At 65.4% G+C, this 136,299-nt stretch overlaps 5 protein-coding genes across 7 annotated transcripts in view; 1 reads left to right on the top strand and 4 right to left on the bottom strand.

The window, feature by feature from the left end:
* Positions 1 to 1,827: 1,827 nt before the first annotated feature.
* On the bottom strand, positions 1,828 to 13,517 carry LOC127036815 (dual specificity protein phosphatase 9-like). The gene is made up of 4 exons (XM_050928045.1): positions 13,178 to 13,517; positions 6,164 to 7,056; positions 5,519 to 5,935; positions 1,828 to 4,065 (listed from the first exon to the last, which is right to left on the bottom strand). The coding sequence occupies exons 2-4, from the start codon at positions 6,633 to 6,635 to the stop codon at positions 3,719 to 3,721; spliced, it is 1,236 nt and encodes a 411-aa protein (XP_050784002.1). The 5' UTR covers positions 6,636 to 7,056; positions 13,178 to 13,517; the 3' UTR covers positions 1,828 to 3,718.
* Positions 13,518 to 17,043: 3,526 nt separating this feature from the next.
* Positions 17,044 to 23,160, top strand: LOC127036819 (cyclin-Q-like). 2 transcript variants are annotated; one of them, XM_050928055.1, is made up of 6 exons: positions 17,044 to 17,375; positions 18,009 to 18,117; positions 18,438 to 18,624; positions 18,955 to 19,087; positions 19,295 to 19,522; positions 21,577 to 23,160. In XM_050928055.1, the coding sequence occupies exons 1-6, from the start codon at positions 17,316 to 17,318 to the stop codon at positions 21,664 to 21,666; spliced, it is 807 nt and encodes a 268-aa protein (XP_050784012.1). In that variant the 5' UTR covers positions 17,044 to 17,315; the 3' UTR covers positions 21,667 to 23,160. The 2 variants fall into 2 exon arrangements, with proteins under 2 accessions (XP_050784012.1, XP_050784011.1); XM_050928054.1 differs by having other exon boundaries at positions 17,045 to 17,828; positions 17,891 to 18,117.
* Positions 23,161 to 24,030: 870 nt separating this feature from the next.
* LOC127036812 (plasma membrane calcium-transporting ATPase 3-like) lies at positions 24,031 to 96,838 on the bottom strand. Its single transcript, XM_050928041.1, is given in 24 exon segments — positions 24,031 to 24,786; positions 39,065 to 39,247; positions 40,086 to 40,193; positions 41,627 to 41,838; positions 42,749 to 42,962; positions 44,609 to 44,680; positions 44,682 to 44,720; positions 44,722 to 44,802; positions 45,083 to 45,189; positions 45,413 to 45,500; positions 46,436 to 46,615; positions 47,548 to 47,782; positions 47,902 to 48,143; positions 54,274 to 54,516; positions 55,263 to 55,477; positions 55,737 to 55,901; positions 56,340 to 56,381; positions 63,981 to 64,106; positions 67,999 to 68,124; positions 68,519 to 68,776; positions 73,288 to 73,485; positions 75,292 to 75,542; positions 75,771 to 75,951; positions 96,802 to 96,838. Coding segments are annotated over 22 exon segments (3,621 nt in total). The 5' UTR covers positions 75,497 to 75,542; positions 75,771 to 75,951; positions 96,802 to 96,838; the 3' UTR covers positions 24,031 to 24,504.
* Positions 96,839 to 101,856: 5,018 nt separating this feature from the next.
* LOC127036814 (biglycan-like) lies at positions 101,857 to 120,962 on the bottom strand. The gene is made up of 8 exons (XM_050928044.1): positions 120,823 to 120,962; positions 113,454 to 113,701; positions 112,767 to 112,879; positions 111,480 to 111,693; positions 109,902 to 110,012; positions 106,427 to 106,520; positions 103,484 to 103,622; positions 101,857 to 102,058 (listed from the first exon to the last, which is right to left on the bottom strand). The coding sequence occupies exons 1-8, from the start codon at positions 120,960 to 120,962 to the stop codon at positions 101,861 to 101,863; spliced, it is 1,257 nt and encodes a 418-aa protein (XP_050784001.1). The 3' UTR covers positions 101,857 to 101,860.
* Positions 120,963 to 135,908: 14,946 nt separating this feature from the next.
* LOC127036813 (protein bicaudal D-like) overlaps positions 135,909 to 136,299 on the bottom strand; it is a 9,924-nt gene continuing 9,533 nt past the window's right edge. For both annotated transcript variants that reach the window (XM_050928042.1, XM_050928043.1), the window contains exon 9: positions 135,909 to 136,222. In XM_050928042.1, the coding sequence (XP_050783999.1) occupies positions 136,217 to 136,222 (6 nt within the window). In that variant the 3' untranslated portion in view covers positions 135,909 to 136,216. The remainder of the gene's footprint in view (positions 136,223 to 136,299) is intronic.

Raw genomic sequence — 136,299 nt, 5'->3', positions numbered from 1 at the left:
GGTTATCGGGGCGGGGCCGGGTCAGGGGGCGGGGCCGGGTTAGGGTTACCGGGGCAGAGCCGGGTAAAGGGACACCCCTGGGTTAGGGTTATCGGGGCGGGGCCGGGTCAGGGGGCGGGGCCAGGTTAGGGTTACCGGGGCGGGGCCGGGTCAGGGGGCGGGGCCGGGTTAGGGTTATCGGAGCGGGGCTAGGTAAGGGGGCGGGGCCAGGTTAGGGTTATCAGGGCGGAGCCGGGTAAAGGGACACCCCTGGGTTAGGGTTAGTGGGGCGGAGCCGGGTAAGGGGGTGGGGCCGATCGGGGCGGGGCTGGGTAAGGGTTATCGGGGCGGGGCCAGGTAAGGGTTATTGGGGTGGGGCCGGGTAACGGGGCGAGGCCGGGTTAGGGTTATTGGGGCAGGGCCGGGTAACAGGGCAGGACTGGTTATCAGGGCGGGGCCAAGTAAGGGGGCGGGGCCAGGTTAGGGTTATCAGGGCAGGGCCGGGTAAGGGGGTGAGGCCGGGTTAGGGTTATCCAAGTGGAGCCAGTAAAGGGGCAGGGCTGGGTAAGGGGGCGGGTCTGGTTAATGGGGTGGGGCCGGGTTAGGGTTATCGGGGTGGGGTAAGGGGGCGGGGCCGGGTGAAAGAGTGGGGCCAAGTTAGGGTTATCAGGGCAGGGCCGGGTTAAGGTTATCAGGGCAGGGCAAGGGGGCGGGGGCAGGTGAAGGGGGGGCTGGGTTAGGGTTATCAGGGCGGGGCTGGGTAAGGTGGTAGGGCCGGTTTATGGGGTGGGGTCGGGTTAAGGTTGTCAGGGCGGGGTGAAGGGGCGGGGCCGGGGTAGGGTTAGCAGGGCAGGGCGGGGCCAGGTGAAGGGGCGGGGCCGGATTAAGGTTAGGGGTGGCGTTATTAGCAGGGCGCAGAAGCCGCAGCATGGGGGGGCTGCACCAGGCAGCTCTTGCGGTTAGCCCCTCCCCCCTCTGGCCGGGGGCAGGGGGTCCATGGGCTCAGAGGAAGCAGCGTTTCCTCTGCTCACAAAGGCAGGAAGCCGGAGGCGCTGCAGGAGGGGGGCACTAGGGGGGCCTGTGGCTCTTCCAGGCTGGATGGGAAGTCAGGGGAGATTTGGCCTGGGAAGAGCGCCCCCCACCAAGCCCCCCAGTGCCCAGCCCTGCCCGCCAGGGGAGAGCTCCCCCTGCCCCCCCGTTGAGCCCCCAAACCGGAGCCCCCCAGCACCCTGCCCTGCCCCCCAGGAGAGAGCAGCCCCCACTCCGCCGACGAGCACCCCCTGCCAAATACCTCTCTCCAGCGCCCCTCGCCCGGTGCCCCCCAGCGCCCAGCCCTGACTCCTGGCAAATCTCACAGTTCTGCTCCCCCAGCTCCGGACGCAGCTGGCTGCACAGGGGAAGGGCAGCTGCAGGAGGGATGGGGATGGGGGGCTGCTCAGGGAGGGGGGAAAGGCCTGATACAGGCTCCCGGCCCCCGCGCAGGCTCCAGGGACTGAGCGCAGCCCCCCAGCTTGATCCCCACCGCAGCCAAGGTGCAGCAAGAAACGCCCTGACCTCTGCTAGGGGAAAAGTGAGGTTCTGACCCACCAGCCCCACTCTGCTCCCGGAGCCGGGAGAGAACCCAGGCAGTCCTGGCTCCCAGCCCCCCTGCTGTAACCACCAGCCCCCACTGCCCTCCCAAAGCTGGGGATAGAACCCAGGAGTCCTGTGCTGGGGAGAAGAATCCCCCGCTGGAAAACACTGCAGAAGCAGGGGGTTAAAGTCCAGCTTTATTGTCCCTGCTGGTTCCCAGCCCTGCCCTCCCCCCCTTCACAGTCCCTGAACACCCCAACAACGGCACATCTGCTGCACAAGGTGGGGGGAAGAGTTAGAACAGTGAAAAAACAACACCCCCCCCCCACAGGCCCAAGCATCAGCTAGTGAGGATCAGTGTGACCGTCTGGCACTTGGACACACACACAGGCATGGCACATCCCCTCCAGCAGGGACACGCCAGGGTTCCTCTCCTCCAGCAGCGACACGCACGTGGGGACACCCATGGGACAGCTCCTCCAGCAGGGATGGACAGACGGACACCGTTCTTTCCTGGCTCCCAGGTCTCTGCTGCAAACCCACTGCAACACAATCTGGTTTTCGGCTGGGAACCCTACCGAGAACTAGTTCTAGAGTTGCCAAGTAGCCCCAGTTCCAATCCAGTTGTTCAAAACTCATAAGCACGTGGTTGGATGTGGTCCAGGTCAGCGTTCAGTCTCGGGGTGACATTCCAGCGCAGGCATTGCGGTGAGGTCTGATGGGGAAGTGTCCTGATTCAACTTCTGGAGCTGCAAGTTCTAGACTCCAGTAGCGTAGCCTAACTGGCTCTAGAACCAAAAGATACCAGCAAGGCAGGCGAGTGGGCTCTGGATCGTTGTTCTAGGGCCCCAGGTTCCAGACCTGGCACTGGAGATCACTTGACCCACTTCGAGATCTGCCGGTTCTAGACTCTGGCATGATTATTACTCTCATGATGGCTCTAGAACCAACGGTCCAAACAAGATGGGCATTCTCTATCTTTGTTGTATAGCCAGGTTCCAAATCTGGCCCACATGGCTTTTAAAGGATAATGCTCAAGCAATAAGGTTCTAGATAGAGTGGATCACCAATCCTGGCTACGGGTCCCAGACCTGGCACTGGAGAATCCTGAACGTGCTTCGAGGGCTGCAGGTTGTAGGTTCCACCATAGTAGATTGGTAGCTTTAGAACCAAAAGGTCTCAACAAGGCAGGTAAATGTTGGCTCTGGATCCTGGTTCCAGAACTGCTGTTCCAGACCTGGCACTGGCTAATGGGGATTCCTTCACCCACATCTAGAGCTGCAGGATCTAGATTGTGGAATCGTAGCTCAGTGTCTTATAACTCTCACTGTTGCTTTAGATCAAAAGAAGGCAGTTAATATAAGCCCTCTGTCTTTGTTTTAGAGATGCATATTCCAGACCTGGTTCTGTAGATTCCTTAATCCACTTCTAGAACTGCAGGTTCTAGACTCCACCTTGGTGGTTTCTAACTCTTATTATGGCTCTAGAACTACTGGCTCAAACAAGGCAGACAATTGTTGGTTCCACATCCTGGTTCCAGAGCTTCAGGTTCCAGATCTGGCATATGGTTTTGAAATGGTAGTTCTGGTGCAATCAGATTCTAGGTGCAGCTGATCTCCCCCATTCTAGAGGCCCAGATTTCAGACATGGCATTAGCAGTCAAGATTTCTTAATCTGCCTCTATAGCTGCACGTTCTATGCTCTAGCACAATCGTTTACTGGCTTAATATTCTCCTAATTGAACCTCTAGAACCAAATGTCCAAACAAGATAGTTGATGCAGGTTCCAGGTTCACGTTCTGATGGTTCTACAATGGCTCTGGGGCACAGCTGAATTCTAGAGGTCCAGGTTCCAGACCTGGCATGGCATTCAAGCTCTCATCTGTAGAGCGAAGAGTTCTAGGCTCCAGCATGACCTCACTGGGTTTTATTTTCCTTGTGGTTCCGGAACCAAAAGTGCAAACAAGGAAGTTAATTGTGGCTTCTGGGTTCCTATTCCAGAGCTGCAGGTTCCAGACCTGGCTCCAGAGCACAGATCCCAGAAAAGGCAGGTCTAGATTCATCCCTGCAGGTTCTAGCGTCCTGCCAAGGCCTAGGTTAGCCACACATCCCCTGGTAACCCCGCCGACGCCTAGATTAGCCATGGGGCTCATGGGGGATAACAGGGGCTACGTGGGGTAACGCTGGAAGCTGCCATCCTCTTCCTCACATTCGGAGGGCGGTGGCATGAAGAAGCAGCCTGGGGAGGATGTGGGCGTCTGGCCGTGCCCGTCAGGGGCTCCGGGGGTCGCTGGCGATCCCTTGGCCAGCCCCAGTTCCCTCTCAAAGTCCAGCAGCTGCCCCATGAAGTTGAAGTTGGGCGAGATGTCGGCCTTCTTGCGCTTGACCAGGTCGTAGGCGTCGTTGAGCGACAGGCTGAGGCGCTGCATGAGGTAGGCCACTGTCACCGTCACCGAGCGGCTCACACCCGCCAGGCAGTGAACAAGGATGCCGCAGTTCTGGGACACGGCCTCGTCTGGGGAGGGGGAGAGCCGAGGCAGAGGGGGGTTACGGGGGCGTCGGCATTGTCGGCACCCTCTCTGGGAGGGGGGATGCTAAGGTACGGATGTCGTTAGCAGCCCCTTGAAGTCAGAGAACTGCATAGATTAGCTCCGCGGGGTTCTCCAGTCCCTGCGGGAGGATGAGGGCAAGGGATGGACCACGATCAGTGAGATGGAGAGGGGGCTCATGGGCTGGGCTGGGAACGGAGGAAGGGGGATGGAACGGACCACGGTCACTGATCCATAGGGAGTCGGGGGACTGGAGATGGGAAGGACATACAGGGACAGGGCAGGACCATCCACGGTCAATGAGCCATGGGGGCAGTGGACGGGACGGACCACGGTCTCGGAGGTCTGGGGGCATGGGGAACAAGGAGAGGATGGATGGACCACAGCCAATGCGATGCAGACAGGGCTGATGGGATTGCAAGGAACCAAAGTCAATGAGCTGAGGGGAACATGGTGAAGGGTTGGGAGGGGGCAGAGAGGGTGCACTGGGGGTGGGGGTACAGGAGGGGGCAGTGTGGGGGCTTCGTGGGGCCAGCAGGGCTCCCAGGCACGGGGCGGCAGAGAGGGTGCACTGGGACTGGGGGTACAGGAGGGGGGGCTGTGGGGCGCCATGGGGCTGGCAGTGCTCCCAGGCACGGGGCGGCAGAGAGGGTGCACTGGGACTGGGGGTACAGGAGGGGGGGCTGTGGGGCGCCATGGGGCTGGCAGGGCTCCCAGGCACTGGGTAGCAGGGAGGGTGCACTGGGACTGGGGGTATAGGAGGGGCGCCGTGGGGCGCCGTGGGGCCGGCAGGGCTCCCAGGCACTAGGTAGCAGGGAGGGTACACTGGGACTGGGGGTACAGGAGGGGCGCTGTGGGGTGCCGTGGGGCTGGCAGGGCTCCCAGGCACTGGGTAGCAGAGAGGGTGCACTGGGACTGGGGGTTCAGGAGGGGCGCCGTGGGGCGCTGTGGGGCCAGCAGGGCTCCCAGGCACTGGGTAGTAGGAAGGGTGCACTGGGACTGGGGGTACAGGAGGGGCGCTGTGGGGCGCCATGGGGCCGGCAGGGCTCCCAGGCACTGGGTAGCAGGGAGGGTGCACTGGGACTGGGGGTACAGGAGAGGGCGCCGTGGGACACCGTGGGACCGGCAGGGCTCCCAGGCACGGGGCGGCAGAGAGGGTGCACTGGCGCCGTGGGGCCGGCAGGGCTCCCAGGCACGGGGCGGCAGAGAGGGTGCACTGGCGCCGTGGGGCCGGCAGGGCTCCCAGGCACGGAGCGGCAGAGAGGGTGCACTGGGACTGGGGGTACAGGAGGGGGCGCCGTGGGGCCGGCAGGGCTCCCAGACACTGGGTAGCAGGGAGGGTGCACTGGCGCTGTGGGGCACTGGGTAGCACAGAGGGTTCACTGGCGCTGTGGGGCGCCGTGGGGCGCCGGCACTCACCGATGAAGGCGATGGCCTCCGGGAAGAAGCAGGCCAGGTTCTGGCTCCAGTGGTCCGAGATGGGGATCTGCTTGTAGCGGAAGCCGCCCTGCTCCTCGAAGAGGTTGGGCAGGTTGGGGGTGACGTTCAGGACGTAGCGGATGCCCAGCTGTGCCAGCGTCTCCATGTTGGCCGAGTCGCGGGCGCTGCCCAGGTAGAGGTGAGGCAGGATCTGCACCGGGTAGGACGGGGGGCTGGCTGCCTCCGAGTCCAGGCCCCTGCTGCTCAGGGGTCCCGAGTCCCCGTCTGAGCCCAGGCTCAGCCCCCCCAGCCCCACCACTGGGGTCCCCGCAGGAGCGGGGCAGCTGCTGGCGCTGGGCACCTCCAGGCTGCTCTCGCAGTGATCTGGCCACTCGGACTGGAACTTGGAGAAGCCGCCTGCGGGCGGAGCAGGTGTGTTAGTATTGGTGATATTCTAGCAGGGCCTGGGGCGGGGCCCTCACCCCCCCTCTCCCGACTGGGATCTGGGCCCCATCGCACCGGAGAAACTGAGGCACAGCCAGACCCTCCCCCCAGCCACTCTTGGGGCAGGGGCAGTGCTGGGCCTGTCTCTGTGCTCTGCAGGGCGCGTGGGCGGGGGCAGCAGGGCACGGCCGCGGCACCGACCTTGCAGGTAATACGCCGTGCAGCCTTCCTCCCGCAGCCTGCGCAGCAGCGTGGCCAGCACCGACTCCTCGCCGTCCCGGCCGGGGCACGGCAGCGTGGCCAGCACCGACTCCTCGCCGTCCCGGCCGGGGCGCGGCAGCGTGGCCAGCACTGACTCCTCGCCATCCCGACCGGGGCGCGGCAGCGTGGCCAGCACCGACTCCTCGCCGTCCCATCCGGGGCGCGGCAGCGTGGCGGTGGCCTCGTCGTACAGCAGGACGGCGCCCGGCGCGGGCGGGAGCAGTGCCCGCACCGACATCTTCCCCTTGCGCAGCCGCCGCAGCAGCAGCCCTGGCAGGGCCACGCTCAGCGCCCGGGCCACGTGGCAGGCGTCGTAGCGCTCCCGGCTGCGGCAATCCAGGATGTGCAGCCGGCCAGCCGGGGACGCCAGCTCCCCACAGAGCCACAGGGTGGATTTCCCCAGGGCTTCCATGGGGCTGGGAACGTGGCACAAGCCAATCCTGTCCCGCGGCGCCACGGCTCTGTGTGGACACGGGCTGGCGAGGCGGCCGCCTGGGCCGGGGCCTGAAGGGCACGAGGCACCGCGGACGCCCCCGTCGCTGCCCTCTGTGCGTGTGGGGATGGCCCGGCAGCAAAAGGGGGTGATGCCAGCGCAGATCTCAACCCCCGGAGCGAGGGCAGCGCGGGGTCACGGCTCCAGCCCCTGGCAGCTTCGCGGGGAGGCGTCCCCCGATCCCAGGAGCAGTTTCCTCTCCAGTAGCCACTGCCTGGCTGGGCTGCAGAGCTTGGGATGGGCAGAGAAAGGCCTGAGCCCGGGATAGAGCCGGGGCACAGGGGGCATCTGGGTGGTGAGGGAGACGAGGCCTAGCCGCCACTCGGGGCTCCACGGAGACCTGCCAGGGAGAACGGATGGGAGTCAGCGAGCCGCAGTGGGGGGAGGGAGAGCAGGAGATCCTAGCACCATGCCGGCCCCCTGCATCCTGCCCCAGAGCCGTGACATATCCCCTGGGAGCGCAGGCCGTGGGGCGGGAAGTGTGACTGCTGGCGCCCCTCACTCCCAACCCGCAGCCCCTGCCCGCCCAGCCCTGCCGGTGCCCCTCACTCCCGACCCACAGCCCCTGCCCGCCCAGTCCTGCCGGTGCCCCTCACTCCCGACCCGCAGCCCCTGCCCGCCCAGCCCTGCCGGTGCCCCTCACTCCCGACCTGCAGCCCCTGCCCGCCCAGTCCTGCCGGTGCCCCTCACTCCCGACCCGCAGCCCCTGCCCGCCCAGCCCTGCCGGTGCTCCTCACTCTCGACCCGCAGCCCCTGCCCGCCCAGCCCTGCCGGTGCCCCTCACTCCCGACCCACAGCCCCTGCCCGCCCAGCCCTGCCGGTGCCCCTCACTCCCGACCCGCAGCCCCTGCCCACCCAGCCCTGCCGGTGCTCCTCACTCTCGACCCGCAGCCCCTGCCCGCCCAGCCCTGCCGGTGCCCCTCACTCCCGACCCACAGCCCCTGCCCGCCCAGCCCTGCCGGTGCCCCTCACTCCCGACCCGCAGCCCCTGCCAGCCCAGCCCTGCCGGTGCCCCTCACTCCCGACCTGCAGCCCCTGTCAGCGCCCCTCACTCCCGACCCGCAGCCCTTTGCCCCGGCTCCGGGCTGTAGCTGGCTTGCTGCGCAGAGGATGTGAAGGGCGTGGGGGGAGGGGAGCAGCTCAGCTGGCGTCCATGGGCCCGGCCCGGTGACGGGCCCAGCTGAGGGTCTGGCCGGCTGCCAAGCGCTGATGTCAGCGTTAATTTGGCACCGGTATGAATAATTGATACCAACAGGAACCACAGACGTCCTCTGCCAGAGCATCCCCCTGGGACCCTGCCTGGCTGGGGGTCAGGATGCCAGGGTTCTCACCCAGCTCTGCAAGGGTAGTGGGGCCCGGGGGTTTTGAACGTGGGGGGAGGGCTGGGGATTAGGACACTTGGGTTCTATCCCCAGCTCTGCCCCCATGCTGCTGTACGACCTTGGATAAGTCACTGCCCATCTGTGCCTCAGTTTCCCCTATCACTTTGTCTGTCCATGGCAGGCCATGCACAGATATGAGCAGCCTGCCCTGGTGGGTAGAGTGCGGGACTCAGGACCCCTGGCTTGTATTCCCTGCTTTGCCACTGCCCTCTGGGGTGAACGTGTGCAATTCACATCACCGCTCTGTGCCTCGGTTTCCCCACCAGTGAGGATGATGCCGAGCCCCTTGATACAGTGCTCCAGGAGCGGCTGCTGAAATGCGCTGGACAGGAGCGAGTCACCGTGCGGGGTCCCAGGGCTCAAAGGGGATAGTGCACACAGGCCCAGGAAGAGGGGCTGAGCGGGCAGGATGGTTCTACCTCCGTGCTCTGCCAGCACCTCTGGCCTCAACTGCCCTGGCTTCTGCTCAGCAGCGCCCTGTGAGCTTGGGACAAGCAATGCTCACCGCAGGTGGGGAAACTGAGGCATGGAGCAGGAAAGGGATTTGCTCACCTCTGCTCTGTTCCTGAATCTGTCATCAGGAGTCCTGGTTCCCAGCCCCCCCGCTCTGACCCATCAGCCCCGACTCCCCTCCCCGAGCCCGGGAGAGAACCCAGGAGTCCTGGCTCCCAGCCCCCCCTGCTCTAACCACCAGCCCCCACTCTCCTCCCAGAGCCGGGAGAGAGCCCAGGAGTCCTGGCTCCCAGCCCCCCCTGCTCTAACCACCAGCCCCCACTCCCCCCCCCAGAGCCAGGAGAGAACCCAGGAGTCCTGGGTCCCAGCCCCCCCGCTCTGACCCACCAGCCCCCACTCCCCCCCCCAAGAGCCGGGGAGAGAACTCAGGAGTCCGGGCTCACTCACCAAAACGACCCGAGCACCTCTCCGTCTGGAACCCGCCCACCGCACCGCTCACCCTGCCCGCTGAGCCCCTGGGCCCCCCCGGCTCCCGGCGCTGGGGCTGGGGCTGGGGCTGGGGCGGGCTGTGCGCAGGGCCCGCCCGGCTCCACGTGCGGCCTGTGTACAGCCCGGGGCCACGCCCAGCCCGCCCCGGATTGGTAGGGAAGGAACTGAGTGGGCGGGGCTTGACAAACCGGCTATGGGGGGCCTGGGAGCCAGGACTCCTGGGTTCTCTCCCCGCCTCGGGGAGGGGAGTGGGGGCTGGTGGTTAGAGCAGAGGGGCTGGGAGCCAGGACTCCTGGGTACTCTCCCAGCTCTGGGAGGGGAGTGGGGGCTAGTGGTTAGAGCAGAGGGGCTGGGAGCCAGGACTCCTAGGTTCTCTCCCCGGCTCGGGGAGGGGAGTAGGGGCTGGTGGTTAGAGCAGTGGAGCTGGGAGCCAGGACTCCTGGTTCTCTCCCCGGCTCGGGGAGGGGAGGGGAGTGGGGGCTGGTGGTTAGAGCAGAGGGGCTGGGAGCCAGGACTCCTGGGTTCTCTCCCCGGCTCGGGGAGGGGAGTAGGGGCTGGTGGTGGAGAGGAGGGTGGGGTTCTGCTCCTGCCTGTGGAACAGAGTGTGATTTTGGAAGGGAGGAAGCGGCAGGACTCCTGGGTCTGTTCCCTCTCCGTGCCTTTGGAGGCGGGCCAAATACCATGGCCTCTGTGTGTGACTTAGTTTCCCTGCTGGGTGCTCTGTCAGGCCCAGGCTCGGCGAGTACGCGGGCGCCGGCGCCCTGCAGGCTGTGACTCAGAGCACGGGGTGCGGGGAGACGAGAAGCCTAGAATAGTGGAACAATCTCACCCTCCCACAACACAGCTCCCATCACCTTGGCAACGAGCAGAACTCATAGAGCCGAGTGGGAGGGGGCCAGGAAAAGCCCCGGTGGGGGGAGATCACTTGCTGGGAGGCTGACCCCTCACCGCCAGGTGTTAATTAATCCCAGGCATAGGGCAAGTAACAAATGGGGAAACGGAGTCACAGGCATGCAGCCATGTCTTCCTCCCCCAGGAGAGGTGAGTCAGAGGCAAGGGATGGCCTGATGCTCACTTCCTGTTCTGGCAACCAAATCAGACCCCTCTCTGCAGCTGAGGGGACCCAGGAGTCCTGGCCGCCAGCCCTGCACCCCCTGCTCTGCCCAGGCCCCGGCTCAGTGCTGGTTAGTCACCCGGAGCGGGTGGATGGTGTCATCTGGGCCCATGACGAGTCTCCAGAGACAAGCTGGAACTCAGCGACTCATGGCAAACCCACGCAACCTGCAGCATGCCCCCAGGACACGCGCTCACATCCGCCCCCCAGCACCCTCCCACACAGGGCCCACCTGACCCCACAGCCCTCCTGGAGCTGGGAGAGAACCCAGGAGTCCTGGCTCCCAGCCCCTCCCCCCGCTCTACCCCACCAGACCTCATTCCCCTTCCAGAGCCGGGGAGAGAACCCAGGAGTCCTGGCTCCCAGCCCCCCTGCTCTGACCCACCAGCCCCCACTCCCCTCCTGGAGCTGGGAGAGAACCCAGGAGTCCTGGCTCCCAACCCCCGCTCTACCCAACCAGACCTCACTTCCCTCCCAGAGCCAGGGAAAGAACCCAGGAGTCCTGGCTCCCAGCCGCCCCCCGCTCTCACCCACCAGACGTCACTTCCCTCCCAGAGCCAGGGAAAGAACCCAGGAGTCCTGGCTCCCAGCCCCCCACCCCACCCTATTAAAGCCATAACTTTCTCTCCAGCCCTGCCACCCCCCTCCCAGCTCCAGGCTCGCTGCTGAGATAATCTTCAGGGCTGGAGGAGGGGAGGCACGCCAGCAGTGGGGGTGGGGGGGAAGGATGAACACAGCCCCCTCCCTGCCCACAACATGCTGGCTGGCTGGGAGGGCAACCAGCCCCACAGGGTCCCGCTAGGGAGAGAGCAGGACGAACCCGTTTGGCCCCTGAGCCGCAGACAGACTTCCCACGTCCCGGGGCCATGACTTCCGCAGTGCTGAGGGGGGGGCTGTCCCCTCTGCGGGGTGCCAGCTCCCATCCGGTCTCAGTGTGGCACTGCCCAGGGCAGGGGGGCAGGGAATGGGACACGGGGCCTTTCTCTTCTAGGGGGCCCTGGCTTTGATCTGGCTCCTGGGAGGGACCGGCAGGTAATGGGGCCCGGGGTCTCTCCCCTTGCGCCAGTCCTTAACCACGAGCCTGGGCCAGAGCGGGGCCGGCCCTGGAGACGGGCTCCCGGGCTAGATGGGCCTCGCGCCAGCCTGCCCGTTGCTCCATTCCTGCAGGCACAGCCTGGGGTTCTTCCTGTTTCTCCTGCTGCTCTAAATTTAGAGCGAAAGCAGAGCGGGTCCATGTGCCATCAGCTTCCCACGCAGCCCCGCAGCCGCAGGGCGCGGCAGGAGGAGATGCCTGGGGGCTGAGGCAGCCCCAGAGGCGGGGGCCGTGCAGTGACAGGCCAGAGGGCGCTGGGATGAGAAGCGACACCTCCGCAAGATCAGAGGGGAGGGAAAGGAGGGTCAGTAGGGGCCTGAGAACGATCACATGGGGCCCCGATCTCGGCCAGCGTCTGGGCGGCACTGGGGCCCCTGATCTCGGCCGGGGTCTGGGCGGCACCAGGGGCCCCAATCTCGGCCGGGGTCTGGGCGGCGCTGGCACCAGGCCCCCGATCTCGGCCGGGGTCTGGGCGGCGCTGGCACCGGGGCCCCCGATCTCGGCCGGGGTCTGGGCGGCGCTGGCACCGGGCCCCCGATCTCGGCCGGGGTCTGGGCGGCACTGGGGCCCCTGATCTCGGTCGGGGTCTGGGCGGCGCTGGCACCGGGCCCCCGATCTCAGCCGGGGTGTGGGCGGCACCGGGACCCCCGATCTTGGCTGGGGTCTGGGCGGCGCCGGCACCGGGGCCCCCATCTCGGCCGGGGTCTGGGCGGCGCTGGCACCGGGCCCCTGATCTCGGCCGGGGTCTGGGCGGCACTGGGGCCCCCGATCTCGGCCGGGGTCTGGGCGGCGCTGGCACCCTGCCCCCGATCTCGGCCGGGGTCTGGGTGGCGCTGGCACCGGGGCCCCCAATCTCGGCCGGGGTCTGGGCGGCGCTGGCACCGGGCCCTCGATCTCGGCCGGGGTCTGGGCGGCACTGGGGCCCCCGATCTCGGTCGGGGTCTGGGCGGCGCTGGCACCAGGCCCCTGATCTCAGCTGGGGTGTGGGCGGCACCGGGACCCCGATCTCGGCCGGGGTCTGGGCGGCGCTGGCACTGGGCCCCTGATCTCGGCCGGAGTCTGGGCGGCACTGGGGCCCCCGATCTCGGCCGGGGTCTGGGAGGCGCTGGCACCCCGCCCCCGATCTCGGCCGGGGTCTGGGCGGCGCCAGCACCGGGGCCCCCAATCTCAGCCGGCGTCTGGGCAGCGCCGGCACCGGGGCCCCTGGTCTCGGCCGGGGTCTGGGCGGCGCTGGCACCAGGCCCCTGATCTCGGCCAGGGTCTGGGCGGCGCTGGCACCACGCACACGCCTGCTGTCATAGTGTGCCCTGCTCGGCTGATGGACGCTGGGCCGTAGCGAGCTGGAAATGACGCAGCCCCAAGAGGCCATTATAAATAGACAGCGATCGATACCTCACAGACCAGGCCTCGTGCAGGAGGAACCCGCTCCCATTTTCCTGCAGCCTCTGCCCTCCTCAGAGAGCCCTGCCCAGACGGCCTGAGATCAAGGCCCGACCGAGATCAGGGCCCCGTGGCCCCCCAGGCCCCAACCGAGATCAGGGCCCGTCGCCCCGGGTGCCCCCCAAGCCTTGGCTGAGATCAGGCCCCGTTGCCCCTCAAGCCCTGGCCAAGATCAGGCCCTGTCGCCCCCCAGACCCCGACTGCGATCAGGCCCCATCACCCAGGGCGCCCCCCAGGCCCCAGCCGAGATCAGGGCCCTGTCACCCCCCAGGCCCCGACTGAGATTAACCTGGCTTTTGCTGCCAGCAGCTGAAATGGGGAAACTGAGGCACACTGCTCTGTGGCTGTGGCTAAGCACCCAGCTTAAACTGGGGAGTAGAACTGGGGAAACCGAGGCACAGCTGAGTGCTAGAGGTGACTGTAAGCACCACTTAGCATCTTTCCTGCCTGTAACCCCTCATTTCTCAAAGGAGACCTGTTGCTCTCAGACCTGGGCCTAGGTCCCGTGGTGGATCTGTGATACCGGAGTTCTGGGGCAGCCTCTTGGATCCGGCGGATTCGGGGTCGGTCCCGGTGCAGGAACCCAGCTGAGGGATCCACTTGTTCTCTGTGCAGCTCACCCCCGCCACCCCCCCGGCACCTGTGAATGGAAACCATGGCAACAGCAAGCGGGTGAGGATGAACGGAGTCATTTTCCAGAGCCCAGCCTCGTTCGGGGCTGCGGGACTGTTGATTCGGGGGGGGGGGGGATATTAACACCCCCACCAGTCCTGCCGGTGCCCCTCACTCCTGTCCCTGCCCCTGCCCTCCGAGCCCTTCACTTCTCTCTAGGCCCCAAACCCTCCAACTCCTCCCCCTGATCTCTTCGCCCCGCCCCCAGCCCCTCCAAATCCTCCCCCTCCTCTCTGGACCCCTCCCCCAAACCCTCCAACTCCTCCCCCTGATCTTTGGACCCTCTCCCAAAACTCCTCCCCCTGATCTCTGGGCCCCGCCCCCAGCCCCTCCAACTCCTCCCCCTGCTCTCTGGGCCCCTCCTCCAACACTCTAACTCCTCCCTCTGCTCTCTGGGCTCCTCCCCCAGCCCCTCCAACCCCTCCCCCTGCTCTCTGGACCCCTCCCCCAGCCCCTCCAACCCCTCCCCCTGCTCTCTGGGCTCCTCCCCCACACCCTCCAACTCCTCCCCCTGATCTCTGGACCCCTCCCCCAAACCCTCCAACTCCTCCCCCTGATCTCTTCGCCCCGCCCCCAGCCCCTCCAACTCCTCCTCCTGCTCTCTGGACCCCACCCCCAAACCCTCCAACTCCTCCCCCTGATCTCTGGGCCCCGCCCCCAGCCCCTCCAACTCCTCCCCCTGATCTCTGGGCCCCGCCCCCAGCCCCTCCAACTCCTCCCCCTGCTCTCTGGGCTCCTCTTCCAACCCCTGAAACTCCTCCCCCTGATCTCTTCGCCCCGCCCCCAGCCCCTCCAAATCCTCCCGCTCCTCTCTGGACCCCTCCCCCAACCCCTCCAACTCCTCTCCCTGCTCTCTGGACCCTCCCCCAAACCCTCCAACTCCTCCCCCTGATCTCTGGGCCCCGCCCCCAGCCCCTCCAACTCCTCCCCCTGATCTCTGGGCCCCGCCCCCAGCCCCTCCAACTCCTCCCCCTGCTCTCTGGGCCCCTCCCCCAAACCCTCCAACTCCTCCCCCTGATCTCTTCGCCCCGCCCCCAGCCCCTCCAAATCCTCCCGCTCCTCTCTGGACCCCTCCCCCAACCCCTCCAACTCCTCTCCCTGCTCTCTGGACCCTCCCCCAAACCCTCCAACTCCTCCCCCTGATCTCTGGGCTCCTCTTCCAACCCCTGAAACTCCTCCCCCTGCTCTCTGGGCCCCTCCCCCCTTCCCTCCAACTCCTTCCCCTGCTCTCTGGACCCCTCCCCCAACCCCTCTAACTCCTCCTCCTGGTCTCTGGGCCCCTCCCCCAGCCCCTCCAACCCCTCCCCCTGCTCTCTGGGCTCCTCCCCCAGCCCCTGCAACTCCTCCCCCTGCTGTCTGGGCCCCTCCCCCAGCCCCTCTAACTCCTCCCCTTGCTCTCTGGGCCCCTCCCCCAGCCCCTGCAACTCCTCCCCCTGCTCTCTGGACCCCTCCCCCAGCCCCTCCAACCCCTCCCCCTGCTCTCTGGGCTCCTCCCCCACACCCTCCAACTCCTCCCCCTGATCTCTGGACCCCTCCCCCAAACCCTCCAACTCCTCCCCCTGATCTCTTCGCCCCGCCCCCAAACCCTCCAACTCCTCCCCCTGATCTCTGGACCCCACCCCCAAACCCCTCCCCCTGCTCTCTGGACCCCTCCCCCAAACCCTCCAACCCCTCCCCTTGCTCTCTGGGCTCCTCCCCCAACCCCTCCAACTCCTCCCTCTGCTCTCTTGCCCCCTCCCCCAGCCCCTCCAACCCCTCCCCCTGCTCTCTGGGCTCCTCCCCCAACCCCTCCAACTCCTCCCCCTGCTCTCTTGCCCCCTCCCCCACCCCCTCCAACTCCTCCTCCTGCTCTCTGGGCTCCTTCCCCAACCCCTCCAACTCCTCCCCCTGCTCTCTTGCCCCCTCCCCCAGCCCCTCCAACCCCTCCTCCTGCTCTCTGGGCTCTTCCCCCAAACCCTCCAACTCCTCCCCCTGCTCTCTGGGCTCCTCCCCCAGCCCCTCCAACCCCTCCCCCTGCTCTCTGGGCTCCTCCCCCAACCCCTCCAACTCCTCCCCCTGCTCTCTTGCCCCCTCCCCCAGCCCCTCCAACCCCTCCCCCTGCTCTCTTGCCCCCTCCCCCAGCCCCTCCAACCCCTCCCCCTGCTCTCTGGGCCCTTCCCCCAGCCCCTCCAACCCCTCCCCCTGCTCTCTGGGCCCCTCCCCCAGCCCTTCCAACTCCTCCCCCTGATCTCTGGGCCCCTCCCCCAGCCCCTCTAACTCCTCCCCTTGCTCTCTGGGCCCCTCCCCCAGCCCCTCCAACCCCTCCCCCTGCTCTCTGGGCTCCTCCCCCACACCCTCCAACCCCTCCCCCTGCTCTCTGGGCTCCTCCCCCAAACCCTCCAACTCCTCCCCCTGCTCTCTGGGCCCCTCCCCCAGCCCCTCCAACCCCTCCCCCTGCTCTCTGGGCTCCTCCCCCACACCCTCCAACTCCTCCCCCTGCTCTCTGGGCCCCTCCCCCAGCCCCTCCAACCCCTCCCCCTGCTCTCTGGGCCCCTCCCCCAGCCCCTCCAACCCCTCCCCCTGCTCTCTGGGCCCCTCCCCCAGCCCTTCCAACTCCTCCCCCTGCTCTCTGGGCCCCTCCCCCAGCCCCTCTAACTCCTCCCCTTGCTCTCTGGGCCCCTCCCCCAGCCCCTCCAACCCCTCCCCCTGCTCTCTGGGCTCCTCCCCCACACCCTCCAACCCCTCCCCCTGCTCTCTGGGCTCCTCCCCCAAACCCTCCAACTCCTCCCCCTGCTCTCTGGGCCCCTCCCCCAGCCCCTCCAACCCCTCCCCCTGCACTCTGGGCTCCTCCCCCACACCCTCCAACTCCTCCCCCTGCTCTCTGGGCCCCTCCCCCAGCCCCTCCAACCCCTCCCCTTGCTCTCTGGGCCCCTCCCCCAGCCCCTCCAACCCCTCCCCCTGCTCTCTGGGCTCCTCCCCCACACCCTCCAACCCCTCCCCCTGCTCTCTGGGCTCCTCCCCCACACCCTCCAACTCCTCCCCCTGCTCTCTGGGCCCCTCCCCCAGCCCCTCCAACCCCTCCCCCTGCTCTCTGGGCTCCTCCCCCACACCCTCCAACTCCTCCCCCTGCTCTCTGGGCCCCTCCCCCAGCCCCTCCAACCCCTCCCCCTGCTCTCTGGGCTCCTCCCCCACACCCTCCAACTCCTCCCCCTGCTCTCTGGGCTCCTCCCCCAGCCCCTCCAACCCCTCCCCCTGCTCTCTGGGCTCCTCTGGCTGCTCCTAAGGCGATTGGCCAGTGCCTCCTCGCCTCCAGGTTGGCCAGTTCTCCCTTCCCTCCCAGCGCACGAGGCGGCGTCCTGTGATTGGCGGCCGCTCAGGCCTCAGGGCCAATCAGAGGAAGGCGCGAAACCGCGCGGGGAGCAAGAGAGCCGCCACACTCCGCCTCCTCCAGTTGGCCAGCCTGCCTCTGCCTCTAGCCAATCAGAAGCGAGAAAAGGCTCCGCTCTTACGCAGGACCCCAGGGTGGGCTGACGTTGGCGGGTGCCTGTCCCGAAGTGGGCGCGGACGGAAGGGAGAAGCCCACGGCTCCCCCGTATTATGAAGAGCGGGGAGTCCAGTCACCAGCCCCGCCGAGATCGGGCTGCGCGAGTTATTATCAGGCACTTTGGGTGGACACCTACATCCGGACGGGAAGGACCCCGCAACCCGGAAGTGGGGGCCTCCCTGTCGTGCAGAGCCGGCTACATCCGGGCACCGGCGCCGCGGGGCCTAGCGGTGACTGGGGCCACAGGCTGGTTCATGGGGACGGCTCAAGCCGGCGAGGGCTCCTGATTGAGTGAGGAGCACCGGTCACCTGGCCCCAGGGCGGCGGGAGGAAGTGACGCGGTGGGCACGGATGGGTCAAGGGCCACACGTGAGGTCATCAAAATATGCGGTGACGTCACTGTGTTGTGTCACATGATGCCGTTGTGAGGTGTATGATGTCATCTCACTGCAGAGTGATGTCACAGAAGGGCAGGAGGTCACACCTCATGACTGTTGTCATGGTGACAGTGCACAGCTAGTGATGTCATGGCACTGGGGTGATGATGTCTTGTTGCGTGATGTCATCAAGTGAGGTCACCAACGCACCTGATGTCACACAGGGTCGTGGTAGTGCTGGGTGATGTCATCGAGTGAGGTCACCAGCCCACCCGATGTCACACAGGGTCATGGCAGTGCTGGGTGATGTCATCGAGTGAGGTCACCAGCCCACCCGATGTCACACAGGGTCATGGCAGTGCTGGGTGATGTCATCGAGTGAGGTCACCAGCCCACCCGATGTCACACAGGGTCATGGCAGTGCTGGGTGATGTCATCGAGTGAGGTCACCAGCCCACCCGATGTCACACAGGGTCATGGCAGTGCTGGGTGATGTCATCGAGTGAGGTCACCAGCCCACCCGATGTCACACAGGGTCATGGCAGTGCTGGGTGATGTCATCGAGTGAGGTCACCAATGCACCTGATGTCACACAGGGTCGTGGTAGTGCTGGGTGATGTCATCAAGTGAGGTCACCAGCCCACCCGATGTCACACAGGGTCGCGCAGTGCTGGGTGATGTCATACCAAACGCGGTCATGGCAGCAGGCAGTGGCGCTGGGGGAGTGACTCGCTGGTCTCTCTGCACAGGCAGCGGCTGGCGCCATGGAGCCCAACCGGGCGGCAAGCGACCAGACTGGACGGGGAGCCGCCAAGACCAAGATCCATTTCAAGGTCACCCGGTTCATCATGGAGGCAGGTAAAAGCTTGGGGGCTGCCATGCGGGGGGAGAGAGGAGGGTGGGGCGGTGTGGGATACTGGGGCGACCATGCTACCAGGGGGGCAGTGACTGCTGGGGGATGGGAGGCCCTGCCAAATGGGCAGAATGGGAGGGACAAGGGGCAGCTGACCAGTGTGGGGCATAGACGAGGTGGCCAGTCAATTGGGGGATGCCTAAGGGGAAGCCGACACCATATTCCTGAGGGGGAAGGGGGGCCATGCCAATTGGGGAAGGGGTGGGTGGCATGTCGGTTGGGGCGGCTCTCCCCTCCCTCACAGTGACACCCCCCTCTCACCCAGGGGTGAAGCTGGGCCTGCGATCCATTCCTGTGGCCACGGCCTGCACCATCTACCACAGTTTCTTCACGGCCACAGTGGCCCCGGGGCCCTACGACCCCTACCTGGTGGCCATGGCTGCACTGTACCTGGCCGGGAAGGTGGAGGAGCAGCACCTACGCACCCGGGACATCATTAACGTCAGCCACCGGTAACCCCAGCCTGCCTCCGGCCGGGGGTCTGCACCCCGCGTCCTAGAGGGTAGAGCTGGGAGCCGGGAGCCAGGACTCCTGGGTTCTCTCCCCGGCCCTGGGAGGGGCGGGAGTCTGATGGCTGGGAGCCAGGATTCCTGGGTTCTCTCCTTGGCTCTGGAAGGGGAGCTGGGTCTGGTGGGTTAGAACGAGGGGGCTGGGAGCCAGGACTCCTGGGTTCTCTCCCCGCTCTGGGAGGAGAGTCGCGTCTGCAGGGCTAGAGTAGGAAGGGTGGGGGCCAGAATTCCTGTCTCCCCAGTCCCAGCCCCTGCTAACCTCCCCCTCCCCAGGTACTTACACCCCCAGAGCGACCCCCTGGAACTCGACTCCCATTTCTGGGAGCTGCGGGACAGCATCGTCCAATGCGAGCTGCTCATGCTGCGGGTGCTCGGCTTCCGCGTCTCCTTCCGGCACCCCCACAAGGTGGGTCCTCAGGATGGGCCTGGGGGCGCAGCGGAGGGACACAGGGGATTTGCCCTGAACCTGCCGTTCTGCCCTGCAAGGAAAGGACTGGCAATGGAGGCTAGGATGCCTGGGTTCTATGGGGAAGGGGGGGTCTGGTGGGTTGGAGCTGGGGGCTAGGAGCCAGGACTCCTGGGTCCCCCATCATCCCCCCATCTCTCCCTGCAGTACCTGCTCCATTACCTGCTCTCCCTGAGGCAGTGGATGAACCGGCACAGCTGGGAGCGGACCCCTGTCTCGGCGGCGGCCTGGGCACTGCTCCGGGACAGCTACCACGGCGGGCTGTGCGTGCGCTACCCCCCTCAGCACGTGGCGGTGGCCGTGCTGTACCTCGCCCTGCACTGCTACGGGGTGGAGGTGCCCACCCATGCACAGGCTCAGAGACCCTGGTGGCAGGTAAAAGAGGCAGGGACTTAGCCCACACCTAAGGGTCCTTCTCCTGGGGAAACTGAGGCACAGAGGGGGAAAGTGGCTGGCTCAGGGTAACAGAGAACCAGTGGCGGAGCCTGGGACAGAACCCAGGCGTCCTGCCTCCCAGTCTCCCCTTCTCTGATGCTCTAAAACAGCTTTGCCCCAGCCAGCCAGTCCCCGCCCTGGGGCTGGGTGGGCGCTAGCACCCCCTAGAGGGGACAGGCCCCTGCCCCATTCCCCGTCCCCCTGAGCCAGCCAGTCCCCGCCCTGGGGCTGGGTGGGAGCCAGCACCCCCCAGAGGGAACAGGCCCCTGCCCCATTCCCCATCCCCCTGAGCCAGCCAGTCCCCGCCCTGGGGCTGGGTGGGTGCCAGCACCCCCTAGAGGGGACAGGCCCCTGCCCCATTCCCCACCTCCTGAGCCAGCCAGTCCCGCCCTGGGGCCGGGTGGGAGCCAGCGCCCCCGAGGGGACAGGCCCCAGCCTCATTCCCCACCCCCTGAGCCAGCCAGTCACGCCCTGGGGCCGGGTGGGAGCCAGCACCCCCTAGAGGGGACAGGCCCCAGCCCCATTCCCCGTCCCCCTGAGCCAGCCAGTCCCCACCCTGGGGCTGGCTGGGCGCCAGCACCCCCTAGAGGGGACAGGCCCCTGCCCCATTCCCCGTCCCCCTGAGCCAGCCAGTCCCCGCCCAGGGGCTGGGTGGGAGCCAGAGCCCCCTAGAGGGGACAGGCCCCTGCCCCATTTCCCACCCCCTGAGCCAGCCAGTCCCCACCCTGGGGCTGGGTGGGAGCCAGAGCCCCCTAGAGGGGACAGGCCCCTGCCCCATTTCCCACCCCCTGAGCCAGCCAGTCCCCGCCCTGGGGCTGGGTGGGAGCCAGAGCCCCCGAGAGGGGACAGGCCCCTGCCCCATTTCCCACCCCCTGAGCCAGCCAGTCCCCGCCCGGGGGCTGGGTGGGAGCCAGCACCCCCCAGAGGGGACAGGCCCCTGCCCCATTTCCCGCCCCCCTGAGCCAGCCAGTCCCCGCCCTGGGGCTGGGTGGGAGCCAGCGCCCCCTAGAGGGGACAGGCCTCTGCCCCATTCCCCACCCCCTGAGCCAGCCAGTCCCCGCCCTGTGGCCGGGTGGGAGCCAGCGCCCCCTAGAGGGGGCAGGCCCCTGCCCCATTCCCCGTCCCCCTGAGCCAGCCAGTCCCTGCGCTGGGGCTGGGTCGGAGCCAGCACCCCCTAGAGGGCACAGGCCCCTGCCCCATTCCCCACCCCCTGAGCCAGCCAGTTCCGCCCTGGGGCTGGGTGGGCGCCAGCACCCCCTAGAGGGGACAGGCCCCTGCCCCATTCCCCGTCCCCCTGAGCCAGCCAGTCCCCGCCCTGGGGCTGGGTGGGAGCCAGCACCCCCCAGAGGGGACAGGCCCCTGCCCCATTCCCTGTCCCCCTGAGCCAGCCAGTCCCCGCCCTGGGGCTGGGTGGGAGCCAGCGCCCCCGAGGGGACAGGCCCCTGCCCCATTCCCCAGCCCCCTGAGCCAGCCAGTCCCCGCCCTGGGGCTGGGTGGGAGCCGGCACCCCCCAGAGGGGACAGGCCCCTGCCCCATTCCCCGCCCCTCTGAGCCAGCCAGTCCCTGCCCTGGGGCTGGGTGGGAGCTGGCGCCCCCTAGAGGGGACAGGCCCCTGCCCCACTGCAGAGCTCCCCAGCTTTCATAGGATCTCAGGGTTGGAGGGGACCTCAGGAGGTATCTAGTGCAGTGTCTCTCAGACTTTTCTACTGGTGCCCCTGGTCACACAGCAGCTTCTGAGTGCGACCCCCCACCAATAAATGAAAAACACTTTTAAATATATTTAACATCAGTATAAATTGTGGAGGCAAAGCGGGGTTTGAGGTGGAGGCTGACAGCTCGTGACCCCCCATGTAATAACCTTGCAACCCCCTGACGGGTCCCGACCCCAAGTTTGAGCCCCCCTGAACTAGTCCAATCCCCTGCCCCAAGCAGGCCCAATCCCCAGCTAAATCAGGTCCCTGCGCCGCTGCTCCGCTCTCCTTTCTCCTCTCCAGGTGTTCAGTGAAGATCTCAGCCAGACTCAGATTGACCAGATCGTCTTGGACCTGATCCAGATTTACACCTTGGATGCGGAAATCTCCTAATGGGGTCCAGAGAGCGACCCAGTGCTGGGGAGGGGACAGGCCCCATTCCCACCCCCCCAAGCCAGCCAGTCCCTGTCCTGGGGCGGGATGGGCGCCAGTGCCCCTAGAGGGGAAAGACCCCAGGCCCCATTCCCACCCCCCTAAGCCAGCCAGTCTCCGCCCTGCAGCCAGATCAGAGCTGGCACCCCCTAGAGGGGACAGGCCCCTGCCCCATTCCCCTGTTCCCTTGAGCCAGCCAGTCCCTGCCCTGGGGCCAGATCGGGGCCAGCGCCCCCCAGAGGGGACAGGCCCCAGGCCCCATTCCCCCATCCTCCTGAGCCAGCCAGTCCCCACTCTGGGGCCAGATCGGGGCCGGCGCCCCCCAGAGGGGACAGGCCCCATTCCCCAGCCCCCAAGCCAGACAGTCCTTGCCCTGGGCCAGATGGGAGCTGGGACCCCCTAGAGGGGACAGGCTCCGGGCCCCATTCCACAGCCCCCAGATTGGAGCCGGCGCCCCTAGAGGGGACAGACCCCTGCCCCATTCCCAGCCCCCCGTGAGCCAGCCAGTCCCTGCCCTGGGGCCCGATTGGAGCCAGCGCCCCCAGAGGGTAAAGACCCCAGGCCCCATTCCCTGCCCCTTCCCCAGCTGTGAAAGCAGAGTGCTGGTTGCAGTCTGGGTGTCCTGTCCCACAGCCATTGCCCTTGCTGCCCATGCTCCTCCTGTGGGCCAGCTGCGCCTCGAGAAGGCCATCTGCCCTGAGCACCGTGCCAGCTCAGAGCCGCCAGGCAGGGCGCTACAGCCGCTGGGCCACAAGCTCCAAAGCGCCACATAGCGCGCCGTGGGGCCCGACTGGCCGATTCTGTGTGGACCCAGGGCTTCTCTTTGCCCCTGCTCCGGCGAGTACAGCTGTGCCTGTGAACCAGCTGTGAGCGGGTTGTTCTTTGGGCTTTGCCCCGGGATTGGGCCTGGCACCCATTTCGCTTGCTGATGCCTGGGCCCGTGGAGCGGTGCTGGGTCGCAAAGGGGGCCTCGGTATAATCACCACAGCCATGAGGCTGGGGGGGGGGTCCCCCACATGTGTAGCCGACTCTGCCTGAGTTTGCAGAGAGCCTGCATCACCCTCGTCTTACGGCCCCCCGCTGCAGGAGGAGAAAGGCCTTCGGGAGGGTTATTTCAGTAATTTTTAATAATATGAACAAACTTCATCGAGCCATTCAGTTGGGTTATATGCTTTGATCCGGAAATGGGCATGGTTGGGGGTGGTCACAATTTCAGTCCGAAAGCCACCCCCACACTGGGGAAGGGGGGGGACACCCATAGAAACCTTCAATTGATTTTTGTTCCTTAAAAAAACCAAAACCAGTTTGTGTGTGTCCCCAGCTGGAGGAAGGGAAGAAACCAGACCAGCTCCCCCACGTGGGCGTGGTTAGACCCAGCGAGGTGGCTGAAGAGTGAGCGGGGAGTGGGGGGGGGTTAACGTTTGGTTTGTTTTAAATATAGATCTATATATTCACCCCCCCTCCCCCCATCTATCAATATATCTACAATATTGAATGTGAACAAGCTGGCTGGCCGGCGGTGAGATTTCCTGCATTCGGCCCCCAGGGAGGCGAGGGGCTGGGCTGGGGGGGGTTACCCTTAGCCAGAAGGCATGGCTTTGGAGAGCGCTGGCGCTGGGACGCAGGCTTAGGTGTGGAAACAGGAAAGGGGCCTCACAGGAAATATGGGAGCCCCCACACTCCTGCCTCCCACAGGGGGCTTTTGAGGATTGTGGCAGAAGGGGAAATTGAGGCAGCAGCAGCTACTTGCCCTACCAGAGCCAAGGGTAGAACCCAGGCATCCTGGCTCCCAAGCCTCCCTACTCTAACCACTAGACCCCCTTCCCTCCCAGAGCTAGGGAGAGAACCCAGCAGTCCTGCCTCCCAGAGCGCCCTGCTCCAACCCACCAGCGCCCACTGCCCTCCCAGAGCCAGGGCAAGAACTCAGGAGTCCTGGCCCCCAGCACCCTCCCCCCCACTCCCCTCCCAAAGTGGGGGACAGACCCCAGCAGTCCAGGCTCCCAGCCTCAGGTGGAGCTGAAGGTCTGTAGGTAACACCTGAGGGCCAGCCCTAGCTGGTGTGAATGGGGCAGCTGAGGGGCTGCTCCTCTGCCACCCCATGGGGACTGGGAGGTTCCCCGAAGAGACCAGGGGCACAGAGGGCAGGGTGGGGCCTGGGTGCCGGGCAGTGCTGCTGGAGGGGTGTTGGGAACCAGAGCGGATGCTCCTCCCCTTCTGCAGCACACGGGCCCCCTCCCACGCTGTAGTGTCTCCTCCCCAGCAGTGCTTGGGGGGCAGGGGGGGCTGCCTCACCCTGTATCTGCAGCACCCGGCCTGACGGGCGACGCAGCACACTGGGGGCCCTGCTCGTGGTCGAGGGGCCAGGCAGGGGCCAGTGGGATGGGTGCTGCAGCCCGTCCCCCACCCCCCCGCCATGTTTTCACGTCTAGGCCCTTGTTACACCACGGCTCCAGCGCCCGGCCACTTTCAACCGAAATGCACAGTCCCCCAGCGCTTGGGCGGCCAGTTGCCCTGGGGATGCTGGGTGGGGAGTGGCACGTGGGGCCGGCCTGTAAGACAGTCAGGCAGTCTGGTATATAGACTGAGGCTATAGATCGGGAACTGGCCCTCGCCCCGCCCGGCCGCCCGCAGCGGGTCCTTCCCGGCCGGCGCTGGCCCCCCAAGGAGTCTGCCTGGGCTGGCAGGCCCTGGGGCGCAGGCCTGGGGCGCGCGTGGGGCTAGGGCTCCCCAGAGAAATGGGGGTGGCGCCCGGTCCCAGCTCTGGGCGCAGGCAGGTCCCGCTCCAGCAGCCCCCCGGCGTTAGAGGGAGGTTTCCATGCTGTGCAGCAGGCTGGCGGGGCTGGCGCCGGTAGCAGACTTGCAGCCCTCGGCGATGGCGTTGTTGTTGGTGTTGGGGGCGGGCGGGGGGCGGCGGGCGGCCTCGCTCTCCTCCACGTCGGTGTCGTCGATCAGGGGGATGTTGTGGGTATAGTCGTTCAGCAGGAACTCCGGGGGGGCCATGAAGTTGTGGATCGAGGTCTTGGAGTCCGGCTTCTCCAGGCCCTCGTAGAGCGAGCTACGGAACGCTTTCACCACGCGGATCTGGGGGGCACCGGGGGGCACAAAGGGGGGAAAGAAGGGTGAGTTCTCGGTGCCAATCCAGGCAACACACCCAGGGGCAGCCTGCGGTAACGTGGCTACTGTTGCTCCAGACGAGAACCCAGGAGTCCTGGCTCCCAGCCCCCCGTGCTCTAACCACCAGCCCCTACTCCCACCCCAGAGCCAGGAGAGAACCCAGGAGTCCTGGCTCCCAGCGCCCCCTGCTCTAACCACCAGCCCCTACTCCCACCCCGGAGCCAGGAGAGAACCCAGGAGTCCTGGCTCCCAGCGCCCCCTACTCTAACCACCAGCCCCTACTCTCCTCCCAGAGCCAGGGAAAGAACCCAGGAGTCCTGGCTCCCAGCCCTGGGAATGCACAATTGGCTCCAGCGTGATCTCTCGATCCACCTATTGTTCTGCACCCTCTGTATCTAACCCCAAACGCCCCTGTGCATCCACCCACCCCACAGACGCCCCGTCTGTATCTATCCGACCCCACCCATCCCCTGCTCTGTCCTACCCCACATCCATTCACCCCACAGACACCCCCGTCTGTATCTATCCTACCCCACCCATCCCCTGCTCTGTCCTACCCCACATCCACCCACCCCACAGACGCCACGTCTGTATCTATCCTACCCCACCCATCCCCTGCTCTCTGTGCTACCCCACATCCACCCACCCCACAGACGCCCCCTCTGTATCTATCCTACCCCACCCATCCCCTGCTCTCTGTGCTACCCCACATCCATCCACCCCACAGACGCCCCCTCTGTATCTATCCTACCCCACCCATCCTCTGCTCTGTCCTACCCCACATCCATTCACCCCACAGACGCCCCCTCTGTATCTATCCTACCCCACCCATCCCCTGCTCTCTGTCCTACCCCAAATCCATTCACCCCACAGACGCCCCCTCTGTATCTATCCTACCCCACCCATCCCCTGCTCTGTCCTACCCCACATCCACCCACCCCACAGACACCGCCGTCTGTATCTATCCGACTCCACCCATCCCCTGTTCTCTGTGCTACTCCACATCCACCAACCTCATAGACGCCCCAGTCTGTATCTATCCTACCCCACATCCATTCACCCCACAGACACCCCCGTCTGTATCTATCCTACCCCACCCATCCCCTGCTCTGTCCTACCCCACATCCATTCACCCCACAGACGCCTCCTCTGTATCTATCCTACCCCACCCATCCCCTGCTCTGTCCTACCCCACATCCATTCACCCCACAGACGCCTCCTCTGTATCTATCCTACCCCACCCATCCCCTGCTCTGTCCTACCCCACATCCATTCACCCCACAGACGCCTCCTCTGTATCTATCCTACCCCACCCATCCCCTGCTCTCTGTGCTACCCCACATCCACCCACCCCACAGACGCCTCCTCTGTATCTATCCGACCTCACCCATCCCCTGCTCTGTCCTACCCCACATCCACCCACCCCACAGACACCCCCCTCTGTATCTATCCTACCCCACCCATCCCCTGCTCTGTCCTACCCCACATCCATTCACCCCACAGACGCCTCCTCTGTATCTATCCGACCTCACCCATCCCCTGCTCTGTCCTACCCCACATCCACCCACCCCACAGACACTCCCCTCTGTATCTATCCTACCCCACCCATCCCCTGCTCTGTCCTACCCCACATCCATTCACCCCACAGACGCCCCCTCTGTATCTATCCTACCCCACCCATCCCCTGCTCTGTCCTACCCCACATCCACCCACCCCACAGACGCCTCCTCTGTATCTATCCTACCCAACACATCCCCTGCTCTGTCCTACCCCACATCCACCCACCCCACAGACGCCCCCTCTGTATCTATCCTACCCCACCCATCCCCTGCTCTGTCCTACCCCACATCCACCCACCCCATAGACGCCCCCTCTGTATTTATCCTACCCCACCCATCCCCTGCTCTCTGTCCTACCCCACATCCACCCACCCCACAGATGCCCCCATATGTATCTATCCTACCCCACACATCCCCTGCTCTCTGTGCTACCCCACATCCACCCACCCCACAGACGCCCCCGTCTGTATCTATCCTACCCCACCCATCCCCTGCTCTCTGTCCTACCCCACATCCACCCACCCCATAGACGCCCCCTCTGTATCTATCCTACCCCACACATCCCCTGCTCTGTCCTACCCCACATCCACCCACCCCATAGACGCCCCGTCTGTATCTATCCTACCCCACCCATCCCCTGCTCTGTCCTACCCCACATCCACCCACCCCATAGACGCCCCCTCTGTATCTATCCGACCCCACCCATCCCCTGCTCTCTGTGCTACCCCACATCCATCCACCCCACAGACGCCTCGTCTGTATCTATCCTACCCCACATCCATTCACCCCATAGACGCCCCGTCTGTATCTATCCTATCCCACCCATCCCCTGCTCTGTCCTACCCCACATCCATTCACCCCACAGACGCCCCCTCTGTATCTATCCTACCCCACCCATCACCTGCTCTCTGTGCTACCCCACATCCACCCACCCCACAGACGCCTCGTCTGTATCTATCCTACCCCACCCATCCCCTGCTCTGTCCTACCCCACATCCATTCACCCCACAGACACCCCCTCTGTATCTATCCTACCCCACCCATCCCCTGCTCTGTCCTACCCCACATCCATTCACCCCACAGACGCCCCCTCTGTATCTATCCTACCCCACACATCCCCTGCTCTCTGTGCTACCCCACATCCATTCACCCCACAGACGCCCCCTCTGTATCTAGCCTACCCCACACATCCCCTGCTCTCTGTGCTACCCCACATCCATCCACCCCACAGACGCCCCCTCTGTATCTATCCGACCCCACCCATCCCCTGCTCTGTCCTACCCCACATCCACCCACCCCACAGACGCCTCGTCTGTATCTATCCTACCCCACCCATCCCCTGCTCTCTGTGCTACCCCACATCCACCCACCCCACAGACGCCCCCTCTGTATCTATCCTACCCCACCCATCCCCTGCTCTGTCCTACCCCACATCCATTTACCCCACAGACGCCCCCTCTGTATCTATCCTACCCCACCCATCCCCTGCTCTTTCCTACCCCACATCCATTTACCCCACAGACGCCCCCTCTGTATCTATCCTACCCCACCCATGCCCTGCTCTGTCCTACCCCACATCCACCCACCCCACAGACACCCCGTCTATATCTATCCTACCCCACCCATCCCCTGCTCTGTCCTACCCCACATCCACCCACCCCATAGACGCCCCCGTCTGTATCTATCCGACCTCACCCATCCCCTGCTCTGTCCTACCCCATATCCACCCACCCCACGGACGCCCCGTCTGTATCTATCCTACCCCACCCATCCCCTGCTCTCTGTGCTACCCCACATCCACCCACCCCACAGACGCCCCCTCTGTATCTATCCTACCCAACACATCCCCTGCTATCTGTCCTACCCCACATCCACCCACCCCATAGACGCCCTCTCTGTATCTATCCTACCCCGCCCATCCCCTGCTCTGTCCTACCCCACATCCACCCACCCCATAGACGCCCTCTCTGTATCTATCCTACCCCATCCATCCCCCGCTATCTGTCCTACCCCACATCCACCCACCCCATAGACGCCCTCTCTGTATCTATCCTACCCCGCCCATCCCCTGCTCTGTCCTACCCCACATCCACCCACCCCACAGACGCCTCCTTTGTATCTATCCTACCCCACCCATCCCCTGCTCTGTCCTACCCCACATCCATTCACCCCACAGACGCCTCCTCTGTATCTATCCTACCCCACCCATCCCCTGCTCTGTCCTACCCCACATCCATTCACCCCACAGACGCCTCCTCTGTATCTATCCTACCCAACCCATCCCCTGCTCTCTGTGCTACCCCACATCCATCCACCCCACAGACGCCTCGTCTGTATCTATCTGACCCCACCCATCCCCTGCTCTCTGTGCTACTCCACATCCATCCACCCCACAGACGCCCCAGTCTGTATCTATCTGACCCCATCGATCCCCTGCTCTGTCCTACCCCAAATCCACCCACCCCACAGACGCCCCCTCTGTATCTATCCTACCCCACCCATCCCCTGCTCTGTCCTACCCCACATCCACCCACCCCACAGACGCCCCGTCTGTATCTATCCAACCCCACCCATCCCCTGCTCTGTGCTACCCCACATCCACCCACCGCACAGACGCCCCCCTCTGTATTTATCCTACCCACCCATCCCCTGCTCTGTCCTACCCCACATCCATCCACCCCACAGACGCCCCCTCTGTATCTATCCTACCCCACCCATCCCCTGCTCTGTCCTACCCCACATCCATTCACCCCACAGACGCCCCCTCTGTATCTATCCTACCCCACCCATCCTCTGCTCTGTCCTACCCCACATCCATTCACCCCACAGACGCCCCCTCTGTATCTATCCTACCGTACCCATCCCCTGCTCTCTGTGCTACCCCACATCCACCCACCCCAAAGACGCCCCCATCTGTATCTATCCGACCCCACCCATCCCCTGCTCTCTGTGCTACCTCACATCCACCCACCCCATTGACGCCCCCATCTGTATCTATCCTATCCCAACCATCACCTGCTCTGTCCTACCCCACATCCACCCACCCCACAGACGCCCCCTCTGTATCTATCCTCCCGCACCCATCCCCTGCTCTCTGTGCTACCCCACATCCACCCACCCCCACAGACGCCCCCTCTGTATCTATCCTACCCCACCCATCCCCTGCTCTGTCCTACCCCACATCCACCCACCCCACAGATGCCCCCTCTGTATCTATCCTACCCCACCCATCCCCTGCTCTGTCCTACCCCACATCCACCCACCCCCCAGACGCCCCCTTTGTATCTATCCTACCGTACCCATCCCCTGCTCTCTGTGCTACCCCACATCCACCCACCCCAAAGACGCCCCCATCTGTATCTATCCTACCCCACCCATCCCCTGCTCTGTCCTACCCCACATCCACCCACCCCACAGACGCCCCCTCTGTATCTATCCTACCCCACCCATCCCCTGCTCTGTCCTACCCCACATCCACCCACCCCACAGACGCCCCGTCTGTATCTATCCAACCCCACCCATCCCCTGCTCTGTGCTACCCCACATCCACCCACCGCACAGACGCCCCCTCTGTATTTATCCTACCCCACCCATCCCCTGCTCTGTCCTACCCCACATCCATCCACCCCACAGACGCCCCCTCTGTATCTATCCTACCCCACCCATCCTCTGCTCTGTCCTACCCCACATCCATTCACCCCACAGACGCCCCCTCTGTATCTATCCTACCCCACCCATCCTCTGCTCTGTCCTACCCCACATCCATTCACCCCACAGACGCCCCCTCTGTATCTATCCTACCGTACCCATCCCCTGCTCTCTGTGCTACCCCACATCCACCCACCCCAAAGACGCCCCCATCTGTATCTATCCGACCCCACCCATCCCCTGCTCTCTGTGCTACCTCACATCCACCCACCCCATTGACGCCCCCATCTGTATCTATCCTATCCCAACCATCACCTGCTCTGTCCTACCCCACATCCACCCACCCCACAGACGCCCCCTCTGTATCTATCCTCCCGCACCCATCCCCTGCTCTCTGTGCTACCCCACATCCACCCACCCCACAGACGCCCCCTCTGTATCTATCCTACCCCACCCATCCCCTGCTCTGTCCTACCCCACATCCACCCACCCCACAGATGCCCCCTCTGTATCTATCCTACCCCACCCATCCCCTGCTCTCTCTGCTACCCCACATCCATCCACCCCATAGACGCCCCCATCTGTATCTATCCGACCCCACCCATCCCCTGCTCTGTCCTACCCCACATCCATCCACCCCACAGACGCCCCCGTCTGTATCTATCCTACCCCACCCATCCCCTGCTCTCTGTCCTACCCCACCTCCACCCACCCCATAGACGCCCCCATCTGTATCTATCCTACCCCACCCATCCCCTGCTATCTGTCCTACCCCACATGCATCCACCCACTCGATAGACGCTCCCTCTCTGTATCTATCCTACCCCATCCATCCCCCGCTATCTGTCCTACCCCACATCCACCCACCCCATAGACGCCCTCTCTGTATCTATCCTACCCCGCCCATCCCCTGCTCTGTCCTACCCCACATCCATCCATCCACCCACCCATAGACGCCCCCTGTGCCTGGCAGGCCTGCCTGTGCCCCCCACAAAGAACAGGAGTGAGCCCAGCCTGCGGATAGCGCCCACGGGCTGTACGCTGCAGCAGAGGGGATGTGGGGGGTGGAATGAACATCGATTGAACACAAAGAAAACGCAGCAACAGAAAAGTGGAAGAGCCTGTTTCCTGGGTTCAAGGTCCCTGGCCACCTCACCCTTTGCTGGGCTCTTTCAACAGCCATTAACCCTGCCCCACCCCCGTCCCCGGCAGCCTTCTGAGGACTCCATAAAGGGCCACCCCCCCCCCGGGGTCAATGGGCCGTCGCCCCACGGAGTCAGTGAGGCCAGAGCCCCGGGGGCGGGGTGGTAAAGCACCGTCCTATGGAGAGGCCAGTTACACCTCCCACCTCTCGTGTGGGGCAGGGGTTGCCCCATTTGGGAGCTGTCACACCTAGGGGAGGTGGGGGGGGGCACAGGCTGGGCATTGGGGGGAACCCTGCACTTGTTTGGGGCTGTGCCCAACTCAGCCCTGGGGTGGGTCCCTCTGCCACGGCTGTGCAATGCGTTGTGGGTAGGGCCTGCGCCCAGCCAGGGGACGGGGTGGGCCCCCCCCCCCGGGAGACAGCGCATGCTAGAGTGGGAAGGAAGCCCCCCCTCCATGGCCAGCAGGCGCCAGGCCAAGCTGATCACACTGGAGCAGGGGGGTTTGCAAGCAGAACAGGGCAGGGGGTTACATGTCACTGACCCCCCCCAATAGCCACACTGGGAAGGGGGCTGCACTCACGGGTTGGGAACCAGGGCCCAGAGCTGCAGCTGGGAACTAGGGAATCAGTGTGTGTGTGTCGGGGACTGGGCGGGGGAGTGGGAGCCAGGACTCCTGGGTTCCATCCCCGCCTCTGTCCCATTCTTCACTCTCAACCCCCCTCTGTTGGGAGGTGGGGCTGACCCATCCCCTCTCTGAGCTCTGTGGGGCAGGGGCCCTGAACCCAGTCGGGGTCTGTGCTGTGCCCAGCCCCCTGCCACCCACCTCAATGGGCCGTTTCTTTGGCAGCACTGCCAGCTAGGCAGCGCTGCCCCTCGCCAAGCCGTGCCCAAGGCGAGCTGAACAGGGCGCCCTGGGCAGGCAGAGCAGGAGGCCCCACTCCCGGGCAGCTGTGGGAGGCGCGCGAGAGTGTGGAAAACGTTCGAGGATTCACGCCCATCCTTGCTGGCTCTGAACGGGGAGCAGGGGGCCTCACGCCATCGGCTCCGTGTGCCCATCCATGCCACGCAGCCCACCCCAGGAGGCAGCGAATGAAGAGATGCCGGGGGGGGCAGGGGGCAGGTAAAGAGGCTGGGACAGCAAATAGAGTCCAGTACCCTCCCTCCCGTTCTGGCTGGGGGGGGGTGTCAGGAATACTGTGTGCAGTTCTGGTGTCCCATGTTCAAGGAGGATGAATTCAAACTGGAACAGGTTCAGAGACGGGCTACAAGGATGATCCGAGGAATGGAAAAACTGCCTTATGAAAGGAGACTCAAAGAGCTTGGCTTGTTTAGCCTGGCCAAAAGAAGGCTGAGGGGGGATATGCTTGCTCTATATAAATATATCAAGGGGGTTAACGTTAGGGAGGGAGAGGAATTATTTAAGTTTAGTACTAATGTAGACACGAGGACGAATGGGTATAAACTGGATATTAGGAAGTTTAGACTTGAAATTAAACGAAGGTTTCTGACCATTAGGGGAGTGAAGTTCTGGAACAGCCTTCCGAGGGAAGTAGTGGGGGCAAAAGACTTTCCTGGCTTTAAGACAAAGCTTGATAAGTATATGGAGGGGATGTTATGATAGGATCGCTAATTTGGGCAATTGATCTTGAATTACCACCAGACAGGTCTGCTCAATGGTCTGCGGGGAGATGTTGCATGCGATGGGTACTGAGTTGCTGCGGAGAATTCCTTCTTGGGTGCTGGCTGGTGACTCTTGCCCACATGCTCAGGGTTTAGCTGATCGCCATATTTGGGGTCGGGAAGGAATTTTCCTCCAGGGCGGATTGGCAGAGGCCCTGGAGGTTTTTCGCCTTCCCCTGCAGTGTGGGGCACGGGTCGCTTGCTGGTGGTTTCCCTGCAGCTTGAGGTCTTCAAACCATTTTTGAGGATTTCAATAACTCGGTCCTGGGATAGGGGTTGTTATAAAATTGGATGGGTGGGGTTCTGTGGCCTGCCTTGTGCAGGAGGTCAGACTAGATGATCAGATTGGTCCCTTCTGACCTATGAGTCTATGAGTCTATGATTGGGTCCCTGCAGGAGCAAAGTGGGGGGAAGAGGCAGAGTGGGAGAAAAAGGGGGCAAAGGTGGGGTGGATGTGGGCAATGAGGCAGGACTCTCCACAGCTGTCCCCCCCCCTCCCCACCCGCATGGCTTGGGGCATCGGTGTGACCCCGGCTCACAAAAGCAGCTCAGAGGGACGCTGCTTTGGGAGGTTTGAGGCTCAGGACTCCTAGGTTGGCCTGGCTGCTGGGGCACGTTGCCTCAGTTTCCCTCTTCAACTATTCACCCCGTGAGCTCTTCGTGGCAGGGCCTGTGTGCACCCCGTGTGACAGGGCCCCTGAGCGGGGGCAGGATTGGGGATGTCTCTAGTGGCCAGTGTGACAGAGGCCCCCCATCTCCGGGGGAGGGGTCCTGTGTCGCTCCTGGCACGACAGGGCTCCCCATCTCAGTTAGGGGCTGTGCGGCTGCTAGGGGCCTCCTCCCAGCGCTACGGTGTCAGGTTGGCACTAGCAGCCTGGGGGGTCTCTAACCCCTGGCAGTGAGCAGAAAGCAAAGCCAAGGATGGGATAGGGCGTGGTCAGGGTGGGGGGATGAGAGGTGTGATTGAAAGACAGCCCCCCCGCCCCCAACACTCGAAAAGCACCAGACTCCTGGCGGCCAGACAAGTGGCTCTGTCCCGGCTCCTCGTGGCAGCTGGAAGGGGGGGAAAACGGGGCTGGAGGTGGAAGGATAGTGGGGGGGGGGGAGGGATGGAAGGAGCACTGGGAGTTCATCTCAGGCTGTGGCTGGTGAAGGTTTTGAAAGGGGGGGCGTCCCAGGAGGAAGGGGGGGGCAGGTCGCTGCCAAGCGGGGCCTGGGAATGGGCAAGCACAGGAGTGTGTATTTGGGGGGGGTGGGGTGGGGGGGTTGCACACTGTAAGCTGGCAGCTCCTGCCCCACCAGATATGGTGTCTCCCTGTCTGGGAAGTGCAGTCAATGACCCTGCCCTTGTCTCGAGGGCGGGGGCCGTGCAGCGCCCTGTGCGACATGTGGTCCCGATCTTGGTCAAGGCAGTGGTGCCGCTCCTGGTGTGCCAGGGACCGCATTGTGCTAGGTGCTGCACGTGCGCCTGGGAGAGCTCCCGCTCAGAACCCCACCACCTTGGCCACCCTCAGTCCCCACCCGGCTTGACCCACTGCGTAATTTATGAAGGGCCGGATCTGAATTGACATTACTTTGAGCCTCGCTTGGGACGGGGGAAATTACACCCAATCCCCACCCCCCACTTATATTCTGGAGGGGCTGGGGTGGGCGAAAGGTTCAGAGTCGGTTTCCATGGCTCCTGAAATGACCCTGCCAGGCCGCCCAGCTGCTGATCAGTTCCTAAAAGAAACCCAGCCTTTGTCACGACCCCGCCAGACGCCGTCGGGGGGAGGGGGTCGGTAGGAGGGATGCGCCAGGATGGGACGGGGCGGGGGCGGGGGCAGAGGCGAACGAGACCCAGAGCTGTGTGGAGAGAAAAAGCAGCTAGAGAGAGAGAGAGAGATCAGAAAAAAAGAATCGCCAGCCAAAAGGGGGAGGGGTCCTACGCAAAGGGTTACCCTGCCGGGACCGGGGCACCAGAAGCGATCGGACGACACGAGCCACACGAGAAGAAGGCACCAAAAGTCCGTCCCTACCCAGCCCGAGCAATCCGGAGGGATTTCTGCCACCCAGGACGCCGGGGTTCCGCCCCGGGGGAAGGGAGCGACAGGCCCCACTTACCTCGCCATGCGCTTCTCAGAGGAGGAGAAAGGAAGTTTATTGGGGGAGGGAACACCCCAGATTTTGAGGGAGGCTGGGGGAGAGGGGGGCTTAGCGGCCCATGCAGGCCCATCTAGCCCGGTATCCCGCCTGCCCCCATCTCAGAGGAGAGGAATAGAGACCACCCCCATCTGAGTGCAACCCCAGCTAACCTAGCTCCCCGGGAGACAGAAATTCCTAATCTGGTTTCTCTAACCAACCCACGCCCCAGTAGCCCATTGATAAGCTTGGCTCATGTGAAGTGAGTGACTCCAGATTCACACCAGATCAGAATCCGATTCACGGGTGTGTTCAGCAGTAGAATCTGGCCTGTTTGGGGGTCCCCCAAGGGGCCAGGGCAGCATGGAGGTCTCTGACCTCCCCCCACTCCCAAACGGGCATGCACAGAAACACGGAGAGGAGGACATGGACCCAAACAGTGACTGCGAATGGGGCCAGATCCCCAGTTGGTGTCACCCGCTCCACTTCAGCGGGGGAAGCCACCCCCGAGGGACAGAAGAGGGAGCCAGTAAAGGGGTGTGGGGCAGGGCGGGGGTCTTGAATCAACCGGCTAAAGGCAAAAGAGAGAAAGTGACCATATGGCTTTAGGAAATGGAAATCCGGCTCGCCTGAGGTCGGGCAGAGAGCAGAGAGAGAACTGAAAAAAAGAGAGAGGAGACCAGCAGTGAGCATGGGGGGGCCGGGGCGGGGAGGAGGAGAAGGGACATTAAATCTGTCTGGTTTTGTTGTTCAAAAGCACACAAGCAGTAAGAGCAAAACGGTCACTCACTCCCGATGGTGGCAGAAGTGGGATTGCCAGCGGAGAGAATTACGTGAGTAGGGGTAGAAAGATTGGTTACTTCGTGCAGCTGGCTGAGGACCGAGGAGCGGCGCCGCACGGCCCCCTGAAAGGAGCCGCTTCTCTTGAAGGTGCTAACTACTTCCATCTACGAGAGAGAAAATGAGATATACAGAGACGTCGTCCACGCCTGGCACTGAGCATCGGGGCGGGGGACAGGGGAAGCGGCAGCTGCAGAGATCTGGGGGCGTCGGCGGGAGACGGGGGGCTTTAAAAAAAGCCCACGTTGGCTGCTAGGGTCGGAGGGATCTCGGCTTGGGGTTAAAACAACAAACCCATCTCGAATCAGCTCGTGGCGGTGGAGAAACGCATGGGAACGGGGCGCCCACCGGTGGCTTGGGAAGAAGCGGCCCCGTTTCCAAGCCACGCTTATGATTTGGGGGGGGTTCCCCCTCCCCCAAGCCTATGGCTGGAGCCGAGGAGGCTGAGGAACCGGGGAGGGGGGGCGATGGTGGGGGCCGGGTGGAAATCGGCCTCGCTCCATTGACGGAAGCTGGCTTGTGCGGAGCTTCCTGCTGGCTAAGGGACCGTGGGACCATCTGTCTGACCCAGCCACGGAGCAGGCTCGGCAGAGTAACGTCCCGGCATGCCCCCGAAGGAGAAACCAATTCCCCCTGGTGTTAATCATCAGCCCCTTTGTGCCGGCCCGAAGGAGTCTGGCTCGACTGGCGGCTGCTGGCTCCCGCTCCCCCCAAGCTCAGGGCTGGGCGACTGCCCGTGGTGGGGGGCGCCCTGCGGCTGCCGGCGAGGCTCAGAAAGTGTTGCCAGCTGGCAGGGGAGAGCTGCACAGGGGGGGACCCTGATTTCTGGGAGCCAGGACTCCTGGGTTCTCTCCCGGCTCAGGGAGGGCAGTGGGACCTAGCAGTCAGAGCAGGGGGCTGGGTGGGTGCAGGGATGCACAGATGAGTGTCCCTCTGTCCTAGCACCACAAGCCGGGCTCTGCCCCTCACGTTAAGAAAGGAAGGAAACAGGTTACGAGTCGCCATGTCCCAAGAGATGCCGGCTGCAATCAGAAGGGGTTAGTAACCCAGGTCCTCTGAGGAGAGGCCCCCGTAAGCGGCCTCCTGCCTCGCTGCTTCAGAGCCCCCTCGCCCAGCCCCTGACCCCGGGATTGCCGAGGTCGGGTCACACCCTATACCAGCTGAGCTCGCTCAGCTCTCCAGACCCCCAGAGCTGGGCCCAGAACAGGAGCTGGGGGTTTCCCTCGCCACCGAAAAATTCCATGCAAGTTTCCACCCCGTTTTCCACAACATTTTCCGAGGAAAATTTCAACTTCTCCTATTGTTTTAAAAAAGGGAGACTGGCAGAAAAATAAAAACGTTGAGCCCCTATTTCAAAAAATGGTCAGTTTGGTGACTGAAAATGGGATCATTTTGGCCATAAATGGCCAAAAATGGAGTATTTTGGGGCTGAAACCCCAATATTTTGGTCTGAAAATGACCCCAAACTGTAATTTTTGGCCAAAAACTGTATTTTGGATGGAAAAAAATTATTTTCATCAACCATTTTTGGTTGAAAACTTCTGAAAACGATATTTTTGACCAAAAATGGCCCAAACCAATGTGTGTTTGACCAAAAACTGCATTTTTGGTCTGAAAACCAATTATTGTCATTCCAAAATGTGCCCAAACCAGAATGTGTCTGACCAAACCCACATATTTGTGGCCCCAAAATGGCATAAGCCTGGCTGAAAACTGCCTTGTTTCACTCCAGCACTGAGTATTTTGGGCCCAAAATCGAAACATTTTTCAGGCCAAACCTATTCTTTTCCCCAGCAACCAAACCATTTGAATTTTTCCCACTGAAAACCTTAGGGGTCCGTCTCCAAAACAAAATCCCTGTTTTGTAGGAAACGCTGGAGGAATCGTCTACCATTCGCCGATATTCCTCAGCTTTCTCCGATCACATCCGCTGAACTCCTGCCTGGGAAATTCCTTCCAGCACCCAAACAAGGATGCCCGGGGATGGCCCCAGGGTGAATTGGGCTCTCACCCCCTTAAGAACTGGGACCTTATAACCAGCCACAGTCAGTCTGGCTCCCTCTCCCACGTCCAAAATAACCTTAACTCTGCCCACTCCCCACACCCTGGGGTCAGAGGTGCATGATAGAGTGGAGAGGGCTCAGGAGGGGGCCATGCAGAGAGAAGAGTTAAGGTTTGCGGCAGGGGAAATCACATCTCCCATCTGGGGCTCATTCGGCTACAGGGCCAGGGCTGAAATCCATCCCCCTAAGGCAGGGGTCCCCAATGTGGTGCCCATGGGTGCCATGGCACCCGCCGGGGCATCTAAGTGCGCCTGCGTACTGGCCAGCGGACGAGCATCTGCTGAAATGCCACTGACAAGTTGCGTCATCCACAGGCATCGCTGCCAAAATGCCGCCAATTTTCAGCAGTATTTCGGCAGCGACGCCTCTGGATGACGCAGCTTGTCAGCAGCGACGCCTATTGACGTTTCCACTTGGTGGAATTTCAGCGGATGCTCGTCTGCCGCCACGGTCCTCTGTGGCTCGTCTGGTGCCCACCAGATGAAAAAGGTTTGGGACCACTGCCCTAGGGTATGAGGTCTGTGCAGAGCCCAACTAGGGGGCACTACGGGACTACACATAAATGATGGTTGGAGAAAAACTCTCTGGGCAGAGGGAGGGTCAAATGACAGCAAAAACCCTGGGGTCCTGGCTCCTCACCAGCCATGCCTGAGTTTGCAGAGAGCCTGACCCCATTGCTCTGAGAAGGGGGGAGCTGCCCCATTCACCTCACTAGGGTGCAAACACTGATGCCCAGTGCCCGCAAGCTAGAGGGGGCAGGTTACGAATTGGGCGACAAGAAACACCCCAATCTGGTGTCTGAGATGCCTTCCCACCCACCAATGGCTAATACCACGGGTGCCTGTCTAGCCCGGTTTCCTGCCTGGCGCTTCAGATCAGACTCAGGACATCATATTGGTTTGAGCAGGAATTGAAGGTGGAAACAACAGGGCCATGAGCCAAGTGGCCACTGGATCCCCTGCTCAGGGTTAGGAGATTCCTGGCCATCTCTCCTCCCGTCATCTCTAGGCACAAAAGCAAAAAGAGGAGCAGAGAAGGTGGGAAAGGGAGGGGGGTGAGGTTGTTACACGTTGGTGGGGAAAGTGGGATCCCACATTCCAGGCATAAGCGTGAAGGGGCGTGGAGTGGAGATCAGAAAGGGAGGCGGATTAATGCATTGGTAAGGGCAGTGGGATACCCCGGGCCCTACCTGGGTCTGGATGCGGTTGAGGCCGCGAAACCACAGGATCTGGCCTCGGCGCAGCTCCCGCTCGGCATGGTCTATCTCCTCCTCGTCCTCCGCCATCTCCTCGTCCGTGATCTCGTCCTTGCCGGGACCGTGCCCAGCCTCCTTCAGGCATTTCAGGTGGCTGGTGGGGATGGTGGCGATCACCTGCAGGAGCAGTCAGAGAAGGGGTTAAACCCACTCCTAGGAGCACACAGAACCCTGAACCCCTTCCCCTCCCAATCACCACCCTGGAGCCGGGGAGAGACCCTAGGAGTCCTGGCTGCCAGCCCCCCTCCCCTCCCAGAGCTGGGGAGAGAACCCAGGAGTCCTGGCTCCCAGCCCCCCCTCCCCTCCCAGAGCTGGGAAGAGACTCCAGGATTCCTGGCTCCCAGCCCCCCCTGCTCTAACCACCAGCCCCCCCTCCCCTCCCAGAGCCGGGGAGAGACCCCAGGAGTCCTGGCTCCCAGCCCCCCCTCCTCTCCCAGAGCTGGGAAGAGAACCCAGGAGTCCTGGCTCCCATTCCTCCTCCCGTCCCAGAGCCAGGGAGAGAACCCAGGAGTCCAGGTTCATACGTCACGGCACCCATTGCTCCATTCAGTGACTCCCCAGCAGCGGAGCTGAGACTTTACGTAGGGTTTGGAGTCATAGACCTCAGCCAGAGTTGGACAGAGCAGGGGGGCTGGGAGCCAGGACTCCTGGGTTCTCTCCCGGCTCTGGGAGGGGAGTGGGGGCTTGTGGGTTAGAGCAGGGGGGGCTGGGAGCCAGGACTCCTGGGTTCTCTCCCGGCTCTGGGAGGGGAGGGGAGTGCGGTCTGGTGGCTCAGAGCAGGGGGGCTGGGAGCCAGGACTCCTGGGTTCTCTCCCGGCTCTGGGAGGGGAGTGGGGGCTGGTGGATTAGAGCAGGGGTACTGGGAGCCAGGACACCTGGGTTCGCTGCCCGGCTGTGGGAGGGGAGGGGAGGGGGGAGGGAGCCGGGCGCTAGGCAGGCGGGTCGGGCTGCTCACCTGTCCCCACACGAGCTCGCCGATGCCCACAAAGAGGCACCAGAGCCATTGCTCGGCGTTGAGGGGCGAGCAGCTGAACGGCTTCCCCCCGAACTGCACGATGACGATCTGCAAGGAAAGGAGATGGCGGCTGAGCTGGGGAGCAGCCTGGGACAGCTGGGCCGAGCCTTGGACAGGGCCCGTGCAGTGCCTGGCGCGGCCGCGCTCTGGGTGGGGGGGGGCAGAGACGCGCTCAGGTCGTGGGGAGGGCAGGGTCTGTGCAGCGCCCGGCGCGGCCGCGCTCTGAGGAGGGGGCAGGGACGCACTCGGGTGGGGGGCAGGGTCTGTGCAGTACCAGGCGCAGCTGCACTCTGGCTCCAGCGGGGGGCAGTGTCCGTTCAGCGCCCGGCGCGGCCACGCTCTAGGTCGGGGGGAGGCAGGGCTGTACTATGGCTCGGGGGGGGCAGGGTCTGTGCAGCGGCCGCGCTCTAGGTCGGGGGGGGGGCAGGGATGCACTCAGGTGGAGGGCAGGGTCTGTGCAGCGCCCGGCGCGGCCGCGCTCTAGGTCGGGGGGAGGCAGGGCTGTACTATGGCTTGGGGGGGGCAGGGTCTGTGCAGCGCCGGGCGCAGTTGCGCTCTGGCTCCAGCGGGGGGCAGGGTCTGTGCAGCGCCCGGCGCGGCCGCGCTCTAGGTCGGGGGGGAGGCAGGGCTGTACTATGGCTCGGGGGGGGAGGCAGGGTCTGTGCAGCGCCCGGCGCGGCCGCGCTCTAGGTCGGGGGGAGGCAGGGCTGTACTATGGCTCGGGGGGGGGGCAGGGTCTGTGCAGCGGCCGCGCTCTAGGTCGGGGGGGGGCAGGGATGCACTCAGGTGGAGGGCAGGGTCTGTGCAGCGCCCGGCGCGGCCGCGCTCTAGGTCGGGGGGAGGCAGGGCTGTACTATGGCTTGGGGGGGGCAGGGTCTGTGCAGCGCCGGGCGCAGTCGCGCTCTGGCTCCAGCGGGGGGCAGTGTCCGTTCAGCGCCCGGCGCAGCCGCGCTCTAGGTCAGGGGGGGCAGGGATGCACTCAGGTGGAGGGCAGGGTCTGTGCAGCGCCCGGCGCGGCCGCGCTCTAGGTCGGGGGGAGGCAGGGCTGTACTATGGCTCGGGGGGGGAGGCAGGGTCTGTGCAGCGCCCGGCGCGGCCGCGCTCTAGGTCGGGGGGAGGCAGGGCTGTACTATGGCTCGGGGGGGGGCAGGGTCTGTGCAGCGGCCGCGCTCTAGGTCGGGGGGGGGCAGGGATGCACTCAGGTGGAGGGCAGGGTCTGTGCAGCGCCCGGCGCGGCCGCGCTCTAGGTCGGGGGGAGGCACGGCTGTACTATGGCTTGGGGGGGGGCAGGGTCTGTGCAGCGCCCGGCGCGGCCGCGCTCTGGCTCCAGCGGGGGGCAGGGTCTGTGCAGCGCCCGGCGCAGCCGCGCTTTAGGTCGGGGGGAGGCAGGGCTGTACTATGGCTCGGGGGGGGGGCAGGGTCTGTGCAGCGCCCGGCGCGGCCGCGCCCTGGCCCAGGGGTCTGGCCGGCCCCCCAGGTACCTGGATACCGAAGGTGCCCAGGACGATGGCGCAGAAGATGGGGTTCCCGAAGACGCCCTGGAAGACGTTCCGCTCGCCGTGGATCTTGCGGGCGTTGAGCTCGTTGAAAAGCTGCATGAGGACGAAGGTGTTGAAGATGATGGTGTAATGCTCCGACGGGGGCGCGTGCAGGGGGGCGTTCCGCCCGCTGTCGATGTTGAAGATCATCTCCCCTGCGAGAGGGCAGGACGGGGCGTCAGGGGCAGACCCCGAGATCCCCGCTTCCCCGGCAGCCCAGGGCAGACCCGACCCCAGGGGCCTGTCTGTCCGGCACCCCCCATCCCCTCCCCCATGGGACCCTCCAGCCTGGCACCCCCTCCACGACCCCTCCGGCCCAGCACCCCACCCCCACAGCCCCTCCAGCCTGGCACTGCCCCCCACGGGCCCCTCCAGCCCGGCACCCCCCCCCTCCACGGGCCTGTCTGTCCGGCACCCCCCCACCCCCTCCCCCATGGGCCCCTCCAGCCTGGCACCCCCCCCACGACCCCTCCGGCCCAGCACCCCACCCCCACAGCCCCTCCAGCCTGGCACCGCCCCCCACGGGCCCCTCCAGCCCGGCACCCCCCCCCTCCACGGGCCTGTCTGTCCAGCACCCCCCCACCCCCTCCCCCATGGGCCCCTCCAGCCTGGCACCCCCCCACGACCCCTCCGGCCCAGCACCCCACCCCCACAGCCCCTCCAGCCTGGCACCCCCCCACGGGCCCCTCCAGCCCGGCACCTCACCCCACGACCCCTCCGGCCCGGCACCCCACCCCCACAGCCCCTCCAGCCTGGCACCGCCCCCCACGGGCCCCTCCAGCCCGGCACCCCCCCCCTCCACGGGCCTGTCTGTCCAGCACCCCCCCACCCCCTCCCCCATGGGCCCCTCCAGCCTGGCACCCCCCCCACGACCCCTCCGGCCCGGCACCCCACCCCCACAGCCCCTCCGGCCCGGCACCCCCCCCCACGACCCCTCCGGCCCGGCACCCCACCCCCACAGCGCCTCCAGCCTGGCACCCCCCCCCACGGGCCCCTCCGGCCCGGCACCCCCCCCCCACGACCCCTCCGGCCCGGCCTCCCCCCGCAGCCCGGCCTGGGCGCTACCCGCGAAGAGCAGGGTGAAGATGATGCTCAGCTGGTAGACGCTGTGACCCAGGATGCTCTTCATCATGGTGCGGGAGATGAGCGGCTTGTCGCGCCCGTAGGGCCTGCGCAGCAGCAGCGACTCGGTGGGCGGCTCGGTGGCCAGCGCCAGGGAGGCGAACGTGTCCATGATGAGATTGACCCACAGCATCTGCACCGCCTTGAGCGGGGAGTCCTGGGGGGAGGGGAGGCGGGGGCGGGGTCAGTGCAGGAGGGGCGGGGCCAGAGCCCAGGGGGCGGGGCAGTGCAGGGAGGGGGCAGGGCCAGCGCCCAGGGATGGGGTCAGCTCATGGAGGGGTGGGGTCAGCTCAGGGGGGAAGGGCCAGGGCATGGAGGGGGGGGTCAGCTCGGCGGGGAGGGGCCAGCACACAGGGGGCCCAGCATACAGAGGGGACAGGGCCAGCACACGGAGGGGGGGGCCATCGCCCAGGGATGGGGTCAGCTCGAGGGGGGCGGGGCCAGGGCGTGGAGGGGTGGGGTCAGCTCGGGGTGCAGGGCCAGCACATGGAGGGGGGCCCAGCACATGGAGGGGGGTGGGGCCAGCACCCAGGGATGGGGTCATCACATGGAGGGGTGGGGTCAGCTCGGGGGGCGGGGCCAGGTCATGGAGGGGTGGGGTCAGCTCAGGGGGCGGGGCCAGCACACAGGGGGCCCAGCACATGGAGGGGGCAGGGCCAGCACATGGAGGGGGTGGGGCCATCGCCCAGGGATGGGGTCAGCACATGGAGGGGTGGAGTCAGCTCGGGGGGCAGGGCCAGGGCATGGAGGGGGGGGGTCAGCTCGGGGGGCGGGGCCAGCACACAGGGGGCCCAGCACATGGAGGAGTGGGGGTCAGCTCATGGGGCAGGGCCAGGGTATGGATGGGGGGATCAGCTCGGGGGGCGGGGCCAGCACACGGAGGGGGCGGGGTCAGCACACGGGGGCCCAGCACATGGAGGGGTGGGGTCAGCTCGGGGGGCGGGGCCAGCACACAGGGGGCCCAGCACATGGAGGGGTGGGGGTTAGCTCATGGGGCAGGGCCAGGGCATGGAGGGGGGGTCAGCTCAGGGGGCAGGGCCAGCACACGGAGGGGGCGGGGCCAGCACACGGGGGGCCCAGCACATGGAGGGGTGGGGTCAGCTCGGGGGGCGGAGCCAGCACACAGGGGGCCCAGCACATGGAGGGGTGGGGGTTAGCTCATGGGGCAGGGCCAGGGCATGGATGGGGGATCAGCTCGGGGGGCGGGGCCAGCACACAGAGGGGGCAGGGCCAGCACATGGGGGGCCCAGCACATGGAGGGGTGGGGTCAGCTCGGGGGGCGGGGCCAGCACACAGAGGGCCCAGCATATGGAGGGGTGGGGGTTAGCTCATGGGGCAGGGCCAGGGCATGGAGGGGGGGTCAGCTCAGGGGGCAGGGCCAGCACACGGAGGGGGCGGGGCCAGCACATGGAGGGGTGGGGGGTCAGCTCGGGGGCGGGGCCAGCACACGGAGGGGTGGGGTCAGCTCGGGGGGCAGGGCCAGCGCCCAGGGATGGGGTCAGCTCGGGGGCGGGGCCAGCACACAGGAGGCGGGGCCAGCGCCCAGGGGATGGGGTCAGCTCGGGGGGCGGGGCCAGCACACAGGAGGCGGGGCCAGCGCCCGGGGGATGGGGTCAGCTCGGGGGGCGGGGCCAGCACACAGGGGGCGGGGCCAGCGCCCAGGGGATGGGGTCAGCACACGGGAGGCGGGGCCAGCGCCCGGGGGATGTGGTCAGCTCGGGGGGCGGAGCCAGCACACAGGGGGCGGGGCCAGCGCCTGGGGGATGGGGTCAGCACACGGGGGGCGGCCCCCCCCCGCCCCACCTGGGTGATGCAGGCGCCGGTGAAGGCCACCACCACGGCCACCACGTTGACGGTGAGCTGGAACTGCAGAAAACTTGGAGATGCTGTCGTACACGTTGCGGCCCCACATCACCCGCCTTGACGATGCTGGAGAAGTTGTCGTCGGTCAGGATGATGTCCGAGGCCTCCTTGGCGACGTCGGTGCCCGCGATGCCCTGGGGGGGGCACAGCGGGGTCACGGGGGGGCAGCGGCCCAGGGCCCCCCCGCAGCGAGGGCTGGGCTGGGAGCTCAGCCGCTCACACCCTCCCCGGACGGACAGACGGACGCGGGGTGTTGGGGGGTGGATGGACGGGCACGTGCACCAATGCATTGTGGGAAATCCCCTTTCTGGGGCGAGTGGGGGCAGTTTGGGGGAGGCCCAGCTGCAGCGCTTGGGGCTCCGGACGCTGGAGGGGCCCTGGAGCGTGCGGGGGGGGCGCCCAGGGGCATCTCACCATAGCGAAGCCGACGTCGGCCTTCTTCAGCGCCGGCCCGTCGTTGGTGCCGTCCCCGGTCACGGCCACGACCTGCCGCTGCTCCCCGATGGTGCTGTCGATGATGCCTGCGGGTGTGGGGGGCTCAGCTGGGGGTGGGGGCCCATAGCCTGCCCCAGCTCCCCCGCCAGCTCCCCACACCGCATGGGCCCCCCCGTGACCCCATCTCTGCCCCTCATCCTCACCGTCCCCTCCCCTCAGACCCCCAAAGCCCACTCCTCCCTCTGTGCCATCACCTCACCCCCACCCCCCCACGCCTGCCTGGGGGGCGGAGAGGGGGGCGATCTGTACCTTTCACCAGGGTGTGTTTGTCCGTGGGGGACGATCGGGCCAGGACCCTCAGCTTGGGCCAGATCTTATCCAGTTGCTCCTGCTCGATCTGGGAGGGGAAACAACCGAGACAGCAGCTCATGGAGGGGGACTGTCCCCACAGGGCCACCCCCACAAGTCTGGGGCAACCCCCAACCCCAAGGTATAAACCCTCCCCCACTGGAGCTAGGGCAGCGGCGAGGGCAGGGCCATTCTCCCCCCGCGGGGCCGGGGCTGTTCTCCCCCTGTGGGGCTGGGGCCGGGGCCGGGGCCGTTCTCCCCCCAAGGGGCCAGGGCCGTTCTCCCAGCGCGGGGCCGGGGCCGGGGGCGGTTGTAGGGCCGTTCTCCCCCGTGGGGCCGGGGCCGGGGGCGGTAGTAGGGCCGTTTCCCCCCCGCGGGGCCGGGGGGGTAGTAGGGCCGTTTTCCCCCCGTGGGGCCGGGGCCGGGGGCGGTAGTAGGGCCGTTCTCCCCCCCGCGGGGCTGGGGCCGGGGGAGGTAGTAGGGCCGTTCTCCCCCCGCGGGGCTGGGGGCGGTAGTAGGGCCGTTCTCCCCCCGTGGGGCCGGGGCCGGGGCCGGGGGAGGTAGTAGGGCCGTTCTCCCCCCGCGGGGCCGGGGGAGGTAGTAGGGCCGTTCTCCCCCCGCGGGGCTGGGGGCGGTAGTAGGGCCGTTCTCCCCCCGTGGGGCCGGGGCCGGGGGCGGTAGTAGGGCCGTTCTCCCCCTGTGGGGCCAGGGGCGGTAGTAGGGCTGTTCTACCCCCGCGGGGCTGGGGGCGGGGGCGGTAGTGGGGCCGTTCTCCCCCCGCGGGGCCGGGGCCGGGGGCGGTAGTAGGGCCGTTCTCCCCCTGTGGGGCCAGGGGCGGTAGTAGGGCTGTTCTCCCCCCGCTGGGCTGGGGGCGGGGGCGGTAGTAGGGCCATTCTCCCCCCGTGGGGCCGGGGGCGGAGGCGGTAGTAGGGCCGTTCTCCCCCCGCGGGGTCGGGGGCGGTAGTAGGGCCGTTCTCTCTGTACCTCTCCCTTCTCATTGCGGATGCGCCGGTTGAACTCCTTGCCCTCCAGGCAGAGAACGTCCTCCCCGGGCTGGAGGATCCCGCACTTGGCAGCGATGGCCCGGGCCGTGTTGATGTTGTCGCCTGTCACCATCCGGACGGTGATGCCAGCCTTCTGGCACTTGCGGATGGCCTCAGGGACCTGGGGGGGGGCGAGGACAGCGGGACTGGATGGGACCCAGGAGTCCTGACACCTGTCTACACTGCCTCCCCTCCCAGAGCCGGGAGAGAACCCAGGAGTCCTGTCTCCCAGCCCCCCTGCTCTAACCACCAGCCCCCCCCCTTGTGATGAACTGGGAAGGTTCTTATTGTTTTCTCTGAATACTGTGTTGGTGCCTCAGTGTCCCCATGGCAGTTCTTAAGTATCTGGCAGAGCAAAGGGCCAGTGCCCCTAAATGCCTGACCCTCTGTCTCCTAGCAACTGATGGACTGGGCCCCTCCTCTGCAAAGGTGCCAGCTGAAGGTGTTGGAGACAAAGGGGTCAGGAGACCCCCTAGCCCAGGGAAGGGGCTGAGCAGAGAGGAGGGGCTGGGGGGGGTCAGTCTGGAGCTGGCTGGGGACAAGGAGTGAAGTGCACATGTGGGGGGTCTGGCTCACTGCCCCCCAGAATGGACCCGGCCGAGGGGTCCGGTTCGCTGTACCTACAAGTTGTGTTAGACCCTGTTCCTGTCGTCTAATAAACCTTCTGTGTTACTGGCTGGCTGAGAGTCACGTCTGACTGCAAAGTGGGGGTGCAGGACCCTCTGCCCCCCCCAGGACCCCGCTGGGGGGGGGGCTCGCTGTGCGAAGCGCACGGAGGGGCAGAGAATGCTGAATGCTCCAAGGAGAGACCCAGGAGGTGAAGCCGTGGGAGCTTCTTGCCCTGAACAAGTCTGCTCCAAGGGAGAGGAGGCTCCCAGAGTCCTGCCTGGCTTTGTGGGGAGCAGCTCCAGAGCATCGCCCGGGGACTCCGTGACGCCCCCTGCACCCAAACTCCTTCCCAGAGCCAAGAGAGAACCCAGGCATCCTGGCTCCCAGCTCCCCCCGCTCTACGCACCCGCCCCCCCTCCGGTGCCCCCGCAGAGCCGGCAGTACCTCAGGCCGGACGGGGTCCTCGATGCCCACCACGGCGATGCAGGTGAGCTCCCCCATGATGTCGTTCTCGTTGTCCCAGTCGGGCTCCAGGCCGGCAGCGAAGTCCCGGAAGGCCAAGCAGATGGTGCGCAGCCCGTCGCAGGCCATGGGCTCGATCACCTTCTTCACCATCTCGTCCCGGTCCCGCGGGCGGAAGCTGCACAGCTCCCCGCTGCTGCTCAGGATGCTGGAGCACCTGGAAGGGCAGATGCCTGGCTCAGAGCCGGCCCCTTGGGGCAGGGGGGCTGGGAATACAGCCAGGTGCAGCCACCTCTGGGGCAGGGCGCGGGGGCACTCGCCGCGGCCAGGACTCACTTTCTGAGCAGGATCTCGGAGGCCCCCTTGCTGAAGACGCGGAAACCGCCCTGGGGCAGGCGGGTGACGGTGCTCATGGACTTGCGGACCGAGTTGAAGGTATAAACCTTGTAGAGCTTCTCCTCCGGCAGCTGGTCACGCACGGGCTGGTAGTCGCGGCGCAGGTCCAGCAGGAAGCCCAGCAGGGCGCACTCCGTCTTGTTCCCCACCTGCCGCGGCAGCCCCCCGTCCTTCTCTGGAGGCTGCGGGGCGACGGGCGTCAGGACGGCGGGCTCCCCCCGGCCCTCCAGCTCCGCCCTCCCCGGCCCCCCAGCTCCGCCGCCTCCTCCCCGACACCCCAGCTCCACCGCGTCCCCCCCGTCCTTCTCTGGAGGCTGCGGGGCGACGGGCGTCAGGACGGCGGGCTCCCCCCGGCCCTCCAGCTCCGCCCTCCCCGGCCCCCCAGCTCCGCCGCGTCCCCCGCGACCTCCAGCTCCGCCCTCCCCGGCCCCCGAGCTCCGCCGCGTCCCCCCCGTCCTTCTCTGGAGGCTGCGGGGCGACGGGCGTCAGGACGGCGGGCTCCCCCCGGCCCTCCAGCTCCGCCCTCCCCGGCCCCCCAGCTCCGTCCTCCCTGGCCCCCCGGCTCCGCCGCGTCCGCCCTCACCCCCCAGCTCCGCCCTCCCCGGCCCCCCAGCTCCACCGCGTCCGCCCCGACCCCCAGCTCCGCCCTCCCCGGCCCCCCAGCTCCGCCGCCTCCCCCCCGACACCCCAGCTCCGCCGCGTCCCCCCCATCCTTCTCTGGAGGCTGCGGGGTGACGGGCGTCAGGACGGCGGGCTCCCCCCGGCCCTCCAGCTCCACCCTCCCCGGCCCCCCAGCTCCGCCGCGTCCCCCCCGACCTCCAGCTCCGCCCTCCCCGGCCCCCGAGCTCCGCCGCGTCCCCCCCGTCCTTCTCTGGAGGCTGCGGGGCGACGGGCGTCAGGACGGCGGGCTCCCCCCGGCCCTCCAGCTCCGCCCTCCCCGGCCCCCCAGCTCCGCCGCCTCCCCCCCGACACCCCAGCTCCGCCGCGTCCCCCCCGGCCTTCTCTGGAGGCTGCGGGGCGACGGGCGTCAGGACGGCGGGCTCCCCCCGGCCCTCCAGCTCCGCCCTCCCCGGCCCCCCAGCTCCGCCGCCTCCCCCCCGGCCCCCCAGCTCCGCCGCGTCCCCCCCGGCCTTCTCTGGAGGCTGCGGGGCGACGGGCGTCAGGACGGCGGGCTCCCCCCGGCCCTCCAGCTCCGCCCTCCCTGGCCCCCCAGCTCCGCCGCGTCCGCCCTCACCCCCCCAGCTCCGCCCTCCCCGGCCCCCCCAGCTCCACCGCGTCCGCCCCGACCCCCAGCTCCGCCCTCCCCGGCCCCCCCAGCTCCGCCGCGTCCCCCCCGGCACCCCAGCTCCGCCCACCCCGGCCCCCCAGCTCCGCTGCGTCCCCCCCGTCCTTCTCTGGAGGCTGCGGGGCGACGGGCGTCAGGACGGCGGGCTCCCCCCGGCCCTCCAGCTCCGCCCTCCCCGGCCCCCCAGCTCCGCCGCCTCGCCCCCGACACCCCAGCTCCGCCGCGTCCCCCCCGTCCTTCTCTGGAGGCTGCGGGGCGACGGGCGTCAGGACGGCGGGCTCCCCCCGGCCCTCCAGCTCCGCCCTCCCCAGCCCCCCAGCTCCGCCGCGTCCCCCCCGTCCTTCTCTGGAGGCTGCGGGGCGACGGGCGTCAGGACGGCGGGCTCCCCCCAGCCCTCCAGCTCCACCCTCCCCGGCCCCCCAGCTCCGCCGCGTCCCCCTCGACCTCCAGCTCCGCCCTCCCCGGCCCCCGAGCTCCGCCGCGTCCCCCCCGTCCTTCTCTGGAGGCTGCGGGGCGACGGGCGTCAGGACGGCGGGCTCCCCCCGGCCCTCCAGCTCCGCCCTCCCCGGCCCCCCAGCTCCGCCGCCTCCCCCCCGACACCCCAGCTCCGCCGCGTCCCCCCCGTCCTTCTCTGGAGGCTGCGGGGCGACGGGCGGCAGGACGGCGGGCTCCCCTCGGCCCTCCAGCTCCGCCCTCCCCGGCCACCAGCTCCGCCGCGTCCCCCCCAACCTCCAGCTCCGCCCTCCCCGGCCCCCCAGCTCCGTCCTCCCTGGCCCCCCGGCTCCGCCGCATCCGCCCCGACCCCCCAGCTCCGCTGCGTCCCCCTCGACCCCCCAGCTCCGCCGCGTCCCCCCCGTCCTTCTCTGGAGGCTGCGGGGCGACGGGCGTCAGGACGGCGGGCTCCCCCTGGCCCTCCAGCTCCACCCTCCCCGGCCCCCCAGCTCCGCCGCGTCCCCCCCGAACTCCAGCTCCGCCCTCCCCGGCCCCCGAGCTCCGCCGCGTCCCCCCCGTCCTTCTCTGGAGGCTGCGGGGCGACGGGCGTCAAGACGGCGGGCTCCCCCCGGCCCTCCAGCTCCGCCCTCCCCGGCCCCCCAGCTCCGCCGCGTCCCCCCCGACCTCCAGCTCCGCCCTCCCCGGCCCCCCAGCTCCGCCGCGTCCGCCCCGGACCCCCAGCTCCGCCCTCCCCGGCCCCCCAGCTCCGCCGCATCCGCCCCGAACCCCGAGCTCCGCCCTCTCCGGCCCCCCCAGCTCCGCCGCTTCCGCCCCCGACCCCCCAGCTCCGCCCTCCCCGGCCCCCCAGCTCTGTCCTCCCCGGCCCCCCGGCTCCACCGCGTCCGCCCCAACCCCCCAGCTCCGCCGCGTCCCCCCCCGACCCCCCAGCTCCGCTGCGTCCCCCCCATCCTTCTCTGGAGGCTGCGGGGCGACGGGCGTCAGGACGGCGGGCTCCCCCCGGCCCTCCAGCTCCGCCCTCCCCGGCCCCCCAGCTCCGCCGCGTCCGCCCCGACCCCCCAGCTCCGCCGCGTCCGCCCCAGACCCCCAGCTCCGCCCTCCCCGGCCCCCCAGCTCCGCCGCATCCCCCCCGACCCCCCAGCTCCGCCCTCCCCGACCTCCCAGCTCCGCCGCGTCCCCCCTGACCCCCAGCTCCGCCCTCCCCGGCCCCCCAGCTCCGCCGGGTCCCCCCAGCTGTGCCCTCCCCGGCCCCCCAGCTCCGCCGCGTCCGCCCTCACCCCCCAGCTCCGCCGCGTCCCCTCGACCTCCAGCTCCGCCCTCTCCGGCCCCCCAGCTCCGCCGCGTCCCCCCCGACCCCCAGCTCCGCCCTCTCCGGCCCCCCAGCTCCGCCGCGTCCGCCCTCATCCCCCAGCTCCGCCCTCCCCGGCCCCCCAGCTCCGCCGCGTCCTCCCCGACCCCCCAGTTCCGCCCTCCCCGGCCCCCCAGCTCCGCCGGGTCCCCCCAGCTATGCCCTCCCTGGCCCCCCAGCTCCGCCGCGTCCGCTCTCACCCCCCAGCTCCGCCGCGTCCCCCTCGACCTCCAGCTCCGCCCTCTCCGGCCCCCCAGCTCCGCCGCGTCCCCCCCGACCCCCAGCTCCGCCCTCCCTGGCCCCCCAGCTCCGCCGCGTCCGCCCTCACCCCCCAGCTCCGCCCTCCCCGGCCCCCCAGCTCCGCCGCATCCGCCCTCACCCCCCAGCTCCGCCCTCCCCGGCCCGCCCAGCTCCGCCGCGTCCTCCCCGACCCCCCAGCTCCGCCCTCCCCGGCCCCCCAGCTCCGCCAACGTCCGCCCCGGCCCCCCAGCTCCGCCGCGTCCCCCCCGACCCCCTGCTCCACCCTCCCCGGCCCCCCAGCTCCGCCGCGTCCGCCCTCACCCCCCAGCTCCGCCGCGTCCCCCCCGACCCCCCAGCTCCGCCCTCCCCGGCCCCCTAGCTCCGCCGCGTCCGCCTTCACCCCCCAGCTCCGCCCTCCCTGGCCCCCCAGCTCCGCCCCGTCCGCCCCAAACCTCCAGCTCCGCCGCGTCCCCCCCCGCCCCCCAGCTCCACCCTCCCCGCCCCCCCAGCTCCGCCGCGTCCCCCCCGACCCCCCAGCTCCGCCCTCCCCGGCCCCCCAGCTCCGCCGCGTCCCCCCCGAAACTCCAGCTCCGCCCTCCTCGGCCCCCCAGCTCCGCCGCGTCCACCCTCACCCCGCAGCTCCGCCCTCCCCGGCCCCCCAGCTCCGTCCTCCCTGGCCCCCCAGCTCCGCCGCGTCCCCCCTGACCCCCCAGCTCCGCCGGGTCCCCCCAGCTCCGCCCTCCCCAGCCCCCCAGCTCCGCCGCGTCCGCCCTCACCCCCCAGCTCCGCCGCGTCCCCCTCGACCCCCAGTTCCGCCCTCTCCGGCCCACCAGCTCCGCCGCATCCCCCCCGACCCCCAGCTCCGCCCTCCCCGGCCCCCCCAGCTCCGCCGCGTCCCCCCCGACCCCCAGCTCCGCCCTCCCCGACCCCTCAGCTCCGCCGCGTCCGCCCTCACCCCCCAGCTCCACCCTCCCCGGCCCCCCAGCTCTGCCGCGTCCCCCCCAACCCCGCCTGCTCCACCCTCCCCGGCCTCCCAGCTCCGCCGCATCCGCCCTCACCCCCTAGCTCCGCCCTCCCCGGCCCCCCAACTCCGCCGCGTCCCCCCTGACCCCACAGCTCCGCCCTCCCTGGCCCCCCAGCTCCACCGCGTCCGCCCTCACCCCCCAGCTCCGCCCTCCCCGGCCCCCCAGCTCCGCCGCGTCCCCCCCGACCCCCCAGCTCCGCCCTCCCCGGCCCCCCAGCTCCACCGCATCCGCCCCGACCCCCCAGCTCCGCCCTCCCCGGCCCCCCAGCTCTGTCCTCCCCGGCCCCCCGGCTCCGCCGCGTCCGCCCCAACCCCCCAGCTCCGCCGCGTCCCCCCCGACCCCCCAGCTCCGCTGCGTCCCCCCCATCCTTCTCTGGAGGCTGCGGGGCGACGGGCGTCAGGACGGCGGGCTCCCCCCGGCCCTCCAGCTCCGCCCTCCCCGGCCCCCCAGCTCCGCCGCGTCCGCCCCGACCCCCCAGCTCCGCCGCGTCCGCCCCAGACCCCCAGCTCCGCCCTCCCCGGCCCCCCCAGCTCCGCCGCATCCCCCCCGACCCCCCAGCTCCGCCCTCCCCGACCTCCCAGCTCCGCCGCGTCCCCCCTGACCCCCCAGCTCCGCCCTCCCCGGCCCCCCAGCTCCGCCGGGTCCCCCCAGCTCTGCCCTCCCCGGCCCCCCAGCTCCGCCGCGTCCGCCCTCACCCCCCAGCTCCGCCGCGTCCCCCCCGACCCCCAGCTCCGCCCTCCCCGGCCCCCCAGCTCCGCCGCGTCCGCCCTCATCCCCCAGCTCCGCCCTCCCCGGCCCCCCAGCTCCGCCGCGTCCCCCCTGACCCCCCAGTTCCGCCCTCCCCGGCCCCCCAGCTCCGCCGGGTCCCCCCAGCTATGCCCTCCCCGGCCCCCCAGCTCCGCCGCGTCCGCTCTCACCCCCCAGCTCCGCCGCGTCCCCCTCTACCTCCAGCTCCGCCCTCTCCGGCCCCCCAGCTCCGCCGCGTCCCCCCCGACCCCCAGCTCCGCCCTCCCTGGCCCCCCAGCTCCACCGCGTCCGCCCTCACCCCCCAGCTCCGCCCTCCCCGGCCCCCCAGCTCCGCCGCGTCCCCCCCGGCCCCCCAGCTCCACCGCGTCCGCCCCGACCCCCCAGCTCCGCCCTCCCCGGCCCCCCAGCTCCGCCGCGTCCACCCTCACCCCGCAGCTCCGGCCTCCCCGGCCCCCAGCTCCGTCCTCCCTGGCCCCCCAGCTCCGCCGCGTCCCCCCTGACCCCCCAGCTCCGCCGGGTCCCCCCAGCTCCGCCCTCCCCGGCCCCCCAGCTCCGCCGCGTCCGCCCTCACCCCCCAGCTCCGCCGCGTCCCCCCCGACCCCCAGCTCCGCCCTCCCCGGCCCCCCAGCTCCGCCGCGTCCCCCCCGACCCCCAGCTCCGCCCTCCCCAACCCCCCAGCTCCGCCGCGTCCGCCATCACCCCCCAGCTCCGCCCTCCCCGGCCCCTCAACTCCGCCGCGTCCCCCCTGACCCCACAGCTCCGCCCTCCCCGGCCCCCCAGCTCCGCCGCGTCCCCCCCGACCCTCCAGCTCCGCCCTCCCCGGCCCCCCAGCTCCGCCACGTCCGCCCTCACCCCCCAGCTCCGCCCTCCCCGGCCCCCCAGCTCCGCCGCGTCCCCCCTGACCCCCCAGCTCCGCCGCGTCCCCCCCGGACCCCCAGCTCCGCCGTGTCCTCCCCAACCCCCCAGCTCTGCCCTCCCCAGCCCCCCCATGTTCCCCCTCCAGCCACCCTGAGACACATTCAGCTGGGGTCCCCCCTCCAGCCTCCCAGCTCTGCTGAATCCCCCCTTCAGGGAGGCACTAGGGGGAGGTTCGGAGGGCACCAGGGGACGATGGAGTGGGAGGTTTGGGGTGGGAGGTTCGGGAGCACCCCAGAGAAACGGGGGGCGGTCCGGGGGCTCTGGAGCAGGGCAGGGGGCTCGCAGGGCCCCCCACTCACTAGTATCTTGGTGGTGTAGGCACTATTGATGGCGATGGCGTGCACCAGCAGGTCGAGGATGCGGGGCGGCAGGCTGCCGGGGTCGGGCGTCTGGCGGTAGTGGGTGTCGCCCAGGTAGGCCTGCACGACCGTCATGCGGTTGGTGGTGAGGGTGCCCGTTTTGTCGGAGCAGATGGCCGTGGCGTTGCCCATGGTTTCGCAGGCGTCCAGGTGCCGCACCAGGTTATTGTCCTTCATCATTTTCTGAAGGGCAGAGAGGACACCCCCCACCCCCTGTCAGCCTCAGATCTGACCCTGATGCCGGGAGCCAGACGGAGACACGGGGGGGCTCTCTGGGGTGCCCTGTGTTCTCATTAGGGTGAGGGAGCCGGTTTCAGCTGGGCCCACTAGGGGGCACTCTCCCGGCACAGAGTTCCCGTGTACCACGTTCCCAGTGCCCACGGGGGTGCTCTGAGACAGACCCGGAGTGACCCCCATAGGGGCAAACCTTGGGATCCCTCTCTCCTGGAGCTCTCTGGGCTCCCCTCCCCACGCCCCCTTGTTTCTGTCTGCTCTTGCGCCCCGCCACCCCACACCAGCCCTGCTACATCTGCTGGCTGCATCCTTCGGCACCAAATGGCCCAGCCCACGGATGGACGGGCACAACCCAACAGGGCCGCGCCAGTGCACGGATGGGTATAATCCCAAATGTCGTCCATCAGTGGATGGACGTGAGCCAACGTGCTGCCCAACAATGGATGGATACAAATCAATATGGCGGCGCCAATGACTAAAGCCAAAATGGTGCCCACGGATGGATGAGGTGGACACGCACATGGCGGTGCCCATGGGTCAATGGGCACAAGCCAACATGGCGGCGCCCATCTATGCATGGACCCAAGCAGATGTGGCGGCACCAGTCCATCAGTGGGCACCACCCGAGAGGGCAGCAGTGCCAGGTGCACAGACACAAGCCCACGAGGCCGCTCCCCGCCCCGCCGCCCCCTCACCTTGACGGAGTAGGCCAAGGAGATGGTGACGGCCAAGGGCAGCCCTTCGGGCACGGCCACCACCAGCACGGTGACCCCGATGATGAAGAACTTGACGAAGTACTGGACATAGATGGGGGTGCACTCAGCCAGCCAGACCCGCCCGTCCAGCACAAAGGTCTGGATCACGAAGTACAGCACCAGGATGATCACGGTGATGGCTGACATCACCAGACCTGCCCGGGGCCAGGGGAGCGGGTTAGTGGGGGGGAGGGGAAGAGGGTCTAGCCTCAGATCACAGCTGGCCCCCCCAGAGGGGACAGGCCCCTGCCCCATTCCCCATCCCCTGAGCCAGCCAGTCCCCGCCCTGGGGCCGGGTGGGAGCCGGCACCCCCCCAGAGGGGACAGGCCCCTGCCCCATTCCCCGTCCCCCTGAGCCAGCCAGTCCCCGCCCTGGGCCGGGGGGGCGGTGCCCCAGGACGGAGGGATCAGCACCTGCTTTCCCGATCTGCACAGCCAGCTTGGTGAGCTTTCCTTGCAGCACCGATTTCTCTTTCTTGGGCGCGCTGGTTCTCTTCTTCTCCCGATCCTCCAGCTCGCCGCCCTCAGCGCTCTTCAGCGGCTGCATCTCCATGGCCACCGCGCCGTCCTGCTTCTTGGCTGTATGGACACAGGGAGGGAAGCAGCTCAATGCCCCACCAAAGCGGGAGAGGAGGGAGATTCGCCACACCCACTCCTGGAGCTGGGGAGAGAACCCAGACATCCTGGCTCCCAGCCCCCCCCCCCGCTGTAACCACCAGCCCCCACTCCCCTCTCAGAGCCGGGAGAGAACCCAGGAGTTCTGGCTCCCGGTCCCCCCTGCTCTAATCACCAGCCCCCACTCTCCTCCCAGAGCCGGGAGAGAACCCAGGAGTCCTGGCTCCCAGTCCCCCCTGCTCTAGCCACCAGCCCCCACTCCCCTCCCCAAGCCGGGAGAGAACCCAGGAGTCCTGGCTCCCAGCCCCCTGCTCTGACCACCAGACGGTGAATGTGCAGAGCGCCCCAGTTCAAGTCGTCTCTCCCGCCCCCAGCTGGGCCTGGGTTCCCCTGGCCCGTTACCTTTGTTCTGACTATTCTCCACCGCTCCGTCCGGGGCCTTTCCTACAGCAGAAAAGGGGCGACAGAGACAGGACACTTCAGCCCGGACAGACGGACGGGACAACACAGCTGATGGAGCAACAGACACTGGGGCCTACAGGCTGCCCCATGGGGTGGTGACTCCTCGCTGGGGCTGGGGCAGGCAGCGCTGGAGCTCTGAGTTCGGGGAGACGGTAGGGTCCCCCCAGCGCCGCTTGGAACTGAGGGCTCCCCAGGGAGTACCAGGGGAGGGGGTGTCCCTGCCACCCCTGCTGGAGGGGATGAGCCCTGCTCTGTGTCCCCGTCCATCCGTCTCCACTCTGTGCTGGGGCGGAATCTCAGGCCAGACTCCAGGGAAGTGGAAATCAGAACCCAGCCCTGCCCCCATTGTAAATCAGGAGTGACTCTGGATTGACACCAGGCGACTGAGCTCAGCAGTCAGCCCGGCCCCCATTGCAATCTGGGCTGACTCCGGATTGGCCCCAGGGGAGCTGAGCTCGGAACCTGGCCCTGCCCCCATTGCAATCAGGGGTGACTGGATTGACACCAAGTGACTGAGCTCAGCACCCAGCCTGGCCCCCATTGCAATCAGGGGTGACTCCGGATTGGCCCCGGGGGAGCTGAGCTCAGAACCTGGAACTGGCCCTGCCCCCATTGCAATCAGGGGTGACTCCGGATTGGCCCCAGGGGAGCTGAGCTCGGAACCTGGCCCTGCCCCCATTGCAATGAGGGGTGACTCCGGATTGGCCCCGGGGGAGCTGAGCTCAGAACCTGGCACTGGCCCTGCCCCCACTGCAATCAGGAGTGACTCCGGATTGGCCCCGGGGGAGCTGAGCTCAGAACCTGGCACTGGCCCTGCCCCCATTGCAATCAGGAGTGACTCCGGATTGGCCCCAGGGGAGCTGAGCTCAGAACCTGGCACTGGCCCTGCCCCCATTGCAATCAGGGGTGACTCCGGATTGGCCCCAGGGGAGCTGAGCTCAGAACCTGGCCCTGCCCCGCTGCGCTCGGGGCAGCAGATACTCGTTAAAACGCTGCTCTCTTCCAGCAAAAAGCACCGGAAAGCTGAGTGTGATTCTACCGCACCGGAGCCCCCCGGGGTCAGGGTTTCACACACAAAGGGGTGCCTCTGCTCTCAGCAACTGCGCTTGGGTTTTTCAAAGGCAGAGCCAATGACGGAACCTGCCTGGCTCGGCAGCCCATCTACGGGATTATTTCAGGGTTGCTGCGCCTGGAAGATGCGTCTGCAACTCCTCCAGGCTGGTATTAATCTCAGCAGGGCCCCATCCTTCCAAACGAGGGCACTGGGAGAGTGCCATGTTATATCACTGTAACCCCCAGCCCTCCTCCCCTCCCAGAGCCGAGAGAGAACCGAGGAGTCCTGGCTCCCAGCCCCCACCCCACCCCAACCTTTATACTGCACTGAAGTAAAACACAGAATTCAGAATGTGCCAGATTGCAATGGGAGCAGGGCTGCATTCTGATTTTAGCTCCCCCAGGGTCAATCTGGAGTCACCCCTGATTGCAATGGGGGCATGACCAGATTCCAATCTCAGCTAGTCCAGGGTCAAACTGGAGTCACGCCCTGACTGCCATGGCCTCAGGCTTCCCTTTCCACGTGAACTCTCTTGGCTGGAACCCTGGGGTGACCTCACCGATCTCCAACCAACAGAAGGCAACACGGAGTCCGATGGAGAGGAGGCTTGTTAGATACAACTGCCCTGAGATGATCTAGGAGCACAATGGGTCACTCGAGGAATCTAGTGAGTCTAGGCCGGGCAGACAACGTAGGACGGCGCTCAGCATGGACATGAACTGGAGTCAATGGACACAGTTAGTGACCAGTCAATAGGGAATGGGCATCAGTCACTGGCAAGGCTGAGTTGACTCCCACAAATGCCAAGTCAAGGCAAATTGACAGCAAGTCTCTTAGCAAGGATGCGTGGCCCCTATGGATCAACAAGAAGTCAACCAGAGGCAACATGGAGTAACGAGTTCCTCTGGGGTGGCATCAGATCCATAAAGATAGCTAATGAGTTGGCTAGGGAAGAGGTTAGGTCAAACAGACAGAAAAGGAGTTGATTGGCTATGGGTCATTCTCCAGCCAGGCTGCCCCCATGCTGTGGCTAATTGGCTCAGTACGGAGAAAGAATTAGTCCATTGGTGTTGGGTCAGCATGGATGGCGAGGAAGTCAGTTAGGGATGGGTCAATACAGATGGAGGACGAGTCAATTAGCGATCAGTCAATACAGATGCAGAGAGAGTCCATCCGTGATGATGTTGAGTCAACAGATGAAGAATGACTTGGTTGAGGATGTCATGGGGTCCACACCGATGCAGAATGAGTCAGTTGGGTCCGTAGGGATTGAGCGCAAGCCCATTGGCAAGTGTACGGAGGGGAATGACTTGGATGGTGAAGGTATTGGGTCAGTACGGATGGAGGGTGAATCGGTTCCAAGCGGTGTCAGGTCAGTGAGGACAGAGGATGAGTCCATCAGCAATTGCTGGATGAATACAGATGGAGAATGACTGTGAGGGGTGGCATCAGGTCAGTGCGGTTGGAGAATGAGTTGGCTGGTGATGGTGTTCGGTAAATACACCCGGAAAAAGAGTCCGTTCCAAATGGCATTGGGCCAATATGGATGGAGAATGAGGCGGGTCAGCACAGGCGGAGAACGAACCCATTGGCACTGGGTCAGTACCAATGGAGGACAAACCACTAGTGATGGCACCATGTCAACACAGATGGAGAATGAGTCGGTTAGGGACCATGTGGGGTCAGTGCCCAATGATGTTGCATCCACACAGTTGGGTGCATCACGTCCTCCAGTCAGGACAGAATTCCGGTGTGTGATGAACTAGGAATGTTCTTAATGTTTTCTCTGAATACTGTGTTGGTGCCTCAGTTTCCCCATGGCAGTTCTTAAGTATCTGGCAGAGCAAAGGGCCAGTGCACCTAAATGCCTGGCACTCTGTCTCCTAGCAACTGCTGGCCTGGGCCCCTCCTCTGCAAAGGTGCCAGCTGAAGGTGTTGGAGACAAAGGGATCAGATGACCTCCTTTCCCGGGAAAGGAGCTGAGCAGAGAGGACGGGCTGGGGGGGGGGGGTTGTTAGTCTGGAGCTGGCTGGGGACGAGGAGTGAGGGCAGACGTGGGGGTCTGGCTCACTGCCCCCCAGAATGGACCCGGCCAAAGGGTCCGGTTCGCTGTACCTACAAGCTCTGTGTTAGACCCTGTTCCTGTCATCGAATAAACCTCTGTGTTACTGGCTGGCTGAGAGTCACGTCTGACTGCAAAGTGGGGGTGCAGGACCCTGTGGCCCCCGCAGGACCCCACTGGGGTGGACTCGCTGTGGGAAGCGCACGGAGGGGCAGAGGATGCTGAATGCTCCAAGGAGAGACCCAGGAGGTGAAGACGTGTGAGCTTCTTGCCCTGAACAAGTCTGCTCCAAGGGAGAGGAGGCTCCTAGAGTCCTGCCTGGCTTGGTGGGGAGCAGTTCCAGAGCATCGCCTGGTGACTCCGTGACAACTGGTGGCAGTGGTGGGATGTACTGCACCCCGTGAATGGCGCTGCTTGCAGTAAGTGACTGGGGAGCAGTAAAACAAAGGAGGGATAATGAGGACCAGGCGTGCTGAAGGCTCAGAGAGGGACGGTTTCAGGGGGCAGTTAACCTCTGGGAATGTGTGACCAGCGAGAAGGACTGTTGGAGTAATGGGCTCGCCCTGAGGATTGCAGCGAGCAGTCTCAGGGGCGGAGGAGCTTGCCTTTCGACCCTGGGTGAGAGAAGGATGTTTGCAGTAGCAGGGTTCCCCTGGGGATTGCAGGAGCAGTCCCAGGGGCGGAGGAGTCTGCAGCTCGACCCTGGCAAAGAGGTGGTGATCATGAGAAGGGCTGGCACACCAGGGGTTCTTCCTGGAAACCATGGGGCAGCCAAGAGCACACAGGCCTGTGAGTCCAGAGCCACTTGGGAACGGTGAAGTGATGGCCTATCACCATCCCCTTAAGAAGGACATTGTGATCCTGTGCACACAGAGAGGGTTACGCATGGGGACGTTCACCAAGACACAGTTAATCGTGCAGTTGGAGGAAGAGAACCGCTCTGAGGAGCAGATTCCTGACCCAGACGGGGCTACAAGAGGATCTGGGAGCAGCTGGAGCATCAGCCAGGCATCCCTGAGAGTCTGGTCCCCAACCAGATGCGGGTCTTCACGATCGGGTTCCCCATCAGGGGATTGGAGACGGATGGGATGGGAGCAGAGCCCGAGAGAGCGAGAGGACCATGAGAGAGAGCAAGAGCCCAAGGAAAAGCTGCAGGAGAAGCAGCAGCAGCATGGACTGGTGATGGTGGAGCGGAGAGACATAGGGGGCTGCCCAGGGGTCAGTGGGGAAACACGCCTGCGGGGGCGAGACCCTGGGACAGGGAGAACTGTGATGGTGCAGCCCCAGCAGCTAAGCGGCTGTGGGACCTGGGTGAAGTTCCCTGGGGTGAAGCCCCTCGCCCTGCCTATGGCCCAGATCCCTGTGCAGACCCAGGAGGGGTCGGGCTGGCTGGTGGTTGGGGTTCTCCAGGATATCGGCTGGGAGGCCCTGTTGGGGGTGACTGTCTCCCCATGGGACAGGATCCAGGCCCCACTCCTGTAACGGCCGAGGGTTTGAATTCAAATCCAGGGAACCAATTGGCTAGGATGGAAATGGTCAGTGAAAATGCAAATGACCTGGCTGGCAGTGGGGAGAGGCTGCAGGGCTCAGGATACCTGCCTACCTATAACCAGCCCCCTGGGGCTGAGTGGGAGGGAGAGATGCTCCCTGCCCCCTGCACACCGGAGAGGGGGCTCACGCTGGCTCTGATGCTGTGACCAGAGCAGAGGGCTCGCTGCCTGCCCCCACTGGGACAGCAAGGGCAGCACTGAGCACGGGGGGAGCTGAGACCCCAGCTGAGTGGAGGGACACCCGGGCAGGGCAGGTCGGCTGCCAACCAGGTTTGCCTGGTCCAGACGTGCTGCTGGGAAGTGGTTACACAGCAGGGAGGGAGCTACCAGGGACAGGGCTCAGGGGGGCTGTGACCCCAGGCCCAGCCAGCGAGAGGGAGCAGGTCCCACTCCCTGCCCCAACAGCTGAATCCCAGACTGAGCTGCAGAGGGATCCCTCCTTGGAGAAGCTGAGGGAACTTGCTGGCCACAGCGCTGCAAACCCCCTTGGGGAAGGCTGCAGGGACAGAGTCCTGCGGGAGAAGGGATTCCTGTACTGGGAATGGGCTCCCCAAGGGGAAGTAGAACTGGGGGGATCGGGAGGCAGCTGGTGGTGCCCCAGGAATCCACAAGGCTCTTCCCATTCGACCCGCTGTATGGGAGGAGAGTGAGGGGACCCCTGGACCCGGAAGGGGAGGATTGGGAGGAGAAGGGGGAAGACCCCCTGGGGGATTTCTTCCCTGAGGTGGGAGCCAATCTCCCCATCAGGTGTTCCCCGTTCAGAGTCACTGGGAAAGCAGCCCAGATCCTGGAGAGAGAGGTCAGGGACATGCTGGCTTTAGATGGGATCCAGCCGTTTTACAGCCCATGGGCCTCACCCGTGGGGCTGATCCCCAAGGGAGACAGGATGATCTGGTTTTGTGGGGGCTATCAGAAGCTTAAAGCCATCACAGTGTCCAATGCCGACCCCATGCCTAGCCCTGGGGAGATTCTAGACAAGCAGAGGGGGATGGAGAACGTGGCCCTGGCAGACACTGATAACGTGTGCATCTTTAGCCAGACCTGGGAGGAACAGGTGTCCCAGGTGAAGAAGGGGCTGGGCTGCCTCAAGGAGGTGGGACTGACGGTAAAAGCTGGAGAGTGCAAGGGGGGACGGCAGAGGTGTTGTGTCTGGGCCACAAGGTGGGGAGCGGCTGCCCCAGCCCAGAGCTGGCCAAGGCCAAGATGGGGGCTCTTAACCAAGAAAGCCCGAACTGCAGCCCAGAGTGCGGGCAGAAGACCTCGTCCCAGTTTGAACCCCAGGGGTACTGGGGTGGCAAAGGGTGTGGGCTGCATAAACCCTCCCACATGCGGCCTGCGAGTGCCATCGAGCACACCCGACCTAAGGGAGGGCGTGAGACTGGACTGTCCTGGTGTAACTCACACCAAGGAATGGGAGAGACGCTGGGGCATCCATGGGAAAGTTGGTGGGTTCGAACTTCCCCAGGTCACTGGCTGGAGTGACCTCGCTCAGTTCGGTCTCGAAGGGGGGAGAGATGTGACGAACTGGGAATGTTCTTAATGTTTTCTCTGAATACTGTGTTGGTGCCTCAGTGTCCCCATGGCAGTTCTTAAGTATCTGGCAGAGCAAAGGGCCAGTGCCCCTAAATGCCTGGCACTCTGTCTCCTAGCAACTGATGGCCTGGGCCCCTCCCCTGCAAAGGTGCCAGCTGAAGGTGTTGGAGACAAAGGGGTCAGGAGACCTCCTGGCCCGGGAAAGGGGCTGAGCAGAGAGGAGGGGCTGGAGGGGGTTTCAGTCTGGAGCTGGCTGGGGGCAAGCAGTGAAGTGCAGACGTGGGGGGTCCGGCTCACTGACCCCCAGAATGGACCCGGCCGAGGGGTCCAGTTCGCGGTACCTACAAGCTCTGTTTTAGACCCTGTTCCTGCCATCGAATAAACCTCTGTGTTACTGGCTGGCTGAGAGTCACGTCTGACTGTGAAGTGGGGGTGCAGGACCCTCTGCCCCCCCCCCCAGGACCCCACTGTGGCAGGCTCACTGTGGGAAGCGCACGGAGGGGCAGAGGATGCCGAATGCTCCAAGGAGAGACCCAGGAGGTGAAGCCGTGGGAGCGTCTTGCCCTGAACAAGTCTGCTCCAAGGGAGAGGAGGCTCCCCAAACTCCTGACTGGCTTTGTGGGGAGCTGTTCCAGAGCATCGCCCGGGGACTCCGTGACATGTTGGGGCCGTGCAAATGCACATTGATTATGTGGAGTGAACACAGGATGGGGATGAATCAGTTGGGGGCTGGGATGGTCAATAGAAACCGACGGGGAGTCTATACATGAGGGTGTGTCAGTATGGACGGGTGTTGTGTCAGAGCTCTTCACCACCTGATCCTTGGGATTCAGAGGCCACTGTGGGAGTGGAAGTGGGGGGTCAGACTAGCAGAACTCTTCTTGGCAGATGGTTGTTTAGTGCAGTTGTCGGGTGGAGTTTGCAGTTGAGTTGGAGTCTGTTGCTAGGACTGTGGATTTAACTGCTGTCAGGGCATCCAGAAGAGGCCCCTTGAACGGACAATGAAAGCCCGTGAGTCTAAGGCCAGCACCATCGAGTCAAAGCGGCGTGTCACTAAGCCAGCGTGGGCTGGAGCTGGGGGAACGGGGTCTGCCCAAGAAAAAGGCTTTGAGTCAACATAGACCGTCACTGGTCACACCAAACTCATGGAGCCAACGTGGGATGGTGCAGACTCAAATGTCACACAAGATGGCACAGAGTCTCCATGAGCAACGTTGAGTCCACAGGCCAGGAGGTGCCATCGGGAGCTGATGGAACCTGCGCAAGGCATGACATGGCGGAGACCTTGACCACGGTGAAGCAGGAGCTGGTAGAACCGGCTCAGGAGGACACGATAATGGACACCAAGAACAAGCCCAGGGAAGACCAAAAAGGCCCCTCACCTTTCTTCTCCTTCTTCTCCTCTTCCTCCCCACCGGCTCCCAGCAAGGTGAAGATAATCCCAGTCTGGGAGTTCACCCCGACGGCCGTGACAACCATCCGCCCCGAGCCCTCCATGACGTGGGTGCCTGGCAGAGCAGAGGCAGAGTGAACAGGAGGCTACGGGCGATGGGCTGTCAGCTCCCTTCCGCCACGCAGGACACCTGGGTTCCATTCATGGCTCTGTGGCAGACCACCCCCAAGAGTCGCCGACTGCTGCAGGAGAGCGCCCCCCACTGAGCCCCCAGCCCCATAGCGCAGCGCCCTCTAGCGCCCAGCATGGACTGCCGGGGGAGAGTGCCCCCCACTGAGCCCCCAGCCCCATAGCGCAGTGCCCCCTAGCGCCCAGCACGGACTGCCGGGGGAGAGTGCCCCCCACTGAGCCCCCAGCCCCATAGCGCAGTGCCCCCTAGCACCCAGCATGGACTGCCGGGGGAGAGTGCCCCCCACTGAGCCCCCCACCCCATAGCGCAGCGCCCTCTAGCGCCCAGCATGGACTGCCAGGGGAGAGTGCCCCCACTGAGCCCCCAGCCCCATAGCGCAGTGCCCCCTAGCACACAGCACGGACTGCCGGGGGAGAGTGCCCCCCACTGAGCCCCCAGCCCCATAGCGCAGCGCCCCCTAGCGCCCAGCACGGACTGCCGGGGGAGAGTGCCCCCCACTGAGCCCCCCACCCCATAGCGCAGCGCCCTCTAGCGCCCAGCATGGACTGCCAGGGGAGAGTGCCCCCCACTGAGCCCCCAGCCCCATAGCGCAGTGCCCCCTAGCACACAGCACGGACTGCCGGGGGAGAGTGCCCCCCACTGAGCCCCCAGCCCCATAGCGCAGCGCCCCCTAGCGCCCAGCACGGACTGCCGGGGGAGAGTGCCCCCCACTGAGCCCCCAGCCCCATAGCGCAGCGCCCCCTAGCGCCCAGCACGGACTGCCGGGGGAGAGTGCCCCCCACTGAGCCCCCCACCCCATAGCGCAGCGCCCTCTAGCGCCCAGCATGGACTGCCAGGGGAGAGTGCCCCCCACTGAGCCCCCAGCCCCATAGCGCAGTGCCCCCTAGCACACAGCACGGACTGCCGGGGGAGAGTGCCCCCCACTGAGCCCCCAGCCCCATAGCGCAGTGCCCCCTAGCACACAGCACGGACTGCCGGGGGAGAGTGCCCCCCCACTGAGCCCCCAGCCCCATAGCGCAGTGCCCCCTAGCGCCTAGCATGGACTGCCGGGGGAGAGTGCCCCCCACTGAGCCCCCCGCCCCATAGCGCAGCGCCCTCTAGCGCCCAGCATGGACTGCCTGGGGAGAGTGCCCCCCACTGAGCCCCCCGCCCCATGGCGCAGTGCCCCCTAGCGCCCAGCATGGACTGCCTGGGGAGAGTGCCCCCCACTGAGCCCCCAGCCCCATAGCGCAGTGCCCCCTAGCACACAGCACGGACTGCCTGGGGAGAGTGCCCCCCACTGAGCCCCCAGCCCCATAGCGCAGTGCCCCCTAGCGCCCAGCATGGACTGCCAGGGGAGAGTGCCCCCCACTAAGCCCCCAGCCCCATAGCGCAGTGCCCCCTAGCACACAGCACGGACTGCCGGGGGAGAGCGCCCCCCACTGAGCCCCCCGCCCCATAGCGCAGCGCCCTCTAGCGCCCAGCATGGACTGCCGGGGGAGAGTGCCCCCCACTGAGCCCCCAGCCCCATAGCGCAGCGCCCCCTAGCGCCCAGCATGGACTGCCGGGGGAGAGTGCCCCCCACTGAGCCCCCAGCCCCATAGCGCAGTGCCCCCTAGCGCCCAGCACGGACTGCCGGGGGAGAGTGCCCCCCACTGAGCCCCCCGCCCCATAGCGCAGCGCCCCCTAGCACACAGCACGGACTCCCGGGGGAGAGTGCCCCCCACTGAGCCCCCCGCCCCATAGCGCAGCGCCCCCTAGCGCCCAGCATGGACTGCCGGGGGAGAGTGCCCCCCACTGGGCCCCCCGCCCCATAGCGCAGCGCCCCCTAGCACACAGCACGGACTGCCGGGGGAGAGCGCCCCCCACTGAGCCCCCAGCCCCCTAGCACAGCACCCTCTAGCGCCCAGCATGGACTGCCGGGGGAGAGTGCCCCCCACTGAGCCCCCAGCCCCATAGCGCAGCGCCCTCTAGCGCCCAGCATGGACTGCCAGGGGAGAGTGCCCCCCACTAAGCCCCCAGCCCCATAGCGCAGCGCCCCCTAGCGCCCAGCACGGACTGCCGGGGGAGAGTGCCCCCCACTGAGCCCCCCGCCCCATAGCGCAGCGCCCCCTAGCACACAGCACGGACTGCCGGGGGAGAGCGCCCCCCACTGAGCCCCCAGCCCCCTAGCACAGCGCCCCCTAGCGCCCAGCATGGACTGCCGGGGGAGAGCGCCCCCCACTGAGCCCCCAGCCCCCTAGCACAGCGCCCCCTAGCGCCCAGCATGGACTGCCGGGGGAGAGTGCCCCCTACTAAGCCCCCAGCCCCATAGCGCAGTGCCCCCTAGCGCCCAGCATGGACTGCCGGGGGAGAGTGCCCCCCACTGAGCCCCCAGCCCCATAGCGCAGCACCCCCTAGCGCCCAGCATGGACTGCCGGGGGAGAGTGCCCCCCACTGAGCCCCCAGCCCCATAGCGCAGCGCCCCCTAGCACACAGCACGGACTGCCGGGGGAGAGTGCCCCCCACTAAGCCCCCAGCCCCATAGCGCAGCACCCTCTAGCGCCCAGCATGGACTGCCGGGGGAGAGTGCCCCCCACTGAGCCCCCAGCCCCATAGCGCAGCACCCTCTAGCGCCCAGCATGGACTGCCAGGGGAGAGTGCCCCCCACTAAGCCCCCAGCCCCATAGCGCAGCGCCCCCTAGCGCCCAGCACGGACTGCCGGGGGAGAGTGCCCCCCACTGAGCCCCCCGCCCCATAGCGCAGCGCCCCCTAGCGCCCAGCACGGACTGCCGGGGGAGAGTGCCCCCCACTGAGCCCCCCACCCCATAGCGCAGCGCCCTCTAGCGCCCAGCATGGACTGCCGGGGGAGAGTGCCCCCCACTGAGCCCCCAGCCCCATAGCGCAGCGCCCTCTAGCGCCCAGCATGGACTGCCAGGGGAGAGTGCCCCCCACTAAGCCCCCAGCCCCATAGCGCAGCGCCCCCTAGCGCCCAGCACGGACTGCCGGGGGAGAGTGCCCCCCACTGAGCCCCCCGCCCCATAGCGCAGCGCCCCCTAGCGCCCAGCACGGACTGCCGGGGGAGAGTGCCCCCCACTGAGCCCCCCGCCCCATAGCGCAGCGCCCCCTAGCACACAGCACGGACTGCCGGGGGAGAGTGCCCCCCACTGAGCCCCCAGCCCCATAGCGCAGCGCCCTCTAGCGCCCAGCATGGACTGCCTGGGGAGAGCGCCCCCCACTGAGCCCCCAGCCCCATAGCGCAGCGCCCTCTAGCGCCCAGCATGGACTGCCGGGGGAGAGTGCCCCCCACTGAGCCCCCCGCCCCATAGCGCAGCGCCCCCTAGCACACAGCACGGACTGCCGGGGGAGAGTGCCCCCCACTGAGCCCCCAGCCCCATAGCGCAGCGCCCTCTAGCGCCCAGCATGGACTGCCTGGGGAGAGCGCCCCCCACTGAGCCCCCAGCCCCATAGCGCAGCGCCCTCTAGCGCCCAGCATGGACTGCCGGGGGAGAGTGCCCCCCACTGAGCCCCCCGCCCCATAGCGCAGCGCCCCCTAGCACACAGCACGGACTGCCGGGGGAGAGTGCCCCCCACTGAGCCCCCAGCCCCATAGCGCAGCGCCCTCTAGCGCCCAGCATGGACTGCCTGGGGAGAGCGCCCCCCACTGAGCCCCCCGCCCCATAGCGCAGCGCCCCCTAGCGCCTAGCATGGACTGCCGGGGGAGAGTGCCCCCCACTGAGCCCCCCGCCCCATAGCGCAGCGCCCCCTAGCACACAGCACGGACTGCCGGGGGAGAGCGCCCCCCACTGAGCCCCCAGCCCCATAGCGCAGCGCCCCCTACCACCCGGCACACACCCACCTGAGAGCAGCATGGGATCTTTCTCCACGGATTTCCGCACATGGTCCGATTCCCCGGTCAGGGAGCTCTCATCAATCTTCAGGTCGTTCCCCTGGATCAGAACCCCGTCAGCAGGGAGCAGGTCGCCTGGTGAAGGGGAGAAAATGGCCCACATGGGACCTGTGTGCTCCTCTGCCCTGATGTTGGGACTCCCTGGATCTGCCCCCCCACATGGGACCTGCATAGCCCAGATGGCACCCACATGCCCTACAACCCCATCTCAGATCACACCGACATGGCCATCTGCCCCAGCGTCAGGCCGTCTGGGATCAGCGCCACATGCAATCTATTCCTTCCATGATCAATCCCAGGAGCCCCTCTGCCCTGGCCTCCGGGCTGCATTGGATTGCCCTTCCGCCTCGCGAGCCCCTCTGCCACGGTGTTGGGGCCACTCTGGATCACCCCCTCCCTGCAAGCCCCTCTGCCCTGGCCTCTGGGCTGCCCTGGATCACCCCCCCAGCCCGGCGTCAGGCACACTTACCATATTTGATCTGGGCGACATCTCCCACCACCAGCTCGGCCACCGGGATCTGGATCTGCTGCCCGTTGCGGACGACGGCGAATTTCTGCTCCTGCTCGATGCGGCTCTGCAGTCCCCGGAACTGCTTCTCCTTGCTCCAGTCGTTGAAGGCCGTGACCAGCACCACGCAGATGACGGAGAGCAGGATAGCCGCCCCCTCAATCCAGCCGGCCTCTGACTCGCCCTCGTCCTCCGCCCCCGTGGCCAGGTTCCCACAGGCTGCACCGCAACACGGGGCAGGGACCACAGCAGAGCAGGAGAGAGAGGGAATGGGACAGAAAGGAGGAGTTGGAGGTCAGGCCAGAGCCAAGGAGAGGGAACATGCATTGAGGCTGACAGATAGGGACAGTGGAGGAGGAAGTCGCCCCCATGGTCCTGCTCCCCTCCCCCCACAGGCCAGGTGGCATTAAGGGGGGGGAGCCCCCAGCCAGGGGTGGGAAGGATCTGCAGTGGGGGAAATGCATCAGGGCATGGGTGGGCTGATGGGTGAGCACAGGGACGGGGCAGGGCATGGATGAGTGACTGGATAGGTGGGTGGACCGCTGGCCAGATGGATGGATTAGCGGCTAGCTGTATGGATGGACGGGTCAGCGGATGGATGGGTAGGTCAGTGGATGGACAGATGGATGGGTCAGTGGTTGGATGGACAGATGGATCAGTGGACAGATGGGTGGGTCATTGGACGGACAGATGGACGAATGGATGGGTCAGTGGTTGGATGGACAGATAGATCAGCAGATGGGCGGGCGGGTCAGTGGATGGACAGATAGGTCAGTGGATGGACGGACGGATGGATCAGTGGATGGACGGGTCATTGGATGGATGGAGGGGTCAGCGGACAGGTGGGTCACTAGATGATCGGATGGACGGATGGATGGTGGAGTGGTTGGATGAACAGGTCAGCAGTTGGATGGACAGATGGATCAGCAGACGGACAGGTGGGTCGATGGATGGATGGATGGATGGTGGAGTGGTTGGATGAACAGGCCAACAGTTGGATGGATGGATGGATCAGCAGATGAACGGATGGACTCATTGATGGAGGAACAGACGGATAGACGGATGAGTCAGTAGACGGCCAGCCAGATGGATCAGTGGCTGGCCAGATGGATGAAGGAGTAGCAGATGGACCAGGCTGGACGGATGGATAGGTCAGTGGCTGGCTGGATGAGTGGGTCAGTGGATGGACAAATGGATGAAGTAACGGATTGATGGACAGACGGACCAGTGGATCGATGGGTGGGTCAGTGGATGGACAAATGGGTCAAAGGTTGGATGCATGGACGGACGGAGGCATAGCGGATGGACGGACCAGGAGGCGGATGGACAGATGGAGCAGCGGGTGGACAGATAGATCAGAGGATGGATGGATGGAGGCATACCAGATGGATGGATGGATGGGTCAGCAGGTGGACGGGTACGTCAGTGGATGGACGGATGAAGGCGTGCCAGATGGACGGATGGATGGGTCAGTGAGTGCACGGCCGGACGGAGCAGCAGGTGGACGGGTAGGTCAGTGGATGGACGGATGAAGGCGTGCCAGATGGACGGATGGATGGGTCAGTGAGTGGATGGCCGGACGGAGCAGCAGGTGGACAGGTAGGTCAGCGGGTGGACGGCCGGACGGATGGAGATGTAGCGGACAGATGGAGGCGTGCCAGACAGACAGAGGGACGGGTCAGTGGATGGACGGGGCAGCGGGTGGACAGGTAGGTCAGTGGATGGTCGGATGGAGGCATACCAGACGGATAGATGGGTCAGCGGGTTGATGGATGGACGGAGCAGCGGGTTGATGGACGGATGGGTGGACATATAGCGGACGGATGGAGGCGTGCCAGACAGACGGACGGACGGAGCAGCGGGTGGACGGACGGAAGGAGCAGTAGGTGGAAAGGTAGGTCAGTGGATGGATGGATGGAGGTGTAGCGGATGGACGGATGGCGCAGCGGGTGGACAGGTAGGTCAGTGGATGGACGGATAGAGGCATACCAGACGGACAGATGGGTCAGCGGGTTGATGGATGGACGGAGCAGCGGGTTGATGGACGGACGGAGCAGCAGGTGGACGGGAAGGTCAGTGGATGGACGGATGAAGGCGTGCCAGATGGACGGATGGGGGGGTGGATGGCTGGACGGAGCAGCAGGTGGACGGGTGGGTCAGCGGGTGGACAGACGGACGGAGCAGCAGGTGGACGACCGGACGGATGGAGATGTAGCGGACAGATGGAGGCGTGACAGATAGACGAGTCAGCGGCTGGACAGGGCAGCGGGTATCAGGTAGGTCAGTGGATGGATGGATGGAGGCGTAGCAGCAGGACGGACGGAGCAGCAGGTTGACGGGTAGGTCAGTGGACAGACGGACAGAGCAGCGGGTGGACAGGTAGGTCAGTGGATGGACGGATGGAGGCATAGCTGATGGACGGAGCAGCGGGGGGACGGACAGACGGAGCAGTGGGGGGACAGGTAGGTCAGTGGATGGACGGATGGAGGCGTAGCTGATGGACGGAGCAGCGGGGGGACGGACAGACGGAGCAGCGGGTGGACAGGTAGGTCAGTGGACGGATGGTGCAGCAGGTGGACAGATGGACGGGGCAGCGGGTGGACAGGTAGGTCAGTGGACGGATGGAGCAGCGGGTGGACAGACGGACGGGGCAGTGGGTGGACAGGTAGGTCAGTGGATGGACAGATGGAGGCGAAGCGAGTGGACGGACAGAGCAGTGGGTGGACGGACAGACGGATGGAGGTGTAGCGGACGGACGGATAGATGGGTCAGCGGGTGGACGGATGGATGGGGCAGCGGGTGGACAGGTAGGTCAGTGGATGGACAGATGGAGGCGTAGTGGACAGATGGACGGAGCAGCAGGTTGACGGACGGACGGACGGAGCAGCAGGCGGACGGACGGACGGGGCAGCAGGTGGACAGGTAGTTCAGTGGATGGACGGATGGAGGCGTAGCAGACGGACGGGGCAGTGGGTGGACGGACGGACGGGGCAGCGGGTGAACAGGTAGGTAAGTGGATGGACGGATGGAGGCGTAGCGGACGGACGGAGCAGCGGACGGACGGACGGACGGGGCAGTGGGTGGACAGGTAGGTCAGTGGATGGACGGAGCAGTGGGTGGACGGACGGACGGATGGGGCTGCGGGTGGACGGGTAGGTCAGTGGATGGACAGATGGAGGCGTAGTGGACGGACGGACGGGGCAGCGGGTGGACAGGTAGGTCAGTGGATGGACGGATGGAGGCGTAGTGGACGGATGGACGGGGCAGCGGGTGGACAGGTAGGTCAGTGGACAGATGGAGCAGCAGGTGGACGGACGGAAGGAGCAGCGGGTGGACAGGTAGGTCAGTGGACGGAAGGAGCAGTGGGTGGACGGACGGACGGGGCTGCGGGTTGACGGGTAGGTCAGTGGATGGACAGATGGAGGCGTAGTGGACGGACGGACGGGGCAGTGGGTGGACAGGTAGGTCAGTGGACAGATGGAGCAGCAGGTGGACGGACGGAAGGAGCAGCGGGTGGACGGACGGACGGAGCAGCGGGTGGACAGGTAGGTCAGTGGATGGACGGATGGAGGCGTAGTGGACGGATGGACGGGGCAGCGGGTGGACAGGTAGGTCAGTGGACGGACGGAGCAGTGGGTGGACGGACGGACGGGGCTGCGGGTGGACGGGTAGGTCAGTGGATGGACAGATGGAGGCGTAGTGGACGGACGGACGGGGCAGCGGGTGGACAGGTAGGTCAGTGGACAGATGGAGCAGCAGGTGGACGGACGGAAGGAGCAGCGGGTGGACGGACGGACGGAGCAGCGGGTGGACAGGTAGGTCAGTGGATGGACGGATGGAGGCGTAGTGGACGGATGGACGGGGCAGCGGGTGGACATGTAGGTCAGTGGACGGACGGAGCAGTGGGTGGACGGACGGACGGGGCTGCGGGTGGACGGGTAGGTCAGTGGATGGACAGATGGAGGCGTAGTGGACGGACGGACGGGGCAGCGGGTGGACAGGTAGGTCAGTGGACAGATGGAGCAGCAGGTGGACGGACGGAAGGAGCAGCGGGTGGACGGACGGACGGAGCAGCGGGTGGACAGGTAGGTCAGTGGATGGACGGATGGAGGCGTAGTGGACGGATGGACGGGGCAGCGGGTGGACAGGTAGGTCAGTGGACGGACGGAGCAGTGGGTGGACGGATGGACGGGGCTGCGGGTGGACGGGTAGGTCAGTGGATGGACAGATGGAGGCGTAGTGGACGGACGGACGGGGCAGCGGGTGGACAGGTAGGTCAGTGGACAGATGGAGCAGCAGGTGGACGGACGGAAGGAGCAGCGGGTGGACGGACGGACGGAGCAGCGGGTGGACAGGTAGGTCAGTGGATGGACGGATGGAGGCGTAGTGGACGGATGGACAGGGCAGCGGGTGGACAGGTAGGTCAGTGGACGGACGGAGCAGTGGGTGGACGGACGGACGGGGCTGCGGGTGGACGGGTAGGTCAGTGGATGGACAGATGGAGGCGTGCCAGATGGACGGATGAAGGTTTGCCAGACAGACGGACGGAGCCTTATCCCCCCTTACAGTCCCGTGACCCAAACACACCTGAGCCACCTCCCAGGTGTGGACACCCCCCTCCACCCGCCTCCTTCCTTCCCCACCCCAAGCTGCTGTCCCTGGGATCTGGCTCCACGGAGGCAGCCCCGCCCCATCTCGGGGTGGGGAGGAAGCCCCAGACCAGGACTGACCTTCGCTCTCCTCTCCGGGGGGGGCGTAGAAGGACAGACCCAGGGAGATGATCGCTGCGATCTCCAGGATGATCAGGGTCACGTCCTGCAGAGCCTCCCACACCAGCTGCAGGAAGGTCTTGGGCTGCTTGGGCGGGATGAAGTTCTGGCCGTAGATCTGCCGCCGCTTCTCCAGGTCGGCCGCGTTGTCCGACAGGCCTGAGCAGGGGCAGAGAGAGGGGGGAAGCTGGAGCCAGGACTCCTGGGTTCTCTCCTGGCTCTGGGAGGGGAGTGGGGGCTGGTGGTTAGAGCAGGGGGCCTGGGAGCCAGGACTCCTGGGTTCTCTCCCGTCCCTGGGAGGGGAGTGGGAGCCGTTGGTTAGAGCAGGGGGGAGGGCTGGGAGCCAGGACTCTGGTGTATTTCACTGTGGGTCCCAGAGCCAGGTCAGTGCTGTGGAGAATTTGCAGATGGTCCCTGGGACTGGTGACATTTTAAATATTTAACGAGCTGGCAGGTGGGTGAGAGCGAGCGCGCGGGGGGGGGGGGCGGGCCAGGGCCACTGGGGTCCTTTGATCACCCAGGGGGTCGGATCCTGTCCTGGGCAGCTGGGCCTCCTCCCCCGCCCCTGGCACCCTTTGAAATGAATGAAGCACACAGGGGCGCTGGGGCTGCCTCTGCAGAGCAAGGCACAGATGTCACAGAGGGAACCCCGGCGTCCTGGCTCCCAGCCCCCCACCCCCCGGAGCCGGGCGGAGAACCCAGGCGTCCTGGGCGGGGGGCGTTCTCCCCTGGCAGATGGAACCAGGCTCGAGGGGGGCTGTGCTGCGCGGGGGTCACGGGGGGGCGCTGGGACAGGTCGCTGAGCTCCGGGCGGGGGGGTCCCTGCCCCCCCGGCTCTGCCGCAGCCTGAAGGGCGAGTCAAGGGGAACCCGGCGCAGGAGCCGACGCTGCAGCTCTGCTCAGAGACCCCCCGACCCCGGCTCTAGCCCCGCCCTCCGGGACAGCCCCCAGCCTCCGTCCCCGGCCCCCCGGCCAGCTCCGCCCACCCAGCCAGTGCCCCCCGGCTCTGTCCGTGCCCCCACACTTCTCCAGGGGCTGAAGCCACCTGTGGAACCTTAATGAAGCCTCATTAGAAGGAGAGAACCCAGGAGTCCGGGCTCCCAGCCCTCCCCCCCCCCACGAGGGGGCGCGTCTCAGCCAGGAGGCCCCAGATAAAACACCTGGGAGGCCAGATTTTAACCCTTTGAAAAAGACCCAATGTCAGTATCCCAGGTTTCCCTCCCGGCTCCGGGCTGGGAGCCAGGACTCCTGGGTTCTCTCCTGGCTCTGGGAGGGAAGTGGGGGCTGGTGGTCAGAGCAGGGCAGGGCTGGGAGCCTGGACTCCTGGGTTCTCTCCTGGCTCTGGGAGGGGAGTGGGAGCTGGTGGTCAGAGCAGGGGGGCTGGGAGCCAGGACTCCTGGGTTCTCTCCCGGCTCTGGGAGGGGAGTGGGGGCTGGTGGTTAGAGCAGGGGGGGGCTGGGAGCCAGGACTCCTGGGTTCTCTCCTGGCTCTGGGAGGGGAGTGGGGGCTGGTGGTCAGAGCAGGGGGGGCTGGGAGCCCGGACTCCTGGGTTCTCTGCCGGCTCTGGAAGGGGAGTGGGGGCTGGTGGTCAGAGCAGGGGGGTGCTGGGAGCCTGGACTCCTGGGTTCTCTCCTGGCTCTGGGAGGGGACTGGGGGCTGGTGGTTAGAGCCGGGAGGGCTGGGAGCCTGGATGCCTTGGCTCTCTCCTGGCTCTGGGAGGGGAGTGGGGGCTGGTGGTTAGAGCCGAGAGGGCTGGGAGCCAGGACTCCTGGGTTCTCTCCTGGCTCTGGGAGGGGACTGGGGGCTGTGGTTAGAGCCGAGAGGGCTGGGAGCCAGGACTCCTGGGTTCTCTCCCCAGCTCTGGGAGGGGACTGGGGGCTGGTGGGGTAGAGCAGGGGGGCTGGGAGCCAGGACTCCTGGGTTCTCCCCTCCCACCCCCCGCGCCATGGACGGAGCAGCCGATACCTTCGGTCGGGGAGGTTTTGAGCCGGTGGCAGAGCCCGCTGATGTCGCTGTAGCCGTCCTGGATCTTCTGCAATGCCTCAGCCCCGCGCAGCTCCATGAGGCCCCGCAGCTCGGGCAGGGTGCAGCCCAGGCCGCCCGCATGGTTCAGCGCCCGCCGCTGGCTCTTGGGGTAGAAATCCAGCGCGCTGTTCGCCAGGTCGCCCATGGCAGCGGGAGAGAGCCGGGGCTGGTGCTGGGGCGGACGGGGAAGCCTGCACAGGAGCAGAGGAAGAAGTGAGGGAGGGGCTGGGCAGGGGGCACTCTCCCCTGGCAGGCAGAGCTGGGTGCTGGGGGGCACCGTGCTGCGGGGGGCAGGGTGGGGGGCTGGGCAGGGGGTGCTCTCCCCTGGCAGGCAGAGCTGGGTGCTGGGGGGCACCGTGCTGTGGGGGGCTGGGCAGGGGGTGCTCTCCCCCAGCAGTCACACCCCTTCCCTCACTCACCGGTCAGCACCTTCTTTGTGTCGGAGTCTCCATCCTCCGAAGACGGGTCCCCCCTAGCAGCCGTGGCCGGCGAGCAGAGCGCGGCCAAATGGCCAATCCATTGACAAAGCTGGGCCGGTCACTATGGGGGGACCCTGGTCAGAGCTGGGCAGCAGCCTGCCCCCCGCCGCTCCGGGGGCACCTGGGGGAGTCACATGGAGAGGAGTGTCAGGGTGTGTGTCAGACTTGGGGGGAGCCCCCTCTAGTGCCCACATCTGTCCATGCATCCCCATGAGCATCCACCCACCTAGCGGCACCCCATCCAGCCCCCCACTCAACAGCGTCACCTTCACCCACCCACCAACCCATCCACCCAACAGCATCACCTTCACCCACCCAGCCCCCCACCCAACAGCACCTTCACTCACCCAGACACCCAACCCAACAGCACCTTCACCCATCCACCAACCAACCCAACAGCACCTTCACCCACCCAGCCACCCAACCACAAACCCACCCAGCCTCCAACCCAACAGCACCTTCACCCACCCACCAACCCATCCACCCAACAGCACCTTCACCCACCCAGCCCCCCACCCAACAGCATCACCTTCACCCACCCAGCCCCCCACTCAACAGCACCTTCACTCATCCAGCCACCCAACCCAACAGCACCTTCACCCATCCACCAACCAACCCAACAGCACCTTCACCCACCCAGCCACCCAACCCAACAGCACCTTCACCCCCCCAGCCACTCAACCACAAACCCACCCAGCCTCCAACCCAACAGCACCTTCACCCACCCACCAACCCATCCACCCAACAGCATCACCTTCACCCACCCAGCCCCCCACCCAACAGCATCACCTTCACCCACCCACCAACCCATCCACACGACAGCACCTTCACTCACCCAGCCCCCCACCCAACAGCATCATCTTCACCCACCCACCAACTCATCCACCCAACAGCACCTTCACCCACCCAGCCCCCCATCCAACAGCACCACCTTCACCCACCCAGCCACCCAACCCAACAGCACCTTCACGCATCCACCAACCAACCCAACAGCACCTTCACCCATCCACCAACCAACCCAACCGCACCTTCACTCACCCAGCCACCCAACCCAACAGCATCCCCTTCACCCATCCACCAACCAACCCAACCGCACCTTCACCCACCCACCAACCCATCCACCCAACAGCACCTTCACCCACCCAGCCCCCCACCCAACAGCATCACCTTCACCCACCCAGCTACCCACCCAACAGCATCACCTTCACCCACCCAACCCAACAGCACCTTCACCGATCCACCAAGCAACCCAACCACACCTTCACTCACCCAGCCACCCAGCCACACCTTGACCCACCCAACCCAACAGCACCTTCACCCATCCACCAACCAACCCAACAGCATCTTCACTCACCCAGCCACCCACCCAACAGCACCTTCACCCACCCACCCACCCACCCAACCCAACCCAACAGCACCTTCACCCACCCAGCCACCCAACAGCACCTTCGCCCAGCCACCCAACCCAACAGCATCACCTTCACCCACCCAACCACCCACCCAACAGCACCTTCACCCATCCACCAACCAACCCAACCGCACCTTCACTCACCCAGCCCCCCACCCAACAGCATCACCTTCACCCACCCAGCCATCCAACCCAACAGCATCTTCACTCACCCAGCCACCCACCCAACAGCACCTTCACCCATCCACCAACCAACCCAACAGCATCTTCACTCACCCAGCCACCCACCCAACAGCACCTTCACCCACCCACCCACCCACCCAACCCAACCCAACAGCACCTTCACCCACCCAGCCACCCAACAGCACCTTCGCCCAGCCACCCAACCCAACAGCATCACCTTCACCCACCCAACCACCCACCCAACAGCACCTTCACCCATCCACCAACCAACCCAACAGCACCTTCACCCATCCACCAACCAACCCAACCGCACCTTACTCACCCAGCCACCCAGCCACACCTTCACCCAGCCACCCAACCCAATAGCATCACCTTCACCCATCCACCAACCAACCCAACTGCACCTTACTCACCCAGCCACACCTTCACCCAGCCACCCAGCCACCCAACCCAATAACATCATCTTCACCCATCCACCAACCAACCCAACCTTACTCACCCAGCCACCCAGCCACACCTTCACCCAGCCACCCAACCGAACAGCACCTTCACTCACCCAGCCACACAAACACCCACCAAGCCATCCACCCAACTGCACCTTCACTCACCCAGCCACCCAACCACCAACCCACCCAGCCCAACAGCATCATCTTCACCCACCCACCCACCAACCCATCCACCCAACCCAACAGCACCTTCACCCACCCACCACCCATCCACTCAACCCAACAGCGCCTTCACCCACCCAGCCACCCAACCCAACAGCATCATCTTCACCCATCCACCAACCAACCCAACCGCACCTTACTCACCCAGCCACCGAGCCACACCTTCACTCATCCACCAACCAACCCAACTGCACCTTACTCACCCAGCCACACCTTCACCCAGCCACCCAACCCAACAGCGACTTCACCCACCCCCCATGGAAATGGACAGAGGGGGAAGCCTGTGGGGGACATGGAAGTTGAGGCTCCCTGCTACGCGGCCAGACACTCACCAGACTAGGCTGGGCTTGGACTGCCACTTCCCTAAGAACAGTGGGACCCTCGAGCCAGGTGGCCTGGACAAGCCTCCCGCAGGGGGCTGGCTGGGCTGGCTTCACTCCAGAGAGGGACAGGGAGCACTGGTCTCAAAGACCCATGGGCCTCCCATGGTGCAACTGTGTGGGGCCTTGGGGCCCGGTCTGCTAAAGGGGTCACTCCCGGGAGACTGGCTACAGGCTGGGGCATAGACCAGAGCACGTGGATCTGTGACACCCTGTCCATCCATCCACCCAACAACTCTTCCATTCATTTGTCCTGCAGCTCTGCCGACGCCCCTCACTCCCGACCTGCAGCCCCTCCACCAGCCCTGCCAGTGCCCCTCACTCCTGAACCCCAGCCCCAGCTAGCCCAGTCCTGGGCTCCCCCCAGCTCTGCCGGTGCCCCTCACTCCTGAACCCCAGCCCCAGCTAGCCCAGTCCTGGGCTCCCCCCAGCTCTGCCGGTGCCCCTCACTCCTGAACCCCAGCCCCTCCTAGCCCAGCCCTGGGCTCCCCCCAGCTCTGCCAGTGCCCCTCACTCCGGACCTGCAACCTCTCCTAGCCCGGCCCTGGGCCCCGCAACCCTGCTGGCGCCCCTCACTCCCAACCCGCAGCTTCTGCTAGCCTGGACCCGGGCCCCCAGCTCTGCCAGTGCCCCTCACACCCGACCTGAAGCCCCTGCTAGCCCAGCCCTGGGCTCCCCCCCAGCTCTGCCAGTGCCCCACACTCCTGACCCGCAGCCCCTGCTAGCCTGGCCCTGGGCCCCCCAGCTCTGCCGGTGCCCCTCACTCCCCCGCTGCAGTCATTGCTCAGGTGTCTGGGTGGCTCCAGCCAGGCGCTGAGCCCTGGCTGCAGCGGGGCTGTTTACTCATTAGCGCAGGGAGAGCAGCTGCTGGGAACTACCAGTGCAGCTGAAGGCGCCTGCTCGGGGGAGGGCGGGACCCCGGGGGCTGCTGGGGCCAATCCCGCCCTGGGAAAAAGGGAGAGAGATCGAATCCCAGCGGAGCAACGCGCCGTGGAGTGTGGGGTCGCGGTGATGTGTCGCTCTAACCACCAGGCCCCACTCCCCTCCCAGAGCCAGGAGAGAACCCAGGAGTCCTGGCTCCCAGCCACCCCTGCTCTAACCACCAGCCCCCACTCCCTTCCCAGAGCCGGGAGAGAACCCAGGAGTCCTGGCTCCCAGCCCCCCGGTCTAACCCACCAACGCCCCCTCCCCTCCCAGAGCCACAGAGAGAACCCAGGAGTCCGGGCTCCCAGCCACCCCCTGCTCTAACCCACTGGCCCCCACTCCCCTCCCAGGGCCGGGGAGAGAACCCAGGAGTCCTGGCTCCCAGCCACCCCCTGCTCCAACCCACGAGCCTCCACTCCCCTCCCAGGGCCGGGGAGAGAACCCAGGAGTCCTGGCTCCCAGCCCCCCTGCTCTGACCCACGAGCCCCCACTCCCCTTCCAGAGCCGGGGAGATAACCCAGGAGTCCTGGCTCCCAGCCCCACCTGCTCTAACCCACCAGCCCCCACTCCCCTCCCAGAGCCGGGGAGATAACCCAGGAGTCCTGGCTCCCAGCCCCACCCCGCTCTCACCCACTAGAGTGGGGCCAAGGGATCTTTTCCTTTAGCAACCTCGGAACATCAGGAAATGAATTCCCCCCCCACACTGGAAATATTGCAAATTCATTCCCTAAAAGTGACCAGTCCCCTCCCTGCCCCCCAGCATGGTGCCCTCCAGCGCCCAGCCCTGCTGCCAGGGGAGAGCACCCTACACAAGCCCCCCCACCCTGCAGCACAGCACCCCCACCGAGCCCCCCCACCCCACAGCACAGCACCCCCCAGCACCTGGCCCTGCTGCCAGGGGAGAGCACCCCCCACAAGCCCCCCCCACCCCACAGCACAGCACCCCCCAGCACCTGGCCCTGCTGCCAGGGGACAGCACCCCCCACCGAGTCCCATACCCCACAGCATGGCGCCCCTCCAAGCCCTCCACGCCCTCCACCCCACAGCACAGTGCCTCCCACCAAGCTCCCCACCCCACAGCATGGTGCCTCCCACCAGGCCCCCCACCCCACAGCACAGCACCCCTCGAGCTCCGTGCTAAGCCCTCCCACCCCCAGGTTAGGTCTGGGGTGCCTGGAGCCGCGCGGCTTAGCAAAGCCAGTCTTGGGGGCACTGGATTCCTCCGAATCCTGAGCTATTTTTACCACCGTTGCCAAGTGATCTGTGGTAGAGACGCCTGCCGGGTCTGGCACATTCCTGCTTGTGGTTCCATCCTTCCCTCCCTGCAGCTTCTGGGGACCTCGGAGAACCGGAGAGAGGCCGGACCCTCCACTTCCACACCAACCCCAGCATGGGCAATCGCAGGGGGCTGCGGGTCAGGAGTGAGGGGCACCGGCAGAGCTTCCTCTAGCCCCACCCCAGAGCTCTGCCAATGCCCCTCACTCCTGACCCGCAGCCCCCTGCTCGACCAGCCCTGGGATAAATGAATCCTGCTGCCCATCTAGCCTGGGGTCGTCTCCTGCCCCGGCCCAGGCTGCTGCAGAGGAAAAGGCCAGAAATCCAGTTATTGTCACCCCCTTTTCCCCATCATCAGGGGGCCGCTGATGCCCATGACTCTGGAAAGTTTCAATCCCCATTAACTTTCTTCTGGATGGTCCCAGAAATATGCTCTACCCCCTGTTCTAACCATTAGACCCCCACTCCCCTCCCAGTGCCGGGGAGAGAACCCAGGAGTCCTGGCTCCCAGCCCCCCCTGCTCTGACCCACTAGAGCCCCCTCCCCTCCCAGTGCTGGGGAGAGAACCCAGGTATCTGGACTCCGAGCCCCTGCTCCCCAGTCTAACCCACTAGGCCCCCATTAAATTTTTCCATGGGTTGGAAACAGATCTCTCAGTCCATGCCTCTGAACCTCCCAGCTGTCGCCCTTCTCGTGCCTCAGTTTCCCCAGGTAAGGTGCCCCCCCTTCGCACCCGGCTCCACCCTTGCGAGTCTGTTGGGTGCCTGTAGCCTGGTGGCCAGGAGCCATGGCAGAGTCGCCGCCGACCCATCAGCTGCCCAGGTCCATCCTGTGGAGTCAATGAGCCCAGATCAGAAGCCCAGGGACACCAGTCTGGACCCCAGGACTTCCAATCAGAGGCAGACTCATGGGATCCGAATCCCCGAGCCACAGGCCAGCAGGGACCTGATACCATCTCTTTCCGCCTCCTGCCGTGGGCTCTGTTCAGGGTCGCTCTGTCTTGAGCCCAAGAAATTCCCATTCCGCCCCCCCCCGAGGTAGCCTGGGGGTTAATGCCACTGTCACTGCTGGAGAGGGGGCAGCGGGTGAGGGAGGGGCCCAGTGTTTGAAGACGCACCAGAGATGCCCAGCTGCTGGGTCTTGGTCTGTGGGTCAGCGAATGCGGCTGAGATGTCGGTTACACGCCTGATGGACGAGAACCCGGGAAGCTCCCACGCCAAGACGTTTCTCCCGCACCCCGGCCAGCCCCATCCTGTGATGAGCTAGGAATGTTCTTAATGTTTTCTCTCAGTACTGTGTTGGTGCCTCAGTGTCCCCATGGCAGTTCTTTAGTATCTGGCAGAGCAAAGGGCCAGTGCCCTTAAATGCCTGACCCTCTGTCTCCTAGCAACTGATGGCCTGGGCCCCCCCCCTGCAAAGGTGCCAGCTGAAGGTGTTGGTGACAAAGGGGTCAGGAGACCCCCTGGCCTGGGAAAGGAGCTGAGCAGAGAGGAGGGGGTGGGGGGGTCAGTCTGGAGCTGGCTGGGGAAGAGGAGTGAGGGCAGAGGGGGGGTCTGGCTCACTGTCCCCCAGAATGGACCCGGCCGAGGGGTCCGGTTCGCGGTACCTACAAGCTCTGTGTTAGACCCTGTTCCTGCCATCAAATAAACCTCTGTGTTACTGGCTGGCTGAGAGTCACGTCTGACTGCAAAGTGGGGGTGCAGGAACCTGTGGCTTCCCCAGGACCCCGCTGGGGGGGGGGGCTCACTGTGGGAAGCGCACGGAGGAGCAGAGGATGCTGAATGCTCCAAGGAGAGACCCAGGAGGTGAAGACGTGTGAGCTTCTTGCCCTGAACAAGTCTGCTCCAAGGGAGAGGAGGCTCCTCAAAGTCCTGACTGGCTTTGTGGGGAGCAGTTCCAGAGCATCGCCCGGTGACTCCGTGACAACTGGTGGCAGCCGTGGGATGTACTGCACCCCATGAATGGCGCTGCTTGCAGTAAGTGACTGGGGAGCAGTAAAACAAAGGAGGGATAATGAGGACCAGGCGTGCTGAAGGCTCAGAGAGGGACGGTTTCAGGGGGCAGTTAACCTCTGGGAGTGTGTGACCAGCGAGAAGGACTGTTGGAGTAACGGGGTCCCCCGGAGGACTGCAGCGAGCAGTCCCAGGGGCGGAGGAGCTTGCCATTCGACCCTGGGTGAGAGAAGGATGTTTGCAGTAGCAGGGTTCCCCTGGGGATTGCAGGAGCAGTCCCAGGGGCGGAGGAGTCTGCAGCTCGACCCTGGCAAAGAGGTGGTGATCACGAGAAGGGCTGGCACACCAGGGGTTCTTCCTGGAAACCATGGGGGAGCCAAGAGCACACAGCCCTGTGAGTCCAGAGCCACTTGGTAACGGTGAAGTGATGGCCTATCACCATCTCCTTGAGAAGGACATTGTGATCCTGTGCACAAAGAGAGGGTTACGCATGGGGACGTTCACCAAGACACAGTTAATCGTGCAGTTGGAGGAGGAGGACCGCTCTGAGGAGCAGATTCCTGACCCAGATGGGGCTACAAGAGGATCTGGGAGCAGCTGGAGCATCAGCCAGGCATCCCCGGGAGTCTGGTCCCCAACCAGATGAGGGTCTTCACGATTGGGTTCCCCATCAGGGGATCGGGGATGGATGGGATGGGAGCAGAGCCCGAGAGAGCGAGAGGACCATGAGAGAGAGCAAGAGCCCGAGGAAAAGCTGCATGAGAAGCAGCAGCAGCATGGACTGGTGATGGTGGAGCAGAGAGACATAGGGGGCTGCCCAGGGGTCAGTGGGGAAACACGCCTGCGGGGGCGAGACCCTGGGACAGGGAGAACTGCGGTGGTGCAGCCCCAGCTGCTAAGGGGCTGTGGGACCTGGGTGAAGGTCCCTGGGGTGAAGCCCCTCCCCCTGCCTATGGCCCAGATCCCTGTGCAGACCCAGGAGGGGTCGGGCTGGCTGGTGGTTGGGGTTCTCCAGGATATCGGCTCGGAGGCCCTGTTGGGTGGTGACTGTCTCCCCTTGGGCCAGGATCCAGGCCCCGCTCCTGTAACGGCCGAGGGTTTGAATTCAAATCCAGAGAACCAATTGGCTAGGATGGAAATGGTCAGTGAAAATGCAAATAACCTGGCTGGCAGGGGGGAGGGGCTGCAGGGCTCAGGATACCTGCCTACCTGTAACCAGCCCCCTGGGGCTGAGTGGGAGGGAGAGATGCTCCCCGCCCCCCTGCACACCAGAGAGGGGGCTCACGCTGGCTCTGATGCTGGGACCAGAGCAAAGAGCTCGCTGCCTGCCCCCACTGGGACAGCAAGGGCAGTGCTGAGCACGGGGAGAGCTGAGACCCCAGCTGAGTGGGGGGACACCCGGGCAGGGCAGGTCGGCTGCCAACCAGGTTTGCCTGGTCCAGATGTGCTGCTGGGAAGTGATTACACAGCAGGGAGGGAGCTACCAGGGACAGGGCTCAGGGGGGCTGTGACTCCAGGCCCAGCCAGCGAGAGGGAGCAGGTCCCACTCCCTGCCCCAGCCGCTGAATCCCAGACCGAGCTGCAGAGGGATCCCTCCTTGGAGAAGCTGAGGGAACTTGCTGGCCACAGCGCTGCAAACCCCCTTGGGGAAGGCTGCAGGGACAGAGTCCTGCGGGAGAAGGGATCCCTGTACCGGGAATGGGCTCCCCAAGGGGAAGTAGAACTGGGGGGATCGGGAGGCAGCTGGCGGTGCCCCAGGAATCCACAGGGTTCTCCTCTTTAGAGCTGCTGGACAGAAGGAAAGTGAGGGGACCCCTGGACCTGGAAGGGGAGAATTGGATGGAGAAGGGGGAAGACCCCCGGGGGGATCTCTTCCCTGAGGTGGGAGCCAATGTCCCCATCAGGTGTTCCCCGTTCAGAGTCACTGGGAAAGCAGCCCAGAACCTGGAGAGAGAGGTTAGGGACATGCTGGCTTTAGATGGGATCCAGCCATTTTACAGCCCATGGGCCTCACCCGTGGGGCTGATCCCCAAGGGAGACAGGATGATCTGGTTTTGTGGGGGCTATCAGAAGCTTAAAGCCATCACAGTGTCCGATGCCGACCCCATGCCTAGGCCTGGGGAGATTCTAGAGAAGCAGAGGGCGATGGAGAACTTGGCCCTGGCAGACACTGATAACATGTGCATCTTTAGCCAGACCTGGGAGGAACAGGTGTCCCAGGTGTAGAGGGGGCTGGGCTGCCTCAAGGAGGTGGGACTGACGGTAAAAGCTGGAGAGTGCAAGGGGGGACGGCGGAGGTGTTGTGTCTGGGCCACAAGGTGGGGAGCGGCTGCCCCAGCCCAGAGCTGGCCAAGGCCAAGATGGGGGCTCTTAACCAAGAGAGCCCGAACCGCAGCCCAGAGTGCGGGGAGAAGACCCCGTCCCAGTTTGAACCCCATGGGTACTGGGGTAGCAAAAGGGTGTGGGCTGCATAAACCCTCCCACATGCAGCCTGCGAGTGCCATCGAGCACACCCGACCTAAGGGAGGGTGTGAGACTGGACTGTCCTGGTGTAACTCACACCGAGGAATGGGAGAGATGCTGGGGCATCCATGGGAACGTTGGTGGGTTCGAACTTCCCCAGGTCACTGGCTGGAGTGACCTCGCTCAGTTCGGTCTCGAAGGGGGGAGAGATGTGACGAACTGGGAATGTTCTTAATGTTTTCTCTGAATACTGTGTTGGTGCCTCAGTGTCCCCATGGCAGTTCTTAAGTATCTGGCAGAGCAAAGGGCCAGTGCACCTAAATGCCTGGCACTCTGTCTTCTGGCAACTGATGGCCTGGGCCCCCCCCTGCAAAGGTGCCAGCTGAAGGTGTTGGAGACAAAGGGATCAGGTGACCTCCTGGCCCGGGAAAGGGGCTGAGCAGAGGAGGGGCTGGAGGGGTTGTTAGTCTGGAGCTGGCTGGGGACGAGGAGTGAAGTGCAGACGTGGGGGGTCTGGCTCACTGCCCCCCAGAATGGACCTGGCTGAGGGGTCCGGTTCGCCGTATCTACAAGCTGTTTTAGACCCTGTTCCTGCCATCGAATAAACCTCTGTGTTACTGGCTGGCTGAGAGTCACATCGGACTGCGAAGTGGGGGTGCAGGACCCTGTGGCCCCCCCAGGACCCCACTGAGGCGGGCTCGCTGTGGGAAGCGCACGGAGGGGCAGAGGATGCTGAATGCTCCAAGGAGAGACCCAGGAGGTGAAGCCCGTGGGAGCTTCTTGCCCTGAACAAGTCTGCTCCAAGGGAGAGGAGGCTCCCCAAAGTCCTGCCTGGCTTGGTGGGGAGCAGTTCCAGAGCATCGCCCGAGGACTCCGTGACACACCCCAACTGCCCAGGCTTCCTTTACCCCCCCCCCGAGAAGGACGGTGACACTGGCGGGGGCTCCTCCCAGGGTCTTAGGGAGCCGAGGGAGACCAAGGCTGGGACCGGCTGGACAAACACATCTGCATTTGTTTTCCCGACACAATGAAACATCCACAGTGAAAAACCCACCAAAAACTCAGCTATGGGGGGGACCCCGATTGGTTTTTCCTCCCCAATTTTTTCCCACCCAAATGTGAATTCCCACCACCACACACAAAAGAAGATTTTTTCTTCTGGGAACTGACAACAGTTTTCACGTCGTCTCAGGCCACCGGAAAGCAGCCGATTCCTGGGAGCAAAGAGCAGGAGGAGCCATTAGACGATCGAGTCCCGTCCAATCTCCTGCCTCTTACACTTCACCCCATCTGCCCCAGCACTGGGATCCTGTCGGCATCCACGGCGGACGCCTGGCTCTGCTGCTGCGACCCCACAACCCAGGCCCCAGACCTGCCCGGAGCTCGACTGAAACGGGAGGGAGCCTCCCCCGACCAGGTTCCTCATCCCAGGGTCAGTTCCCTGCACCGCTTGTCTCCTGCCCGTCACTGTCCAGCCTTTGGATCTTCTCAGAGCTTTTCTGGCCTTGACCATCTCCAGCTAATGGGCACCCCTGGAGTCTCCCCCGCTAAGGCAGCGTTTCTGCTCCTTCAGTCCTGGCTCGTGTCTGACACCATCCTTCACGTGGGCACCGGATCCCAGCCACGGTCATGCCAGGGCCAAGCCTAGAGGGAAAACAATCTCCTGGCACCGCCTCACAATCGCCCCATTTATCCGGCCTGGCCGCCCTTTTGGCCACAAGCCAAGAGAAGCTAAACACTCCACCATGATGCCGGGAAATTCGTCCCTCTTCCTGGGCTAAGCCTGAACCTTGTTCCTAGACTGGTTTGTCTTGCTTCGGTTTCCAGCCCCTGGCGCCGAAACTGTCCTCTGGGGACTCGCGCTGGGGTGAAATACAAGAATTTCTGCTCTTTGCCGGGGGGACAGGAGGCGAAGGAGTCGGGTGGCTCCGTCAATCACCCTGAGCCCTCGATGGGATGTGGCTGCAACCCACCAAGGGAGACTGGGATGTTGGGTGCCAGACCTGGAGCCCTGTGTCCAGTGTGCCAGGGGCAGAGACTGGGGGGGACAGGGAGACTGGGATGTTCGGGTGCCAGGCCTGGAGCCCTGTGCCCAGTGTGCCGGGGGCAGAGACCAGGGGGGACAGGGAGACTGGGATTTTGGGTGCCAGGCCTGGAGCCCTGTGTCCAGTGTGCCGGGGGCAGAGACCGGGGGGACAGGGAGACTGGGATGTTCGGGTGCCAGGCCTGGAGCCCTGTGTCCAGTGTGCCGGGGGCAGAGAACAGGGGGGATAGGGAGACTGGGATTTTGGGTGCCAGGCCTGGAGCCCTGTGTCCAGTGTGCCGGGGGCAGAGACCGGGGGGACAGGGAGACTGGGATGTTCGGGTGCCAGGCCTGGAGCCCTGTGTCCAGTGTGCCGGGGGCAGAGAACAGGGGGGATAGGGAGACTGGGATTTTGGGTGCCAGGCCTGGAGCCCTGTGCCCAGTGTGCCGAGGGCAGAGACCAGGGGGGACAGGGAGACTGGGATGTTAGGGTGCCAGGCCTGGAGCCCTGTGTCCAGTGTGCCGGGGGCAGAGACCAGGGGGGACAGGGAGACTGGGATGTTCGGGTGCCAGGCCTGGAGCCCTGTGTCCAGTGTGCCGAGGGCAGAGACCAGGGGGGACAGGGAGACTGGGACGTTCGGGTGCCAGGCCTGGAGCCCTGTGCCCAGTGGGCCGGGGACAGGGACCAGGGGGGACAGGGAGACTGGGACGTTCGGGTGCCAGGCCTGGAGCCCTGTGTCCAGTGTGCCAGGGGCAGAGACCGGGGGGGACAGGGAGACTGGGATGTTCGGGTGCCAGGCCTGGAGCCCTGTGCCCAGTGGGCCGGGGACAGGGACAGGAGCTGATGTCCCGAGGGGTCCCTGGGCTGGTCTGGGCTGGTCGATGGTCGACCCCAGGGATACGGGGAGCTGGGGGGGCTACAGGAGATGCTGGGGATAAGGCGCCCAGGGACCCGCGGGGCCGGGAAGAAGATGGGTCCGACCCCGGGGGGGGGGCAGATGGAGCTGCGGTGGGTTAGGGAGGGGACAACGTGAAGGGAGGGTCTGGGACAAGCTCCTCCACCCGGCCCGGGCCCTTCCCACCCGATGCTCCACGGTGTGAGGTTTCCCCAGCTGCAGCTCCCCCTTTCCCAGCTGGTTGGTTCGGTGACATTGAGAACCACCTGTAACCCGCCGACCCCCCAAATCCTTCCATGGGCTTTGCTAGGCAGCCCAATGGAGAGAGGGTACGGGAACACAGTCCCCCCCAGACCTGCCGGTGCCCCTCACTCCCGACCCGCAGCCCCCCCAGCCCGGCCGGTGCCCCTCACTCCCGACCCGCAGCCCCCTGCCCCCCAGCCCGGCCGGTGCCCCTCACTCCCGACCTGCAGCCCCCCCAGCCCGGCCGGTGCCCCTCACTCCCGACCCGCAGCCCCCTGCCCCCCAGCCCGGCTGGTGCCCCTCGCTCCCGACCCGCAGCCCCCTGCCCCCCAGCCCGGCTGGTGCCCCTCGTTCCCGACCCGCAGCCCCCCCAGCCCGGCCGGTGCCCCTCACTCCCGACCCGCAGCCCCCCCAGCCCGGCCGGTGCCCCTCACTCCCGACCCGCAGCCCCCCCAGCCCGGCCGGTGCCCCTCACTCCCGACCCGCAGCCCCCCCAGCCCGGCTGGTGCCCCTCACTCCCGACCCGCAGCCCCCTGCCCCCCAGCCCGGCCGGTGCCCCTCGCTCCCGACCCGCAGCCCCCCCAGCCCGGCCGGTGCCCCTCACTCCCGACCCGCCGCCCCCCCAGCCCGGCCGGTGCCCCTCGCTCCCGACCCGCAGCCCCCCCAGCCCGGCTGGTGCCCCTCACTCCCGACCCGCAGCCCCCTGCCCCCCAGCCCGGCCGGTGCCCCTCGCTCCCGACCCCCAGCTCCCCCCCCGGCGGGCAGAGCGCTTGGCGTCTCCTCCTCCACGGACACCGCCCGCCGCTGTCACTCACGGCGCAGAAGCCAATGGGAGCCGCGCAGGGATCGCCCTGATCCCGCCCCCGCCCCTGCAGCTGCGAGTGCAGCCGGCCGGAGCAATGCGGCAAGCGGGGGGGGCGGGGAGCCCCCAGATCCATCCTCCGACCCCCCCGGATCCAGCCACGGACCCCAACAACTTCCTGGGTCCATCCTCTGCCCCTCCAGCATCCAGCCACCCCCCAATATCCAGCCGCTGCCCCCCACGATCCAACCAGTGACCGCCAAGTTCCATCCTGTGCCCCACGACATCGTCCGCCTGGCCACTGGCACCGCATCCCTGTGTGCGCCCCGACTCCGGCAGCCCGTCCCCCGCGGGCCCCCTGCGTCCGTCCAGCCACGGCCCCCCGCTCAGCCGGCCGCTCAGCCGGCCGCCCGACACCCCAACTATCTATCTATCCACCCCCGCCCCCCCTGCGTCCGTCCAGCCACGGCCCCCCGCTCAGCCGGCCGCCCTGCCGGTCCCCAGACACCCCAACTATCTATCTATCCACCCGCGGCCCCCCTCCGTCCGTCCAGCCACGGCCCCCCGCTCAGCCGGCCGCCCTGCCGGTCCCCAGACACCCCAACTATCTATCTATCCACCCGCGGCCCCCCTCCGTCCGTCCAGCCACGGCCCCCCGCTCAGCCGGCCGCCCTGCCGGTCCCCAGACACCCCAACTATCTATCTATCCACCCGCGCCCCCCGCGGCCCCTCTGCCTCCGTCCAGCCACGGCCCCCCGCTCAGCCGGCCGCCCTGCCAGTCCCCAGACACCCCAACTATCTATCTATCCACCCGCGGCCCCCCTCCGTCCGTCCAGCCACGGCCCCCCGCTCAGCCGGCCGCCCTGCCAGTCCCCAGACACCCCAACTATCTATCTATCCACCCCCGTCCCCCCTGCGTCCGTCCAGCCACGGCCCCCCACTCAGCCGGCCGCCCTGCCGGTCCCCAGACACCCCAACTATCTATCTATCCACCCGCGGCCCCCCTCCGTCCGTCCAGCCACGGCCCCCCACTCAGCCGGCCGCCCTGCCGGTCCCCAGACACCCCAACTATCTATCTATCCACCCCCGCCCCCCCTGCGTCCGTCCAGCCACGGCCCCCCACTCAGCCGGCCGCCCTGCCGGTCCCCAGACACCCCAACTATCTATCTATCCACCCCCGTCCCCCCTGCGTCCGTCCAGCCACGGCCCCCCGCTCAGCCGGCCGCCCGACACCCCAACTATCTATCTATCCACCCCCGCCCCCCGCGGCCCCCCTGCGTCCGTCCAGCCACGGTCCCCCGCTCAGCCGGCCGCCCTGCCGGTCCCCAGACACCCCAACTATCTATCTATCCACCTCCGTCCCCCGCGGCCCCCTCCGTCCGTCCAGCCACGGCCCCCAGCTCAGCCGGCCGCCCTACCAGTCCCCAGACACCCCAACTATCTATCTATCCCCATCCCCCTCATCTATCTACCCCCAGCCACCGCCTCTATCTATCTATCCACCCCCAGCCACCCCCTCTATCTATCTGTCTATCTACCTCCATCCACCCGCTTAGCCGGCCGCCCTGCCGGTCCCCAGACACCCCCTCTAGCTGTCTATCATCTATCCACCCCCGTCCCCTGCTTCTGTCTATCTATCTACCCCCATCCCCCGCAGCCCCCCCCTCCGCCTATCCAGCCACTGCCCCCCGCTCAGCCGGTCCCCAGACACCCCCTCTAGCTGTCTATCATCTATCCCCATCCACCGCTTCTATCTATCTATCTATCCCCAGCCACCCCCTCTATCTATCTATCCCCAGCCACCCGCTCTATCTATCTATCTATCCCCAGCCACCCCTTCTATCTATCTATCCCCAGCCACCCGCTCTATCTATCTATCTATCCCCAGCCACCCCCTCTATCTATCTATCTATCTATCTATCTATCCTCATAAATACTCCTCTGTCCATCCATCTACCCCACTACTTTCAACACCCTACATCCATCCATCATTTAGAGAGTTCAGCGGAGGGCAACAAACATGATCAGGGGGCTGGAGCACATGACTTCTGAGGAGAGGCTGAGGGAACCGGGATTGTTTAGTCTGCAGAAGAGAAGAGTGAGGGGGGATTTGATAGCTGCTTTCAACTACCTGAAGGGGGGTTCCAAAGAGGATGGAGCTCGGCTGCTCTCAGTGGTGGCAGATGACAGAACAAGGAGCAATGGTCTCAAGTTGCAGTGGGGAAGGTCTAGGTTGGATATCAGGAAACACTATTTCCCTAGGAGGCTGGTGAAGCACTGGAATGGGTTCCCTAGGGAGGGGGTGGAATCTCCTTCCTTAGAGGTTTTTAAGGCCCGGCTTGACAAAGCCCTGGCTGGGATGATTTAGTTGGGGTTGGTCCTGCTTTGAGTAGGGGGTTGGACTAGATACCTCCTGAGGTCTCTTCAAACCCTAATCTATGAGTCTAGGATTTATGGATCTAACTCCTAAATATTCCTCCATCCGTCCATCCATCTAACCCCATACTTACCTGTCTGTTGATCTATCTGACTTTCTAATGACCACACATAGCTCTCCATCCATCCATCCATCCATCCAAGCCTATAAATTCCTATCTATTCATCCACTCATCCATCTTTTCCCACCTATCCTCCTGCATCTATCCATCCATCCATCTTTCCCCATCCATCCATCAACTATGGATCTAACCACTAAGTACTGCTCCCTCCATCCACTGCCACCAAGCTTACCCATCCATCCCACCAAAATACACCCCATTTACCCATCCATCCCGCCAAAGTACTCCCTACTTACCCATTCATCCCACCTAAGTACACCCTATTTACCCATCCATCCCACCAAAATACACCCCATTTACCCATCCATCCTGCCAAAGTACACCCCATTTACCCATCCATCCCACCAAAGTACACCCTACTTACCCATCCATCCCACCAAGTACACCCCATTTACCCATCCGTCCCACCAAAGCACGCCCTATTTACCCATCCGTCTCGCCATCTCCACCTCTTTTCCCACCCAATATACCACTCTGTATTCATTCCTCCAACCATCCCAGCCCACCAGTTCCCAACTCATCCATCCACCCCCATACCTCCATCCATCCATCTATCCATCCACCCCCCATACCTCCATCTAACCATCTATCCATCCATCCCCACATACCTCTATCCATCCATCCATCCATCCATCCACCCCATACCTCCATCAATCCAACTATCTATCCGTCCATCCATCCCCCATACCTCTATCCATCCACCCATCCATCCATCCATCCCCGCATACCTCTATCTATCCATCCATCCATCCATCCATCCCCCCATACCTCTACCCATCCATCCATCCCCCATACCGCTATCCATCCATCCATCCCATCCATCCACCCCCCATACCTCCATCCATCCATCCATCCCTGCATACCTCTATCCATCCATCCATCCATCCCTCCCCCATACCTCTATCCATCCTTCCCTCCATCCATCCCCCCATACTTCTATCCATCCATCCATCCATCCCTCCATACCTTTATCCATCCGTTCATCCATCCATCCCCCATACCTCTCTCCATCCCCCCATAACTCCATCCATCCCTCCATGCATCCATCCCCCCATACCTCCATCCATGCATCTACCCATCCATCCCCCCATACCTCTATCCATCCATCCATCCATCCCCCAAACCTCTATCCATCCATCCCCCATACCTCTATCCATCCATCCATCCAAATATACCATATTTACCCATCCCTCCCTCTCTCTCTCCCTCCTTCATCTGTGTACTCTCATACTTAACTCCACATCCATCCATCCCCTCATACCTCTATCCAACCATTCATCCATCCACACCCCCATACCTCTATCCATCCATCCATCCACCCCCATCCCTCCACTCCCCCATACCTCTATCCATCCATCCATCCATCCATCCCCCATACCTCTATCCATCCATCCCCCATACCTCTATCCATCCATCCATCCAAATATACCATATTTACCCATCCCTCCCTCTCTCTCTCCCTCCTTCATCTGTGTACTCTCATACTTAACTCCACATCCATCCATCCCCTCATACCTCTATCCAACCATTCATCCATCCACACCCCCATACCTCTATCCATCCATCCATCCACCCCCATCCCTCCACACCCCCATACCTCTATCCATCCATCCATCCACCCATACCTCTACCCATCCATCCATCCATCCATCCCCCATACCGCTATCCATCCATCCATCCCATCCATCCACCCCCCATACCTCCATCCATCCATCCATCCCCGCATACCTCTATCCATCCATCCATCCCCCATACCTCTACTCATCCATCCCTCCATCCATCCATCCCTCTATCCATCCATCCATCCATCCCTCCATACCTTTATCCATCCGTCCATCCCCCATACCTCTATCCATCCATCCATCCATCCCCCATACCTCTATCCATCCATCCATCCATCCCTCCCCCCATACCTCTCTCCATCCCCCCATAACTCCATCCATCCCTCCATGCATCCATCCCCCCATACCTCCATCCATGCATCTACCCATCCATCCCCCCATACCTCTATCCATCCATCCATCCATCCCCCCATATCTCTATCCATCCAAATATACCATATTTACCCCTCCCTCCCTCTCTCCCTCCCTCATCTGTGTACTCTCATACTTAACTCCACATCCATCCATCCCCTCATACCTCTATCCAACCATTCATCCATCCACACCCCCATACCTCTATCCATCCATCCATCCCTCCATCCATCCACCCCCATCCCTCCACTCCCCCATACCTCTGTCCATCCATCCATCCATCCCCCCATACCTCCCTCCATCCATCTATCCATCCATCCCCCTGTGACATTATTGGTATAAACTGAAACCATATAGAACATGGTTTGCAACCAAGGTCCTGTAGTGGCACCAAATCCTATGTAAAGGGGGTCATATAAGGTGTCTAGGACCAGGTTCTGGGTTGCTGGTTAGGATGATGCTGTCTGTATGTCTGTATCATTGTGTAGTTGAAGTTATAAGTATTGGTACTATACTGTCTGTATTTCAAATTGGTGCTGCAGTTCTGGGTGACACCACAGATAAGTTGGTGTTAGCTCTGCCTAGCCTGCTTGATGGCCTATTAAGGACCATCAGCTACACAATTGACCCACTGAGAAGAGGCAGATACGCCTTGTAACTCAGCAGGGTGTGCAGGGACTTGCCCATGTGACTCCAGACTCCATGTTGCTGTAATTTTCCACAGTAAGAACAAACAGGTTCTTACACCTGGAAGTGCCTATATAAGGCTGATGCCTCATCTCCATCTGGTCTTCAATCCTGTTTCCTACCTCTGGAGGGACTTTGCTACAAGCTGAAGCTCTGAACAAAGGACTGAACAACCCATCCCAGCGGGGCATGTTCTCCAGAGACTTGATTTGAACCTGCAGTTTATTCCATCACTGCTACAAGCCTGAACTAAGAACTTTGCCATCACTGTATGTAATTGATTCCATTTAACCAATTCTAGCTCTCCTCTCTATCTTTTTCCCTTTATGAATAAACCTTTAGATTTTAGATTCTAAAGGATTGGCAACAGCGTGATTTGTGGGTAAGATCTGATGTGTATATTGACCTGGGTCTGGGGCTTGGTCCTTTGGGATCGAAAAAACCTTTTTCTTTTACTGGGGTGTTGGTTTTCATAACCATTCATCCCCAGGACGGATGGGACTGGTGGTGATACGGGGATATCTGGAGTGTCTAAGGAAATTGCTTGTGTGACTTGTGGTTAGCCAGTGGGGTGAAACCAAAGTCATTTTTGTCTGGCTGGTTTGGTTTGTCTTAGAGGTGGAAAACCCCAGCCTTGGGCTGTGACTGCCCTGTTTGAGCAATTGGTCCTGAATTGGCACCCTCAGCTGGGTCCCACCAGAACCGCATCGTCACCTCCCCCATACCTCTGTCCTTCCATCCATCCACCCCTCCACCCCTCCATCCATCCATCCAAATATACCATATTTACCCCTCCCTCTCTCCCTCCCTCATCTCTGTACCCTCATACTTAACTCCACATCCATCCACCCCCCCATACCTCTATGCAACCATCCATCCATCCATCCACCCTCCCATACCGCCATCAATCCATCCATCCATCCACCCCCCCATACCGCCATCAATCCATCCATCCATCCATCCATCCATCCACCCCCCATACCTCCATCCATCCATCCATCCATCCACCCCCCCATACCTCCATCCATCCATCCATCCATCCACCCCCCCATACCTCCATCCATCCATCCATCCACCCCCCCATACCTCCATCCATCCATCCATCCACCCCCCCATACCGCCATCAATCCATCCATCCATCCATCCACCCCCCCATACCTCCATCCATCCATCCATCCATCCACCCCCGCATACCTCCATCCATCCATCCATCCATCCATCCATCCAAATATACCATATTTACCCCTCCCTCCCTCTCTCCCTCCCTCATCTCTGTACCCTCATACTTAACTCCACATCCATCCACCCCCCCATACCTCTATGCAACCATTCATCCATCCATCCACCCCTCCATACAGCCATCCATCCATCCATACACCCCCATACCTCCATCCATCCATCCATCCATCCCCCCATACCTCCATCCATCCATCCACCCCTCCATACAGCCATCCATCCATCCATACACCCCCATACCTCCATCCATCCATCCACCCCTCCATACCGCCATCCATCCATCCATACACCCCCATACCTCCATCCATCCATCCATCCATCCACCCCTCCATACCGCCATCCATCCATCCATACACCCCCATACCTCCATCCATCCATCCACCCCTCCATACCGCCATCCATCCATCCATACACCCCCATACCTCCATCCATCCATCCATCCATCCACCCCTCCATACCGCCATCCATCCATCCATACACCCCCATACCGCCATCCATCCATCCATCCATCCATACACCCCCATACCTCCATCCATCCATCCATCCATCCCCCCATACCGCCATCCATCCATCCACCCCCCCCACTACACCATATTCAGCTCTCCCTCCCTCCCTCTTTTCCAGGGATTCTCTGAGCCCACTGGCCAGAAAACGGGGGGGGGTCTAGCTTTGTGGCAGGCCCCTTGAGCCGTTTCTCCAGGCACTGGAGGTGTTGGGCCGAAGCCAGAGCCCCCAACCCCGCACTGACTGCAGGAGCGATTGTGCTGCAGTGGGGGGGGGACCCTTGCTGGCTATGAAACACTGCTGCCCCCCTAGTTCTCAGCACCCCCCTCTGACACCCCGGCCGGCTCTGAAGGGGCTTTGCCAATAAAGCTCTGCTAACGACCCCACTGCGATGGGGGGAGGGGGGGCTCTACCGGAGGGTGTGTGACAGACCTGCCATGCCAGCCGGGGGTGGGGGGAATGAGATGCAATGGGGGGGGCAGGTTTGGAGAATTATGAACTGCGGGGGAGAGGTGTCATTGCAACCTGCCGACCCTCGCAACAAGGGATTTCTGTCCGCCCCCCCACTGCAATAGTCGCCCCCCCAACCCGCTCCTGCAGGCAGCTCTGCAGTGAACAGCCCATCCCCCCCCCCAGCATCTCTGCACCGGACACGGAATATGGGCGCTGCGGGAGGGGGGGTTCTGCACCGCCCCCCAGCCCCTGCAGATCCATCCGCCCTGCCGGGGGGTCCCCAATCCGGGCGCCCTCCCCCCCGAATTCGCACCCGAGAGAAGAGCGGAGGGCGGCGACTCACCAGGCCATGCTGCAGCCGGCGCGGGGCTGGGGGGGCGGGGGGGCCGCTCCTGGCTCCCCCACGGCCGTGGGGCGGGGCGGGGCGGCGCGGCGCGGCGCGGGGGGGCCCGTGGGGCTGAGGCCTCTGCAGGCTCCGGGATCCCCGCCCGGCTTCACATGCTGCATCGATGGAGCGGTCGGTGCTCGGGCTGCTCCAGATGCTCCGGCAGCGATGGGGGGGGGGGGGCGGGGGGAGGAGCAGGTGACAGCGGCAGCGGAGGCCGAGGACAGGCCCGATCCTTCCGCCTCCCACCCCCCCCCCGCCCCGGGAGGGAGAGGGCAGGGACCCCCCAGGCACGGCCGGCGCGGGGAGGGGGCATGGAAGGATGGATACTTGGCCCCCCCGCCAGCAAAATAGCGCCCCCTAGTGTCTTGCAGTGACCGCAAGGGCAGCCCCCTATCGGCCTGGGACCCGGGGAACCCCCCCATCAGCCATGGACCCAGGGGACCCCCCATCAGCCTGGGACCCAGGGGACCCTCCCATCAGCCATGGACCCAGGGAACCCCCCCATCGGCCTGGGACCCGGGGGACCCTCATCAGCCATGGACCCAGAGGACCCCCTTCATCAGCCATGGACCCAGGGGACCCCCATCGGCCTGGGACCCGGGGGACCCTCCCATCGGCCTGGAACCCGAGAGATCTCCATCAGCTATGGACCCAGGGGACCCCCCATCAGCCTGGGACCCGGGGAACCCCCATCAGTCTGGGACCTGCGGGACCCCCACCAGCCATGGACCCAGAGGACCTCCCCCATCAGCCATGGACCCAGGGGACCCCCACATCAGCCTGGGACTCAGAGGACCCCCCATCAGCCATGGACCCAGGGGAACCCCCCATCGGCCTGGGACCCAGGGGACCCTCCCATCGGCCTGGGACCCGGGAGACCCCCATCAGCTATGGACCCAGGGGACCCCCCATTGGCCTGGGACCCAGAGGACCTCCCCATCAGCCTGGGACCCGGGAGACCCCATCGGCCTGGGACCCAAGGGACCCCCATCAGCCATGGACCCAAGGGAGCCCCCATCAGCCTGGGACCCGGGGACCCCCCCATCAGCCATGGACCCGGGGAACCCCCATCGGCCTGGGACCTGGGGGACCCCCATCAGCCTGGGACCCAGAGGACCCCCCCATCAGCCCTGGACCCAGGGGATCCCCCCCATCAGCCATGTACCCAGGGGAGCCCCCATCAGCCATGGACCCGGGGGACCCCCATCAGCCTGGGACCCGGGGAACCCCCATCGGCCTGGGACCTGGGGGACCCCCATCAGCCATGGACCCAGGGGACCCCCCATCGGCCTGGGACCCAGAGGACCCCCCATCAGCCATGGATCCAGGGGACCCCCACATCAGCCATGGACCCAGGGCCCCCCCCCATCACCATGTGAATTACTGGGACTCCCTGCTCTGGAGGGGAACTGGGCTGCGGGTGGGGGAGGGGGGACAGAGGGGAATAAAGGTGGCAGGTGGCTAGAAATTGGGAAGGGGAGTCATGGAGCAGGACACAGGGACAGACGGGGGAGAGGTAGAGAGAAAGCGATAGGGGGGAAATGGGGAAAGGACACAGGGCTAGGGGGGATGGGGGAAGGATACAGGACTGTGGGGGGATGGAAGGAGGGAGGGATACAGGGCCGTGGGGGGATGGGGGAAGGATACAGGGCTGGGGGGGCAGCAGGGGGGACGGAAGGAGGGAGGGATACAGGGCCGTGGGGGGATGGGGGAAGGATACAGGGCTGGGGGGGACGGAAGGAGGGAGGGATACAGGGCCGTGGGGGGATGGGGGAAGGATACAGGGCTGGGGGGGACGGAAGGAGGGAGGGATACAGGGCCATGGGGGGATGGGGGGAAGGATACAGGGATGGGGGGGATGGAGGGAGGGAGGGAGGGATACAGGGCCGTGGGGGGATGGGGGGAAGGATACAGGGATGGGGGGGACGGAAGGAGGGATACAGGGATGGGGGGAAGGATACAGGGCTGAGGGGGATGGAGGGAGGGAGGGATACAGGGCCGTGGGGGGATGGGGGAAGGATACAGGGCTGGGGGGGCAGCAGGGGGGACGGAGGGAGGGAGGGATACAGGGCCGTGGGGGGATGGGGGAAGGATACAGGGCTGGGGGGGACGGCGGGAGGGAAGGATACCGGGCTGGGGGGGATGGAGGGAGGGAGAGATACAGGGCCGTGGGGGGATGGGAGGAAGGATACAGGGCTGGGGGGGACGGAAGGAGGGAGGGATACAGGGCCGTGGGGGGATGGGGGAAGGATACAGGGATGGGGGGGATGGAGGGAGGGAGGGAGGGATACAGGGCCGTGGGGGGATGGGGGGAAGGATACAGGGATGGGGGGGACGGAAGGAGGGATACAGGGATGGGGGGAAGGATACAGGGCTGAGGGGGATGGAGGGAGGGAGGGATACAGGGCCGTGGGGGGATGGGGGAAGGATACAGGGCTGGGGGGGACGGAGGGAGGGAGGGATACAGGGCCGTGGGGGGATGGGGGAAGGATACAGGGCTGGGGGGGACGGCGGGAGGGAAGGATACCGGGCTGGGGGGGATGGAGGGAGGGAGAGATACAGGGCCGTGGGGGGATGGGAGGAAGGATACAGGGCTGGGGGGGACGGAAGGAGGGAGGGATACAGGGCCGTGGGGGGATGGGGGAAGGATACAGGGCTGGGGGGGAACGGCGGGAGGGAGGGATACCTGGCCGTGGGGGGATGGGGGAAGGATACAGGGCTGGGGGGGACAGCAGGAGGGAGGGATACAGGGCCGTGGGGGGATGGGGGAAGGATACAGGGCTGGGGGGGAGCCAGCACCCCCTAGAGGGGACAGGCCCCTGCCCCGCTCCCACAGGCCCACACACACCATTCAGGCGGCGCAGCTGAACCCAACGCTAACTTTTATTAGCCGCCGTTCTCGACATTTCTATTGCACACGACTTTACACACCCAGTCACAACCGTGGGGGGGGCATCGGCTCGCAGGTCGGGGTGCCCGGGGGTCCTGGTCCCACGCCCACATGCCCAGGCCCGGGGCGCAGTGGAAATCCAGGGCTTGGGGGTTGGGCACCAAGGGGGTGGCATGAACTCTCAGGATGGTGGGGAGCCGCTAGGCACCCCATGCTACATGTACCCAGCAGGATCATCCCTGGCCGGTTAGCCCCCCGCCCTGGGGGGTGCACTCTCCCCATTGCCTGGCAGGGTCCTGGCCCCCCTGCACCCCCGTCCCACCAAAACTTGGCTGCAGCGGGACGGAATCGGGTCGTGCAAGCACTGGCATGTGTCAAGGAGCATGGCTGGAGCGGGGCCCCGCCCCTGCATTTTGGGAACAAGAAGCAGGAGGCAGCAAACTTGTGCAAAGCAGGAAATTTCACGCCCATGCCCCCGAGGGTCTTCAAAGATGCAGGGCTGCAAATTCTGGTGGCTTGCGAGATTGGTACAGATCTTCCAAGGAGTTGTGCACACGCGTATCGGAGAATTTAGAGGGAAATATTTGCACTAATTAGTGAAAATGGAGCGTGCTTTGTATGCAAAATGTTTGCCACTTGGGGTCGGGGTGTTTTTGCAACAGTTTTGCATGATTTTGTCATATCTTTTCCACATTTCAGCCTTTGCAAAATTTTCACAAGTCGTGATGCACATTTTGCACGATCTTCGGCCACGTTTTGCAATATTTTCAGTGATTACTAGCAAATTTTGTCCAGAATTTTCATGATGACTTTTTCTTGTAAATTGTTACAGATTGCGTTTAATATTTATTTTTCAAAAAGTTTTCAGTTTTCTTCTTGACTTTTGGGGGGGTGCCATTTTGTGCATATGTTTGAGTTTTCATGCAAATTTCCAAATATTTTTTAAATAAATGTTTGCAATTTTCTCTGTGACTTTCTTGCATTTTATTGCCAAGTTAATAACTTGTTTTTGCAAAACTGTCATGCGTTTTCATACAAATGTATTAAAGATTTTTTTCAAAATATTTGCCATTTTCTGCATGACAGCATTAGCAATTTTTTCCTTTTTCATGCAAATCTATACATTTTCTTTTGCAGATTTCCCAAGGACTTTTTTGCAGAATGCTTTTGTACTATAAAGCAAATTTTAATTTTTTGGGGGTAAAATGTTCTTGGATTTTCATTCAAAATTATGGAGTGATTTTTTGTTGTTGTTGCAAAGCTCATGCATGTCTGTGCAAATGTATTACAAATTGTCTTGCAACATTTCTGCACTTTTCTTCATGACTTTCTTTTTTTTCAATCTTTTCTTAAATTTTCATGCAAATGTGGCAAGAAGTTTCTTGCAAAATTTTTACTATGTCTTCCATGACGCTTTTAGGGCAAAACATTCATGCAAACGTGTTTCCAAAAAAAGGTGCAACATTCGCCATGGCTTTGGGTTCCAACCTCGTTTCCTGCGGGCGCATGCAAGCTGTGTGCGAAGATTTTTGGGGTTTTGTTGCCACAATTGTTACAAATTTTCTCCATTTCCCCTCAACATTTTCTCTCCGATGGTTTCAAGATTTTCTTTGTCGATGTGTTTGCAATTCTCTTGCGAGATTTTGTCACATTTCGGGGCCTTCCCCCCACTCCAGTTGCAAAATCCTAACCTGTTTGGGGCCAAACCCTCAACCTTCTCACTCTGTTGTCATGATTTGGGGGGCAAACGGTCCCGGGGGTAGTTTTGGGGGGAGGGGTTGGCAAACTTTTCAAGGATTGGCAGTAAGATCCCAGTGGCCCTGATCCTGCCAACACTGGGGCATGTGCTTTGAAGCTACATGGCTGGGGCCCCACCTGCCCCCCGACCCTCCATGGGTTACTGAGTCACTGCCAATGGGGACAATGCAGAACCGAGGTGCCGCTGCTGCGGGGAGCAGCTGCCCTAGAACTGCTCCCCATGGCATGGAGCCCCCCCAGCATGGCAGATAATGGGGCCCAGCGCTGGACCCAAGAGGCCTCTGGTTTCCCTGCACCCCCAGCCCCCCTGCTGCCCCCTTCTATTCCCCCTCCCCTCCCCCTCCCCCGGCTCCCCCCCCGGCCCACTCATTTCTTGTAGTTGCCGAACTGGATGGCCAGGCGGTCGGTGACGCAGCGGAAGGCAGCCGGCTGCACCTCCCAGTAGGGCACGGGGTTCCCGAAGAGGCTGATTCCGTTGTAATAGGCTCGCTTCACCCCGAACCCCACGGGGCAGAAATCGTTCACCCCCACCTGCGTGATGTCATTGGCATGCAGGTACACCACCTGGGGGGAGGGGGGGTGTCATAAACAGATAAGAAAAGTTAATAGAACAGAAGTACTTTATATCTCTTTGCCTGGAAAGGGTTAACAAGCTCAGTGAGCCTGGCTGTCACCTGAGCAGAGGAGAAATCAGGGGACAGGAGACTTTCAAATCTTGAGGGAGGGAAGTTTGTGTGTGTGCTGTTAGTTTGTGTTTGTGTGTGCGCTGTTAGTGTTTGGTTGTTGTTCACTCTGGGGGCTCAGAGGGACCAGACGTGCAACCAGGTTTCTCTCCAATCTCTCCGATACAGGCTCTTATAGATCCAGAATAGTGAGTACTAGGTAGATAAGGCGAGTTAGGCTTATGTTTGTTTTCTTTATTTGCAAATGTGTATTTGGCTGGAAGGATTTTACTTTGTACTTGTATCCTTAGGCTGGGAGGGTGTTCCCAGTGTCTATAGCTGAAAGACCCTGTAACATATTCCATCTTCAATTTACAAAGATAATTTTTACTGTTTTTTCTTTCTTTAATTAAAAGTTTTTCTTGTTTAAGAACCTGATTGTTTTTCTTTATTCTGGTGTGAGACCCCAGGGGACGGAGTCTGGATTCACCAGGGAAATGGTGGGGAGAAAGGAGGGAAGGGGAAGAGAGAGGTTAATTTCTCTCTGGGTTAGGATTACTGTCTCTCTCAGGGAGAGTCTGGGAGGGGGAGAGAGAAGGAGGGGGAAGGTGGATTTTCCTCTCTGTTTTGAGATTCAAGGAGTTTGAATCACAGTGACCTTCCAGGGTAACCCAGGGAGGGGAAGTCTGGGAGAGGCAATGGTGAGGGAAAGGGTTTACTTTCCTTGTGGTAAGATCCAGAAAGTCTGGGTCTTGGGGGTCCCCGGGCCAGGTTTTGGGGGGACCAGAGTGTATCAGGCACTGGAATTCCTGGTTGGTGGCAGCGCTACAGGTTCTAAGCTGGTAATTGAGCTTAGAGGAATTCATGCTGGTACCCCAACTTTTGGACGCTACGGTTCAGAGTGGGGAATTGTACCATGACAGGGGGTCAGCTAGCACCCATCACCCCCCAGACTCCCCGTCACATCCCCCCAGCACCCCCAACCCTCCCAGCCCAACTCCCCAGAACCCCTCAGTTTTCCCTACAGCCCCCCAAAACCACAGATCCCACACCATAACCCCCCTAATGCCCACCTGGGGGAAGGGAGAGTGGGGACTGAACAGAAGAGTTTAGACAGCCCCCCCAGAGCCCCCAAGCCCCCACATCAGAGGGAGGTGAGAGAGGGGTTCATGGGGGGCTCCCTCAGTCTTGTGGGAAGGGAGGGGGAGATTTTCCCATAAGCCCCTCTGCCCCTATTGCCCTCCACCCCTGGGGGCCCAGAGACGAGATCCTGCCACGGGGGGCGCCCCAGCCCTGGGGTGGGAGGGCCCAGGCCCCCTTGCCTCACCTGCAGGAAGCGGAGGCCAGGCAGCCCGGAGGGCACGCGGGAGAGCCGGTTGTGGTCGAGGTGCAGCTCCCGGAGCGCCGGGACGAAGGCCAAGCTCCCGTTCTCAATCATCCGGATGGCGTTGTGCCCCAGCCCCAGCCTGCGCAGAGAGCGGGAGATGGATGGACAGAGGGGTGGGGGCTGGGCAGAGGGGTGGGGTATTTATGGGGGCTGGGCAGGGGGTGGGGTATCTATGGGGAACAGGCAGGGGGTGGGGTATCTATGGGGTGGGGGCTGGGCAGAGAGGTGGGGTATCTATGAGGAACAGGCAGGGGGTGGGGTATCTATGGGGTGGGGGCTGGGCAGAGGGGTGGAGTATCTATGGGGAACAGGCAGGGGGTGGGGTATCTATGGGGTGGGGGCTGGGCAGAGAGGTGGGGTATCTATGGGGTCTGGGCAGGGGGTGGGGTATCTATGGGGAACAGGCAGGGGGTGGGGTAGCTATGGATTGGGGGCTGGGCAGAGAGGTGGGGTATCTATGGGGAACAGGCAGGGGGTGGGGTATCTATGGGGTGGGACTGCGCAGAGGGGTTGGGTATCTATGGGGTGGGGGCTGGGCAGAGGGGTGGGGTAGCTATGCAGTCTGGGCAGGGGATGGGGTATCTATGGGGTTGGGGCTGGGCAGAGGGGTGGGGTATCTATGGGGAACAGGCAGGGGGTGCGGTATCTATGGGGTGGGGGCTGGGCAGAGAGGTGGGGTATCTATGGGGAACAGGCAGGGGGTGGGGTATCTATGGGGTGGGGGCTGGGCAGAGGGGGGGAGTATCTATGGGGAACAGGCAGGGGGTGGGGTATCTATGGGGTGGGGGCTGGGCAGAGGGGTGGGGTATCTATGGGGAACAGGCAGGGGATGTGGTATCTATGGGGTGGGGCTGGGCAGAGGGGTGGGGTATCTATGTGGTTGGGGCTGGGCAGAGATGTGGCGTATGTATGGGGAACAGGCAGAGGGGTGGGGTATCTGGGGTGGGAGCTGGGCAGAGAGGTGGGGTATCTATGCAGTCTGGGCAGGGGGTGGGGTATCTATCGGGTGGGAGCTGGGCGGAGGGGTGGGGTATCTATGGGGTGGGGGCTGGGCAGAGGGGTGGGGTATCTATGGGGAACAGGCAGGGGGAGGGGTACCTATGGGGTGGGGCTGGGCAGGGGGTGGGGTATCTATGGGGTGGGAGCTGGGCGGAGGAGTGGGGTATCTATGCGGTCTGGGCAGGGGGTGGGGTATCTATGGGGTGGGAGCTGGGCAGAGGGGTGGGGTATCTATGGGGAACAGGCAAGGGGAGGGGTTGCTATGGGGTGGGGCTGGGCAGGGGGTGGGGTATCTATGGGGAACAGGCAGAGGGGTGGGGTATCTATGGGGTGGGGTATCTATGGGGGCTGGGCAGGGGGTGGGGTATCTATGGGGTGGGAGCTGGGCAGAGTGGTGAGGTATCTATGGGGAACAGGCAGGGGGAGGGGTTGCTATGGGGTGGGGCTGGGCAGGAGGTGGGGTATCTATGGGGAACAGGCAGGGGGTGGGGTAACTATGGGGTGGGGCTGGGCAGGAGGTGGGCTATCTATGGGTAACAGACAGAGGGGTGGGGTATCTATGGGGTGGGGTATCTATGGGGGCTGGGCAGGGGGTGGGGTATCTATGGGGTGGAGCTGGGCAGGAGGTGGGGTATCTATGGGGTGGGGGCTGGGCAGAGGGGTGGGGTATCTATGGGGGCTGGGCAGGGGGAGGGCTATCTATGGGGTGGGGTATCTATGGGGGCTGGGCAGGGGGTCGGGTATCTATGGGGTGGGGCTGGGCAGAGGGGTGGGGTATCTATGGGGGCTGGGCAGGGGGGAGGGCTATCTATGGGGTGGGTTATCTATGGGGGCTGGGCAGGGGGTGGGGTATCTATGGGGTTGGGGCTGGGCAGAGGGGTGGGGTATCTGGGGAACAGGCAGGGGGAGGGGTTGCTATGGGGTAGGGCTGGGCAGGAGGTGGGGTATCTATGGGGAACAGGCAGAGGAGTGGGGTATCTATGGGGGCTGGGAAGGGGGTAGTGTACCTGCGATGTCTGGGGGACAGATGGAGGCAGGCGACTCTCCCCACTTCACGCCGTGGGGCTCTGTGGGTCCCTGCAGTGGCTGGACCATGTGAAGCTATTTATGGGGGCCTGGGGGCCAGTGGGGGACTGTTACCTGGACAGCTTCCCATAGTGGATCGGGGGGGCCAGGGGCAGTTGGGGGGCAGTTGGGGGGCAGGAGGCAGTCGGGGGGCAGTCTGGAGGCAGGAGGCAGTCAGGGGGCAGTTGGGGCAGTTGGGGGGCAGGAGGCAGTTGGGGGGCAGGGGCAGTCAGGAGGCAGGAGGCAGTCAGGGGCAGTTGGGGGCCAGTGGGGAGGCAGGCAGGAGGCAGGAGGCAGTCGGGGGCAGTCGGGGGGCAGTTGGGGCAGGAGGCAGTCAGGAGGCAGGGGGCAGTCGGGGGGCAGGAGGCAGTCGGGGGGCAGTTGGGGGCCAGTGGGGAGGCAGTCAGGAGGCAGGGGGCAGTCGGGGGGCAGTTGGGGCAGGAGGCAGTCAGGAGGCAGGGGGCAGTCGGGGGGCAGTTGGGGGGCAGGAGGCAGTCAGGAGGCAGTTGGGGGGCAGTTGGAGCAGTTGGGGGGCAGGGGCAGTCGGGGGGGCAGTTGGGGCAGGAGACAGTCGGGGGGCAGTTGGGGGCCAGTGGGGAGGCAGTCAGGAGGCAGGAGGCAGTGGGGGGGCAGTTGGGGGCAGTCGGGGGGCAGGAGACAGTCGGGGGGTAGTTGGGGGGCAGGAGGCAGTCGGGGGGCAGTTGGGGGCCAGTGGGGAGGCAGTCAGGAAGCAGGAGGCAGTCGGGGGGCAGCTGGGGGCCAGTGGGGAGGCAGTCGGGGGGCAGGGGCAGAGGGCAGTGTGGGGCCAAGGGCGCTTACCTGCTCAGCCTCCCGTAGCGGATCAGATCTTCCAGCTCAATGGCCTGGATTTTGTTGTGATCCAGGTGCAGCTCGTTCAGGGTCTCGGGCAGGTCTGGGGGGCAGAGAAGGCGGGTCAGTGGGGCCCCCAGATGCCTGCGGGGGCTGGGAGCCAGGGGCAGGTTACATGCAGGGCAGACTCAGGAGGATCCCAGGGGTGTGGGAGGAGCTGGGTTGGATCGGGGGGATATTGTGTGGGGGGAGTGGGGTGCAGTGGGGGCTCTGATGCCCTGACCTGAGGGGTCCCAGTGCTCCAGGGAGTGGGGGGTCCCAGCCAGAGGGGGCTGTCTCTGAACTGGATTCAGGGGGTCCCAGACATGGGAGGGGGCAGGCTGAGGGGCTGCGTGGGGAGGAAGAGCAGGGGGCTGTGGGGAGGCCTGAGGGCTGTGGAGGGTGGAGGAAGAGCAGAGGGCTGGGGATCAGGCTGGGGGGTTGGGAGGTTAGGGGAAGAGCAGGGGGCTGGAGGGCAGGTTGGGGGGGTTGGGAAAGAGCAGGGGGCTGTGGGGCAGGCTGGGGGGCTGGGGGGTTGGGGGAAGAGCAGGGGGCTGTGGGGCAGGCTGGGGGAGTGGGGGAAGAGCAGGGGAATGGGGGCCAAGCTGGGGGGCTGGGGGGTTGGGGGAAGAGCAGGGGGCAGGGGGCAGGTTGGGGGTTAGAGGAAGAGCAGGGGGCTGTGGGGCAGGCTGGGGGGCTGGGAGTTTGGGGGAAGAGCAGGGGGCTGGGGGCAGGTTGGGGGGTTGGAGGAAGAGCAGGGGGCTGGGGGGGCAGGCTGGGGGGCTGGGAGTTTGGGGGAAGAGCAGGGGGCTGGGGGCAGGTTCGGGGGTTGGAGGAAGAGAAGGGGGCTGGGGGGCAGGCTGGGGGGCTGGGAGTTTGGGGGAAGAGCAGGGGGCTGGGGGGCAGGCTGGGGGGCTGGGAGTTTGGGGGAAGAGCAGGGGGCTGGGGGGCAGGCTGGGGGGCTGGGAGTTTGGGGGAAGAGCAGGGGGCTGGGGGCAGGTTGGGGGGTTGGAGGAAGAGCAGGGGGCTGGGGGGCAGGCTGGGGGGCTGGGAGTTTGGGGAAGAGCAGGAGGCTGGGGGCAGGTTGGGGGGCTCGGGGAAGAGCGGGGTCTGGGGGGCAGGCTGGGGGGCTGGGGGTTTGGGGGAAGAGCAGGGGGCTGGGGTGCAGGCTGGGGGGCTGGGAGCTTGGGGGAAGAGCAGGGTGCTGGGGGGCAGGCTGGGGCAGGCTGAGGATTTGGGGGAAGAGCAGGGGGCTGGGGGGCAGGCTGGGGGGAAGGGGGTTTGAGGGAAGAGCAGGGGGCTGGGGGGCAGGCTGGGGGGCTGGGAGTTTGGGGGAAGGGCAGGGGGCTGGGGGGCAGGCTGGGGGGCTGGGAGTTTGGGGGAAGAGCAGGGAGCTGGGGGCAGGCTGGGGGGCTGGGAGTTTGGGGGAAGAGCAGGGTGCTGGGGGGGGCAGGCTGGGGGGCTGGGGGTTTGGGGGAAGAGCAGGGAGCTGGGGGCAGGTTGGGGGGTTGGAGGAAGAGCAGGGGGCTGGGGGGGCAGGCTGGGGGGCTGGGAGTTTGGGGGAAGGGCAGGGGGCTGGGGGGCAGGCTGGGGGGCTGGGAGTTTGGGGGAAGAGCAGGGTGCTGGGGGGGGCAGGCTGGGGGGCTGGGGGTTTGGGGGAAGAGCAGGGAGCTGGGGGCAGGTTGGGGGGTTGGAGGAAGAGCAGGGGGCTGGGGGGCAGGCTGGGGGGCTGGGAGTTTGGGGAAGAGCAGGGGGCTGGGGGCAGGTTGGGGGGTTGGAGGAAGAGCAGGGGGCTGGGGGGCAGGCTGGGGGGCTGGGGGTTTGGGGGAAGAGCAGGGGGCTGGGGGCAGGTTGGGGGGTTGGAGGAAGAGCAGGGGGCTGGGGGGCAGGCTGGGGGGCTGGGGGTTTGGGGGAAGAGCAGGGAGCTGGGGGCAGGTTGGGGGGTTGGAGGAAGAGCAGGGTGCTGGGGGGCAGGCTGGGGGGCTGGGGGTTTGGAGGAAGAGCAGGGAGCTGGGGGCAGGTTGGGGGGTTGGAGGAAGAGCAGGGGGCTGGGGGGCAGGCTGGGGGCCAGGTTGGGGGGTTGGAGGAAGAGCAGGGGGCTGGGGGGCAGGCTGGGGGGCTGGGAGTTTGGGGGAAGAGCAGGGAGCTGGGGACAGGCTGGGGGGCTGGGGGTTTGGGGGAAGAGCAGGGGGCTGGGGGCAGGTTGGGGGGTTGGAGGAAGAGCAGGGGGCTGGGGGGCAGGCTGGGGGGCAGGGGGTTTGGGGGAAGAGCAGGGTTCTGGAGGGCAGGCTGGGGGGCTGGGGGTTTGGAGGAAGAGCAGGGGGCTGGGGGCAGGCTGGGGGGCTGGGGGTTTGGGGGAAGAGCAGGGTTCTGGAGGGCAGGCTGGGGGGCTGGGGGTTTGGAGGAAGAGCAGGGGGCTGGGGGGCAGGCTGGGGGGCTGGGGTTTGGGGGAAGAGCAGGGGGCTGGGGGCAGGTTGGGGGGTTGGAGGAAGAGCAGGGGGCTGGGGGGCAGGCTGGGGAGCTGGGAGTTTGGGGGAAGAGTAGGGGGCTGGGGGGCAGGCTGGGGGGCTAGGGGTTTGGGGGAAGAGCAGGGGGCTGGGGGCAGGTTGAGGGGTTGGAGGAAGAGCAGGGGGCTGGGGGGCAGGCTGGGGGGCTGGGAGTTTGGGGGAAGAGCAGGGGGCTGGGGGTTTGGGGGAAGAGCAGGGGGCTGGGGGCAGGTTGAGGGGTTGGAGGAAGAGCAGGGGGCTGGGGGGCAGGCTGAGGGGCTGGGAGTTTGGGGGAAGAGCAGGGGGCTGGGGGCAGGTTGGGGGGTTGGAGGAAGAGCAGGGGGCTGGGGGGCAGGCTGGGGAGCTGGGAGTTTGGGGGAAGAGTAGGGGCTGGGGGGCAGGCTGGGGGCTAGGGGTTTGGGGGAAGAGCACGGGGCTGGGGGCAGGTTGAGGGGTTGGAGGAAGAGCAGGGGGCTGGGGGGCAGGCTGGGGGGCTGGGGTTTGGGGGAAGAGCAGGGGGCTGGGGGCAGGTTGAGGGGTTGGAGGAAGAGCAGGGGGCTGGGGGGCAGGCTGAGGGGCTGGGAGTTTGGGGGAAGAGCAGGGGGCTGGGGGCAGGTTGGGGGGTTGGAGGAAGAGCAGGGGGCTGGGGGGCAGGGTGGGGGGCTGGGGGTTTGGGGGAAGAGCAGGGGGCTGGGAGTTTGGGGGAAGAGCAGGGGGCTGGGGGCAGGTTGAGGGGTTGGAGGAAGAGCAGGGGGCTGGGGGGCAGGCTGGGGGGCTGGGGGTTTGGGGAAGAGCAGGGGGTTGGGGGCAGGTTGAGGGGTTGGAGGAAGAGCAGGGGGCTGGGGGGCAGGCTGGGGGGCTGGGGGTTTGGGGGAAGAGCAGGGGGTTGGGGGCAGGTTGAGGGGTTGGAGGAAGAGCAGGGGGCTGGGGGGCAGGCTGGGGGGCTGGGGGGCACTTACCTTTGGGGACACCCGTCAGTTTGGCCTCTGAGATGCGCAGATAGTTGAGCTTCAGGCCGTCGAAGGCGCCGGGTTCGAATCCGCTGTTCTCCAGGGGGTTGCCCCCCATCTCTGGGGGCAGAGAGACCGGAGTCACCCACAGCTCATCCACCAGGGAGCACTCTCCCCTGGCAGTCAGGGGCAGGCACTGGGGGGTGGGCAGCAGGGCAGGGGGCGCCCGTAATCAGGGTTGGGCGGGATGCCAGGGTGATGGGCTGGCAGGCGGGATGCCGGGGAAGCTGGGCCCCTGGCAGGCTGGATGCCGGGGCGATGGGCTGGCAGGCGTGGTGCCGGGGTGATGGGCTGGCAGGCGGGATGCCGGGGTAGCTGAGCCCCTGGCAGGCTGGATGCCGGGGCGATGGGCTGGCAGGCGTGGTGCCGGGGTGATGGGCTGGCAGGCGGGATGCCGGGGTAGCTGAGCCCCTGGCAGGCAGGATGCTGGGGAAGCTGGGCTCCTGGCAGGCAGGAGGCTGGGGCGATGGGCTGGCAGGCGGGATGCCGGGGTAGCTGAGCCCCTGGCAGGCGGGATGCCGGGGCGATGGGCTGGCAGGCGGGATGCCGGGGTAGCTGAGCCCCTGGCAGGCGGGATGCCGGGGCAATGGGCTGGCAGGCGGGATGCCGGGGAAGCTGGGCCCCTGACAGGCTGGATGCCGGGGCGATGGGCTGGCAGGCGTGTGTGCCGGGGTGATGGGCTAGCAGGCGGGATGCCGGGGTAGCTGAGCCCCTGGCAGGCGGGATGCCGGGGAAGCTGGGCTCCTGACAGGCAGGATGCTGGGGCGATGGGCTGGCAGGCGGGATGCCGGGGTAGCTGGGCCCCTGGCAGGCTGGATGCCGGGGCGATGGGCTGGCAGGCAGGGTGCCGGGGCAATGGGTTGGCAGGCAGGGTGCCGGGGCAATGGGCTGGCAGGTGGGATGCCAGGGAAGCTGGGCTCCTGGCAGGCTGGATGCCGGGGCGATGGGCTGGCAGGCGGGATGCCGGAGTGATGGGCTGTCAGGTGGGATGCCAGGGAAGCTGGGCTCCTGGCAGGCCGTATGCCGGGGCAATGGGCTGGCAGGCGGGATGCCGGGGCGATGGGCTGTCAGGCGTGGTGCCGGGCTAGCTGAGCCCCTGGCAGGTGGGATGCCGGGGCGATGGGCTGGCAGGCGTGGTGCCGGGGTGATGGGCTGGCAGGCGGGATGCCAGGGTGATGGGCTGGCAGGCGGGATGCTGGGGTAGCTGAGCCCCTGGCAGGCGGGATGCCGGGGCGATGGGCTGGCAGGCGGGATGCCGGGGAAGCTGGGCTCCTGGCAGGCGGGATGCCGGGGCGATGGGCTGGCAGGCGTGGTGCCGGGGTGATGGGCTGGCAGGCGGGATGCTGGGGTAGCTGAGCCCCTGGCAGGCGGGATGCCGGGGCGATGGGCTGGCAGGCGGGATGCCGGGGTAGCTGAGCCCCTGGCAGGTGGGATGCCGGGGCGATGGGCTGGCAGGCGGGATGCCGAGGTAGCTGAGCCCCTGGCAGGCGGGATGCCGGAGCGATGGGCCTGGCGTCCCTGTCTCACCGATGCAGTTCATGTTGGCGAGCCCCTTGAAGACGTCCTTGGGCACCTTGCGGATCTTGTTGTCGTGGATGCGGAGCTCGACCAGGGAGGGCGGCAGGTTTGCCGGGATCTCGGCCAGCAGGTTCTTGGAGATGTAGAGTTTCTGCAGCCGGTGCAGGGGGCTGAAGGCCTTTTCGTGCACCCGCGAGATCTTGTTGTTCACCAGGACCAGGGCCTGCGGGCGGAGACACACAAGGGTTACAAAGCCAGCTGGAGGCTGCAGTACCGGCCTCTACCCGCAGGGGGTGCTGTAAGCAGGGCAGGGTCGTGGGGCAGGGCAGGGGGCGCTGTGGGACAGGGGGCGCTGTCCGTGCCTGGGGGCACTTGGGGCAGGACCGTGGGGCAGGGCAGGGGGCGCTGTGGGACAGGGGGCGCTGTCCGTGCCTGGGGGCACTTGGGGCAGGACCGTGGGCAGGGCAGGGGGCGCTGTGGAGCAGGGGCGCTGTCCGTGCCGGAGAAGCTGTGGAGCAGGAACGTGGGGCAGGGCAGGGGGTGCTGTGAGGCTGGGAGCACTGTCCTTGCCAGGGTGTTGCTGTGGGGCAGGGCCGTGGGGCAGGGCAGGGGGCGCTGTGGGACAGGGGGCGCTGTCCATGCCTGGGGGCACTTGGGGCAGGACCGTGGGGCAGGGCAGGGGGCGCTGTGGGACAGGGGGCGCTGTCCGTGCCTGGGGGCACTTGGGGCAGGACCGTGGGGCAGGGCAGGGGGCGCTGTGGAGCAGGGGGCGCTGTCCGTGCCGGAGAAGCTGTGGAGCAGGAACGTGGGGCAGGGCAGGGGGTGCTGTGAGGCTGGGAGCACTGTCCTTGCCAGGGTGTTGCTGTGAGGCAGGGCCGTGGGGCAGGGCAGGGGGCGCTGTGGAGCAGGGGACGCTGTCCGTGCCGGGGGCGCTGTGAGGCAGGGCCGTGGGGCAGGGCAGGGGGCGCTGTGGAGCAGGGGACGCTGTCCGTGCCGGGGGCGCTGTGGGGCAGGGACATGGGGCAGGGCAGGGGGCGCTGTGAGGCTGGGGGCACTGTCCATGCCGAGGGTGCTGTGGGGCAGGGCAATGGGCACTGTGGGACAGGGGGCGCTGTCGGGCAGGGCAGGGGGCACTGTGGAGCAGGGGGCACTGTCCGTGCCGGGGGCGCTGTGGGGCAGGGCAGGGGGTGCTGTGGGACGGGGGCGCTGTCCATGCCAGGGGGTTGCTGTGGGGTAGGGCCGTGGGGCAGGGCTGGGGGCACTGTGGGGAGGGCCCTGGGGTGTTGCGGGACGCACGTAGAGGTGATGCAGCCCCTTGAAGTCGTCCCGCCGCAGCTCCGTGATCTGGTTGTTCTGCAGATCCAGCAGCTTTGTGTCGGGGCCGATTTCCTTGGGCACCGTTCTCAGGCCTGGAGGAAGAGATGGGGCAGGAGGCGGGTGAGACAGGGGCACCGGGAAACCCAAATTTCCCCCCCAAAACTGGGATTCAGAGACACCCCTGCAGGGGAGAGACTCACAGTCCATATACTGACCCCACTTCCCTCCCAGAGCTGGGGAGAGAACCCAGGAGTTCTGGCTCCCAGCTCCCCCCACCCTCCTAGAGCCAGGGAGAGAACCCAGGAGTCCTGGCTCCCAGCTCCCCCCACCCTCCCAGAGCCAGGGAGAGAACTCAGGAGTCCTGGCTCCCAGCCTCCTCCGCTCTAATCACCAGCCCGCACTCCCCTCCCAGAGCCAGGGAGAGAACCCAGGAGTCCTGGCCCCCAGCCCCCCTGCTCTAACCACCAGCCCCCACTCCCCACCCAGAGCCGGGAGAGAACCCAGGAGTCCTGGCCCCCAGCCCCCCTGCTCTAACCAGCAGCTCCCACTCCCCTCCCAGAGCCGGGGAAAGAACCCAGGAGTCCTGGCTCCCAGCCCCCCGCCCCCCGCTCTAAACACCAGACACCCTCCCACTCCTGGGACAGGAACCCCAGTCTCCAGGCGTACCCAGGTCAGAGCACTGCACCACCCGCAGGTGACAGTGGCAGCCGAACGGGCACAGGCCCCCGTAGGTGGTGACGACGTCCTCGAAGTCAGGGACCCCAGAGGTGGGGAAGATGCCCGAGGCCTCCTCGTCGTTCTGCAGGGCAGGGCCCTCGTCCATGGAGAAATCCCAGAAGGCCGTTTGCTCGAAGGGCAGGGCCCCGGCCAGGCCCAGCAGGACCGCCAGGAGCAGCACACACAGCATCGTGGGGCTGGGGGCCAGAGGGGAGAATGGGGTTAGGGGGAGCATGGGGGCAGGGGCCAGTTAGCTGGGGACACCTCGCCCCACCAGGCTGTGGCTGGCTCTAGGGTGGAGAAGGGAGCTGGTTTCAAGGGACCTCTCGTCCTGTGCCGACATGCAGCTGGCTCTGGGGTGAGGCAGGGGGCTGGTTATCTGGGGACCCCTCGCCCGGTGCCGACATGCGGCTGGCTCTGGGGTTGCGGGGGGAAGCTTCGTGGGGCCCTGGGCCGGCACGCAAAGGGTCTGGGAGGAGCAGGGAGCTGGCTACCAGGGACCCCTCAGCCGGCACCGGGCTGCGGTTGGCTTGGGGGTGGAGCAGGAGGCTGGTTTCCAGGGACCCCTCGGCCGGTGCTGGGCTGCGGTTGGCTTGGGGGTGGAGCAGGAGGCTGGTTTCCAGGGACCCCTCGGCCGGTGCCGGGTTGCGGTTGGCTTGGGGGTGGAGCAGGGAGCTGGCTACCAGAGACCCCTCGGCCGGCGCTGGGCTGTGGCTGGCTCTGGGGTGGAGCAGGGGGCTGGTTTCCAGGGACCCCTGAGCCGGCACCAGGCTGTGCCTGGCTCTGGGATGGAGCAGGGTGCTGGCTACCAGAGACCTCTCGGCCGGCGCCAGGCTGCAGCTGGCTCTGGGGTGGAGCAGGGGGCTGGTTTCCAGGGACCCCTCGGCCGGCACCGGGCTGTGCCTGGCTCTGGGATGGAGCAGGGGGCTGGTTTCCAGGGACCCCTCGGCCGGCACCGGGCTGCAGCTGGCTCTGGGGTGGAGCAGGGGGCTGGTTTCCAGGGACCCCTCGGCCGGCACCGGGCTGCAGCTGGCACTGGGGTGGAGCAGGGGGCTGGTTTCCAGGGACCCCTCGGCCGGCACCGGGCTGCAGCTGGCACTGGGGTGGAGCAGGGGGCTGGTTTCCAGGGACCCCTCAGCCGGTGCCGGGCTGTGCCTGGCTCTGGGATGGAGCAGGGGGCTGGTTTCCCGGGACCCCTCAGCCGGTGCCAGGCTGCAGCTGGCTCTGTGGTGGAGCAGGGGGCTGGCTACCAGAGACCCCTCAGCCAGCGCCGGGCTACAGCTGGCTCTGGGGTGGAGCAGGAGGCTGGTTTCCAGGGACCCCTCGGCCGGCGCCGGGCTGTTCCTGGCTCTGGGATGGAGCAGTGGGCTGGTTTCCAGGGACCCCTCAGCCGGCACCGGGCCTTGCCTGGCTCTGGGATGGAGCATGGGGCTGGTTTCCAGGGACCCCTCAGCCGGTGCCGGGCTGCAGCTGGCTCTGGGGTGGAGCAGGGGGCTGGCTACCAGGTACCCCTCATCCAGCTGCGACTGGCTCTGCGGTCGGAGGGCAGCTCCATGGGGCCCCGCACCTGGCACATGAAGGGTCCGGGGGGAGCCAGGGTTCAGGGCCGGGCCATGACCCCAACGCAGTGGCCAGGATAAAATAAGCTCGACAATGACAGGCTGGGCTGGGGCCACGATTAGAGACTCGCGAGGGACCAGCCCCGAGTGCGTGAGCTAAGGGGCGGGGGCTGAGATTGCGCTAAACAGCTGGGGGAGGCGGACGGGGTGCTAGAGGGGGTGCAGAGACCGGAGCCCCCCAGAAATCTTCACCACCGTCCCCAGCGCAAGTCCCCCATCCTGGTAGCCCAGCCAGCTTTGAGAGGGGAGGGTGGGGTCAGAGCAGGGGGCCTGGGAGCCCGGACTCCTGGGTTCTCTCCCAGCTCTGGGAGGGCAGTGGGGGCTGGGAGCCAGGACTCCTGGGTTCTCTGCCTGGTTCTTGGAGGAAAGTGGGGTCTAGCGGGTCAGAGCAGGGGGACTGGGAGCCAGGACTCCAGGGATCTGTCCTGAGGAGTAGGGTTCATCCCCCCACCATTCTGTGCCTCAGTTTCCCCCATGACGAAGTGGGAACGTTCTTAATGTTTTCTCTGAATACTGTGTGGGTGCCTCAGTTTCCCGTATGCAGTTCTTAAGGCTGTAGGTGGTGAGATAAGGAAGATACCAGAGGCCAGAGGCTGGGGAGGCTGGGGAGGCAGAGGCCTGGCCAGTTGGAGACTCAGGGCTCCAGGGTCCCCCTCAAGATGGACTTTGCTGAAAGTCCCTAATTCCTGTGCTAACAAAATCGGTTCCACGCCATGTTCCTGTCAGCTAAGAACCCCTCTGTGTTACTGGCTGGCTGTGGGGGGTGCAGGCCCCTGACACCCCACACTCTGTGACCCCCCCAGTTGGGGGCGAGAGGGGCCGTGTCTGGGCTGCCTGCCGGGCAGGCACCTGCGGGAAGCAGTTACCTTGGGAAGGGAGCCGGGCACAACACCACCTGCCCACTGCATCGCTTTTTCCATGCCCCCCCACTGGCGCCAAGGGGTTCACAGGCTGGGTTATCGGGGGGGGACATGCAGCCCCAGGAAGGCCACATTAGAGCAAAGCAGAGACAGAGCCCCCCACCGAGCCCCCCGCAGCACAGAGCCCCAATGGGGACAGGGCCGGGTTCTGATCTCAGCTTGCCAGATTCAAACTGGAGTCACTCCTTATTGCAATGGGGGCAGGGCCAGGTTCTGATCTCAGCTTGCCAGATTCAAACCGGACTCACTCCTGATTGCAGTGCGTGACGGGCTGGTTCTGCTCCTCTACATCCAGATGATCCTATCCCAGTCCAGCAGCTCCAGCCAGGAGTCAGGCCTGGCCCCAGCTCCTGCTCCAGGGATGCAGCCAGGAATTGCAGCCGACTGCAGTCCCGGCCAAGCCCGCGCGCCCCCCCGGTGCCCACAATAGAGCCTTTGTCCCCACAGCCGGGCGGGTTTGCGCTCAGCGGCCGGAGCGGAATGAGGGGTCCCGCCTTGAGGTTTGGAGCCGGCGTGGGGCTGGGCCCGTGGGGCAGACCACAGAGTTACTGCCACATCCTCGCCCGGCTAACGGGCCTGGGGGGAGAGGGGGCTGTGCGCACGAGGGGGGGCTGGCATCCAACTGGCCCCAGAGTGGAGGTCGGGGAGGGTCACTCAACTGACTGCAGGGGGTCAAGGCTGGATCCTGCTTTCAATAGCAGAACCAAGGAGTCCTGGCTCCCAGCCCCCTCTCTCCCCTCCCAGAGCTGGGGAGAGAACCCAGGAGTCCTGGCTCCCAGCCCCCCTCCCATCCCAGAGCCAGGGAGAGAACCCAGGCATCCTGGCTCCCAGCGCTCCTTCCCCTCCCAGAGTCAGAAGAGAACCCAGGTGTCCTGGCTCCCACCTGCTCTGCTTTAACCACTAGACCCCCCCCTCCCATCCCAGAGCCGGGAGAGAACCCAGGCGTCATGACTGCAGAGCACTAGCTCTCCTCAGTCCCTTCTCTTCCCCCACCTCCATGTCCAGGGAACAGCTGGACCGTTGAAAGCCCTCTCCATGGGTCACACCAGGCGCTGCTCAGACCAGCCCCCTGCCTGAGATTAGGGCCCTGTCAGGAGCTGAACGGACAAACGGGAGTCACCATCCGCAAGCACCATGTGACTGGGCCAAGGAGCCTGGGACAGCGCCGGGAAGGGAACCCAGGCGTCCTGAGCACAAGGACAGCTCCGGGAAGGGAACCCAGGTGTCCTGAGCGCTGGGACAGCCCCAGGAAGGGAACCCAGGCGTCCTGAGCACAAGGACAGCCCCAGGAAGGGAACCCAGGCGTCCTGAGCACAAGGACAGCCCCGGGAAGGGAACGCAGGTGTCCTGAGCACAAGGACAGCCCCGGGAAGGGAACCCAGGTGTCCTGAGCGCTGGGACAGCCCCGGGAAGGGAACCCAGGCGTCCTGAGCGCTGGGACAGCCCCAGGAAGGGAACCCAGGCGTCCTGAGCGCTGGGACAGCCCCGGGAAGGGAACCCAGGCGTCCTGAGCGCTGGGACAGCCCCGGGAAGGGAACCCAGGCTTCCTGAGCACAGGGACAGCCCCGGGAAGGGAACCCAGGTGTCCTGAGCACTGGGACAGCCCCGGGAAGGGAACCCAGGTGTCCTGAGCGCTGGGACAGCCCCGGGAAGGGAACCCAGGTATCCTGAGCACAAGGACAGCCCCGGGAAGGGAACCCAGGTGTCCTGAGCACAAGGACAGCCCCGGGAAGGGAACCCAGGTGTCCTGAGCACAAGGACAGCCCCGGGAAGGGAACCCAGGTGTCCTGAGCACTGGGACAGCCCCGGGAAGGGAACCGAGGTGTCCTGAGCACAAGGACAGTCCCGGGAAGGGAACCCAGGTGTCCTGAGCACTGGGACAGCCCCGGGAAGGGAACCCAGGTGTCCTGAGCACAGGGACAGCCCCGGGAAGGGAACCCAGGTGTCCTGAGCACTGGGACAGCCCCGGGAAGGGAACCCAGGTGTCCTGAGCACAAGGACAGCCCCGGGAAGGGAACCCAGGTGTCCTGAGCACTGGGACAGCCCTGGGAAGGGAACCCAGGTGTCCTGAGCACAGGGACAGCCCCGGGAAGGGAACCCAGGTGTCCTGAGCACTGGGACAGCCCCGGGAAGGGAACCCAGGTGTCCTGAGCGCTGGGACAGCCCCGGGAAGGGAACCCAGGTATCCTGAGCACAAGGACAGCCCCGGGAGGGGAACCCAGGTATCCTGAGCACAAGGACAGCCCCGGGAAGGGAACCCAGGTGTCCTGAGCACTGGGACAGCCCCGGGAGGGGAACCCAGGTATCCTGAGCACAAGGACAGCCCCGGGAAGGGAACCCAGGTGTCCTGAGCGCTGGGACAGCCCTGGGAAGGGAACCCAGGAGTCCTGAAGGCCAGAGATAGACCCCTGTGACGAAGTGGGCGGTTTCTTGGTTTTTCTGTGTTTTCCTGTGGGTCGCATGCAGAGGGGGTGGGACTCAGTGTCCCTGGGTGTTACTGGTTTAACGAGGGGAGGGGAGGGGAGAGGGAATTTGTTGGGGGACAGGACCCGAGAGGGAACTTGGGACCCCGGCCGATGGCCTGGAGGATGGAGACCCCAGTGACTGGTGACCTGGATGCCCAGCTCAGGAGTCGCAGCTGGTTCTGGCTAATGGGGGACAATGGGCTGTGGGGAGAGGACCCCGGTGACCTGACCAGCCGGCTCTGGCCAGAGGGGGGCTGAGAGGAGAGGAGACCCAGGCCTTCTGGTTTTACGAGCTTGTTTACCTGGAGAGAAGACAGAGGCCCAGCTGGGAAGCAGGGGGGCTCTGGGCTGGAGGGGGAGCAGGCAGAGCCCCCCTGGCTGCAGGGGGATGGGGATGTGCTGGGCTGAGGGAGGCCAGGCCTGAGGCCCTGAGAGGTTCCTGCGCTGGATTCAACTCTCAATAAACCCTCCTGTTTTATGCTGGCTGAGAGTCGCTCCGGGCTAGTGACTGGGGGGGTGGGGGTGGAGGCCCGGGGGGGCCCAGAACCAAGTGACTCCCTGAGGGAGCCCACAGCAGAGACAGACGTGCTGAGGCTCAGAGAGGTGCAGCTCCAGGAGGTGGAGGGGCCTGAGCCCGAAGGAGAGTGGTCCCCTCAAGAAGGGCTGTCGCACTGAAAGGGGCACCCCCCACGGACCGCACGGGGCCACGAGTGGGCACGATCTGTGAGTCCGTGACAACCCCACGAGTCCCAAGTGCTGGGACAGACCCAGGGAAGGGAACCCAGGCGTCCCGAGCGCTGGGACAGCCCGGGGAAGGGAACCCAGGCGTCCCGAGTACTGGGACAGCCCCGGGAAGGGAACCCAGGCGTCCCAGATCAGCAGCAGAGAGCAGATTCATCCTGGGCTCAGCTCTGGGCACAGGGCCAGGGCTGACGGGCCAGCAGATGCCACCTCACCAGCCCTTCTGCCAAGGGATGACCTATCCGCCCAGGATGGGGGTGGGTCTCCTGGGGGTCCCCCAGAGTGGGGTTCCTTGGGCTTGTCTATAGCAGTTGTTAAAGGGATGGAGCAGCAGGGAACCCAGGAATCTGGGAGTGCCCAGCACATGGGCTGCCTGGGAACACTCCTCAGCATAAGTCCTTCCAGGACTCTGGGAGGAGAGTGGGGTCTAGTGGTTAGATGGGGGGAGGGCTGGAAGCCAGGACTCCTGGGTTCTCTCCCAGCTCTGGGAGGGAAGTGGAGGCTGGTGGGTTAGAGCAAGGGGAGCTGGGAGCCAGGACTCCTGGGTTCTCTCCCAGCTCTGGGAGGGGAGTGGAGGCTGGTGGGTTAGAGCAAGGGGAGCTGGGAGCCAGGACTCCTGGGTTCTCTCCCCGACTCTGGGAGGGGACTGGGGGCTGGTGGGTTAGAGCAGGCGGGGCTGGGAGCCAGGACCCCTGGGTTCTCTCCCGGCTCTGGGATGGGACTGGGGGCTGGTGGGTTAGAGCAGGGGGGGCTGGGAGCCAGGACTTCTGGGTTCTCTCCCAGCTCTGGGAGGGGACTGGGGGCTGGTGGGTTAGAGCAGGGGGCTGGGAGCCCGGACGCCTGGGTTCTGTGCTGTGGGGGGGTGACTCCGGATGTACAGCGGTGCATCTGGGATGCGATCCACCCCCTGCGGTCCAGAAAGCCTCAGTCCAAGACAGCTTGTTCGCCGGCTGGGAATCCCTCCCAGGCCAGAGGAAAAACCGACAGATCTTGTTTTCCATCCCCTCGGCGCCTGCCAAGCCGAGCTGGGAGTGCAGAACATGGGGCGCAGAGGGGAACATACCACCCCAGGGCAATAGCACAAGCACCCAGGAGTCCGGGAGCCCCCCTGCACTGAGGCTACAGCCCCCCACCCCAAAAGCCCAGAACCCAGGAAACCAGCATCAGGGAATTCCCCCATGAACAGGGGCTGAGCTCCCAGAACAACAGAACCCAGGAGTCCTGGGTCCTGATGCTGGAGGAATCTTGCCCACTGGATTGAGGCTGCTCCCCCCCCACCTCCCAAATAAAACAGAACCCAGGAGTCGGGGGAAGATCTGCCTGTTTTGGGACAGGTGACCAGCCCCCCCACATAAAACAGAACCCAGGAGTCCGGGGAGGATCTGTCTGTTTTGGGACAAGTGAGGAGCCCCCCTCCCCACATAGAACAGAACCCAGGAGTCCTGGAAGCTGATGCAGGGGGGATTCTGCCCCCACCCCAGTATGGGCTGTGCCCCCCCAGAACCCAGGAGTCCGGTGAGCTGATGTGGGGGGGTCTATCTGCCCCCCCACCCCACCAGCTCCAGCGCCTTACCTGTGGGGGGATTCGGGGCAATGCGCAGGCCGGGAGCAGCACAGGACAGTCCGGGTGGCGCCGTGGGTCTGGCTGGGTGGATTCATGCACTGGGAACTGGATGCCGGACGCTCACACGCACACACAAGCCAGGCCCACATCTGGATCCCATCAGCCACCTGCCAAAAAGCCAGAGGCTGGGAAAGACAAACCCACCCACAGATGGAGGGGGCGGATTCTAACCCCCATTTGGGGCAGCATGGGGGGGTGAGGAGCTGGGAGGGAAACCTTGTAGTTAGGGTGGGGGGGATGGCGGGGGGCTTGGGATGGACAGATGGATGGGGGGATGGACAGATGGATGGAGGCACAGGGGGGATGGATGGAGGATAGACGGATGGATGGAGGCGCAGGGGAGATGGATGGAGGATGGATGGAGGCGCAGGGGGATGGATGGGGGATGGACGGATAGATGGAAGCGCAGGGGGATGGATGGGGGATGGACGGATGGATGGAGGTGCAGGGGGATGGATGGGGGATGGATGAGGGATGGACGGATGGATGGAGGCGCAGGGGGATGGATGGAGGATGGACGGATGGATGGAAGCGCAGGGGGATGGATGGAGGATGGATGAGGGATGGACGGATGGATGGACGATGGACGGATGGATGGAGGCGCAGGGGGATGGATGAGAGATGGATGAGGGATGGACGGATGGATGGAGGCGCAGGGGGATGGATGGAGGATGGATGGGGGATGGACGGATGGATGGAGGCGCAGGGGGATGGATGGAGGATGGATGGGGGATGGAGGATGGATGGATGGAGATGCAGGGGAATGGATGGGGGATGGACGGATGGATGGAGGTGCAGGGGGATGGATGGGGGATGGATGAGGGATGGACGGATGGATGGAGGCGCAGGGGGATGGATGAAGGATGGATGGATGGATGGATGGAGGCGCAGGGGGATGGATGGAGGATGGATGGGGGATGGATGGAGGATGTATGGGGGATGGAGGCGCAGGGGGATGGATGGAGGATGGACGGATGGATGGTGGCGCAGGGGGATGGATGGAGGATGGACGGATGGATGGAGGCGCAGGGGGATGGATGGGGGATGGAGGATGGATGGATGGATGGAGGATGGATGGATGGATGGAGGCGCAGGGGGGATGGACGGATGGATGGAGGCACAGGGGGATGGATGGAGGATGGACGGATGGATGGCGGCGCAGGGGGATGGATGGAGGCGCAAGGGGATGGATGGAGGATGGACGGATGGATGGAGGCGCAGGGGGATGGATGAGGGATGGATGGGGGATGGAGACGCAGGGGGATGGATGGAGGATGGATGGATGGATGGGGGATGGATGGATGGATGGAGATGCAGGGGGATGGATGGAGGATGGAGATGCAGGGGGATGGATTGAGGATGGATGGATGGATGGGGGATGGATGGATGGATGGAGACGCAGGGGGATGGATGGATGGATGGGGGATGGATGGATGGATGGATGGAGATGCAGGGGGATGGATGGAGGATGGACGGATGGATGGAGGCGCAGGGGGATGGATGAGGGATGGATGGGGGATGGAGACGCAGGGGGATGGATGGAGGATGGATGGATGGATGGGGGATGGATGGATGGATGGAGATGCAGGGGGATGGATGGAGGATGGAGATGCAGGGGGATGGATGGAGGATGGATGGATGGATGGACGGATGGAGATGCAGGGGGATGGATGAGGGATGGATGGGGGATGGAGACGCAGGGGGATGGATGGAGGATGGATGGATGGATGGGGGATGGATGGATGGATGGAGATGCAGGGGGATGGATGGAGGATGGAGATGCAGGGGGATGGATGGAGGATGGATGGATGGATGGGGGATGGATGGATGGACGGATGGAGATGCAGGGGGATGGATGGAGGATGGATGGGGGATGGAGGTGCAGGGGGATGGATGAGGGATGGACGGATGGATGGAGGCGCAGGGGGATGGATGGAGGATGGATGGGGGATGGAGGCGCAGGGGGATGGATGAGGGATGGACGGATGGATGGAGGCGCAGGGGGATGGATGGAGGATGGATGGGGGATGGAGGCGCAGGGGGATGAATGGACGAATGGGGGATGCACGGAGGGCAGGGGATATGGGTGGGTGTGAGGAACTGGGGGGGGTCTCTGGGTTCTGTCACTGGGTTACACGCAGAGGGGGTGGGACTCAGTGTCCCTGGGTGTTACTGGTTTAACGAGGGGAGGGGAGGGGAGAGGGAATTTGTTGGGGGACAGGACCAGAGAGGGAACTTGGGACCCCGGCCGATGGCCTGGAGGATGGAGACCCCAGTGACTGGTGACCTGGATGCCCAGCTCAGGAGACGCAGCTGGTTCTGGCCAATGGGGGACAATGGGCTGTGGGGAAAGGACCCCGGTGACCTGACCAGCCGGCTCTGGCCAGAGGGGTGCTGAGAGGAGAGGAGACCCAGGCCTTCTGGTTTTATGAGCTTGCTTACCTGGAGAGAAGACAATGGACAGAGGGGACTTGGGGCCGGGGATATCAGATGCCCAGCTGGGAAGCAGGGGGGCTCTGGGCTGGAGGGGGAGCAGGCAGAGCCCCCCTGGCTGCAGGGGGACTGGGATGTGCTGGGCTGAGGGAGACCAGGCCGGGGGCCGGAGAGTTTCCTGTGCTGGGGTCAGGTGCTCGATAAACCTCCTGTGTTACCTTGGCAGAGAGACAAGGGGGTTCCCCTCAGAGACCACACGGGGCCAAGACTGGGCACAGCCTGTGAGCCTGTGACAGTGGGGGATGGATGGGTGGACTGAGGGGGTGGGCCCAGAAGTGGAGTGAGGGCTGGTGGGTTAGAACAGGGGGGCTGGGAACCAGGACTCCTGGGTTCTCTCTCAGGCTCTGGGAAGGGAGTGGGGGCTGGTGGGTTAGAGCTTAGGTGGGGCTGGGAGCCAGGACTCCTGGGTTCTCTCCCCAGCTCTGGGAGGGGAGGGGGGCTGGTGTGTTAGAGATGGAGGGGAGCCAGGACTCCTGGGTTCTCTCCTGGCTCTGGAAGGGGAATGGGGACTGGTGGTTAGAGCAGGGGGGGGCTAGGAGCCCGGACTCCTGGGTTCTCTCCTTGGCTGGAGTTGAGGGCTGTTTCGTTCCCACCTAGTCCCGTGTCCAGGCCCATGTCGCTCTCTCCCATCTGCCGGGCACGTCTTTGGTTCCGGTCACTGGGGGGCTGCGAGCTCAGCAGGCCCGGGTAGGAATGCGGCAGGAAAGGATGTGACGCTGGGGGAGCGAATTCCTGCGCTGATCTCTGGCCCAAGCAGGCGCCTGGCCTCAGCGGATTTGTCCAGCCCAAGAGTATCAGCCCCCAACTCCGGGAGGGAAGTGGGGCCTAGTGCTTAGAGCAGGAGGTCTGGGAGCCAGGACTCCAGGGTTCTCTCCCCGGTCCTGGGAGGGGAGTGAGGCCAAGTGGTTAGAGATGGCCTGATGCACCATCTCCACCTCCAACCCTGGAGCTTCAGAGATAAGACACATTCCTCAAATAACAGCGGGGGGGCATATCCCAGCCCCATTCCTGCCTGACTCCCCATCAACCCCTCACTGCAGGATCTGATGGAACTGTGCAGAGGAGCAGAATTCCCGGCTCCTCTGAGGTGGAGCAGGGGCTGGTTATCCTGGGACTCCTCACCCGGTGCCGACACGCGGCTGGGTCTGGGGTGGAGCAGGGGCTGGTTATCCTGGGACCCCTCACCCGGTGCCGACATGCGGCTGGGTCTGGGGTGGAGCAGGGGCTGGTTATCTTGGGACCCCTCACCCGGTGCTGACATGCGGCTAGCTCTTGGGTGGGGCAGGGGGCTGGTTATACAGGGACTCCCAGGAATGCAGCCCCGTGCTGCTGATCATGCCCCTCCCCAGGCCCCCAGCTCTCTCTGCGGAGCACGTTCCCCCTCCCCATGCTGCCCCCCGAACTTTCTGCTGATGGGGCCAGAGCTGGGGGTGGGGAACCAGCCCTTTATCCTGCCTGGAGGGCATGGGTCCCCCAGCCTTATGTAACTGCCTGGTGGGGGGGAGCTGAGCCCTGGACGCCAGCCTCGATCTAGGGGGGTCTGGCCAAGCAGGGGCCACAGAGGGGAGACAATTCCTTGTGGGGCTCCCCCTACCTCTCTAGCAATCTGCTTTGCCCCTCCCCCCAGGCCTGGGCTCCATCCCACCCCCCCAGTCCCCATCGGGACCCAGGCCGGCCGTGTTTTCACAGCTGCAGACGGTACATGCCTTCGCCATCACATCAGCCCCCCACGCTCCACCCCCATTCGCCCTCGCCCGGGCGGGGGCTGGCAGACCCCCAGGCAGGACCCCTTTGTCTCAGCCCAGCTCCTGGCTCCATCCCAGAGGGGCCACGTCTCCACACCCGCACCCCAGATAATAGGCCCTGCCCCACAGCAGCCCAGCCAGGGAGCTGATGTGTGCATGGGCCGAGAGCCCAGCCTGGCTATATATAACCCTGGGCACGGCCGCCACACAGCCCCACCCGCCAGCCTGGACGCTGGCAGAGCCGGGGGAAGGGTGGACCAGTTACCAGTGACCCCTCGCCCGGCGCTGACACGCGGCTGGTTCTGGGGTGGGGCAGGGGGCTGGTTATCCGGGGACCCCTCGCCCAGCGCCGACATGCGGCTGGTTCTGGGGTGGGGCAGGGGACTGATTATCTGGGGACTCCTCGCCTGGCATCGAGATGCGGCTGGCTCTGGGGTGGGGCAGGGGGCTGGTTATCCGGGGACCCCTCGCCCAGCACTGACAAGCGGCTGGTTCTGGGGTGGGGCAGGGGGCTGGTTATCCGGGGACCCCTCGCCCGGCGCCGACAAGCGGCTGGTTCTGGGGTGGGGCAGGGGGCTGGTTATCCGGGGACCCCTCGCCCGGCGCCAACATGCGGCTGGTTCTGGGGTGGGGCAGGGGACTGATTATCATGAGACCCCTCGCCTGGCATCGACACGCGGCTGGTTCTAGGGTGGGGCAGGGGCTGGTTATCCTGGGACCCCTCGCCCAGTGCCGACACGCGGCTGGTTCTGGGGTGGGGCAGGGGCTGGTTATCCAGGGGCTCCTTGCCCAGTGCCTACATGCAGCTGGCTCTGGGGTGGGTCGGGGCTGGTTATCCGGGGACCCCTTGCCTGTCCCAGACTGTGAGGGGACAGGGCCCACTGCCCAGCCCCCTACTCCCCAGCGGCCCCCCCCCATACCCCCAGGCAGGCAGCGGTCGGGGCACCTGCCATCCTGGCTCTAATTTGCCTTGACAGGTCCAGGCAGCTGGTGCTGCGGCCACTCCGGGGGTTCCTGGGGGCCAGGCGCAGGCGGGTGATGCTAAAGGGGGCAGAGGGGTTGGCGGGGCCCAGGGAGGGGAGATGTGAGAGCTTGGCCATGGGGAAAGGCGGGGGGATACCCCCAGCAGTGGGGGTGGGGAGGGAGTGTAAGTCCCTCCAGCTCCTCCCATCTCCCCTCCAGCCAATGCTTCCGAACTCCCATTATTGGACCATGAGGAGCTGGGGGGGCTGGCAGTGGTGGGGGGCCAGTGGGGCATGGCAGGGGATGGGGACACAGGGGGGCTGGCAGTGGATGGGGGGCTCAGTGGGGCATGGCAGAGGATGGGGACACAGGGGCTGGCAGTGGATGGGGGGCTCAGGGGGGTATGGCAGTGGATGGGGGGCTCAGTGGGGCATGGCAGAGGATGGGGACACAGGGGGGCTGGCAGTGGATGGGGGACTCAGTGGGGCATGGCAGAGGATGGGGACACAGGGGGTATGGCAGTGGATGGGGGGCTCAGTGGGGCATGGCAGAGGATGGGGACACGGGGGCTGGCAGTGGATGGGGGGCTCAGGGGGGCATGGCAGGGGATGGGGGGCTCAGGGGGGCTGGCAGGGGGTGGGGGGCTCGGGGGGCCTGGCAGGAGCTAGAGGAGGGGACAGTGCTTAGGGGGCACTGGGGGCAGGAGCTGGGGAGGTCCCTGGATCCCGTATTTGGGGCGCCGTGGGGCTGCGAAGGGTGGGGGGCTGGGGGCCGGCCAGGCGCTGTCTGCCTTGGACACGCTCCCCTGGCCCATAGACCCAGGAGCCCCTCAAGGAGCAGCTAATGCCCCGCTGGGCTCCCCCGGCTAATCACAGGCACTTCCTGTTGTGGGGCAGCCGGGGGGGACAGCTGTTGTGCTTGGCCAGCGCAGGGGCCGCTGGAGCCGGACGCCGTGTTTATCTAACTCCGGCCGGCTGGAAATTGGAACCAGGCAGAGCGCGGAGCGACGCCGAGACGGCCAGCTGCTGAGCACCACTGGCGCCTGGCTCTGGGGCGGGGCAGGGGCTGGCTGCCGGGGGACCCCTCACCTGGCGCTGAGATGCAGCCACCTCTGGGGCGGGCAGGGGCTGGTTACCCGGGGACCCCTCGCCTGGCACTGAGATGCAGCCACCTCTGGGGCGGGGCGGGGGCTGGTTACCCGGGGACCCCTCGCTTGGCACTGAGATGCAGCCACCTCTGGGGCGGGGCGGGGGCTGGTTACCCGGGGACCCCTCGCCCGGTGCTGAGATGCAGCCACCTCTGGGGCGGGCAGGGGCTGGTTACCCGGGGACCCCTCGCCTGGCACTGAGATGCAGCCACCTCTCGGGCGGGGTGGGGGCTGGTTACCCGGGGACCCCTTGCCTGGTGCTGAGATGCAGCCACCTCTGGGGCGGGGCGGGGGCTGGTTACCCGGGGACCCCTCGCCCGGCAGTGAGATGCAGCCACCTCTGGGGCAGGGCAGGGGCTGGTTACCCAGGAACCCCTCGCCCGGGGGGTGAGATGCAGCCATCTCTGGGGCGGGGCAGGGGCTGGTTACCCAGGGACCCCTCGCCCGGGAGGGTGAGATGCAGCCATCTCTGGGGCGGGGCAGGTTACCTGGGGACCCCTCGCCCGGTGCTGAGATGCAGCCACCTCTGGGGTGGGGCAGGGGCTGGTTACCCGGGGATCCCTCCTCCGGCGGGTGAAATGCAGCCACCTCTGGGGCGGGGCAGGGGCTGGTTACCTGGGGACCCCTCGCCTGGCACTGAGATGCAGCCACCTCTGGGGCGGGACGGGGGGTGGTTACCTGGGGACCTCTCGCCCGGAGGTGAGATGCAGCCACCTCTGGGGCGGGGCAGGGGCTGGTTACCCAGGGACCCCTCACCCGGGGGGTGAGATGCAGCCACCTCTGGGGCGGGGCAGGGGCTGGTTACCCACGGACCCCTCGCCCGGGAGGGTGAGATGCAGCCACCTCTGGGGCGGGGCAGGTTACCAGGGGACCCCTCGCCCGGTGCTGAGATGCAGCCACCTCTGGGGTGGGGCAGGGGCTGGTTACCTGGGGACCCCTCACCTGGCACTGAGATGCAGCCACCTCTGGGGCGGACGGGGGGTGGTTACCCAGGGACCCCTTGCCCGGGGGGGTGAGATGCAGCCACCTCTGGGGCGGGGCAGGGGCTGGTTACCTGGGGACCCCTCGCCCGGTGCTGATATGCAGCCATCTCTGGGGCGGGCAGGGGCTGGTTACCTGGGGACCCTTCGCCCGGCGCTGAGATGCAGCCACCTCTGGGGTGGTGTGACGAAGTGGGACTGTTTTTAATGTTTCCTCTGAATACTGTGGGGGGGCCTCAGCTCTGGCCGACCCTCTGTCGCCTGGCAACCAATGGCCAGGCCCTTCCCCCCGCAAGGTGCCAGCTGAAGTTGTTGGAGACAAAGGGGAAGAGACACAGCCCAGAGAGGAGGGGCTGGGGGGGTTCAGTTGGGAGCTGACTGGAAATGGAGGGGAGCCCCGACCTGACTAAAGGGGGTCCTGCTGTCCGTGCTGGCAAGGCCTGTCTGGGACTGTCCCTGTCGGCTAATAAACCTTCTGTGTTACTGGCTGGCTGAGAGTCAGAGTCAATGGCAGGGAGCTGGGGGTGCAGGGCCCTGACTCCCCCACACTCCGTGACAGGGGGCTCCCTGGGGGACAGGACCCCCGAGAGGGGGGTATTCTGGGGAGACAGAACCCCAGAGAGGGGGACACCCAGGGCAATGGGACCCCCAGAAAGGGGTCACCCTGGGCAGAGCTGATTTTTGGGGTGGTGGCACGTCCAAAAAGTTTTTTAAAATATCGTTTTGGCCCAAATCGGAGCAGTGGGGGCCCTGTCAGCAGACGGGAGAGGCAGCCTGGCCGGCCGCGGCGCAGGGTGCAGGGCCCTGGCCTGGCCCCGGTGAACCAACCTCTGGCTCATGGAAGGAAGAGAGAAGGTGGCTGCTTATCGGCTATTACCCGGCGCGGCCGGTGTGGGCGTCTGAACCGGTCTAAAGCTCCCCCTACCCCCCCGCTGCTCGACACCCCGTTTCTCCCCACAAAAGCTGAAATGGGTAGAAAGGCAGAAGAACCAGCACCGAGCTGCCGGATGCCCCTGCCTGGCTCGTGACTGATGCGGAGGGGAGCACGGGTCACAAGCCGGTGCCGAAATCCCCCGAGTTGGGCACCAAGCAGCCGGTGTCTGGCTTTCCCTGGCCGGCCATTTCCACGCTCAGCAGCACCGGTTTCCATTGCAAACCGGCGCCTTCCCAGCCCCTCCGCCCACCGCCCGGCCTGGGGCAGCAGGAAATGCCGCGCCGCACGGGGCTGCCCACAAATGACACAAGAGATTTGGAGGGATCGTCAAGACACTGCCTTGCAAGACGAACGCAGGAGCCGTGTTGAGGACGGACACCAGCGGGCCCAGGGGGGCCAGTGGTTAGTGCGTCCCCCCCCCCGGCAGCTCCGGTTCTCCAGCAGCAGGTGGGTTTGAACCCAGGTCGCCCGTGCCCCAGCCGAGAGCCCTAAGCGCCTGCGGGCGGCCTGGGCCTGCTGGGCACAAATGCTTTGCCTGGGGTTTGCCCAACCCCAGCTCTGGGGAGCAGGAGCCCAGAGCAGGGGGCATTGTGGGGAGTGGGAGACCAGAGCAGGGGGCATTGTGGGGAGCAGGAGCCCTGGGGCAAGGGGCATTGTGGGTAGCGGGAGCCCAGAGCAGGGGGCATTGTGGGGAGCAGGAGCCCTGGGGCTAGGGGCATTGTGGGTAGCGGGAGGCCAGAGCAGGGGGCATTGTGGGTAGCGGGAGCCCTGGGGCGAGGGGCATTGTGGGTAGCGGGAGCCCAGAGCAGGGGGCATTGTGGGTAGCGGGAGCCCTGGGGCGAGAGGCATTGTGGGTAGCGGGAGCCCAGAGCAGGGGGCATTGTGGGTAGCGGGAGCCCTGGGGCGAGAGGCATTGTGGGTAGCGGGAGCCCAGAGCAGGGGGCATTGTGGGTAGCGGGAGCCCTGGGGCGAGGGGCATTGTGGGTAGCGGGAGGCCAGAGCAGGGGGCATTGTGGGGAGCAGGAGCCCTGGGGCGAGGGGCATTGTGGGTAGCGGGAGGCCAGAGCAGGGGGCATTGTGGGTAGCGGGAGCCCAGAGCAGGGGGCATTGTGGGTAGCAGGAGCCCTGGGGCGAGGCATTGTGGGTAGCGGGAGCCCAGAGCAGGGGGCATTGTGGGTAGCGGGAGCCCTGGGGTGAGGGGCATTGTGGGTAGCAGGAGCCCAGAGCAGGGGGCATTGTGGGTAGCAGGAGCCCTGGGGCGAGGCATTGTGGGTAGCGAGAGCCCAGAGCAGGGGGCATTGTGGGTAGCAGGAGCCCAGAGCAGGGGGCATTGTGGGTAGCAGGAGCCCTGGGGCGAGGCATTGTGGGTAGCGGGAGCCCAGAGCAGGGGGCATTGTGGGTAGCGGGAGCCCAGAGCAGGGGGCATTGTGGGTAGCAGGAGCCCTGGGGCGAGGGGCATTGTGGGTAGCGGGAGGCCAGAGCAGGGGGCATTGTGGGGAGCAGGAGCCCTGGGGCGAGGGGCATTGTGGGTAGCGGGAGGCCAGAGCAGGGGGCATTGTGGGTAGCGGGAGCCCTGGGGCGAGAGGCATTGTGGGTAGCGGGAGCCCAGAGCAGGGGGCATTGTGGGTAGCGGGAGCCCTGGGGCGAGAGGCATTGTGGGTAGCGGGAGCCCAGAGCAGGGGGCATTGTGGGTAGCGGGAGCCCTGGGGTGAGGGGCATTGTGGGTAGCAGGAGCCCAGAGCAGGGGGCATTGTGGGTAGCGGGAGCCCAGAGCAGGGGGCATTGTGGGTAGCAGGGACCCCATCTCCCACCGATGCCGGCCTCCCTCCCTGCTTGCCCCCACCTTTCCCAGCTCCCCTGGAGACCCCGGCGTCCCGCCCCACGCCGGCACTGTGCCTGCTCTTCCGGGCGGCGGCAGGCAGTTCCGACCTGGCCTTGGCACCCGGCGCCTTCCCGGCAGCTCTGGGAGGCCCCGTCTCCTTGCCAGGCAGGGACCCCCTCTGGGTCCCCAGGCACCCTGCAGAGCGGAGGGGGGTCAGCAAGGGAGGAACAGAGGGGGCTGGGAGGGTGTCAAGCCCCTCAGCCCTCCCCCCGCGCCAAGGGGTGAGACACAGCATAGGGCAGGGACAGCCGACCGTCCCTCCCCACCCCCCTGCCCCTCTCCGTCCTTCCCCACCCTGCCTCCATCCCTCCCCATCTGCCTCTCCCCACTCCTCTGCCCCCCTCTGTCCTTCCCCACCCCTCCATCCCTCCCCATCCACCTCTCCCCACCTGCCTGTTCCCCTCCATCTCTCCCCTCCCCTCTGCTCCCCTCCCCGTCCACCTCTCCCCACCCTCCTGCCCCCCTCCATCTTTCCCCACCCCCTGACCCTCTCCCCATCCGCCTCTTCCCCTCCATCCTTCCCCATCTGCCTCTCCCCACCCACCTGCCCCCTCTGTCCCTTCCCACTGGCCTGCCTGCCTCCCTCCATCCCTCCCCACCCACCTCTCCCCCATCCCCACTCTTTCACCAGCACACACACCCTTCTATCCCTCCATCTACCCCTATCCCTTCTCTCTGCCTCCCTACCCCCCCATCTCCCCGTTCCCACCTCCAGACTCACCCTCCACGGGGCGCAGTTGTGGGGCTGGATCCTGGGTGCGCAGCTCCTCTGGGGGGCCATCTGTGAGGGCTGGGTCCTCGGGGAGGGGAGCAGATGAGGAGCTATGGTTCTTGGGACCCAGAGCAGATGAGGGGCTCAGCTCCTTGGAGGGCATATTGGGGGCCCCCGTGCTAGCCCCTCTGGCCTGATCCCACAGGAAGAGGGCCAGCAACAGCACCAGTTTCATGGCTGCAGCCGGCCAACTCCCCTGCCAGCAGCCGACTGCAGGATGGCCCAGCCCAGGGGCCCCGTGTCTAGCGGCCCCCTCATGCTCCCCATTGGCCGCCCTCCCTCAAGCCGGATCCCCCCATGCCCCAGAGCTGGTGTAAATCAGCCTTAGCTCCTCCACAGGCCCAGCCGCCATGGGCGCTGCAGGCTGGCAGGGATCTGGCCCCGGAGAGACAGGGCCCTTTTGTCCAGGACCCGCTAGCCCTGGCCAGGCCCAGGCGCTGGGGAATTGGGATGAATGGGCCCGTCTGTGCGCACACAGCCAGCTACTGTCAGGGAACGGGGGGCTGGACCAGAGAGAGCCCCCACCACATGCTGGCCCCCTTGCCGCCAGGCCAGGAACGGATCCCTGACTGGGGTAAGCCAGCATTGGCCCCACGCCACAGAGCGGGAAAGTGACAGACAGAGGCCCCCACTTGGTTACAGACCACCCCGTTCTCTGACCCTCCAGTCCCCACTCCCCTCCCAGGGCCGGGGACAGAACCCAGGAGTTCTGGCTCCCAGCCCCCACTCCCCTCCGAGGGCTGGGGAGAGAACCCAGGAGTCCTGGATCCCAGCGCCCCCTTCTCTGATCCCCCAGCCCCCACTCCCCTCCCAGTGCCAGGGAGAGAACCCAGGAGTCCTGGATCCCAGCCCCCCCTGCTCTAACCCCCAAGCCCCCACTCCCCTTCCAGGACCAGGGCAGAACCCAGGAGTCCGGGCTCCCAGCCCCTTTCTCTGACCCCCCAGCCCCAACTCCCCTCCCAGGCAGGGAGAAAACCCAGGAGTCCGAGCTCCCAGTGCCCTCTTCTCTGACCCCTCAGGCCCCACTCCCCTCTCCAGAGCTGGGGAGAGAACCCAGGAGTCCTGGCTCCCATACCCCACCCACCTCACAGAGCCAGGGAGAGAACCCAGGAGTCCTGGCTCCCAGGCCCCCCTGCTCTAACCCACTAGGCCCGTCCCGTGTCATGCCTCGGGAGAGAACCCAGGAGTCCTGCAGGTGGAGTGGACTGGGCCCCTTGTGTGTACTGCAAGATTTCCGCTTTCAGAGCAACAGACGCTGCCGGGGCTGGTTGTAGGGCTCCTCGCTAGGCACCGGGACTGGGTCTGGGTCTGGGGGCCCCTTGCCCGAGGCTGGTTGTAGGGACCCTCGCCTGGCACTGGGACTGGGTCGGGCTCTAGGGGCCCCTCGACCGAGGCTGGTTGTAGGGCCCCTCACCTGGCACCAGGACTGGGTCGGGCTCTAGGGGCCCCTCGCCTGGCACCGGGACTGGGTCGGGCTCTAGGGGCCCCTCACCCGAGTCTGGCTGTAGGGCCCCTTGCCTGGCACTGGGGCTGGGTCTAGGGGCCCCTCGCCTGGCACCGGGACTGGGTTGGGGTCTAGGGGCCCCTCGCCTGGCACCGGGACTGGGTTGGGCTCTAGGGGCCCCTTCCCTGGCACCGGGTCGGGCTCTAGGGGCCCCTCGCCCAAGGCTGGTTGTAGGGCCCCTCGCCTGGCACCGGGACTGGGGCTGGGTCTAGGGGCCCGTTGCCTGAGGCTGGTTGTAGGGCCCCTCGCCTGGCACCAGGACTGGGTCGGGCTCTAGGGGCCCCTTCCCTGGCACCGGGACTGGGGCTGGGTCTAGGGGCCCCTCGCCTGAGGCCGGTAGTAGGGCCCCTTGCCTGGTACCGGGACAGGGGCTGGGTCTAGGGGTCCCTTGCCCGGCACCGGGACTGGGGCTAGGGGCCCCTTGCCCGAGGCTAGCGCTGGTTGTAGGGCCCCGCGCCTGGCACCGGGACAGGGACTGGGTCTAGGGCCCCTTGCCCGAGGCTGGGGCAGGCCAGCTGGTGAGCAGGTTTCTGTAAGACAGGAAGTGCAGACTCAGTCCCAGCTGAACGGGGATCTCCGCTCTGCCCGAGGTTGGTGGTTAGAGCGGGGGGAGGGGTGCACACAGGACGCCTGGGTTCCGGCTCTGGGAGAGGAACGGGGTCTAGGGAGCTGGAGCAGAAAGGGGGCTGGGAGCCAGGCTGCTGTGTAACCTTGGGGGAAGTCACGCACTGGGCTGGCGCTTCCATTTAGGCGACCTAGGCAGTCCCCTAGGGCACTAGGATTTGGGGGGGCGGCCTTCTGCCACCCTTGGCGGCAATTCGGCGGCGGGGGGTCCTTCCGCGCTCTGGGTCATCGTCGGCAATTCTGCAGCGGGTCCTTCACTCACTCCGGGACCCGCCGCCAAAGTGCCCCAAAGACCGGGAGCCGCGGAAGGACCCCCCCACCGCAGAATTACCACCAATGACCGGGAACGCAGAAGGACCCCCTGTCTAAGGCGCCAAAAACCCTGGCGCCACTCCTGGTCACGCATGCACCCCTGGAGCCTCGGTTTCCCTGCTTACCCTTATGAGTCCGATGAAGGGGCTGCAGGGGGCCAGTTCAAGGGGGGTTGCACAGCACCCGCCCCATAGCCCCTCCCCCCCAGTTGGTATCTGCACAGCAGCCAGCCTGACCCCCCCTCCCCTCATTCATGTTCCCAGCCAGGTTTGAGTCACTGCTGCCCCTGCCAAGGGCCCGTCTAGACCGGGCCAGCCCCAGGCGGCTCAGATTTTCATTTCCTCTCTGGTAAGCTGGGGCACAGGCGGGGGGAGTGCGAAGGTTGGGAGCCAGGACACCTGGGTTCTATCCCCACCTCTGCTCTCTGAGCAGGGAGCAAGGATAGCCTTCCTTTGGCCTCAGTTTCCCAGGCCAGGGGCTGCTGCAGGCAGGGCAGCCATGCCACAAGGGGGGCAGGGGTGTGTGTACAGCACCCCACACAATGGGGGCCCTGACCCAGCAAGGGCATGGGGGGGGGGGTCCTCTCATTCTGGGCAGGGGCTCTGTGAAGCCAGGTGGGGCCTGAAGCAAAGACTTCCCCCTGCCCCCCAAAAGCCATCCTGTCCTGCCCTCAGCCAGCCCAGCCCCAAGCTCGCCCCAACCCAGCCATGAGAAAGTGGGAGGGTCTCTGGGTTCAGTCACTGGGTTGTAGGCAGGGGGGATGAGACTCCATGTCCCTGGGGGTTGCTGGTTTAATGAGGGGAGAGGGAAGCTGGGAGCCCGGCTGGCTGGCAGCAGGGGGGGTCGGGACTGGACAGGGGGAGCAGGCAGAGCCCCCCTGGCTGCAAGGGGACTGGGATGTGCTGGGCTGACGGAGGACAGGCCGAGGGCCAGAGAGTTTCCTGGGCTGGATAAACCCTCCTGTGTTACACTGGCTGAGAGTCGCTCCAGGCTAGTGAACACGGGGGGGTGGGGAGGCCCCCGGGGCCCAGAGCGAGGGGACTCCCTGGGGGGACCCACAGCAGAGACAGATGTGCTGAGGCTCAGAGAGGTGCAGCTCCAGGCGGTAGAGGGGCCTGATCCCCAAGAAGGGCTGGTACTCTGAAGGGGATTCCCCCCATGGGGCCAGGAGTGGGCCCCACCTGGGAGTCTGTGACACTGTCCACTTGGATCCACCCCCATCCTGCAGGCGGGCGGTGCCGGCCCGGCCCCCGTGGTGCCTTCAGCCGCCCCGGGTCGCAGCAAGGGCACGGACCAGAGCTCCACACCCGAGAGGAGACCAAAGCCCTTTAATTGGATGCAAAGTAACCAGGCCCTGGTCACTTGCAGGAGCCCGGGAGATACACACAGCAGTTCATACAGCACAGCTCCTGACCGCCCCCACACTCCGTGTACCCCCCAGCCACTCCCCTGAGATCACCAGCTCTGAGTGCAAAATATGGCAGAGAGAAAAGAGGATAGTGCCTCAAAAGTGCAGGGGTTGGGGGCCTCTGAGCACCAGGCCTGGCCCCCCACCCGGGGCCCCTGCCCTCTGTGTGCATGTGTGGGAAGCTCTGAGCACCAGGCCTAGCCCCGCACCAAGACGCCCCTGCTGTGTGTGTCTGTGTGTGTGGGGAAACAGGGACGACACGCTCCTCTGAGCACCAGGCCTGGCCCCACACTGAGATGCCCCTGCCCTGTGTGTGTTGAGGGGGGCGCTCCTCTGAGCATGAGGCCAGGCCCCTGCCCCATAAGTGCGGGGACAAAGGCAGGAGGAGAAGGTTTCACTCAGCCAGGCCGGCTGGCTCCACCCTACCTAGCCCGGAGCGGTTAAGGCACAGCGGCTGCGGCAGAGGTCAGGGATCCGGAAGCTGTTTGCAGCACTGAAGGCACGGGCGGTGCTGGTCCTGGCGCTGGCTCTGGTTGGCACCACTCCCACAGGTTTCTCTGTAAGGGCGCTCCCACGGTGTCAGTGCTGTGTGGGAAGAGCCCAGTCACCCTCAGAGCAGAGCAAAGGGGACACAGCCCCCCCCATGGCACCGATCCCCACCC

This window comes from Gopherus flavomarginatus, chromosome 18 (assembly GCF_025201925.1).
Source record: "Gopherus flavomarginatus isolate rGopFla2 chromosome 18, rGopFla2.mat.asm, whole genome shotgun sequence".
NCBI classification, from domain to species: domain Eukaryota; kingdom Metazoa; phylum Chordata; order Testudines; family Testudinidae; genus Gopherus; species Gopherus flavomarginatus.
This window is presented reverse-complemented; position numbering and strand designations above follow the sequence as displayed.

Coding starts and splice junctions, on each gene's coding strand:
- LOC127036815 (XM_050928045.1), bottom strand. CDS start 6,635: ATGGAAGCCCTGGGGAAATCCACCCTGTGGCTCTGTGGGGAGCTGGCG. Junction 5,936..6,163: donor CACGGCGTATTACCTGCAAG/GTCGGTGCCGCG, acceptor CTCCGCCCGCAG/GCGGCTTCTCCAAGTTCCAG. Junction 4,066..5,518: donor GGAGGCCATCGCCTTCATCG/GTGAGTGCCGGC, acceptor CCCCCTCCCCAG/ACGAGGCCGTGTCCCAGAAC.
- LOC127036819 (XM_050928055.1), top strand. CDS start 17,316: ATGATGTCATCTCACTGCAGAGTGATGTCACAGAAGGGCAGGAGGTCA. Junction 18,625..18,954: donor ATCATTAACGTCAGCCACCG/GTAACCCCAGCC, acceptor CCCCCTCCCCAG/GTACTTACACCCCCAGAGCG. Junction 19,523..21,576: donor CTCAGAGACCCTGGTGGCAG/GTAAAAGAGGCA, acceptor TCTCCTCTCCAG/GTGTTCAGTGAAGATCTCAG.
- LOC127036814 (XM_050928044.1), bottom strand. CDS start 120,962: ATGTGGGCCTGGCTTGTGTGTGCGTGTGAGCGTCCGGCATCCAGTTCC. Junction 111,694..112,766: donor AGGGGCTGCATCACCTCTAC/GTGCGTCCCGCA, acceptor CTCCGCCCGCAG/GCCCTGGTCCTGGTGAACAA. Junction 106,521..109,901: donor ACTGACGGGTGTCCCCAAAG/GTAAGTGCCCCC, acceptor TCTGCCCCCCAG/ACCTGCCCGAGACCCTGAAC.